A 144179-nucleotide genomic window follows, 5' to 3' on the forward strand; every position below is an offset into this window, starting at 1 on the left:
AATACTCAATTATTTTCTAAAATACCTGGCCCAAATCTCCACAAGTTTTAATCGAATTATATTATAATTTGGATTTTCTGGTCTGCCTATCTTCCAAATAATAAACTCCTTAAAATTAATTTTCTATTGCTGCCATAACAAATTACCACAACTTTGTGGCTTACATCAAAGACTTATGATTCTATAGTTCTGTAGGGCAAACCTCTGACCATGGTCTTACTGGGCTTAAGTCAAGGTGTTGTCAGGGCTGTATTGCTTTCTGGAGGCTCTAGAGAGAATCCATTTCCTTGCCTTTTCCAACTTTTAGATGCAGTACCCATTCCTTAGATCATGGGACCATCCCTCCATCTTCAAAGCCAGTGATGTGGGACAGCTGTGACCACTGTTCTGTAGTCATGTCACCTTCTGACCGCAGTTAGGAAAGAGTCTCTGATTTTATAGACACATGTAATTAGATTGGCCCCCAAGACAATCAAGGATAATCCCCCTAAATCAAGGGTTAATCACATCTCCAAAGTCCCTTTTGCCCCAAGTAAAGTAACATGGTCACAGATTCCAGGGACTCGAACATCTTTATGGAGTCGTTATTTTGACTATCACAAAGGCAAAGTCTTGGACTTACTCAAATCGGATTTTCTTTGCTTGATTTCAGAGCGTAGAACACACTAGACTCTAAATAAATGTGAATGAGTGATACACATTTAAATTTACAGATTGCTGCCACACTGCAGTTCTGTCCTCCCACTGGTGGTGGAATCCTATGTACTTTTTCACTATCTCCATTTTGCATTCAGACTGAACATGGCTATGTTATTCCCTTCACCTGGGTGATCTGAAACCATCTCTCTATTTCTGTTTGTAGGGATCTAGTCTATCAGGTCCTTCTCAAATGCTGCTTCATATAGCTTTTTCTAATCCCCAATTTTCTTAGTCAATTTATGCTCTTACAACAAAATAACACAGCCTATGCAATTTATGAAAACCAGACATTTATCCCTCACAGTTCTGGAGACTAGGAAGTCCAAGATCAAGGCGCTGGCAGGTCCGATGTCTGGTAAGGGCTGTTCTCTCCTTTCAGGATGGTGTCTTGGTGCTGCATCCTCCAAAGTCAAGGAACACTGTGTCCTCACATGGTGGAAGACGGGAGGGCAAGAGGGATGAAGCCGTTTCATGAGGGCTCCTAAACCTGCTCCTGAGGTAGGAGTCCTGATGGCCTCATCACTTCCTGTAGGCCTCACCTCAACACGGTCACGTTGCCAATGCTGAATCTCGGAGGAGGCACCGGGAAACCACAGCACCAATCAAATATGATCTTTCTCTCCTCAGAAACCCCCTCATATGTTTAGACCTCCCATGCACTTTTATACATTTTGTCTCATGGTTTCTTCCTGTACTAATAAGGTGCTATAAATGGATAGCTATAGTTTTGGGTTTCATTTCAACAAAACACCCTTACTAGTTTTTTGAACCCCAAGCGACATATGAGGGCAGGCCTCACCTTCCATTACAAAAGCTGAAAGGGAGTGCATGATCCTTTCTCCAGTTTCTTGGCCAGTCAAGTGTGGGCATATATATAGGCCCAGTCAACTAAGGTGTCTTTATTAGAACTTGGAACCTGATGAAATGATGCAAAAGACCTGAAAGAATCAGAGATGATTCTGAGCAACTGAGCAGAGACCCAGGTCCAGGAATGTGGCAGCAGGTGCCTAGGTTCAGCAGAGCCCAGCTACATGGTGACGAGTGTCAAATGGCAACATCCTAGTGGTGACGTCCCAAGATCTGCTGCTGTAGGATGAACTTGGCTGTGCGGAGTTTCCCTCAGTTCTTACCTTGCTTCTCCAGCATTGTCAATGATTGTGTGAACAATTCAATATCCTTTCATTGAATTCCTATTTACTTAAGTTGTCTGGAATTTATTTATTATTTTCAGTGAAAAATGTAAACCAATTATCCCCTCACATTAAAACACATTCCACTTAGGCATTCTCTGTGATCTCACTGGAGAAAAGTGTGGACGTTATTTTTAATTTGACTCAGAATGATAGGATTAGTTGGCACTAGTAACAATGGAGATAGGTAACTAACTTTTTGTGAAACTTCTTCTTGGGGTGAAACAAAATCTTCTGTGGAAACTGTTTCCAATCATCTCTGGAAATTTATTAAGTAACCTAGTATATAATGATAATTTACCATGATATTTGATAAATAGTTTTGTGTATTCAGAATAATTTCTTTTTTCTTTACCTTTGAAAATAATGCATTGATAGTTAATTCTCTCCTAAGTTGTCTGTTTTTAGTCCCATAAAAGGTATTTATTGAATGTCTCTTTGCTTTTAATATAACTAGGCATTGTGTGATCAAAGTAAAATAAGTATGTTCTTGTTTTCGGAATTACTACAGCTTTGAAAATGGACTTAACTACCTCAAACCAATGGGACATATTCCCCTGTTAGGGTTCCCAGGGTAAGTGGTAATTCCTTTTCTATCTTTTCAGAAGTGTAGCTATCTTTTTATATATGTAGCTTCTGCTGTGGGCCACTAGGCAGAGTACTTCAGAGCAGGGTTTGTGTGAGTACAAAGCTAACTTCTGCTGCTTTTGCTTGATGCTTCTGTAGCTTCCTTGACTACTATAGATGATAAGTAACCATTTTCTCTTGCTTCTTTCTTTTTTCCCCTCACTCTTTGGAGTGAACTTGAAACATTTGGGAATTTTGTTGATCAATATATATCTTGTTTATGAAAATTCTGCTAAGATAATATGGTAGGACGCCTTTGCTTATAAATAATAGAATTCAAACTCACACTGGTCTAAGCCAAAAAAAAAATTAATTTGTGGACTCATATAATGGAAAAATCCAGGGTGTAGCTTCAGAATGGCTGAGCGTAGGGACTCAGGACTTGGCTCCTCTCAGCTTCCTTGCTTTTTTCTTCCCCATTGACTTTATTCTCAGACAAGTTTTCCCTTTTTGCTGCAATGTGGCCATCATCACTCCTCAGTTTACATTTCCTTAGTTCCACAGCCCCAGAATAAAGCAAAAACAGAAACATTTCTAATAGTTTCAGTAAGAGACTAGAGATTGACTTTGGGTGTGAGGCTTGGAGTTCATGTCCATCTGTAGTCTGATCTGTGCCAGGATTTGAAGTATATTCATTGGCTGGGCCTGTGTCATGAGCTCATCCAGGGTTTCCACTGTCCACATAGTGCCTTTGCAAGTATTAGAAAATGGCTCCCCTTTCTCCAGTTAGATGCAGCCCTGTATCGGGGCATGTGGTTTGGAGAAGAGCACACAGGCTACATTTCAGCCCCCCTTCCTCCCTTAGCTGGGTTTCTTCCTTGAGTGAACAACACACTTGTTAGTAGCTGTCCTGTGCTTATTCCTGAAACTGGGGGTGAAATCAGCCCCCCACCCCAAAACTGAAGGACAGAAGGTGGCTTTGTCTGGGGTATCAGATAATGGCTAATAACAAAGGGAGGGGACAGTGGGTGCTGTGTGGGCAAAGGGAACAAAAAATAATCCTAACCTGTCTAGACTTCATCTCAGAAACCATATGCAACCTTCTTCAATTGAAATATTTAACACTTCAGGAGTGCCAAGAAGGCTATAAGGAGCATATCTCTTAAGGACCTAAGTTAGGATATTCTGGAATGTATGCTTTATGGATTTACCTTATAAATATATAACATTGACTAATACACATAGAAAATGTATTGCAGAGTAACATAGATGACAGAAATTGAAATACATGACATTCTACCACAGTCTATCATTATTTTCTAACTTATCAAAAGACTCAGAGGATTTTTTTTTCCTATTGATAACTCTAACCAGAGCCCTATTTACTCGTGTCTTGAAAAACAGAGTATTTGCAAATATGTCTGAGGAGGGAAGACAGAGAAAATGATACCAAAAAAAGCTGATAACATTAAGACAGCTTTTTATAGAAGATGTTAATTCGTAACCACAAATGAAAAATTTATAGGAGATACACAAAATGTGAAGAAAAATAAATGAAACCAAACCACAAAAGGAGACAGCAAGAGAGGGGAAAAAAAAAAAAGGAACTGCAAAACATCTGGAAAACAATTAACAAAATGCAACAGTCACTCCTTACCTATCAACAATGACTTTACATGTGAAGGGAATAAACTATCTAAAAGACACAGAGTGGCACAATGCATAAAAGATACTCATCAGTACGTTTTTATAAGGGAGTCACTTTGGATATAAAGATACATAGAGGCTTAAAGTGAAGGGATGGGAAAAGATGCTCTGTGCACATGGTAACCACAAAGATCAAGGGTGTCTATACTTAGATCGGAAAGAATAGACTTGAAATCAAAAACTGTCACTGGAGACTAAGAAGGTCATTATATAATGATAAAAGTTCAACAGGAAGATTGTAAATATATATCCAACCAACATTAGAACACCTAAATATAAAAAGTTAATATCAACAAAGCTAAGGGGAGAAATCAGTAACAATAAAATAATAGCAGCCAACTTCAGTACTCCAAATTCAATAATGGATAGAACATCTAGGCAGGAATAAAAAGAGGAAACAGCTGACTTGAACAACAAGGTAGATTAAACACTGACATATACAGAACTTTCCATCCAACAGCAGCAGAATATACATTCTTCTCAAGTGCACACAGAACATTCTCTGAGATAGATGAAATCTTAGGTCATAAGGCATCCTACAAATTTAAGAAGTTTGATATAATGCCAAGTATCCTCTCAGACCACAATGGAATAAATTTAGAAATTAATAACAAAGAAAACAGAAACATTTACAAAAATGCAGAAACTAAACAATGCACCCTTGAACAACCATTGAGTAAAAGAAGAAATCAAAAGGGAATTTTAAAAATATCTCGAGACAAACAAAAATGAAAATAGAAGTCAACAAAACTTACGGGATACAGCAAAAGAAGTGCTAAGAGGGAAATGTTGTAGTGATAATTATCACTTTGAAAAATAAGAAAGATCTCAATCAAACAACCTAACTTTATAATTAGAATAATGAAGATAAGCAATTAGAAAAAGAAGAACTAACTAAACCCAAAGTTAGCATAATGAAGTAAATAATAAAGATTAGAATATAAATAAAATAACTATAAAATAAAAAACAGTAGAAAAATCAACAAAGCTAGAGTTGAATTTTTAGAAATACAAACAAAAATAACAAACCTTTAGCTACACTAAGAACAAAAGAGAGACTCAAGTAAATATATTCAGAAATGAAAATGGAGACATTATAACAAATGTACAGGAATACAAATGATTATAAAAGACAATTAAGCAATTATATGCCAACAAATTGGATAACCTAGAAGAAATGGATAAATTCTTAGAAAGATACAATCTACCAAGATGGAACAAAAAAGAAATAGAACAGACCAAAAGCAAGAAAAGAGATTTAATCGTAATCAAAAATTTCCCAACAAAGAAAAGCCCAGGTGCAGATGCTTTCATGGGCAACTTTTGCCAATCATTCAAAGAAGGACTAACACCAAAACTTTTTAAACTCTTTAGAAAAAATAGAAGAGAGAATACTCCCAAACTCATGTCATGAGTCCGATGTTACCAAGACTTAAAAGCTAGACAAAGACAACACAAGAAAAAATAATTACAGACCAGTATCCTTAATGAATATAGATGCAAAAATTCTCAATAAAATACTGACTAGCAAACTGAATTCAAAAGCACATTGAAAAGGTCATCCACTACGACGAATTGGAATTTATCTATGGGATACAAGGATGGTTCAATGTGTAAAAATTGATAATGTGATATAACAGAATGAAAGACAAAAATGACATTCCAATAGATGCAGAAAACACATTTGACAAAATTCAACATACTTTCATGATAAAACTCTCAACAAAATAGGTATAGAAGAAACTTACCTCAACACAATAAAGGCTGTATATGAAAAACCTATATCTAATATTATAATCAATGGGGAAAAACTGAAAGCTTTTTCTTTAATATCTGGAACAAAACAAGAATGCCTACTCTCACCACTCCTATTCAACATAGTACTGGAAATGCTACCCAGAGCAATCAGACAAGAGAAATAAAAGGCAACAAAATTGAAAGGAAAGATGTAGTTATCTCTGTTAACAGAAGACAAGATTATTATACATTGAAAACTCTAAAGACTCCACAGAAAATGGTTAGAGATAATACAGTCAGTCTTTTATACCTGCTGGGGATTTGTTTCAGGGCCTCCTCAGATAACAAAATCTGTGGTGATCAACTTCCTCACATAAAATCATGCACAGTTGGCCTATGTCTCCATGGGTTCACATCTGTGGACTCAAACTACCACAGATGGAAAATATGTACAATTTTGGTTCACAGTTGGTTGAGTTCATGGTTGCAGAACCCATGGATATGAAGGACTGACTACATAAGAAATTTACTAAAGTTGTAGGATACATAATCGACATATAAAAATCATTGCTATTTCTAAACACTAACAATGAATTGTCTGAAAGGGAAATTTAAAATCTATCAAATAAACTACTTCGGAATTAACCAAAGAAATGAAAGACTTATATAGTACAAATTACGAAAGATTGATGATGGACATTTAAACCTAAGTAAATTGAAAGACCACCCATGGATTGAAAGAATTAGCACTGTTTTATTAAAATGTCCATATTACTCAAAGCAGTCTACACATTTAATATAATCCATATTAAAATCCCAATGGTGTCTGTCACAGAAATAGAAAAAATAATCCTAAAATTCATATAGAATCACAAAAAAAACCCTGAATAGCCAAAGCAATTTTGAGCAAGAACAAAGCTGCAGGTATTGCACTTCCTGACTTCAAATTGCATTACAAAGATGTAGAAAGAAAAACACTGTGGCACTGGCATAAAAACAGACACATAAACCAGTGGAACAAAATAGAAAACCTAGATATAACCCACACATTTGCAGCAATTGATCACCCTGGAGGGTGACAAGGAGACGCAATGGAGAAAGGATATGCTCTTGAACAAATGGTGTTAGGAAAGCTGGATGTCCACATGCAAAAGAATGAAACTGGATCCCTAGCTCACACCATACATAAAAATTAACTCAAAATGGATTAAACATTTAAATGTAATACCTGAAACCATAAAACTCCTAGAAGAAGACAGGAAAAAAAATCTTGACGTTGGTCTTAGCAATAATTTGTTTAGATATGATGCCAAAAGGGCAGGCAACAAAGGCAAAATAGATGAATGAATTACATCGAACTAAAAAGCTTCTGCACAGCAAAGAAAACAACTAGTGAAATGATAAGGCAACCTATGAAATGGGGAAAATATTTGTAAACCATATCTCTTATAAGCAGTATACACATCAATACTAAAAATACAAATAACCTAATTTCATTTTAAGGCAAAGAACCTAAATAAATACATCTCAAAAGAAGAAATTCAAATGGCTAACAGGTATATGAAAATGTGCTCAACATCTCTAAACTTCAGAGAAATGTGAGTCAAAACCACAATGAGATATCATTTCACACCTGTTAAAATGGCTATTATCAAAAAGACAAAAGATACGTGTTGGTGAGAATGTGGAGAAAAGGAAACCCTTGTACACTATTGATGGGAATGCAAATTAGTAAAACACGGAAAACAGTATTGAGGTTCCTCCAAAGACAATTGAAAATAGCACTGGCCTGGTGTGGTGGCTCACACCTGTAATCCCAGCATTTGGGGAAGCCAAGGCAGAAGGCCAGGAGCTCCAGACCAGCCTGGGCAACATAGCAAGACCCTATCTCTGAAAAAAATTTAAAATTAGCCAGACATGGTATTGTACACCTATAGTCCCAGTTACTTGGGAGGCTGAGGTAGGAGGATCGCTTGAGCCCAGGAGTTCAAGGCTGCAGTGAGCTATCATCTTGCCATTGGACTTTACCCTGGATGAAGAGTGAGACCTGTTTCAAAAATAAAAAAAAGAACTACCACATAATCCAACAATTTCACTTCTGGATATACATCCAGTGAAACTGACAGAAGAATCTTAGAGAGGTACCTGTACTCCCCTGTTCATTGCAGCATTACACACAATGACCAAAATATGAAAATAACCTAAATATCCTTTGGCAGAGGAACAGATGAATGGGTAAAGAAAATGTGGCATGTATATATGAAATGAAATATTATTCGACCTTAAAAAAAGAAGGAAATCCTGCTATTTGTGAAAACGTGGATGGAGCTGGAGGATATCGCACCAAGCAAAATTACAAGACCCAGAGACAAATACTTTGTGATCTCACCTACATGTGGAACCTACAACAGTCAAATTCATAAAAACAGAGGATAGGACAGTGGTTGCCGGGGGCTCGGGGAGGGGAAATGGGGTGATGTTGATTAAATTGTACAAAGTTCAAGTTATAATAATTTCTGGAGATATAATGTACAACATGGAACAATGTTCTGCTAAAGGACTAGATCATAAATTAGTTAGTGTCAACACACACACGATGGTGAATGTGGAGAGAGAATAAATATGCTGATTTGCTTGAGATATCAAAACTTTAAGTTACCTTAAATTTATACAATTTTTAGATGTCATGTTATCATCGTAAAGCTGTTAAGAAAGGTTTAGTAAATCATGTCTACAACCTGGGAATTTTCTCATAACTGGGAGGGCCAGAGTAGGAAAATGGAATTTTACAGCAAGGACAGGGTGAGGGACATGGGAAATGATGGATGAAGTATTTAAGAAATGACCTGGGTGGAAGCTACATCAAAGAATCTGAGCTTTAGAGCATCAGTCCTCAAACTTCTTGGTTTCAGGACCACTTTACATTTCTAAAAGTTATTAAGGACCCCAAAGAGTTTTTATTTATTTGGATTATATCTATCTATATTTATCATATTAAATATGAAAACTGAGAAGTTAAAAAATAATAAAATAATATACTTATATGTTTACATAAATCACATTTTTATTTAAAATTGTCATTTTTAAGCAGTAAAGTTGGTGAGAATGGTGACATTGTTTTATATTTTTATGTATGCCTTTAATGTCTGGTTGAATAGAAGAAAACTTGGTTCTCCTTTCTGCTTCTCCATTTAATTTCTTGTGACGTCCCATGTCAGGAAGCCTCTGGGGAAACTCCAGTTATACTTGTGAGAGCATGAAAGTGGAAAAGGTAAACAAAACCTGTGTATTTTTATGAAAGAGTTTTGACCTTGCAGAGCCCCTGGAAGGGACCCAGGGACTTCTCAGGGTTCTCTGGTTCATATGTTCACAGAGTAGAGGGTAAGTCCACAAGAGAAAGCAGTGGTTGGCTGTGGGTCTTGCTGAGTGGTGGTAGAGAAGAGATTGGAGGTATATAGAAAGTATGGTCATTGCTGTCATTTATTTTCCCTTTCCTTTGGCCTCTTGTTGCTGGGATTTCCTCTTTAGATTATTGTATCATAAACTAGAAATGGATTAATGAACATTCTTGATACTGCCTAAAGAAAGTTTTTGTTGTCTTTCTGAGTCTTGATACATTTCAAGAAGTCTTCTCATTTATTTTTCCCACCCAAATTTGGAATTTAGGAAGAGTCCATATAGCTATATTTAGTTGAGTTATTTCCCTGAAGACATTTTGGGATCATTTGTAAATCTCTACAAGCAATGCTCTGATGTCCCTTTATTTTGTTTAGAGACTGGGTCTTGCCGTGTTGTCTGGATGGAGTGGCTCAGTCATAGCTCACAATACACAATACAATCAAACTCCTGGGCTCAAAGCGATCCTCCCACTCAGCCTCCACAGTAGCTAGGTCTACAGGTGTGTGCCAGCATGCCTAGCTTTTTATTACTATTATTATTGTTATTATTATTGTAGAGATGTGGGTTTCATTATGCTGCCCAGGCTGGTCTTCCAGCTCTTGGCTTCAAGTGATCCTCCTGCCTTCCGCCTTCTGAAGAGCTGAGATTACAGGTGTAAGCCACCATGCTGGCCCTGATGTTGTTTAAATACAAACATGATACTATATTCCTTGTAGAAAGTGCTACATAAACATATTTTTTTTGAGATAGGGTCTTGCTGTGTCACCCAGGCTGGAATGCAGTGGTATGATCACACTCACTGCAGTCTTCACCTCCTGGGCTTAAGTGATCCTCCCACCTCAGCCTTCCAAGTAGCTGGGACCTGAGGTATAAGCCACCAAGCCCAGCAAATTTTTGGTAAAGATGGGCTTGTCACTGTGTTGCCCATGCTGGTCTTGAGCTCTCGGGCTCAAGTTACCCTCTGCCCAAGTCTCCCAAGGTGCTGGGATTTTAGGCCTGAGCCACTGAACCGGGCCCTAAAAATTCATTCACTTTCTTTGTTTGTACACAAGGTGGTGCTGTTTCCCTTCTAATAACATGACACAGCTAACTTAAGAACACATTTTCTAAAAAATATCACCACAGTTCCTTTTCCATAACCATTAAGTTTTCAAGGTGTTATCAGGTTTATCTTATAGAAAGAATGTGTAAAATTTTTCATGTAGAAACGTAATCTTTTAGCAACGAGTTAGTTAAAAAATTTGGCATTGTCCGAATGATTTCCTTTTCCCTATAATTTTATTTATTATAATTATATTTTTAGTGATATCAATTGCTTTATAAAAACTCATTACATGGCCAGGCGCGGTGGCTCAAGCCTGTAATCCCAGCACTTTGGGAGGCCGAGACGGGCGGATCACGAGGTCAGGAGATAGAGACCATCCTGGCTAACACGGTGAAACCCCGTCTCTACTAAAAGATACAAAAATATAGCCGGGCGAGGTGGTGGGCGCCTGTCGTCCCAGCTACTCAGGAGGCTGAGGCAGGAGAATGGCGTGAACCCGGAGGCGGAGCTTGCAGTGAGCTGAGATCCGGCCACTGCACTCCAGCCCGGGTGACAGAGCGAGACTCCGTCTCAAAAAAAAAAAAAAAAAAAAAAAAAAAAAAAACTCATTACATTATATACCCAATGACTGTGAAAGCGTCTGCTTTGAAGCACAGGGAAATCATCAATCAGCAAACTGGGTCTAACACATTTCCTTCCATTTTAAGAAAGCTATTTACACTCCAATTTGCAAGTTGGACTTTTAAAACATTAAAATATTTATAAAATATACTAACTATGATTGTTTAAAAAAGTAATGGTTTTTTTATGGTGAGGAAATAAATTGAAGCTCTGAGTTGGAAAGTGCAGAAAACAAATCAGCATTCTTTATAGATTTTACTGCTGGTTTACAAATTACCTTATGTGCTTTTTAGATGATGGAAAAATGAAATCAGCTGCAGTTAGCACTGTGCATGCATCGTACTTGCTGTGTCACTTTCAGAAAGATTATGGAATAGTGGCAGGTCAGGATTCTCAAAATGACAAGTTCTAAGAAGAGGCTAAATGAAAAAGAATTTTAAAAGCAAGCCTAGTTGTTTAATATATACATGGACGAGTTAAGAGGAAATCCTGGACTGGGAACTAGCAGTTCTATGTTCTGACTTACTAAGTCATTGGCTGCTACAGCAGGCGAAGCAGACATAACTGCCAAGACTGCCTGGGAGTTGGGTTGATTGGCAATTGGCACAGGGAGAGAGGACAGTTGCCAGAGTAATGACCAAATATTCAGGGTTTCGTGTTCAGTGCATTTGTATCCCAAGGGCAAAACTGATGCTAGAATCTGGGCCTCCTGGCTGAATCTTACTCCACAGTCTGATGAATAGGATGAAGTAGTCTCAGAAATCCAAGCCAGCTAGAACCCATGAGGTGTGCTCTGCAGATATTGGCTGGCGAGCTGCATTTAGATGTTTCATTCCACTGAGCAAACATTCCTTGATTGGTTAGGTTAGCATCCCACAGGAGCAGAGACAAATTCTTCAGAATTTGTCCATGAAGCTATAGTCCCAGAGCTTATATTTCGAGGGAGGAGGCAGGAGACAGCATCTCAGGATGGTAGGCGATTACAGCTAAACCGAATTCTGAAAATAAAAGGACACCTATGTGTTTGTCTGCTCAGGCTGCTGTTACAAACAACTGTAGACTGAGTGGCTTAAACAGCGCATACTTGTTTCTCACAGTTCTGGGAAGTCAAAGATTAAAATCTGTGCCAGCAGAGCCAGTGTCTGGTGAAGGCCCCTCTTGCTGGTTTGCAGGTGTTCTTGTTGTATCTTCACATGGCTGAGAGAAGAGGCCTCTAGTCTCCTTCTCTTTTTACTAGGATGTTAACCCCATCGTGGGAACTCCATCCTCATCGAAACCAAGTTACCTCCCCAAGGTCCTCCTTCTAATGCCATTCAACTGTTAGAGTTTCAATATGTGCATTTGTTGATGCAAATATGCAGCTCACAGCATCTTATCTAATCAAATCAGTTGCCCCTTGAATAAAATTCTAGCTCCAATAACATGACTTAAAACTATGACTTGATTGTTGCCAAAACCGTCTATCTGGATTTGCTAAAAACCAAGCATACTTGAATATTTCCTCTAAAGATTTTATCATTCCTACTCTATTATGTATATTTACAGAGTTTTTAAATAATTACATACACAAGGCTTCTATTAGCTCTGACTAAAGCTTCTGTGAGCTTTGACTATCGTGTGCAGCTTTATAGCACTGTAGGTAAAAGCATGTGCTTTGAAATCACACAATAAAATTTATTAAATGCTAATGCTAAGCACTTTACATTTGTTATTTAATTTTATCATTTTGATCACCTTCATTATTACCTCCATTAAACCCTATTTGTTGGCTACTTACGTTATTCTGATTTTGCACAACTAAATTTGAGAGGCTTTCCCAATGTCACGTAAGTTAGTAAGTGGCATAGCTGGGGTTTGAATTAAAGTCTACCTGATTCCAAGACCTATTTACCATTGTTCTACAATATGTACTTTCTAGGTCCCTGAGAATGATAACAGCCATTCTTTTGAAATCTGCCTTTTTTCTGGATATTAGCTTTATTAATATGTAATTAGGGCACCACATTTCAGGCAACAAATTCCTTGAAACCTTTCATTTCCATAGTGAGATGAGGATCAGTCCTGGCATGGTCAGTCAGAAAACATCACTTAGAGGTCATCTTGTACAAGAAGTAGAGGACACAGCAGGGGGCCTACAGAGGACAGAAAGCTCACAGCTTCTGCCCATACCTCCCTTTCACTTTCTCTTCATGGAGATGGACCTCTGTGGTTGGTCAAAAGCTGAAGGATCTTTTATGGGCCACAGCTAATGGTGAAATTTTCCTAACTCTAGGTGAAGATTTATGGGCAAGATGGAGAGTTAAGGTAGCTTGTGGCTGCTCCTTTTAGAAGAAAGTCTGATCATTGCTTGCTTATTTGTGGAACCCCTCTGTTCCCCCAAATGCTTGGTAAGACACACCTGAAGACCAATCCTGTGTCAGTAGACTTCATATCTACTCTCTTCTACTAATCACACAACTACAGACAAATAAGAAAAATAAAACAAAGCTCAGACACACTCCCCTGGCACGGAGGCCACTCTCTGGCTGGCTGCTTTTCTCTACCCTGGCGCCTGCTGGGCGTTTGGCTCTTTCTTAGATTAAACCAAGACATGGGTTTGGGATTAAAGAGAAGTAGGTGAAAGGGGTCTCTGGCCTGTTTTGGCATTAGACCATATAAATAATAGAGTTCTTCTGGCTTAAGCTCAGCTCCGTAGAGCTTTCTCTGTGTTTGGGGAAAATCTCCAGATAGTAGTGAAGTGGTATTTTACTGTGCTTTGTTTTCTGTATATATATCTCTTTCTTAGGTGTGTTGTGGGGAGGTTCATTCCCTGGACAAATATCATCTTAATCACCTTCATTATTACCAACTTTATTTTCTTTGCAGAATTAAAATTGAAATGGACATTCAGGAAACAAGTCTGGTGAGAAAATTATGTTATGAGGTAAATCTTTCAGCATCTGCCTTAGGGACATTGATTATTTTCCCCCTTGTTTTTTTACCAAGCTCCAGGCTTGCAAAAGAGTCGTGATGTGGTCTGAGCAAACTTACCGATGGGCTAGTGGTAAGTTAAACCATGGCCTGTAGGACCGCTGGGAACCATTGCCTGTCACCGGCCAGAAATCCACTGTTTGCAGGTGTGCACTGGGAAGGCTATTCATGCTTACTGATACATGCTTTGTTCTTGGTACTATGTTAAGTACTGGATACATGCAACGATGTGGAATATCGTTACACTCAGCCCTCACAATAGTCTGATGTATATGTTATTAGTCGCAAATTAGAGAGGAGTAAACAAGACTACAGAGGAAGAGAAGCCAGAACCACGCAGGCAGCACTGGGATTGGAGTCAGTTCCGTCTCACCCTGGACCACCATTTCTATGCTGTGTCTCCACTAGAGGATCCTTTCTTAGTTTCTTCTAAGTCATTAGTCATCAATAATTTATCTCCAAACTGGAGGTTTCACAGGAGGAGATGCCACTGGAAGCTTCATGGCTTAAAATGGAGATGGAATGTGGCACATGGTGGGAAGCATGGGGGAGGGGCTTACTGATAAACTTCAAGTACTTCCTGGGGCTCGGAAAGGCTGGCTTCAAATTTTGTCCTGCTACCGCTTTCATATTAGCTCAGATGTCATATGGGTATATCTTTTGGGTTAAATTAAGGAAAATCTCCATGATAAGTAAAAAAACAAACAAAAAAGCCCCTAAAGAATAGAAAGAGATACTATGAAAAATCAACTCAGATTTCTCAGAGTTTTGCTAACTCAAAGAAGCCTTGGTCCATTTGGAAGAAGACAGAATTAATTTTGACAATCTCTAGCAAACTCTTTAGTGTTCAGTGCCCTTTAGACCATGAGTATAAAGAAGTTCACTCAATAGGTTCACCAAATTAGTTAGTGTGTGTAGTTCAAAGGGAAACAGATACACAGGACAGTGAGGTTTTGACGGGGGCAAAAGGCAAATCTGGGTCCAGTGAGCCCAGGCAGGTCATGAAGGGGCAGGGCAGGAGGAGGACGGTGCTGGGAGGCTATGGAACCGGCGACCTCTGTGCTGGCTGAAGATCACAAAAATCAACGCAGCTTTCTCCAAATGCTGCCCGTGCCTGATGGAATTAAACAGAGCTCTGAGAAAGACAGCACCGGGGCTGAGGATGGGTCCTGAGCTGCCTACACTCATCAATATCTTGGCCAGTGGCTATGCACTCAGGGGCAATTTGCCTAGCTTTCTTGATCCACACCAGAAAACTCGCTTTTGAAGTGGTTTGGGAAGCTCCGAAAGGGACGTGCTTCATGCTATTGGTATTGCTGCCAAAAAGAAAAGATTCTGCTTTTCATCAGCTGTTGATTTTTGCTCTGTGTATTTCTCTAGCATCTATTGCTGGTGGCCCTGGTTATGCTAACAAGTAGATAGTGTAACTGCAGCAGCAGAACAGAAAAGACTCTCCTGGATTCTCAGTTCCAGGCTGGCCTGGGCACAGGCTTAGGGATGTTTGGATGCTTGAATGCAGGCAAGCTGGAGATCTGTGGCAATTCTTTTGACATGAGGCTGGACATTCTTGATAGCTTCCCCAGACACAGGAATTGGCAGGGCTTGAAAAAGAATCATTGGCAGGAAGTTCATTTTCTTTATTGCTACCTCCCCAGCCATAAAACTAAAAGCTTTTTACCTAAATCATGTTAGCCATCTCGTGGGAGTAAGAGATCATTTCCTGCAGAGTCTTTCCCGATTGGAGTCTAGTCTAGGATGGTTTGAATTGTCCGTTTGAATTTGAAGAGCTTTCTAATTGATGCTTCTCATCCCCTCTCCAACCAGGCTTCTTATTTGGTGTCATCTGCCTTTCCCCCTTCCTCCCTACCAAACCTCAGAGTCTTGAAACAAAAATCTTTGTATTGTAAACTTCATCATGCTAATTTCATCACTTCAAACGAACCTTCCCTTGTTTGAGTTTCCTCCAACTGTGTGACTGAGGGCTGTTTAATTCCTTCAAATACACAGGAAAATGGAAACCTCTCCTGGTGTTTAGTGTTCATGTAATAAAACATTTTCAGATGCTAATCACGTGCTTTGTGCTCTGTTAATGAAAATCTAAGGATATTCTTATTTGAAAGGTTTAAAAATATAATAACTGTCATTATATCTAATTCTGTCTACATTTTTGGTGTGAAATGAGAAGTCAGGAGCCCTGCCATCTACACAGTGCATGGTTCTACCAGCCGTTTCTGTGTGACTTCAAGCAAATCACTTCTTTTCTGCCTTTTCTTTCTTTTTATGTAAAATGTGGATAACTGTCTGTCTCACTGAATTCACAGGGTGACTGTATCATGTACAACAAAATTTATTGAAAAGTGTAAAGCTCCATAATTAGGTGGAATGTTATCTGTCATTTATAAGCTTTTTAAATCCTGGGGCAGTGGAGGAAGTATTCCTCTTACTGTAAAAGGACATCCCTCTAATAATCTCCCTTCTTTTCCTGACTTTTCATGGATTCTGTTAATTGCTTTTCCCTTTGTCATCTGCATCTTCAATCTCTCTCCTTCTTGATGCCTTCTGTCAGCATTTTAACATAAATTTTTCATTTAAAAAATCTTCTATCTTGGAGAAACCTTACCTTTGACTCTGTGTGTCTTTCTAGCTATCAAGCCATCTCCTCCTTTCTTGGCAAATATTCCTCAAGGATTTTCCACACTTACTGTCTCCTCTTGCTCATTTTCCTTTCACTCTTTATTCAAGTCAGTTTGGTTTTCACTTTCACCAAGCCTATTAGACTGCTTGTGCTAAGGTCACCGTATAAGACTGCTAGGGGCTTCCCTCACAAGCTGCCACAGGTTGAGTGGTTTATCTTCTCACAGCTCTGAAGACTGGAAATCCAGGATGGAATGTCAGCAGGTTTGCCTTCTTCTGAGAACTGCTGCCTTGCAGATGGCTCCCTTCCTGCTGTGTCCTCAGGCTGTGTTGCCTTTGTCTCAATCTCTTTTTAGATGGACACCTGCCATATTGGTTTAGCCACCCATATGGCTTTATTTGACCTCACTTACCTTTTTGAAGACCTTCTCTAAATCAGTCCCCTCTGAGGCAGTGGGGATCAGTTCTTCAACACAGGAATCTGAGGGGACACAATTTAGTGCCCCCAGAATTGGTGATTCATAAACTTCACGAATACTCTCCCTCCCTCTCTCTCTCTCTTTTTCTTCCTTCCTTCCTTCTTTCTCCTTCCTTCTTTCCTTCCTTCCTTCCTTCCCTTCCTTTCCTTTCTTTCTTCCTTCCCTCTTTCTCCCTTCCTTCCCTCTCTTTCTCTCTTCCTTCCTTCTATTTATTTACTTTTGTTTATATAAAACTTATGGGATACAGGTGCAATTTTGTTCCATGCAGAGTGGTCAGTTCAAAGCTATTAGGGTATCCATCACCCAAGTAACATATATTGTACATATTATGTAATATATAAGTCCAGTGGGGTCTCAGGAACATTCAGTAGAGTAGACCTCTGACCTCTTCCTCTAGCTTGAACTATTTGCTTATCAGCTCCAAACTCTTTGCCCAAACTTTAAATGTTGAAGTTCCTAAATCCTGGGTCCTCTTCTGTTCTTATTTCATACTAAGCTTGTCCAACCCGTGGCCTGTGGGCCACATGTGGCCCAGGACAGCTTTGAATGCAGCCCAACACAAATTTGTAAACATTCTTCAAACACTATAAGATTTTTAAATGATTTTTTAAAGCGCATCAGCTATTGTTAATGTTAGTATATTTTATGTGTGGCCCAAGACAATTCTTCTTCTTCCAATGCAACCCAGGGAAGCCAAAAGATTGGACACCTCTGCCTACACAGACTCTAGACAAGGTTTTATTAATTCCTATGGCTTTAGATACCATTTATATGCATATGACTCCTACAGACTCTCCTCCCAAGCTCCAAAACATTATGTGCACCTGCCGTCTTGAAATCTCCACCGGAATTTTCACAGGCATTCCTAAAATCAGAACTCGCAACTCTTGAGTTCTGCCCCCAAATGTATGTTGCTTCCTCAATCATTTCCCTTTTGTTAGTTTATTTCTTCTTCAGCCTTACCATTCTTCATAAAAATTATCTCCATTTACCCATTTGCTTCTTCCAGAAAGCATCATCATCCTTGATGCTGTCTTCTTCCTGCCACCCCCTACCATCACAACTTGCAACCAAGTCCTGTTATTTCCCCTTCAAAGCATGTGCTAAAATAATCCACTTCTGTCATCCCCATCTTTCACCTGGTCTGCAAACATATACTCCTCTTTCCAACGTTTTGCCTCTCCAATACCTTCTCTATGGCACATTCAGAGAGGTTCTTCAAAAATTTCAATTAGATCATGTCTCTCCTTCGTTTAAAAATCTCTAATGATTTTCTACCCATGAGGTAATTCTGCTAGACCGCAAGCTCTAAAGATGCAAGGACTAGGTTTGCCTTATTTCTGTTTATGCAGAGCCTGGCCTTGCATTTAGTAGGAATTTAACACATTGACCTAGATCTTGTCCACCTTCTCAGCCTCACCTTTCATGGCAGCACTCATACACCTCAGTCCAGTTACTCTTTTCTCAGATCCCTGAGCTGGCCTGGTCCAGGGCTGCCTGGGCCGTGATGCATTCACTCCTGCTTTGTTGACTCGTATCTGCTTATATTCTTGCTATTGTAACTGGTGCCCCAGGCAGTCACATAAGCATCCCTGGGAGCTTGCTAGAACTCAGGCACCACCCTAGATCCCATGAATCAGAATCTGCATGTTGACAAGGTCCCCAGGTGATTCATTTGCACATTCAAGTTTACAGTGCTTTGTTCTAGATCCCAGCCTGAGTGTTAGTTCTTTAAAGAGACCTTTTCCAACCAGCCAAATTGTATTAGATCACTTGATGGATTCACACACACGGTCTGTGATACAGACGGGAAAAGGAGTTGTGGCCTATTGATCAGACGCTGTCCACTTTAGAGTTTTACCTAAGGGTGATTCTATCAAAAGTTCTGGATTTTGTAGAGAAGCATACAAAGTATGTGAATAGTTCAATTTGAGCAAATTGAAAATTGCCAGTTTTGTTTGCTTTAACCAATATGTTTTCATTCCCTCTGAAAATTCCTTGTTACACGTGCTTAGTTTCAGTTTGCCACATTGATGACGCCATGGGAATAATGCACAGCAGTGATCCTCAGTTGGTTTAGGTTTTCAGTACATCATTGATCCATGGTTGTGGCACGCATTGTAGAGTGTCCAGCTAGAACACTAGAACACCTATTCTTTCAATTATTTTCATTACTTTCAATGGCAAAACCACAATTACTTTTGCACTAACCTAATAGCTTTGCTACGAGTCAATTGTTCAGTGTGTTTTTTTTTTTTTTTTGCAAACACTTTAGATGCTGCATACTGGATGGATTGGTTTGTGGTTCCTGGGATCTTCTGTGTATTCTGTCAAAGCTCAATAATCACATTACTGCAGACCTTCAAAATTTTACAAAGGACTGCATAGTGAGTATTCAGCCGATAAAGTAAACCACAGCTTATTACCGTGAGATGAAAGAAAGCACACCAATTAAAAGTAAACAGTGTTTAAACTTATCTCAATGCATTTCTAAAGTGTCATACATTTTTAAACTAAAATTTTCATCATTGCCATGTGGCCTGGCCATATGAAGTTCGGACAAGGTGAAGGGTCCCTAAAATCCTGCCACCTAGTCAGGAACTCAGTTGTCAATAATTTCTTTGTGATACAAGCAGGGGTGGGAAAGAGAAATGGACAGACGTGGAAGCTTCTCCGAGGCCCTAGAGAAGACCTCTGGGCTCCAAACACCAGATGCCAGGAGCAAGGAGGGTAGTCAATGACTCCCCACTCCTTCTCCAGCCCCTGCTCCTCTGTTTCTCCCCTTCACCCACTGCAGCTTCCCCAGGTCCTGGGTCCCGGGCCATCATCTCTTCCAATCACCTCCCTTCTATCCCCATTAATAAAGGAGCATCAGTTGAGTGAACATGCTGATTTGCATTCACTTACATTGATTCAGAAATTGTGTTTAGTTCCACACAAGAAAAGCAATGTGGATCTTTTTCACTGAGAAAAAGGTCGCTATGTATCATCTTAATCATGTTTTCCTGGGATATAACCTATACATGACACCTATTTAAGCCTTCGTTGCATCTGTGCACATGGTTTGCTTTCCTCTCGTGTGAAATAGAGTGTTGGACCACACGGGTTTGGGCCACAGCCCATAAAGACACAATCCTGAGCATGATAATCCCAAATGTTGAAGTCCCAAAAGATCTAAATCTCTACAGTCTAAAATCCTGAAAATTACAATTCTCAAGAAACAAAATTCTGAAAATACAATTCTGCAAAAAAGTTATTAACACATTCTTTAAAAAACATTTATTAGGCAGGCAGATCACCTGAGGTTAGGAGTTCAAGACCAGCCTGGCCAACATGGCAAAACCCCATCTCTACTAAAAATACAAAAATTAGCTGAGCATGGTGGTGGGTGCCTGTCATCCCAGCTACTCAGGAGGCTGTGGCAGGAGAGTTGCTTGAACCCAGGAGGTGGAGGTTACAGTGAGATGAGATCACACCAGCCTGGGTGACAGAGTGAGACTCCGTCTAAACAAACAGACAAACAAACAAAAAAGCATTTATTTATATTTTTCAGATGGGATTTATTTGAGAAACGTATACAAACACAACAGAACACTTCCTAGGCCACTTTACACAATCAATAGGCAATAGTAACGTACATATATTTGCAAGCATAAACACTCAGGTATACTAATGAGAGTCTTAAAGGTACAATGGTAATGAGCAGATGAGTTGTACTCATCCAGAGATGGGTCAAAAAGCAAAATGTATAAAAGCATGGTTGGTAACTGAGTGCACTCAGCTTTATAACTGAGGTCATCTGAAATGCTGTAACAGACAACCTACGTCTTTTGACCACATTCATCGAAAGCTGGGAAGGGTCACCATCCAATATGCAGTCAAAGAGCTGAGATCCTGAGAAATGTTCTCTTTCCCAGACACCAATGTGCAAAAAGGATATCTCCTCATTTATTGAGGAAGCCCTAATACTTTTATGTACATGTACAATGCTTACACACAAAGTCCGTGTTGTGGTAATGCACTCCTGTGGAGTCAAATGTGGAAAAAAAAAAAAAAAAAAAAAAAGAAAAAAAAAAAAGAAAAAAAACCCCATAAAACAAATTAGAACTCTCTAAAAGTCTTTGCAAAATTTATACCTCCAGTATTGGAAATGATACGAAGATGAAATACATAGCATAGCAAGTTGTAAAAAATAATGCCAACAATTTAAAATAGTGGAAAAAATGGAAAAAGAAACAACTAAAAAGAAAATTGACATATAAAGAGTATATTACAAGGATAGATTATGGGAAATTGCAGAGTTCATAATTGCTGGCTGACTTTCATGATCATTAACTATATTTTGAAGTCTTGCATCACAATGAATAGTTGCCTTTTTTGTTTTTAGGATTTGACTCTCCTCATAAAATAAGTTCACATTCATTTTCTATGTGGCACTGCTCTTTTTGAAATTCTCTATAATTTGATACACACTGACATGAGCATTTCTTATTACATTTTCCAATCTTCTATGCCATTCTTCTCTATTGTTTTGAGTATGTGGAAATCCATTTTGCAGGCCCTTGTATACAGGCCACACATTTGGCAGAAACAATACTCTTGATTGAACAGCAACACCGTTGCCTAGATGATTTCTTATCCTTCCTTGCACATCATTATTTCCAAATCAGTCCATAATTTTTCTGGTTTCTTCAGGCGATTGTGGTTTTAATTTATCAAAAGCTCCTGGAATTTTATCAGGTGGAAGGAATGCCAATACAGACAAATGATACATTTTTAAACTAAAATTTTCATCATTGCCATATGGCCTGGCCAATCCACTCACCTGAATTTTCTGGCAAATGAACTGGGTTGAATGGAAGATACAAACTTTACTGGTAACAACTTGCAGTTCACTTTTAGAAGCCTTGATCACACCTAATTAAAAACTTGTCATTAGAATTTGGGGATCCAATTGAAATCTATTTTCTTCTGCAAAGCCCATCAAATCTTCAAGTAAGTTTTTATAAAGTACGTCACTTATCCAGTTATTAAACCATAAACACGCAGATTAAATTATAGAATTTTGTAATCCAAGGGGGGCATAAACTATAGAAGGTTGATTAAAAAAAATCCACTGGGGGCAGTTTTGAAAGTGCCATTCTTTAGCCAAAGTGAAACATGCACCGTTTTGTTATGTTAGACTTAGTAGTGAATAAATACGTTCATCTTTTTGACGTCAAATCCCTAATCAAGACTAGTTCATGATTTAATATGTCTTGTAGCTCTGGAGAAAGCTCTGTGCCAGGAGGTGTCTGGCTCAGAAGGCCACTGAACTTGTTGAACTCTTTATATTATCTGATGAAAGGCATTTTGTGAAGGCAAGCAAGGTGCTACATGTAGAGGTGCTTTGTGCATGATCACATACTTCAGCAGACAAGATTTTGTGCATTTTTTACTTTCATGTTCACTTCTTCTGTGATATTCAAGACATTCAAAACATTGACAGCAGATCTTCCCCACCTAGTCCGCTCAGACCCACACACTGATCTCTTCTGAGAAAACCCTCACAAACGTACTCAAAATAATGCTTTCCCAGCTTTCCAGGGATTCCTTAATACAGTCAAGTTGACACCTGAAATTAAGTCCACAAGTCCACCCCTTGTAGATTTGGCACCCATATGGACCCCTCAAACCATACATAATTTCCAAATAAAGAGAAGACAAAGCAACAGTTATATCTAACACGATGCAACTAATGTGGTACAACTATCCTGTGACTGTGATTTTCTGGATTTTACATGTTAAGAATTTAGACTTTAGGACTGGGCACAGTGGCTCATGCCTGTAATCCCAGCACTTTGGGAGGCCAAGGCTGGAGGATCACTTGAGCCCAGGAGTTTGAAACCAGCTGGGGCAATAAAGCGAGACCCAGTGATATGGTCTGGCTGTGTCCCCAACCAGATCTCATCTTGAATTGTAGTTTCCATAATCCTCACATACCATGATGGGGATCCAGTGGGAGGTAATCAATCTGGGAGGTAATTAATCATGGAGGCAGTTACCCCCATGCTGTTCTCATGATAGTGAGTTCTCAAAAGATCTGATGGTTTTAGAAGTAGCTTTTCCCCCTTTGCTTGCACTTCTCCTTCCTGCTGCCTTGTGAAGGTGACTTGCTTCCCCTTCGCATTCTGCCATGATTGTAAGTTTCCTGAGACCTCGCCAGCCATGATGAATTGTGAGTTAATTAAACCTCTTTCCTTTATAAATTACCCAAGCTTGGGTATGTCTTTATTAGCTGCATGAGAATGGACTGATACAGTAAATTGGTACTGAGGTAGTGGGGTGTTGCTATAAGGATACCCAAAAATGTGGAAGTGACTTTGGAACTGGGTAACAGGCAGAGGTTGAACAGCTTGGGGGTTCAGAAGAAGACAAAAGAAATGTGGGAAAGTTTGGAACTTCCTAGAAACTTGCTGAATGGTTTTGATGAAAATGCTGATAGTGACATAGACAATGAAGTCCAAGCTGAGGTGGTCTCAGATGGAGATTAGGAACTTGTTGGGAACTAGAGTAAAGGTGACTCTTGCTATGCAAAAAGACTGATGGCATTTTGCCCCTGCCCTAGAAATCTGTGGAACTTCGAACTTGAGAGTGGTGGTTTAGGGTATCTGGTGGAAGAAATTCCTAAGTAGCAAAGCATTCAAGAGGAAGCAAAGCATAAAAGTTTTAAAAATTTTGCAGCTTGACGATGAGATAGAAAAGAAAAACCCATTTTCTGGAGAGAAATTCAAGCTGGCTGCAGAAATTTGCATAAGTAACAAGGAGCTGAATGTTAATCACCAAGACAATGGGAAAATGTCTTCAGGGCATGTCAGAGACCTTCACAGCAGCCCAAACCATCACAGGCCAGGACGCCTAGGAAGAAAAAATGGTTTCATGGGCCTGGTGCAGGACCTTGCTGCTCTATGCAGTCTCAGGACTTGGTGCCCTGTGTCCCAATCATGGCTAAAAGGGCCAACGTACAGCTCAGGACATGGCTTCAGAGGGTACAAGCCCCAAGCCTTGGCAGCTTACATGAGGTGTTGGGCCTCTGGGTGCACAGAAGTCAAGAATTGAGGTTTGGGAATCTATGCCTAGATTTCAGAGGATGCATGGAAATGCCTGGGTGTTCAGGCAGAAATTTGTGACAGGGACAGAGCCCTCATGGGGAACCTCTGCTAGGGCAGTGAGTACAGAAGGGAAATGTGGGGTCAGAGCCCCCACAGAGTCCCCACTGGGGCACTCCTAGTGGAGCTGAGAGAAGAGGGCCACCATCCTCCAGACTTGAGAATGGTAGATCCACTGACAGCTTGCACCATATGCCTGGAAAAGCCACAGACAGCACCAGCCTGTGAAAGCAGTCAAGAGGGGCCTGTACCCTGCAAAGCAACAGAGGTGGAGCTGCCCAAGGCCTTGAGAACCCACCTCTTGCTTCAGCATGACCTGGATGTGAGACATGAAGTCAAAGGAGATCATTTCAGAGCCTCAAGATTTGACTGACCCATTGAATTTTGGACTGACATGGGGCCTGCCATCCCTTCATTTTGACCAGTTTCTCCCATTTGGAACAGGTGTATTTACCCAACGCCTGTGTCCTCATTGTATCTATGAAGTAACTAACTTGCTTTTGAGTTTACAAGTTCATAGGCAGAAGGGCCTTGCCTTGTCTAAGATAAGACTTTGGACTTGGACATTTGGGTTAATGCTGGAATGTGCTAAGACTTTGGGGGACTGATCATGTTTTAAAATGTAAGGACATGAGATTTGGGAGGGGCCGGGGGCAGAATGATATGGTTTGGCTGTGTCCCCACCCAAATCTCACCTTGAATTGTAGTTTCCATAATCCCTACATGTGGTGGGAGGAACCCAGTGGGAGGTAATTAAATCATGGGGGCAATGACCCCCATGCTGTTCTCATGACAGTGAGCGAGATCTGATGGTTTTATAAGAGACTTTTCCCCCTTTGCTCAGCACCTCCTGCTGCCTTGTGAAGAAGGTGCCTTGCTTCTTTTTCTCATTCACCATGATTGTAAGTTTTCTGAAGCCTTCCCAGCCATGATGAACTGTGAGTCAATTAAACCTCTTTCTTTTATAAATTACCCAGCCTCGTGTATGTCTTTATTAGGAGCATGAGAATGGACTAATTCTCCCTGTCTCTATTTAGAAAAGAATTTAGACTTTAGGAATTTTGATCTTTCAGGATTTCAAGATTCAGGGTTATGGTGTTTGGGATTGGGTCTCCTGGGATTATGATCCTCACCTGGATTAAACAGCCTCGTAGCTCTCTTCAAACTATGATCCTATTCTCCCACTGCCTCCTGAGTTCAGCCTCTTTCTTCAACTTGGCTAAGCCTGCTTCTCCTTTCCTATCCATCCACTTTCTTCCCTCTGATTAATCCAAAGTAAAATTTGACTTTTTTTCATTCTAACAACTCCAGCTTCTATCACATATCTCCTTTCATGGAGGTGGCCCCTGATAATGTTTTTGTTGACAACAGTATAATACAGAGAACATTGCATACAGTTAAAATATGTATTTTATTTATTTGGTGGCAGCATTCTGATAAGGAATTAAAACCATTTCTTTTAAAATCATAATTTAATCACCAGGCAGAGCAGATAAAGAGAAATAAGTTCCAGAATCTCACATCTGTCAAAAGTAAATGCTGATTTTTATTGAAGACTTCCTTATTTCTGCCACTAGTTGACTCTCAAACTGCTTGTCCCCAGTAGAATCTAGTGTGGAATTGGCAAATGAGGTGTCATACATGCAGTGCTCTACTGGAGCCGATAATTAGTACCCAGGAATTTTGTGAAGTGTTTGTCAAACCATCAGTAGAAATATTTACACAATGGAAATCAGCAAATTCTACAAATCTGGGCTTCCCCCCCACCCAACCAATAGGTTTACTAGCATACCACTTTTATTCGTCTTGTAAACATTCAAAATTTCTATAAATATTCATGGACTCTCCCATACTCTGTGTCTCAGAATAACCCAAAGTCCTTACAATAGCCAGTGAGGCTGAGTGTGAGTTGACCCACCCAGTCCCTCTCTCCAACCTGTCTCCTGTTAGCTTTGTGATTCCCAGTGTTCTCTACCTCATGCACCTGGGCTAGGCATGCACTCTGCTGTTTGCTAGCCTTTTCTTCCTGGACTGCTCTTCCCCACATATCTGCATAGCTGGTGCCCTCGCCTCCTTGGAATCTTTGTTCAAATGTCATCTTCTCAGTGAGAACTTCTGTATAAGTTTCCTGTGACTGCTGTAATAAATTAGCACACATCTAGTAGCCTAAAAGAACACACACTCTCTCTAGGGGAGAGAGACCACTTTCTTACCTTCTCCAGCTTTGAGAGGATGCCTGCATCCCTTGGCTCCTGGCCCCCTTCCAGCCAGCAACTGCATCATTCTGACTCTAGCTGTCATGCCTCTTGCCTCTGACTCTCCTGCCTCCCTCTTTTGCTTTTAAGTACTCTTGTGATGACATTGGGCCAACGTGAGTAATCCAGAATAATCTCCTCATCTCACGATCTGTAACTTAATCACATCAACAAGTCCCTTTTGCCATATAGGGATATGGACATGTAGAAAGGCCATTCTTCTGCCTCCTACCCCCTCCTTGAGCATTTTAACTATCTTCACATCTACCCACTCCCAGCATTGCTTGGCTCCCTTCCATGCTTAATTTTTCTCTGTGCCGCTTATTACCTTCTGGCATATTATACATTTTACATATTCATTTTACTAATGATCTGTCTTTTCTCACCGGAATGTTATTTGCATGAGGATAAATATTTTTGTTTTATATCATTGCCGTATTTTCATTATGTAGAACAGTGCCTTGCTGTTAGTAAGGATTCATAAAATATATACGTTTTGGCTGAATAAATTAGGTTGAGAATTTTGGGGGAAAATCCTGGCATGATACAGAAGACGGTTCCCAGTGACGGGAAAGGGCCATGTGGTGGGACCTCTACAGGAAGCCGGGATGCTCCAGAGGTCCCCCAAGGCAGAGCTGCTTTGCTCACATTGAACTCTTTGCCCAAGCTCTGATTTCTAATGTTTTCTTTCATATTTGTTTTTGCTCTGCCTCTTTTTAATTTTTTTTATAGAGATGAGGTTTTACTATATTTCTCAGGCTGATATCAAACTCATGAGCTCAAGCAACCTTCCCACCTCGGCCTCCCAAAATGTTATTATAACAGGTACAAGCCAACACACCCGGCCTGCTTTTGCTTTTTCTTTGAAACATACTCAAAATATTTATATTGGTTTCTAACTATAGATAGTAAACTTCTGAAGCGAAGTAACCACTTTGTTCTTCATTATTTCTTTCACTCTTCTACTCTGCACATTGCCAGATATTGGACACATAGGTGCCAAATATTTGCTTTTCTGATTTCTTACATTTTATTTCTTAAAAATCAGCCTAACCACGTTGTAGAGAGGGCTGATTTCCTTCCTTTGTTTTGAAAATTTGTGCATGCCCAAGGCTTCCATTGTGCAGTTCAATGCCGCTACAGTTTTTTTTTTTTTTCTATTTTTGCCAGACTTTCAAAACTCTTAAAACTTGCTTGCGGTCAGCACAGCAAGGAACACACTTTAGCTTTAAAAAAAACCTTAACATGGAAGAACGCACTGGCATTGTTTTCAATGTAACATAGGCTAGACTTTACCTGTGTTTCCACATGCTGAGAACTGTCCCACCAGGCTGACGTGTTCACCTCTTCAGCTTGGATCCTGTTGTGGATTTATTTACAAACATCAGTCGCTTTCAAACCATTCTTTTTTTTTTTTTTTTTTTTTTTTTTTGAGACGGAGTCTGGCTCTGCCGCCCAGGCTGGAGTGAGTGGCCGGATCTCAGCTCACTGCAAGCTCCGCCCCCGGGTTCCCGCCATTCTCCTGCCTCAGCCTCCCGAGTAGCTGGGACCACAGGCGCCGCCACCACGCCCGGGTAATTGTTTGTATTTTTAGTAGAGACGGGGTTTCACCGTGTTAGCCAGGATGGTCTCGATCAATCTCCTGACCTCGTGATCCGCTGCCTCGGCCTCCCAAAGTGCTGGGATTACAGGCGTGAGCCACCGCGCCCGGCCTTTTTCTTTTTTTTTTTTGAGGCGGAGTCTCGCTCTGTGGCCCAGGCTGGAGTGAGCGGCGCCATCTTGGCTCCCTGCAAGCTCCGCCCCCCGGGTTCCCGCCATTCTCCTGCCTCAGCTTCCCGAGTAGCTGGGACCACAGGCGCCGCCACCACGCCCGGGTAATTGTTTGTATTTTTAGTAGAGACGGGGTTTCATTGTGTTAACCAGGATGGTCTGGATCTCCTGACCTCCTGATCCGCCCCCCTCGGCCTCCCAAAGTGCTGGGGTTCTAGGCAGGAGCCGCCGCACCGAGCCGTCCTGTCTGCTGTGTGTTTTCTGTGTTTTGCTGCCGACTATAGGAGATAATGTGGAGAAAAAAGAGATGAGAGGAGGAAGGTAATGAGAGACCTTGTCGAGGTTGTGACCTTGGTTTTTTTGAAGAATTTGCTGCCTTTCTACTATGAAGCGAAGCAGCATTTTGTTCCTGACCCGAAAACCACGTAATCTCAGGTGAAGGCGCCACTCGCCGCGCTGTGGGAATGCCGTCTGTGTTTTGTTGCACTGTTTCTTGGTTGTGTGCTTGGCTGGCTTTTTGGAGGGGAAATGTGGAAAGGGGAACTACACAGAAGGGCCGACCCGCCCACATTCTCTTATTATCTTCCAGACAAGAAGGAACAAGCAGAGCTAAGAGTGGAGTGAAGAAAGGAGTGTGATAAGCACCAGCAAAGAGCTGAGGGCTGTTGCTCTCTAAAATTATTATTTGATTATTTTAAAAGTATGGAAGTTTTCTAGTCACTGAAGAAAGGAGCGGAAAGTGCACTTATTTTTATATAGAGTTATTTAACTACCTCCTAAACACATATGTGAATTTTTTTTTTTGCTGGTGCAAAGTATTTTAATCAGTAAGAATTCATATATTGAGATTATGATTAGAGAACTCTATACATTTGCTATCTTGCTCAAGCCTGACATGGCCACAAAACCCAAGTTTACTCCAAAATATATAGCTTCAAAATAACAAATACTGTAAAGTTTGGTGTGGAAACTATTTTGTACTTTCGCACAAAAAACCTGAAGAACAAATTACCTAAAGAACAATTTGCTAAACATGAGAAATCACTCACTTTGAATATGTACAGGTAAGATAGGAACAGTGACCAGACCAGTAAATTATAGTTTATATTGAAGATAATATTCAATTGACTCAGAACAAATTACCAGCATTCGTGATAACATCTTAGCATTTCCAGAGTGCCAAGTGTACCGATTTTTAAAAATATATTTTAGGAGGAACTTAGATCTGGTGTTTTTAATGAAAGCCAGCATCTCTGATGTTGCAACATGTATGTGAAGTGGATGTTATGTCTATCCTGCCCTTTAACCCCACCATTAACAAAGTGGCTGAAAATAACAGTAAAAAAAAATCAGTGTAAGGGAGAAAAGGACTAATGCTCTCAATTCTCTCTCTGTGTGTGTGTGTGTTAAGGGGGATGACAGGAGGCAGTCTTAACTCTTGAAAGAAACCTTGTGCGCAACGTGCAGGTTTGTTACATATGTATACATGTGCCATGTTGGTGTGCTGCGCCCGTTAACTCGGCATTTACATTAGGTATATCTCCCTAGAACTTGAAGTATAATAAAAAATATATATAAAATAAAAAGAAATTGTCTTTGTATGGGAAGCTTATTTTGGTTTAGGTTCAATGATAAGAAAGTTTAATTTTATAATCCATAAGACCAGATACCTTCAGAAATGATTTTTCCCTGTGGGATTTCCATGACTGGTATTCCACCCAGTGTGAAATGACAGGTCTGGATGTCTGTGTCTACACCCATCAAAGCATCAGAGCTTCATGCACTGCTATAACTTTTCTGTTAACTCTGGGTAAATCAGGAGGCTGGTACAAGGAATAATTTTAACTTCAGATTTTACAGTTTGTTTCTGTTAAGGGCAGAAGGATCTACTTTTCAATGATCTGTATTTTTAGATGTTGACTTTTCCTGATGCTATTTTTTTGATTATGGAGAAAATGGAATTCTTATTAGAAATCTCAACTCTGAATTGAGAATAGATGTTTTGATACTTGTACTGCTGTGGCCGGAAACTTGGAATCATGAATTAAAAGAGACCCTGGTGTTTATCTACAGATTAGGACACACAAATAAACATCAGTGTAATATCCTCACTAGCATTCTGAGAGTTACATTTACTTATTCCAGAGCAAAATTAATATATGATAAGAAGTGGAATATTTTCTGTTGATATCTAGGGTATTATGACAAGAACCTTCCTTAGAAAAGTAATAGTGTATTAGGAGGACACTGGATGCTACCACATTATTTGCCTTCAAGGCCTTCAGGGCATTGCAAACAACTGCAATCAATCCAATAACCTTATCAAGCACAAGCCAACAGTGAAATGAAAGTCATTTATCTGAAACAGCAGGTGAGAGCTTCATTGGTACCCTTGGAAAGTGGCTCACTAACCCTGCTGAAGCTTTGCTCCATCTGATCAGGGCATAATGTTTCATTGGCCCAATAATCAAGGCCTTTAGAGTTTCACAGCGTTTTCCCTCCAATAGCTAATACGGGGAGCACTGCTGACGTTCTGCCCACGGTTGCCAAGGCTGAAATCAAACTTGCTTTGAATAATACTGTAAAAGCCTTGAAATGAATCTTTGCCATAGGAACCAATGTTCAATTGTGGGCTCTCTACAAAGCTGCTCAAGGTGGGAGGGAGCAAACTTTTTGAGTTGGTTTTAGGTAACAGAAACAGACGTCTTTATTGGATTTATCTGGAAAAAAGTAAGGAAAATCCCAACATTATCTGTTCTGGTCAACAAGTGTAAGGCTTAGTCCCGTTTTACTTCTCTCCTTCCCCTTTAGATCCTTTTTCCTTATTCTTGACTCCATGTATGGAGAAAAAATTCAAGTGCATTTACAGCAGTAATGCTGGGAACTTGTCACTTATTCCCATGATGCTGCCACTGCTTATAAAGCACTTTGAGGATTCTTCTATTCAGAGTTAGTGATAAGCCTCAAGAGGAAATCAGCCTTGCTGGTGTACAGCTGTGTTTTGGGCTCATGTGTAGAAGAAGAGCTAACATGGATTTCAGAGTCTCCCAGGTGTTTGGAATCCAGGCTCTGCTCTCAGGACCTACGAGGTCTTAGATAAGTTGCTCAATCTCTTTGAGCCTCAGTTTTCTGAGTACAATGGCACATACCTTACAGGACTCTGGTGTGAGTGAATTGCATGATGTGTATGGATCCAGCTAGGGTCTTCTTTCCTTCCTTCTCTCCTCCCTACCTCTGAATTTCCAGCACGCTCTTCTTTCTGAGGTCTGACTCCTGAAAGGCTAGACACAGCGAAGCTGGATGCTTGCTAGAAAACTGAGGGGCTAGACTTGAGTGTTAGGGAACCAGGGAATGACATCTGTCATCCATCCGGTTAGGCCTAGGAGGAAAGTGAGGCAGGGCAGCAGAGTGGGAAGTGGTGCCCATGAAGGCCACTTTTGGGCAGTCACCGGAGCCTCTGCTCAAGGCACTTTAGTTCTGAGTTATTTGGAGCCCAAGGTAGGGGCAGATATAAGAGAAGGACGGCAGTTATCGCCTGGTCAGGAGTTTAACAATTTCTACCTCCTTTCAAACCTCATTTCATCCCTTCCGTCCCAGTCAAATTCTCAGGCATCTGTGAGCAGGCCTATGCATCATCATTTCTCCTCTGCGAGGGTGTCTTCTTCGGGCATGTGAGAAGGTCTTAGTGCACCTATGGTATTTAGGGACTTGATTCTCTTTCCTCTTTATTGTCGAAGTTGTGACTTGCCGAGGTCGGGACAGAGTCTGGTTATGACATGTTAGCAATCGTCACCTCTCATTTTTGAATAAATACGCCTTTATGCAGTTTGATCTCCCATTCATGTCATTTATTAATTTGTTCAGTCATTAACACATTCATTTGTGGAACATTTGGCCTGGTAAATAGAAGAAACCCTTCTTTGGCATTAGGGGAGAGAGAACAAAATGCACAGAGATACACGCTCAGCTTTGTATAACTTTTGACAGTTTCTAACATCAAATAAGATCGAACTTGGAAAACCAAAGACTTACCACTGAGATATTTTCATAATCTAAAAAGTCAGTTTCAAAAGAACTTCCGAAATGTTTTTTTAAAATGACTGTCCTTTAGAATAATTATGTAGTATTCCAAGGTTTTAGTGTTCAACCAGCATTTATTACCACCTGCTGGGTGCCTGAGGTAGGAAATTGTAATGAGAGCCACAAACATGAATTGAAAAACTGCTGCCTGTAGGTCCTCAGTTCCTGTCAAAGCATAGAGCCCCCTGTAGATAGAGCCCCCTGTAAAAGGTGCCCTGCGTTCTGGGCGAGAGGATACACTCAGTCAGCAGGTATATCTGGTGGGCAGAACAGGAAAGGTGTCACCGAGGAGGTGCTATGTGAGCTGGTTGTGAAAAATGAATATGGGTTTACAAAGCAGATCTGAGAGGCACTTTGCCAAAGTTACAACTCCTACCCAGGCATTTGTTTGAATTTTCTGTTTCATCTGCTCGTTGGAGATCATTTGTTGGTACACTTATATCTTCTATGCCAGGCTGAAAAGAGAGGAGTGATATTGTGTGTGTGTGTGTGTAGTATTTTTCACAGAGTTTCTTTGTGTTTCCAAGCTTACTTTAGAGCTGAAGCTTGTCAGAGTTCTCATAACAAATGCGTGATTGAACTAAATTACAACCCGCCGCCTCTGGTGTTGCAGCCTTACGGCACCTCAGTGTTTTCATGGGGTGTGCTGTACCTTCATGATTTATTTAAAGACCAAATCATAATGAATAACAATTCTTGGGCTTAAACCTATAGCAGGGGTAGGAAATAGTTCAAACTTTCAGACTTACATGAACAAATGCAATCTTCAAAAACTACTGTTTTCTAATCTGCATGAATGTACTGAACTCATTGCCGCCTTCCTTTAAATGTGATGTATCAAAAGTGCCTTGCAAACTGTTAAATTCCAATGTTGATATTGTTATAGATATACTTTATTAAATACTGGATAATGATTTTATAAAGTACAGGGTTTTTAACTGTGAAATTATTCTAAAATATGTAGAAAAATTTGGAATAATCTTCCCATGTTGAACACAATTATTGTTTTTAAAATTCTCTTGATTTATATGTTTATATGTTATGGATTCTCAATTGAGTGAATTAGTGTCTTTGCAGTATAGCAAGATTTTGGTATAGTTTTTAATCTATCAGGAAAAAGGCTAGATAATTAAGTAGGATCTCATTTGTCTCATAGCCCATTGTTTGAAGGATGATTTAAGACCATAGGAAATACTGAGCCACCTTTTCTAAAAAGACAACTGATTTTCTTATGCTTTTAAGTTCAAATTTATCTTATCTCCTTTTGACTAATTGAAACAACAGGTTATCAAAAACCGTAACAGAAAATATTCTTCTTATTTATTGAATCAGAAGAGAAACAGGAAATACTGTGCATTCTTGGGCCTGTTTCCTACACCCCAGCATCACACAAATTGTTGCTTCTATAATGTTCAGCTTCAAATTATTTTGCTTGATCAGTCAAAATGAATTACCTGAATTTTCTCCTCGTGTTCAAAATGGAACCGCATTCATCCACCTACCCCCAGCCCTAGGACTGTTTCTTTTATTCCAATAGTATCTGATATCCTTGACTTCACAGTAGAAAGCTGTGAGTCTCCCAAACCCCTTCACTCAGGTCCCATGGAGCCTGCCTTCTAAAGTCTCTTCAGCCTTCTTTCTTTGCATGTTCATGGCCACTTTGTCGTTTAGACCCTTATCCCTGACTGTAAGGGATCCCTTGGGTCTTCCTGCCTGTGGCCATGCCTAATTTATACCCTTCCTAAAATGCAATGTGATCATGTCGCTGCCTTGCTTAGAAGCCCTGCACTGACTTCCAACACGTGCAGAATCAGGTGCTTACTGTTTAACATGGTCTACCCAGTCCTCCAGATTCTGGCTTCCAGTTATTTTCTCAGCCTCAAAAAAGCACCTCACTCTCCCTCCATTCCCTCCCCTCTACCTGGATGCCCCTCCCGCTGTCAGCTCCCACAGATTGACTGGCGCTTGAGTGTTTTATTGCACTTTGGACCTCCCGCCTCTCACTCCTGGCTTCTGTCTGTCTACCTGTCCTGACCTGCCACTTGTGTAGCCTCTGGCTTATCTGCCTAATTCTGGTTGACAGTGTTATTTGTTAGCTTCATATCTACTTGTTCTCTCAATTATTTCTCAGCCTCCCCACACCAGGTTCCTTGCCCCGTATTTATAAGCTGCTATTGGCTTGAGGGTGACTGTGCCTTTCTAATAAAACTATTTTATAGACTGATAGTTACAATGGTACAGTAGAAAAGAAATGAATCTATCTTTGAGTGTATTGCAATACATCTAGTGATCCATAAATATTTTCTTCTTATTATTATCATTATTGTTATTTTTGAATAGACGATCAGGGAAGGCAGAGTCTAGGCCACCAGTCTGAACTTAGCTTTCATCTTTATTAAGATATTTGGGATGTCTGCAAGTATTCTGAATTTTAAATGGCATTTGGTGATTTGATAAAATTTTGTTTTACTCTGAACTGAGCAGAGTTTCAGCAGCTGGCTACTGTGTCATCATTTCTGTAAATTCAAAATGTAGAAGGAACATTTACCTTTTAACAAGGGAGTATCCTGGGTCTCAGTTCTCAACCGTTTTTCTAGGTGTGCTCATGCCTCTGTGACCTCAGAAAGCCCGATGGCATTAAATTCCATGTACGTGTGCACGGTCGATGAATGCATATTTCCAGCTCCTACCTCTCCTCTAAAATTTAGGCTCGTATCTAATTAACTGCTAATGATCACCACTTGGAAGATGAACAGACAACTCAACTATCACACATCCATAAGGAAGTTCTTGATCCTCCACCTTCAACCCCTGGGCCCAACACTCCTCAGCCTTCTCTGTCTCAGTAAATAGCACCTCCAGCGTACCAGCTGTTAGGCCGGGAAACTTGCCCTGACCCCTCTTTGTCTCTGACGCCTCATATCAGCATACACTGTTGAACTGAGTTCAGAATCTGAGCTCCCCTTGCCCCAACCATTGTGTGCACCTTGCTTCACTTTACATCATTGCTTTCAAGGATTATCAAAATAGCCTCCTGACTCCTCTCCCACTTACTCTTTCTTGCTCCCTGCACTTTGTTCTTCACTGAACAACCAGAGTAAGTCTTTATTTATTTATTTATTTTGAGACAGAGTCTCCTCTATCACCCAGGCTGGAGTGCAGTGGCGCGATCTGGGCTCACTGCAACCTCTACCTCCTGGGTTCACGCAATTCTCCTGCCTCAGCCTCCTGAGTAGCTGGGACTACAGGCATGCACCATCAAGCCCTGCTAATTTTTGTATTTTTAATAGAGATGGGGTTTCGCCATGTTGGCCAGGCTGGTCGCGAACTCCTGACCTCAGGTGATCCAGAGTAAGTCTTTTAAAGCGTAAGGCAAATAATGTTTTCCATCTGCTTAAAACCTTCCATGGCTAGGAAGGTCTTAAACCATCTTGTCCCCTGACACTTCTCTGATCTCTATTCCCATCAGGCTCCCCTCTGTTATTGCAATCTTCAGAGAAACCAGGCAGATGTGCTTCTGCCCCAGGGCCTCTGCATGTGTGGTCCCCTTTGCCTGGAATGCTTTCTCTTCAGGTAGCAGCATGGCTTACCTCTCTTATCCAGGCCTTTGCTTCATTATTACCCTGTCATGAGAAGGCTCTTTTCTGACCATTTAACTTCAAATGGCACCTTCTCACTCTCTACTTTCTTATTCCACTTTATTCTTCCTTAAAGCACTTCTTACCATCTGACCTATCATGTATACACACTTCCAGATTTCTTCACTGGTTGCTCCCACTCCCACTCTGTCCTGTGCAAGCTCCATGAGAGCAGAGACTGTTTTGTTCATTGCTGCATCTCTATCTCTTAAGATAGTTCTTGGCATAAGTAGGCATGCAGGTTAGTATTGCATGCATGAGTGAGGACAATAACGGTCCCAAATTCTTCTGGAAAGTTTTTCCTCAATCTTGAGGCTAGTTTACTGTCATCAAATTTCTTGATTTCTTGACCATTAATGACTCACTGTATCTCTGTCCTATTTACAGTCACAGTTTGGAAATATTGCAGGTTCAGTTCCAGACTACCAAAATAAAGCAAACATTGCAATGAAGTGAGTCACACAAATGTTTTGGTTTTGCAATGCATGAAAGTCATGTTAGCACTATATTGTGGTCTATTAAGAGTACAATTTCAATATGTCTAAAAATGCCAATGTACATGCCTTAATTTAAAATAATTTATTGATAAAAATGCTAATGATCATCTGAGCCTTCAGCAAGTTGTAATCTTTTTGATGATGGGGGTCCTGCCTCTCTGTTGATTGATGCCAACAGATCAGGGTGGTGGGTACTGAAGGTTGGGGTGCCTGTGGCAATTTCTTTTTCTTTCTTTTCTGAGATGGAGTCTTAGTCTGTTGCCCAGGCTGGAGTGCAGTGGCAGGATCTTGGCTCACTGCAACCTCTGCCTCTGGGGTTCAAGTGATTTCTCTTGCCTCAGCCTCCCAAGTAGCTGGGATTATAGGCCCCAATACCATGCCTGGCTAATTTTTATATTTTTTGTAGAGATGGGGTTTCACCATGTCGGCCAGGTTGGTCTCAAACTCCTGACCTCAGGTGATCCACCGGCCTCACCCTCCCAAATTTCTGGTATTATAGGCATAAACCACCGTGCCTGCAATTTCTTAAAATAAGACAGCAGTTTCTTAAAATAAGACAGCAGTGAAGTTTGCCACATCAATTGACCCTTCCTTACATGAAAAATTTCTCTGTGGCATGTGACGCTGTTTGATAGCATTTTACCCACAGTAAAACTTCTTTCAAAATAGAGTCAATCCTCTCAAAGCCTCCTGCTTCTTTATGAACTAAGTTTATTGAATATTCCAAATCCTTTATTGTCATTTCAACAATGTTCATAGTATCTTCACTAGGAGGAGATTTCTTCCCCCCAAAACACAACAAAACAACAACAACAACAAAAAACCCCACTTTTTTTTCTCATCCATAAAAAGCAAGTCCTTATTTCATCAAGTTTGATCATGAGATGCAGCAATTCAGTCACATCTTCAGGCTCCACTTCTAATTCTAGTTCTTGTGCTCTTTCTACCACATCTGCAGTTACTTCTTCCACTGAAGTCTTGAACTCCTTAAAGTTATCCACGATGATTTTAATCAACCTCTTCCAAACTCCTGTTAATGTTGAATTTTGACCCCTCCCATGAATCATGAATGTTCTCAATGGCATCTAGAATGGTGAGTCCTCTCCATAAGGTTTTTAGTTTACTTTGCCCAATCCATCAGAGGAATCATGATGACAGTGAAAACCCTATGAAATGTATTTCTTAAATAATAAGACTTGGAAGTTGAAATGACTCCTTCACCCCTGAGCTTCAGAATGACCTTGTGTTAGTAAGCATGGAAACAAAGTTGATTTCCTTGTATGTCTCCATCAGAGCTCTTAGGTGTCAAGGAGTACTAACATTTTGAAAGAAATGTTTTTCTCTGAGCAGTAGGTATCAACAGTGAGCTTAAAATATTGAGTAAACCGTAGTGTAAATAGACGTGCTGTCATTCAGGCCTTGTTGTCCCATTTGTAGGGCACAGGCAGAGTAGGTTTAGCATAAGTTTTAAGGGCCCTGGAAGTTTTGGAATCGTAAGGGCAAATCGGCTTTAACTTAAAGTCGCCAGATGCATTAACCCGTCATGAGACTCAGCCTGTCCTCTGAAGCTTTGAAGCCAAGCATTGACTTCTCTCTAACTGTGAAAGTCCTAGATGACATGCACTTCCAGCAGAAGGCTGATTCATCTACACTGAAAATCAATTGTGTAGTGTGGCTACCTTCATCGATGATCTGAGCTAGATCTTCTGCTGCAGCAGAAGTAACTTGCTGCAGCTTCTCCGTCACACTTCCCGCTTCACCTTGCACTCTTATGCTATGAAGAGGGCTTCTTTCCTTAAACCTCATGAACCAACCTCTGCTAGCTTCAGACGTTTCTTCTGCAGCTTCCACACTTCTCTCAGCCTTTATAGAACAGAAGAGAATCAAGGCCTTCCTCTGAATTAGGATTTGGCGTAAAGGATTATTCTGGCTGGTTGGGCCTTCTATTCGGACCATTAAACTCTCCATACCAACAACAATGCTGTTTCACTGTCTTACCACAGCGTGCTCACTGGATTAACGTCCTTCAAGAACTTGGCCTTTGCGTTCACAATTTGGCTCTCGGTTTTGTCCGAGAGGCCTAGCTTTCAGCCCGTCTCATCTTTTGACATGCCTTCCTCACTAAGCTTCATTTCTAGCGTTAGATTTTAAGTGAGAAATGCATGAGACTCTTCCTTTTACAGGAACAGGTACAGGCCACTGTAGGATTATTAATTGGCCTAATTTTCTTATTGTTGAGTCTCAGAAAATAGGGAGGCCCAAGGAGAGGAAGAGAGATGGGGAAACAGCCGGTTAGGGAGGCAGTCAGAGTCCATACAACATGTGTCAGTTAAACATGCCATCGTACATGGATGCGGCTCATGGTGCCCAGAACACAGCAGTAACGTCAAAGGTCACTGACCATGGAGCACCATAACAAATACAGTGATAAATTTTGAAATATTGCTAGAATTACCTAAATGTGACACAGACACAAAGTGAGCCCATGCCATTTGAAAAAAAGCACTGAAACTTCCAGTTAGCTGAACACGTGGAGGTGAAATGTGGCTGAATTTTGTGAGTTGAATTAGACAAGTCCCTGATCTTTCCTATTTGTTAAAGTCAGAATTTAGGATACTTTCTTTTATGAATTAGCATTAACTTAAACAAAAGAGCTTAATGAGATTCACCTGGCATGACTGGTAAGGTAATTATGTTTCAGAATTTACTGAAAAAGAAAGGTTCTTTTGTTTGTTATGCTTTCAAGGAGTAGAAAACCCGCAGTTGAAAATCAATACCGAAAGGGTCAAAGTGGGCTGGGGCGTGGTCGAGCTCCTTTGAAACAGACTGGTGGGGAAGAACTTTGTGTCCAAGTTCGACCTGTGTCAGCAGCTGAGCCTCCAAGTGAGACACACACTACAGAAAGAACACACGGGCTGTGGCCATTCAGCAACTGAGCACCTATCCCAGGCACTGCCACTGCAAGGATGAGGAAGACACACACAGTCCCTACTGTGCAGACGTGTTACGCTGGGGTTAGCAGAAAGTGGAAATGCAGGATTTTCTCATTTCAATACAGGATGATCAAAGCTCGTACGCAGGATGTTCGGGGTGCTGTCAGAGCACATTGGGGGAGCACCTAAACTCGTTAGAACTAACTGATGATGAGTACAGCTTATGTTTGGAACTGTTAGCAGGAATGATATAAAAACGTTGGGTAAATGAAAATAGTGTACTATTTAGGTTAGTTAGCACAGAGTAGTAATGTAGATGAATTACTTAGCATCAAAATTAATTTTTAAGGCCAAAGAAGAGTTATGAGAAGATTTTAGTCTCACTGTTGAAAAGACACATTGCACACTACATAATTCTCATAAAAAACATAAGAACATATGTAAATGCAACGCGTAGGAAGCTGTAGAAAGAATAATATTGCACATTATTCACTTATTGCTCTTTTTTGTTTTTTTTTTTTAAATGAGAGTCTCCCTCTGTCGCCCAGGCTGGAGTGCAATGGCGTGATCTTGGCTCATTGAAACCTCCACCTCCTGGGTTCAAGTGATTCTCCTACCTCAGCCTCCCGAGTAGCTGGGACTACAGGCGCCCGGCACCATGCCCAGCTAATTTTGGTAATTTTAGTAGAGACCGGGTTTTGCCATGTTGGCCAGGCTGGTCTCAAACTCCTGACCTCAAGTGATCCACCTGTCTTGGCCTCCCAGAGTGCTGGGATTACAGGTATGAGCCACTGCACCCGGCCTCACTTGTTACTCTTGATAGCACAATTATAGGTACTTAGTAGACATTTAGTTACTTAGTTATTAGAATTCAAGGAGATTCTGAGGGGTATAATTAGTTGAAATTGCAATTAAGCAATTACTATATCAGAAAACCACTTTCATTTAACTTACTTCTAATGACCGAGACAGAGGAGCTGTACCAGGGCTGTATCCCACGTGAGGTCCCCATCAGAGAATCTGGGGCGGGACCATCCAGCCGCTTCCCTTACAGGGAAATAGGTTTCTCTTTCTGGTGAACTTCCCGACAGGCCCTTTAGGTTAGTGCTTTTGGTAAATCCAAGGAATGGAGTCTATTTTGGAATCCTGAAATACTCAAAGAGGGCTTTGTCTCCCAGGAAGGGCATCAGCTGAGATAACTCAAGTGGCATTTGAGAAGAAGCAGAAGCAGGCAGGTCACTCTCTGCCTCCCAGGAGCAGATCATAAGACTTCCTTTCAGAGGAACAGTCCTTATACCCAGAAGAAAGAAACATCCTTATCTCTGAAGACACAAGGACACAGAGAAGAATCTGAACACACAGGTCTTGCTAAGTTCCCCCAGTTCATCTCCATGACAGCATACCCACTGTGTCCAATTGTACCCCCCCCATGGCGTCCACTGCTCATCAAACCTAACTAAGCACAAGATACACAAGGTTTCCTGTTTCTTTGGGTCATTTTCTTATGAAGACTCCTGTGCCACATAAAAGTTTTTAAATAAACGTGTATGCTTTTCTCTCCTTGATCAGTACTTTGTTACAGGGGCATCGGCCGCAGGCCTAGTGATGGGTGAGGAAAAGAAACCTTTCTTGCCCTACAAAGGAATGAAAAAGAATATTTGGGTATATATATTCTCAACCCAACGAGAGACTCCGTTCCATGGGCCTTATTTCCTCCCTATGTTTTATTATTCATGGACAGACCCTCTACTCTTGATCCATTTGATCAAAAAGTCTGTGAAGACTGCGTCCTGGACTGTGGCCGTGGAGTGGAGTGTCTTGCAGCTGCGTGTGAAACTGGATACTTGTGGACTAGAGCTGCCGAGGGAGGAGAAGGATTAATGACCCCCCGCAGAAGCCATCCAGTGAGCTCTTAGGATGAGCTGATAAAGAATTTGGGAGGACTCTAGCTGTAGACTTTCTGGGACGATTTCCTTCTTCACAGCAGAGTTCAGGTCTCTTGCCCTTTGCCGTGGGAAAGCCGTACTCTCCTGTTTCTCCTGCGAGGCTGTCTTCCTCATGGCTCAGTGGCAGTTCTTTGGCACAGTCAAAAATCAGGGCACCCAGCACTTTGGGAGGCCGAGACGGGCGGATCACTAGGTCAGGAGATCGAGACCATCCTGGCTAACACGGTGAAACCCCATCTCTACTAAAAAATACAAAAAACTAGCCAGGCGAGGTGGCGGGCGCCTGTAGTCCCAGCTACTCAGGAGGCTGAGACAGGAGAATGGCCCGAACCCGGGAGGCGGAGCTTGCAGTGAGCTGAGATCCGGCCACTGCACTCCAGCCTGGGCGACAGAGCGAGACTCCGTCTCAAAAAAAAAAAAAAAAAAAAAAAAAAAAAAAAAAAAAAAAAAAAAAAAAAAAATCAGGGCAATTCCCAGCATTTTATATGTTGTGCTGAGAATGAAGCTGTACACTCTGGGCAAGTAGGAATTAACTCTTAGGCACACGGGGCCTTTGAATTGCTAAAAGGCTCTCTTCTGGGCAACACTCATTATGGATTGTGATCAAATTACAGAATGTTCATGTTGCTTTGCTTTCTTAATCAGCCTTGTTTGTGACTTCCGATATCTTTGATCAAGATTGCAAATTGACTTTAATTTTTGTGCTTATATGTTAAGGAATGGTCTCTTTATTATTTCAAGTGAGCCATTTGTAGAATGAATTTAATCACTCATTCAGATCTACAGACTACAAAAATGAACATTATATAGATATAGACACTGCGTTCATATAAAAAATTTCCAAATAGATACATCTGGGCTGCAATTGTCATGAAAGGAAGGCTCACTTTTAGTGAGCTCACTTTTAGAGGAAGCAAGATAATATATATTATAGGTTAAGAAAGATAAAATAACGGAAAAAAAGAGAATGGAAATAAACTGCAATTCTTACTTTCTTGTTTCTTTGTCACTGGGTTTTGCAGAATCCAGCCCCATGAGAACGTTTTCCCCATTATTAGTCCCTAGTAGGCTTTGTAATTGGGAAAAAACCTCAAAACTTCCCCCGCCCTTTGCTATGTTTTGGTTGTATAATCTTATTCTTGGATTTAGTCAAGATAAATTTAATAAATTCAAATCAAAGTTGTAAAATAAAATATTTCTTCTGTTAAATTTGCCTCATAGTCTCCATCCCTCTTCAGATGCCAAAAATAATTCAGATGGTGGATATAGGATTTGTTCTTTAAATAAGAAAACAAGCCTTGTTTTCTTACAAATGAGTAGAAGCTGCTGAAAGATAGGGCCCCTGCCTCACACTTCCATCTTGTGTTCCTGGGAGCACTGTGGTGCTGAGATATTATCCATCCTTCTCCCTGATTTTTCTAAAGGTCCCTTGGCCTCCATGTGCTAGAGAGTGAGAGAGGATTTAAAGTCTTTCTGAGAGTGACTCCTCACGTTACTATGGTTTTCTGTTACTTACTTTTCCAGCATCTGTGACAGTTTTCTCTTCCTGTCTTTCTTTTCTCTAAGGTAATGAACACAAGGTAACTCCTCTTAAGAACAGGCAGTGCAGCATCAGGCGAGTATCAGATGGCAAGGGTTCCGATTATTCATCCTCTGATTTCCCCTTGACTTTTCTAAGAAAAGTGCAGCTTTATGTTTACTAGGACTAGAGAAATTCAGCTTTGCAGAAAGAACATAACATCTCAGTTGCTGTAGTCTTTGTTGTTAGTTATCATTTGTAACCAGGAGCTCGAATTTTCTTTCCTGGACCTGTCTGTTGTAGAGTGCAGCAGCAGGGTCTTCTCTGGTGCTGCAGGAGAAGGGATGCAGCCGTTCTCTCTGGGTTCTTTTGACCCAAGAAGCCTTCCAAAATGTGAAATGTAGGCTCCACGAGCAAAGGTGTTTTTGCCTCTTTTGTTGGCTATTCTGTACTGATGATGTGGGGAATAGTGCTTGGCACACAGTAGACCCTCAGGAAATATTTATGGAATGAATGAATAAATCCCCCATGATATAGGTTTATCGGACGCTTGACCTCCAATGACCTTCACCTAGGGAGACAATGTTGCTAGTGAGTGTCGTGGTTGCCTTTCTATTCCAGCTCTTTGTCCTGGGCAGAGCTTGCTGCACCTTCCAGTTGCAGTAATCAAGGAAGCGGAGTCCCTGCAATTCTTCAAGGAACCTTGAGAACTCAGGAGGTCCTGGGGTGGCTGCATCAATCCTGCAGACCAATGCCAATCAGCAGAGGGGCCTTTCCCAGGGCCACATGGCTGGCTGAGTTGGGCCTTGGCCAGGTAAGACGCACAGCATGCATGCCTATGTGATTTAATTCTGAATGCCATAGACCTGGCAAGTCATAAAATAGCAACCAATAATTGTAAGTTAGAGGGCTCATTTCCTCCCAGAAATCTCAGTGTATGTGAAGATAGGTTGGAATGTGTAAAGAAAAGCTAAGAAAGCAGATTTCTGATAAGAGCAGCGTGTGACTCGTATAGCAGTTCTGAATTACAGCCCAAAGGATGGAATGCTGACAGTTCCTTCCTTCTTACCTGTGATTGCTAGAATTTTATTTAGCGGATCGTTTTTGAGCCTATCTCAAAATGAGAAAATTCTTTGAGGAATTATGTGTAGTGTGAAGTATATTCTCTCCCTTGTTGCCCGTGGAGATGCCACTGGTGACAGGGCAGATTTCCCACTGCAGGGTCGATGGAGATGCTGCTGCTGTCTTTGGACATAATAGTTTATGACAAAGAGACCAAAATAATTCCTTTTTAGCCATGTGGTTGTCTGTAAATTTGCCTAGTTGGTCATCCAAAGCGATGACATTTAAGATATAGTTGATACACTGTTTATCTTAAAGAAACGTTTTAAAATTAATTCTTCAGACCTATGTAATATTTTATCTTTTCTGTTTAATAATATCCAAATGTGCTTTTGTGACGCACAGGACACGTGTGTTTCTTCATAAATCAGTCATATAGCTTTGAAAGTATAACATACTACAAGCATGTAGCAAAGACCCTCAAAACACAATTATTGAAGCAGTATAAAAAGGTGAATTTGCTTCAGTTTTGGATTTTTAATAGACTTCACTGTTATGTAGTGAAGACAGAAATATGCCATGGAAGTCTCTGGTTAAGAGCCAAGACTTTTTCTCGTGTATCATTTCAGATCCTGTCATCTCTATCTGATCTTTAGGGTAGACTATGTACATTCAGAGTGTTGAGTAAAATTATTAGAAAATATAATACCTGTAACATTATTCTTTATACCCTTTAAGTAAATATGCTGGCACATGAATTCACAATTTAAAACTCTGACTTTGTAAGACATTTGCATGTATCTCCAATGAAGATATTGTTGGACTTGCATTCTTTGTGCATGATTTGTGACAAAATTATGAGACCTTTACATTTGTGGAAATAAAACACATAAAGGTATTTCAAAATTCACATCAAGTCCATCACTGTGTTCTGTCAATCTTATCTCTAAATATTTCTCAGGTTTCTTCATTTACTTTCATTTCTACTCCCACAACCAGAGTCCAGATCACCATCATTCCTCACTCTCCAGACTCCTGGAATATAGTCCCATTCTCCATGCCTCCAAGTAATTAATGACACAGAAAAAGCACATTACAAAGTAGGAGTCCAGATTCAACATGCACGTGGATTGTAATGAAAACACACTAAAATGTTAACAGTGAAAGAATCAGCAGTTATATTTATTTTGCTCTTTTATACTTTTTAATGTTTTCTAAATGTTCTATAATAAGCATGAATTATTTAAGAAATTTTATTAAGGTGCGTTCTCATTTTAAAAAATTCAAGGCTGTACATGGTGGCTCACGCCTGTAATCCCAGCACTTTAGGAGGCCAAGGCAGGCGGATCACGGGGTCAGCAGCTGGCCAACATGATGAAACCCTGTCTCTACTAAAAAATACAAAAATTAGCCAGGCATGGTGGCACACGCCTGTAATCCCAGCTACTCAGGAGACTGAGGCAGGAGAATGGCGTGAACCCCAGAAGTGGAGCTTGCAATGAGCTGAGATCGCGCCACTGCACTACAGCCTGGGTGACAGAGCGAGACTCTGTCTCAAAAAAAAAAAAAAAAAAAAAAAACCGAAGTGAAAGTGAAAACAGATGCCATCTAAAATCTACTACTTAGAAATTCTCCTTATGAAATTAGGTGAACGTCATGTCAAACATCTTATTGTTTCTCTCCGTATATCTTCTCACAGGCACGTGCATACGCTTACACACACAGAAAGGGTGAAGAACGGCTACTTAGCGAGTTCGAGACAGGCAAAAAGTAAAATTTTATATATACAAGATCAAACTATGCATCATCTTAAAAAGATTAAAATGTATTATGTTAACAATTTGTACCTAAAAAATTAAGCCTTATGCAAGGTGTCAGCTATTGAAATGAAAGCATCAGGTGACCTCAGCTTTTTATGTTGTGGACTTAGCCACACGCTGTGCCCAGCTCTGTTCCAGTTCTTTCCTCTTGCCTTTGGCTCCTACCACTCCGTCGTAGGCTTGACTTCTAGAAGAAACACAGCTAACCTGCCAGGGCTTTAGACTTGATCTGCCTTTCTTAGGGAGAGAGAGATGGAAAGAAAGAGATGGCTGCTTCTTTGCAGAAACACATCAGCTGCCTTCTCAATTTCCCTGGACAATATTTATGTTCATTCTTCACCAGTGAGCAGGTAGGTGCCTGCATGGGTAGCCCATTCTCACGGGTAGCCCATTCTTACTAAAATGTTGAACTCCTTACGTAAAACATTTTGAATAAAAACAATTGATCAAAAGGAATAAAAAACATTTTTGAGTGAAAACAGTTGATCAAAAAGAACAAACTGTGCAGCTTTTCAAATTCTGCAGACCAGGTGAATTTAGTAGAGAATGAACAAAGTAGTTTACAATATAAAGATTTCTGAATTCAGTGGTGTGTGTGTTCACTGCCCCGAAGAAATGAAAACAGAAAACATTGAGAACCAGTTAATGGGACAATCAGCAGAGAGTCACTCTGTTTCCTTTTCACCTGCTACTTGGTCTTCATAAGATTGTCTCAGTTCCACCATCCTGGTCTGAAAGCCACTTTGTTGCACATGGCAGTGTGTTGACATCAGCAAGAGCCAGTCTTTGCAGATCTTTGCTCTGCAAATTACTGCCAAGTGTGACTGGGTATAGCCCTTAAGCACTGCACCCCAATTCCCCAGTCTGCAATATGGAAATAATAAAATCTAACTCTGAGACATAATTTAAATTATGAAAAGATACATTACAGTAGGTTATAAACAAAGGTTCGTTCTCTTTCCTGCCTTTTATCATCTAATCTAGTTTCTTTGGAGGAGAGAGGGAGCTTGTGTGTTTCAAATATGTAACTTATAAATAATATGCTACTGAATTAAAGACTGGGTCTAAAATTTTGTTTCTAAATTGATGATTTTGATCCACACATTTTGTATGATTTCTTTCAGAGTTGGATTTATTGTCATCATCTAGTTTTGTGCTTTACGTTTTCCTCCTGTTACTATATTGTCCTTTTCTTTCCTTTTTCTTTCCCTTTCCCTCCTTCTTTCTCTCCTCCCTCTCTCCTTCCTCCCCTCTTTCTCCCTCTTTCTCTCCTTCCTTCCTTCCTTCTTTCCCCTTCTTCCTTCCCTCCCTCCCTCCCCCCTCTTTCTTCCTGCCTGCCTGCCTGCCTGCCTGCCTGCCTGCCTGCCTGCCTGCTTTCTTTCTTTCTTTCTTTCTTTCTTTCTTTCTTTCTTTCTTTCTTTCTTTCTTTCTTTCTTTTCTTTCTTTCTTTCTTTTTCTTTCTTTCTTTCTTTCTTTTCTTTCTTTCTTTCCTTTCTTTCTTCTTTTCTTTCTTTCTTTCTTTCTTTCTTTCTTTCTTTCTTTCTTCTTTCTTTCTCTTTCTTTCTCTTTCTTTCTCTTTCTTTCTTTCTTTCTTTCTTTTTTCTTTCTTTCTTTCTTTCTTCCTTTCCTTTCTTTCTTTCTTTCTTTCTTTCTTTCTTCCTTCCTTTCTTTCTTTCTTTCTTCTTTCTTTCTCTTTTTTGACTAAATTTTGATTTTAAAATTATTTTTACCCTTTCTACTCATTTGGAAGCCATAAATCCTTTTTCTAATCATTATATGGTTGCTCTTAATCTTAATAAAATCCAAAATGAATCTGTTCTCCTCCCTAGCAATGTTGTATCTTAATTCCCATCAATTGCCTCCTGCTTCACATTGTATTTTTGTGCATTATTTAGATTCTGCCTCCACATATTTACACTGTTTTTATTATTTCATTTATACCAGTTTCATTGTTTATTGTTCCTTTTTTTCATCCCAGATCCTTTTTATGGAATCATTTTACTTGTATCTGAAGTATTTCCTTTAGTAATTCCTTTAACAAGAGTCTGATTATATTAAACACAGATTCTGCTTGCCTAAAATGCATTTATTGTGTCCTAATTATGACGCAATAGTTTGCTGAGCAGACATCTTGAGAGGGATGCTGTCTTCTGTCAGAATTTTAGGCTAGGGCTTTGTTCCGGATCCACTGATACTGTTGGGAAAAATTGTTTTTCATATAACTGCTATTTCATGGAAGGTAAAGTTTTTACTCTGGCTGTTTTTAAGATCTTTATTTATTTTTTTTAAATTTTGGTGGCCTGGAGTTGAAGTTTGTGCCTAGATGTGGGTTTCTTTTCATCTAATCTGCTTAGGAATGTTTGGTTTCTCTTATTTCTCCATCTTCACCTCCTTTTTTTAGATTTTTAATTTTTAATTTTATAGAGATTGGGTTTTACTATGTTGCCTGGGCTGGTCTTAAACTCCTGGGCTCAAGCAATCCACCTACCTTGGCCTCCCAAAGTGCTGGAATTACAGGTGTTAGCCACCACGCCCAGCCAATCCTCGCCTTCTGGCCACTCTTCAGAACCTGTCGTGTCTTTGAGGGCTGCTCTTCATGTATCTTAACCTTCTTTCATATTTTGCATTTCATTATCTCCATTATGTCTCTGAGCTTCGTTCTAGTAATTTCTCTATCAGTCATTATTTTCTTAGCTACATTAATCTTTTGTTTATCTTACCTATGGAATTTTTAATTTGAGTGATTACATTTTCTGTTTGAGAGATTCTTTTTGATTCGTTTTTCAAATAGCCTGATTTTTTGGTATAGCATTTTGTTTCTAGTTCATAATTTCAATTTCTTTTTTGAATAATTTTTAATATACTTATTTTATCGTTTGTATCCAATATTTTTATACATGAAAGTCCTTGGTGGTTTATTTCTGCTGTTGGTTGTTTCTGCTAACTCTTGTATTTTGCTTTTTTAAAAATATATTTTGGATTAAGCTCACATTTAAATGTCTGGGCTTTATGTGCAATAATCTGTCAAGGTTTAGGTTGAGGGTGCACCTTCTGCATAGAATTTGCATTTTCGTTTATTGAGCATTCCAAAGCATAACCGAGTCAAGGTTCTGTAAAATAGTTTCTTGGTTTGAACTTTCCTGGAATTACCAGGTAGTATGATTTTAAACCCAACTCCAGAGTGTGTCAACTGTGTAGTTATTGTCATGAAAATCATCTATTTTTGTCACTCTGAGTCCAAACTAAGAATGGCATTTTTGGGTCATCTTTTGTCATTTTTTTAAACAGTGGATCTTTTGTCATCTTTTTAAACATCTGGAATTACAGGTATGAGCCACCACGCCCAGTCATTATATATCTTTCTATATAATCTATATAAAATATATAAACATTTACATCAATTTTATGGGCGCTGGCTTTATTCGTAGACCTTACTTGTAACTTCCTCTTTGGGCTGAGATCATGCCTCTCCTCCGGTCCCCTGTACCACGCGAAATGCAAGCCTTCAGGCCCAGAGGCTGCTGCCTGATCACTCCACAGCCACAGTGATAGCTCACCATTCGGAATTTAAGTCTTCTTTTTATTTTTTGGCCTGTAAATATTTTTATTCCCTTTAAAGTTAATTATATTATTATTATTTCTTGCCTAGCTAAATGTTTTAAAGATTTAGAAATATTTATTTCTATAATATTTATTTCTATATATTGTATATGGCGAAAATTTTTCAGAAAACTTTTACCAAGATGGAATCCAAAATACAAAACAGTCTCTCAATCTATCTACCCTCTTCTTTAGCCTCTTTCCAATCCATTTTCTGGCAAGCAGCCAAAGTGATGTTAAGTGAAAATAGGATTATATTGTTACTGGAAGGAGGGCCTCGAGTTTTGTCAGTTGTCCAGGTTCTTTGGTGTTTTGAACAAGGAATTGGACAAAACCCACAAAGCAACAAAGGAATGAGACACAAGAACAAAGCAGTGACAGCTGAATTCACTGAAGCAAGACAGCCCTCCACAGGGTGGGGCAGGAGCCCATTTTCTGGGTTTGAAGTACCCCTGTTGAGGCTCCTGTCAGTTGCCTCTTGTCTGGATGAAGGGTTTGGGGACCCTGGCTAATTAAGGGCTGAGGTGAACTGGTGGCCTCTGCACATGGAGGGGTGGCCCGTGCTTGGCCAGTCAGGGCCCTCTCCCTTTCCATCTGAGGTGTGCTGGAAGCGGGAGGGCTGCAGGGAGATTTGATCCTTTGTTGCTCGGTGTGGAACGTGTGGAGAGATGGGATTTCTCGTTTTGGTTTATCTTTAGGAAGTTCATGTTCACTGGCCTTAGGTTCCCTGCCCTCAGACCCAGGTGTCCTCCTTTTGATCCAGCTTTGAGAAGTCAGCACCAATTGGCCTCAGATCCCTTGACCCCACACCCTGGTGCTTTTCCTTGATTCAGCACAAATCAGCCTTAAGTTCCCTCCTCCAGACCCTGTTTTCCTGCCTCAATTTCACTCCCTTGGTAAAAATCCTTCAATAGCTTTCTATTGGTGATGAAATTGCATCCCTCAAAAAGACTTGTTTAAATCCTAACCCTGGGTACCTTGACTATGACGTTGTTTGGAAATAGGATTTTTGCAGATATCATCAAGATAACATGAGCTCATACTGGCTTAGGATGAGCCCTAGCCCACAGTGGTATCCAAAAGATGGAAATGTGTACACAGAGACGGAGACACTCCAGGAGAAGCCACATGACCAGAAGGCAGAGATTGGACTGACAGTGCTACAAGCCTGGGGACGCCAGGGACTGATGGCAACTGTCAGAAGCTGGGAGGAAGGCAGGAGACAATTCCTCTCTCTGAGTCTCCAAGTAAGAGTCAACCATACTGTCATCTTGCTTCCAGACTTCTGCTCTCCAGAACTGAGACAGAATAAATTCCTGTTGTTTGAAGCCACCCAGTTTGTGAGTTTTGTTATGGTTGCCCACTGGTAAATGAATGAACTAGTGAAGAAAAGTAGTACAGCAGACCAGAGAAAACGGAAACACAAGTGCTTTCACAGGGAGGCCTGGAAGTGAGCTGATTGACATTGCAGAACAAATGCACTTCCCCTTATAATTAGTATCAAGGAAAAGATCATTAGCATTGCTTGCGATGTCTGTTTCATCTTTCCGCTCTTTACTTTCGAGCTTCAGGTTGCTGTCATTGCTTTCACTGGCCTTTTTTCAATTTCTTGAACAAGCTAAGCTCTTGCCTGACCCAGGAATGTTGTATATGCTGATCCCTCTGCCTAAGAGACTCACCTGAGGTTTGCTTGAGTCACTACTACTTATCAGATCTGACTTCCTTGAAGAGCTTTTGCATAACAGCTTCCCTCGTCCGTCTCTAAATTACGCCCCTTATTTTTATTTCTGCACATTCTTTGCCTTCACAGCATTTATCACAGATTATGACTAGAATATGCATGTTGTTTATAAGATGATTTTGAAATGTCTGTCTTCTCTGCCAGACTATACCCCCATTAGGTAGTGATGTGCCTGTTTTGCTCTCCTCTGTTTCCCGGCAAACAGCACAGAGGTGGGTATGGAATAAATATTTTTGAAGAAAGGAACACACATTTTTTAGGTTTGTAATCAGAAGGATGGATACAAAAAGAGAAATACCTATTTTCAAGTTGTTTTTATATTAAGGCCAGAGTGTTAGACATGTTGTTCTAATCATTCTTATTTAAGCCGCTGTTCTGACAGGTTAATAATAAATGCCACACTATTGAAAAAGCAACCACCTTTCATTCAAGCAGAGTCACACCTTGAAATACACTTGAAATGTCGTATGTTAGTGCAATCAGTATTATTTCACCAGTTACTTACAGCAGGTACTGCTTAAATACTTACTGACTAGGTTGGTTCAGTGTTCAAACTCAATACTCTGCTTGTCCCAAGAGAGCAGAAACATTCACTAAATGTATTCTAAAGCATGTGCTTTCTTTAAAGTATTAGCATAAACTTGTCATTTTGTGCTTAATTACAGGCAATATTTAGGGTCATTTGGCATCTTCTAGGTAACAATGTACAAACTATCTTCTAGCATGTGGTTCTTCAGGCCTCATCACGGAATTCTCTACTTGCCTTGGTTTGGCAGAGGGCTAGCTTACTGACCCTCAGAGCAGACTGCAAATTCATCTTTTAGACCATGTTTATTTCCTGACTGCTTTCTCTGTATTTGTGCCCTGAGACAGGTAAATTATGAAGAGTGCAATTCTATGAATCCAAACATGTCACAAATAATTGTGACTCCAGAGCCCAAAGAGTTATGAGAGAATACAATGGAAGAAATAGTTACTACGTTTGCCACTCCATTAAAAAAAGAACCCATTCTCGCTAGCCTCATTTAGTAGGCCAACTTTGCAACAGTGTTGAAGAAAGTAAGAAAACACATAGGCGACCACACGTGGAAATGCCACTTTTCTAAAATGACATTTTGATCTATCCCATATGGAATACTGTGGATGGTCCTTAAATCTGTTAGAGACTTATGGTCTAATAATGTTATATGCTCTCAAAATTCTGGAAATGTTTTTACAGTTGTAACTTGCATTCAGCAAAATTGATAATTGTGATTTGGAGTGACACCAGCAAGACGGCAGAATAAGAGGACCCAGGCTTCGCTCCCATCTCCTGCCCCCTGCCACATGCAGAAAGTTCAGCTAGCAACCACCTGCAGACAAGAATACCTTGGTGAAAACCCTAACATATGGGAATAAGCCAGAGTCAGCTATATGGTCCAGAATGGAATAAACACTACATTAAAGGGTAAGAAAAACAATCCCATGTTGACCATGTCACTCCTCCTCCTCCCCTAAGTCAGCACAGCACCTCACGGATAGAATTCCCCAGAAACTACTGTTCCTACAGAGCAAAAGGAGAATCAGAGGCAGACACGAAGCTTCCTTAGCATTCTGAGATGCTCCCCAGGAAGCTCACTCTGATCTCACCTCAAGGGGAATAGAGGGGAAGTGGCGTAGCTAGACCACCTTGGGTCCGATTCTCACCTCAGGAGGAATAGAGGGAAATGGCGTGGCTGGACCACCTTGGGTCCGATTCTCACCTCAGGGGGGATAGAGGGAAATGGCGTGGCTGGACCACCTTGGGTCCGATTCTCACCTCAGGAGGAATAGAGGGAAATGGCATGGCTGGACCACCTTGGGTCCGATTCTCACCTCAGGGGGAATAGAGGGAAATGGCGTGGCTGGACCACCTTGGGGCTGATTCTCACCTCGGGGAATAGAGGGAAATGGCATGGCTGGACCACCTTGGGTCCGATTCTCACCTCAGGAGGAATAGAGGGAAATGGCGTGACTGGACCACCTTGGGTCTGATTCTCACCTCAGGGGGAATAGAGGGAAGTGGCGTAGCTAGACTACCTTGGGTCCGATTCTCACCTCAAGAGGAATAGAGGGAAATGGTGTGGCTGGACCACCTTGGGTCCGATTCTCACCTCGGGGAATAGAGGGAAATGGCGTGGCTGGACCACCTTGGGTCTGATTCTCACCTCAGGGGGAATAGAGGGAAATGGCATGGCTGGACCACCCTGGGTCTGATTCTCACCTCGGGGAATAGAGGGAAATGGCGTGGCTGGACCACCTTGGGTCTGATTCTCACCTCAGGGGGAATAGAGGGAAATGGCGTGGCTGGACCACCCTGGGTCTGATTCTCACCTCAGGGGGATGAGAGGGAAATGGCGTGGCTGGACCACCCTGGGTCTGATTCTCATCTTGGGGAATAGAGGGAAATGGCGTGGCTGGACCACCTTGGGTCAGATAGAAGCAAAGAGAGGAGGCAGAGTCCACAGTGACAAGCAGACAGATCCTGGTTGTAGCTCTGTGCACCTGCCAGCAGTAGCACCCAATCAATAGTACCAGCTAACCCCATACCCACCTGCAAATCTGAGCTGGTCACCCTCAGAAGTGGTGGGAAGTTCTGCCTGGCTTGAATCCTCAGATGACCAACCTCAGACCCTGCCCTGAGAACATGTCCAGGGAGCGAGATAACCACTGCAGCAAATTTTGGCAAAGACCCAGGGCTAGTGTTTCGTACTCAGGAGTTTATCACTGTTATCACTATCATTTGGGATAGGGTCTCACTATGTCACCTCAGCTAGAGTACAGTGGCCTGATCACAGCTCCCTGTAGCTTCGACTTCCTGGGCTCAAGTGATCCTCCTGCCTCGGCCTCCCAAGCAACTGGGACTACAGGTGCACACCACCACACCTAGCTAATTTTTAAACATTTTGTAGCCATGGGGTCCCACTATGTTGTCCAGGCTGGTCTTGAACTCCTGGGCTCAAGCAATCTTGCTGTCTCAGCTTCCCAAAGTACTGGGATTATAGGGGTGAGCCACCATACCTGGCCCCACCGAGGAGCGTTTAAATAGTACTTTGCATGGCCTCAAAGCCCACACCCATACACCACCCAACAAAGGGGACAACCACCACAGGAAATTTCAGCAAAGAGCTGGTGCTTGACCTCGCACACCCAGGAGTTTAATGCCCAGCCTAGTCTCAAAGCCCACCCCAAGACCTCACCTAAGCAGGTAGGCAAACCTCAACTGCATTTCTACCGAGCACAGAAGCTGGTCCCATCATCCTAGTCAGAGACTCCACCTAACCGCAGAGTACTTCCTGCAATCCTGTTTAACTGCTGACTTTAAATTGAGGGACCATCTGGTCAGAGAATACTACACTTCATGGTTCAGTCTAGTCAGAGGCAAGTTGCAGTGCCCATCCAGCAGTCCATCCTGATTGCAGAGTTCAGCTTAGTGGTCTTGCTTGGGAAGCAGATCCCAGCCAGTTGCCCCACTCAAACTCACAGAAAAGGCAGCATGCCATCAATGAAATAACCCCCAAAGAAGCTCCGCATATTCAGGGTTGTTATGAGCGGACCCACTCAGAACCACAGGCTACACTAAACTGTGAAGACTATTCCTGTCAAAGAACACCTGCCAAAGCTGGGAAAGGTGGCTGTCACCTCAAATATGCAGACACAAATGTAAGGATAGAAAGATAACATCCTTACAAGGATAACAAAGACTCAGGAAATCATGATACCTCCAGAAAGAAAAATCAACTAAAATAGATTCAACAATGAACCCCAAGGAAAGGACAATTTATAAAATGACAAAGAGTTTAGAAAAATCCTCTCAAAGAAGATCATGAACTACAATAATATAGGGATAGAAAATTAAATGAAATTTGGAAAACAATACATGAACAAAATGGGAACTTCAATGAAACAGAAATAATTCTTAAAAACCAATAGAAATTCAAGACTTGAAGAACACAATGACTAAACTGAAAAGATGCAATTGAAAGCTCCCACAGCAGGCTTGATCAAGCTAGAAGAAGAATCAGTGAACTGGAAGACAGAACATTTGATATTACCCAATCAGAGTGGCAAAAATTAAAAAAAAATAAGAATGAAGAAAGTCTGCAGAAATATGCGCCACCCTCAACAGACTGAATATATACATAATATAAATTCCAGAAAGAGAAGAAAGATAAAAAAGGGTAAGAAAGCATATTTAAACAAAGAACGGCTGAGAATTTTCGTAATATGAGGTATATATATATAATATGAGGGTATATCCCAATACCCAAGCACAGAGGTCTCCAGTCAAATTCAACCCAAAGAGGAGTTTACCAAGACATATAATGATTAAACTATCACAAATAAAAGACAAGAAAAAATTCTGAGAGCAGCAAGAGAGAAAAAGCAACACAGCACATAGAGTAGTTTCAATAGACTCTCACCAGATTTCTCAATGGAAACCCTGAAGGCCAGGAAAGAATGGGATGATAGATTCAAAATGTTGAAGGAAAAATAAAAATAGCCAACCAAGAATATTTTACTCAGAAAATCTGTCTTTCTGAAATGAGGGAGAAATAAAAATTTTCCCAGACAAACCAAAGCCAAAGGAGATCATCATCACTGGGCCTGCCTTACAGGAATTGCTAAAGAGAGTTTCTTAAGCTGAAATAAAAGGCCAATAATTATTAACAGAAAATGTACAAATGCACAAAACTCAATGGCATAATAAAGAGTCATACGTAGAATACCCTAGGACTATAATGTTGATATGTAAAGCAATTTTATTCCTAGTATGGGGTTAAAAGACAAAATTATTAGTAATAACTTAGCTAAAATACATTTTCAAGAGATACATATTATAAAATAATGTAAATTCTTATATCAAATACATAAAATATCTAGGAGATAAAAGTGGAGGGTTGTGTGACTTTGACTATGTACAACTGTTACAGCCTAACAGTTATATGAACTGTCTAAATAGACTGCTATACGTGTAAGTTGTAAGATGTTCTACGTAAGCTTCATACTAATCACAGAGCAAAAATGAACAGTAGGCCCACAAGATAAAAATAGAAAGAATTCGAAGTATACCACTAAAGAAAATCATCAAACCACAAAAGAAAACAGAAAGAAAGGAAGATGGAAACAAAGTATCTACAAAACAATCAGAAACCAATTCACAAAATGGAAGTAGTAAGTCCTTAACATTCGTAATTACCTTGACATTCATGTAACGTTCATAATTATGAATGGTAAGGACTTACCACTTCCATTTTAATGTGAATGTATCACATTTAATGTAAATGTATCAAATGCTCCAATAAAAAGACAGAGTGACTGAATAGATTAAAACAAGACCCAGTTATATGCTACCTACAAGATACTCACCTCACTTTTAAAAACACATATCAACTAAAAGTGAAGAGATGTAAAAAGATATTCCATGCTTGTGAACTAGAGGAATTAATATTGCTAAAATGTACATACTACCCAAAGCATTATGCAGATTCAATACAATCCCTGTCAAAATTTCAATGCCATTTTCACAGAAATAAAAAAAAAACTACAATTCACATGGAATTGCAAAAAACGTTGAATAGCCAAGGCAATCATGAGCAAAAAGAACAAAGCTGTAGGCATCACACTATCTCATTTCAAACTATACTACTACAGCAGCTTAATACTGCCATAAAAATAAACACATCAAAAAACAAAAAAAGAAAACTAGACACATCAATGAATGGATCAGATAGAGAGCCAAGAAAGAAGCTAACCCAACACATGTATGATCAGTTGATTTTCAATAAGGTAGCCATAGATAATTATTAAATAAATGAGTCTGGCTGCATTGATAGACCAAATAAAACAGATGATTATCAGAATTTGGCCAGTGGCTTGAGTTTGCTGACCCCTGATCTAGGCATTGAGCATTAAAGACTGCCAACATGAAACAGTTAGGGAGAGTCAACCAGATAATACGTGATTCTTGATGGGAGAACACACTACAAGGTATATTCTGGTCAAATAAACCTCTGGATTCAGTAAACAATTGGCAACAGAATCAGAATTCGGAAGGCAATCAGCCAAGTCTAAAACCACAAGCCCTCTCCAGGTTCTGCAAAGGATCAATTATAAAACTAAATAAATGCAAAGGATTTTAAAGGATTTAAAAAAAAAACCTATAAGTGTGCCAAGAATACACAATATAAAATGAATAATATCTTTAATAAATTTTTTTTTGGAAAATTTGATATCTATATATAGAAGAATTAAATTGAACCCTTTTCTCATATGTGAAAAAATTAACTCAAAATGGGTCAGAGACTTAGGCATAAGATCTGAAACTGTAAAACTACTAGAAGAAAACAGGGAGAAAACTACCTGACATTCGTTTGTAGTTTAGCTATAGAAGTTTATTATTCTGTATGTCAAAACCACCAGAAAAATCTTAGACATCACCTGGCACTTTAATGATCAGACTTCCCTACGAAGGGAGTCAGGACCCTTTAGGACATGTATAAACCCACAACAATAGACCTCATGTGCCTGGAGGCTTAACTGGCCCAGGTTGTTGCAAATGACCAAGCCTCTTTCTCTGATACGGCTGAATGGTATTTCACTGTGTGTGTATAGACCATGTTTTATTTATCCAATCATCATAATTAAAAACAAGTATGTTTTTAATTTTACTCTATAACCACAGACAACAAAAGCAAAAAGATGAATGGGATTTCATGAAATACAAAAGCTTCTGTATAACAAAAGAAACAACAGAAACAACCTACAAATTAGGAGAAAATATTTGCAAACCATACATCTGATAAGAAGCTAATATCCAAAATGCATAAGGAATTCAAACAACTCTAGAAAGAAAACAAATAAGACTAATTAAAAAAATGGGCATAGGACCTGAATAAACATTTTTCAGGAGAAGATATGCAAATGCCTACAAATATATGTAAAAAGAAAAAACTCTATCACTAATTGTTAGGGAAATGCAAATTAAAACCACAATGAGACGGCACCTCACACCGCTCAACATGACTATTAAAAAAAAGAGAAGAGATTTAAAAATTTTGGTGAGAATGTGGAGAAAAGAGAACTCTTGTACTCCATTGGTGGGAATGTAAATTAGTACAACTTTTATGGACAACTGCACGAAGGTTCCTCAAAAAACTAAAAATAGAATTACCATATGACCTGGCAGTCCCACTTCTGTGTATTGACACAAAAACCATATCTACACCAAAGAGACGTCTGCACTCCCGTGTTTATTGCAGCTCTATTCACAATAGCCAAGTTATGGTATCAACTTAAGCGACCATCAGCAGATGATTGGATAAATAAAACATGGTCTATACACACACAGTGAAATACCATTCAGCTATATCAGAGAAAGAAACTTGGTCATTTGCAACAACCTGGGCCAGTTAAGCCTCCAGGCATATGAGGTCTATTGTTGTGGGTTTATACGTGTCTTAAAGGGTCCTGAATGCCTTCGTAGGGAAGTCTGATCTTTAAAGGTCTAGGTGATGTCTAAGATTTTCTGGGGGTTTTGACATATAGAATCATAAGCTTCTATAGCTAAAGGAATCTTCTCTTATATTTCATTTATTGTTTTTCCCCTAGTTTACAGATTAGATCTAAAGAGGTTCCTTGACTTGCCTGAAGCAATGCCTCTGGTTAATGATGAACCAGTATTGGAACCCAAGTCTCCAAATTACCAGTCAGGTCAGTGCTTTTGCACTGAGCTCTGCCACATCTGAAAGATGCCTTGTTCCTGGTGTTCAGTAAAGAATGGTCTGTAGATTAGACAAAAACGGACACGTTTATAGACAAAAATAAAAACACCAATAAACAAAAACATTTTGCTGCCTAGAGACAGGCAGGCCCTGTAAGTGCTGTTTGGTTTAGGATACTTTGGGCTTGTCCTAGACATGAAGCAACTCACCCCTCGACAGGAGCAAGACCTTGTGAAACACCGTCTGTAAAGGGTAAGGCTGCCAGAATCATCACTTCCGTTGTCAGTTGAGTTCCTCTGGTCTAGACAGTCATCTTATAAATTCCTTCACCAGATTTTAAAAGGCAATAAAAGGACCAGTAGATAGAATGAATGAACCTAGATGTAGAACGAGAACTATATATGCATACATTTTTTTCCATACAGGAAACTTAAATATTAATAATCAACAAACTAAATGTACATTATGGTTATGGTAAAATGTTAATATTCAACGAACTAAATATATTTTGCATCATGGCTGTGGTATTCACTCCGAATCTTCCTTACTTCGTAATTCATGAAAATCAAAGCCAAAACGGGGGGAAAAGAGAGGTCTCTGAGGTATGTCATTTCTTCGTCATCTAGATTGCATGTTGCAGGAAGACCTTTCTGTTTGTCCTGCACTGAGCTGTGTAGGATTAGTTGCCCACGTGTATCCTAGTGTTCAGTACTAATTGTGCAGAATTTTTAGAACTTTCTGAAGGGTTTCACATTCTAAAGTTAAGACAGCTTCTTTTTAATCAACTTAAGGGGTATATAATTTATATACAATAAAAGGCCTACATTTTAAAGATCAAGTTCAGCGTGGTTTGACAAATGTGTGTGCTGGTGTGCCCAGGATGTGGAACATTTGTGTGACTCTGGAAGTTCCCTCTTGCCCCTTGTCAGTCAGTCTTCCCCAGTAATTTTTCAGCCCCAGGAAATCACCAATTGCTTTGTGTCGCTATAGATTGGTTTTGCTGGTTTTCAAGCTTCATATAAATGGAATCATACAATATGTATTCATTTGTGTCTGAATTCTTTTCTCAGCATAAAAGATGGCATATTTTATCAAACATTTCTAAGGAAGGTGATTTCATTCAGTGCATCCTGAAAATACAGGTTGGCCATTGTATCTTGTCAATAACCAACCGCTTCTGCTGGGTCTCTTCTCCACGCAGCCTCTGCCGTAGTGCCTGCTGCAGCTATGGGGGTTGTTGATCGGGACTAGACCTTCAGAGGTGAAGGTCAATTATGAAGAAAAAATAGATTCCCCACCAGAAACTATTCTAGCCCTTCCCATAAGTGCTGATTAAACACCCCACGGCTGAAACTGTCCCGACGTTTAATGCGCCACCATTTTGCTGCGACTGGTGAGCACTCAGACCCTTTTTACCTTAGACATGTTGGGCCTGCGAGGACGGCCTTCCTCAAGGGGAGGCCCTGGTAAAAACTGCAAAGCAGAAGAAACCTGTCCTTGGTGCCTTTCCCATCACTCTGCTAGTTTACTGCTTTTTCCTTGTCACTCCCATCAGTCCCTCAGAGGTCAGCAATCTCCTGTTGTCATTCCCATTAAGGCCTGTCTTCCATCCCTTTCTCTGCCAACAAAACCTTCCTTTTCAGGGTCTTATTTCACCACTGCTCCCAGCGACTTCCCACTCTAGACAAGATCATTGATCGAGTCACCCTAAGTTACAGGCTGCAGCGTGTGTCCAGCACCGTGTTAGGCACAAAGGGCGAGGAAAACAAGGCCCTTGTTCTCGGCGAGTCCCCAGGGTGCTGGGGGAGACGCACACAACAACTCTCATCGACAATGGTCTTTTCTCTTCCCCTTAAGGGCCCCTCTCACGGATTTGAAGAGAGACTTGTGGGCCACCCGCATTGAGTTTCTCATTTGGCCACCACTTCTCCAAGTCCTGTGCTTTCCCTGCGTGACTGTGGACCCCCATTCACTTTGCCAGTGGTTGTGGTCTGGAACTAAGGATATAAACATCTCGTAGCCATGGTGATGGCACTGCATGCAACTGGGGTGGGGGGAATGTGTGACTGTAGGGCAGGTGTCATTTCTCCTAATGAACCCCAGGGTCCTGTCTCAGGGTCACCATCATTGACAGTTATGTACAGAAACCATCGGAATTGCAGTGCGCTTGGGTAAACTTAAAAATCGTCTCCCAATTATTATTTATCTTATTGTCGGAGACGAAGTGCCCAAGAATTAAATGGGAGGTGGGGTGGTGTGTCACCTTATAGCCCAAGAATCATGAGTCAGGGGAGGTTATTTATACAAATAGCTTGCTAAGAGGATTTTTAAAGACCATAGAACACTACATTTCTTCACTAGTTTTACTAAAAGTGTAAAAATCAGACTTTTAAATAATTTGATTCCAGAGGAAGGTTTTTTAAAAAATGTAGTTTTTGAGAATTATAAGAGGTATGCTAAAAATGTTTAAGTTTGTCTGTTTTTTTTGAACCTGAAAATTAATATAATACTAGTCTTGTCAACCGAAATAAGGGAAAGCTGAGGGACACAGCATGGAAAATAGGAAAATAGAGAGCCAAGGGACACAGCACGGAGAATAGGAGAGAGCTGAGGGACACGGCACGGAGAATAAAGTAGGAGAGAGCTGAGGGACACGGCACAGAGAATAGAATAGGAAAGAGCTGAGGGACACGGCACGGAAAATAGAATAGGAGAGAGCTGAGGGACACGGCACGGAACCATAGTTCCAGTGATCCGAAATTACCTGACACAGTTTTAAGCTCATGGAATAGGAAGAGATTTGGAACTTGAGAATGTATAAGGATATATTAACCTTTTCTCAGGGGTTATGTAGCAGATGAGACCAGTTGTACAAAAATTACTGGCTTTAGTGCAGCGTATTCAAATACAAACTCCAAAAATGGGACCTGAATGAATAGATTGGCCAGGAAATTGTGGTTGAAATGAATGCTGCTGGAAATGATGAGTTTGGAAAATGAATGTGTTTTTATTAAGATGTGAAGGGAAGAAAAAGGGAAAAAGTCATATGACTCATAAAGATTTTGTGATCTGGTACTAAGCAGTGTGAACTGGTTCCAGCAATTCGGCCTCTGTGTAGACACTGTCCCATCGTCTGGGGATTCGGCCTCTGTGTAGACACCGTCCCGTCGTCCGGCGATTCGGCCTCTGTAGACACCGTCCTGTCATCCGGAGGTTCGGCCTCTGTGTAGACACCGTCCCGTCGTCCGGAGGTTCGGCCTCTGTGTAGACACCATCCTGTCGTCCGGCGATTCGGCCTCTGTGTAGACACTGTCCCATCGTCTGGAGATTCGGCCTCTGTGTAGACACCGTCCTGTCCTCCAGAGGTTCAGCCTCTGTGTAGACACCGTCCCGTCGTCCGGCGATTCGGCCTCTGTAGACACCATCCTGTCATCCGGAGGTTCGGCCTCTGTGTAGACACCGTCCCGTCGTCCGGAGGTTCGGCCTCTGTAGACACCGTCCTGTCGTCCGGAGGTTCGGCCTCTGTGTAGACACCGTCCCGTCATCTGGCGATTCGGCCTCTGTAGACACCGTCCTGTCATCCGGAGGTTCGGCCTCTGTGTAGACACCGTCCCGTCGTCCGGAGATTCGGCCTCTGTGTAGATACCATCCCGTCATCCGGAGGTTCGGCCTCTGTGTAGACACCGTCCCGTCGTCCGGAGGTTCGGCCTCTGTGTAGACACCGTCCCGTCGTCCGGAGGTTCGGCCTCTGTGTAGACACCGTCCCGTCGTCCGGAGGTTCGGCCTCTGTGTAGACACCGTCCCGTCGTCCGGAGGTTCGGCCTCTGTAGACACCGTCCTGTCGTCCGGAGGTTTGGCCTCTGTGTAGACACCGTCCCGTCGTCCGGCGATTCGGCCTCTGTAGACACCGTCCTGTCGTCCGGAGGTTCGGCCTCTGTGTAGACACCGTCCCGTCATCTGGCGATTCGGCCTCTGTAGACACCGTCCTGTCGTCCGGAGGTTCGGCCTCTGTGTAGACACCGTCCTGTCGTCCGGCGGTTCGGCCTCTGTGTAGACACCGTCCTGTCGTCCGGAGGTTCGGCCTCTGTGTAGACACCGTCCTGTCGTCCGGCGGTTCGGCCTCTGTGTAGACACCGTCCTGTTGTCCGGAGGTTCGGCCTCTGTGTAGACACCATCCTCTCATCTGGTGATTCGGCCTTTGGGTAGATACTGTCCTATGATCATTTACAACCAAGGATCTGGGACTGAATACAGGACACTATTTGTATTGATCACATAGTCTTATTTCATCAGAATTTAGATCTTTAAAATAAATGGAAGGCATTTGATCACATTTGTATAGAAAATTGCTGAGATTTGATTGCAAGTGATAAAATAGAAAGAGGTTGAAAATGAACTGGTAAAAAAGATTAAAAAACTATAATTGCCAGTGAAAGTAAAACTGGTTTATGTAGCTCTGGACTCAGGCTCTATTTTCTTGTGGTTTGACAGGCAATCGAAACACAAACAGTAAAGGATATGCCTTTAAAAATAAATGAATCTAAAGAGCCATCTTTTTTTTAATCTGAGAAGGAATCCAAACTTACTACAAATCTACTTTGTTGTCCCAACATTCCTTTCATGTCGTAAAAGTTTTTGTTTGCAGGAGGTTATGGATTTCTTATAAGATTTCATCACTGAAGAGCAGCTTTAGTGAAATATGCAAAGTGATTTTTGTTCCTGATCTTCCATCAAAAATCTAATTATGGCCATTTGCAGAACCTACTTTGAGATTTTTTGGGGGTAGGGGGTATTACAGTTAATTAAATTATTTAATTAATTTATTTTGAGATGAGTCTGTCGCCCGGGCTGGAGTGCAGTGGTGCGATCTTGGCTCACTGCAACCTCCGCTTCCCAGGTTCAAGTGATTCTCCTGCCTCAGCCTCCTGAGTAGCTGGGATTACAGGCGCCTGCCACCATCCAATCCCGGCTCACTGCAACCTCTGCCTCCCCAGTTCAAGCAATTCTCCCACCTGAGCCTCCCGAGTAGCAGGCACGTCACCATGTCTGGCTGATTTTTGTGTTTTTAGTAGAGACAGGGTTTTGCCATGTTGGCCAGCTGGTCTTAAACTCCTGACCTCAGGTAATTCACCAACCTTGGCCTCCCAAACTGCTGGGATCACAGGCGTGAGCCACCGCAGTGGGCAATTTTATTTGTATTTTTGGGAAGTGCTGCCTATGTTTTCCTGCCAGTCCCCGCTCTCACAAAGGCAAACAAAAGATGGGTTTCCAGGATTTTTTTTTTTTCCTCAGTGATCGCCCAGAAGAGTCCCTGGATGTTAGGGCAATGATGTGTTTTTGTGCTAAACCTGGGAGGCAGGATTGGTGTTGCGAGTGTGGGGCCGTGCTCTCACAAGTGCTCTGTGCTCAGCAGGGCCCTGTACCTGATTTAATGGTGTGTGGCTATGGTCTTGAAATGCTTGATGATGTTTGAACAAGGGGCCTTGCATTTTCGTTTTGTCCTGGGCCTCACAAAGTGGGTCATTCGTCTTGCTGATAGTAACATAGTAAGTGACATTGATTGTGTTCTTAGCAGAAACTGTTTTCAACTCCTTACCTGTATCAGTTCCTCTAATATTTGTAACAATCCTCTGAGTCAGGTGTATGGCTCTCAGCTGCAGATGAGAGACTGAGCACAGAGAGGGGAAACTGCAGAACTCTTAAGCTGTGGAGCAGATTCCAACCCAAATCACCTGCTTCTGGAGCTGGTGCTAACCGCTGACTGTGCTGCCTCTGCCCCGTTTGCTTTCTGAACTCATGGCTTGTGTGTGCTGGAACAGGTACCACCTACAGCAAACTGCACAAGGTTTGTTTGCTGAGAATGCATTCAACAAACGCAAATATACGACCTGAAGAAGTCAAGCAGAATTCCTCAATCTCATTTAAAATTAACTAGCTGTTACCTTGGGCAGGTTTCAGAAGCAGTGGAGGGAAGAAGGGAAATGAGCGAGGGAAGGAGGTTTAAAAGATGTGAAGATCAGCATGAGCAGCAGAGTGAGATCCTGTCTCAAAAAACAATAGTAAAGGTGGGGGCATAGCTGCATCTGGCAGGGCCCCCGGCGGTCAGCTTGGGAGGAGTGAGTTAGGGTAGGAGGGGGTCAGGCTGGAGGACAAAGGAAAACAGGACTGAGTACAGCCCATGCTGCCAATTAGCCGTTTGGTTACCGCGGATGCTGGAGACAAGTCATGCAGTTTTAAATTGTCTCAGGGACCGAGTGAGAAGAACATTTTTCTGATTTGCAGGTGACTGCACATGTGAGTGCTGGTGGGTGAGTGGCTGGAGGTGGCTGATGGAGCCCAAATGTTGAAAAATGCAGTGAGACACCTTCCGGCAGGGGCGGCGGGGCCTGGGGTTTACAAGCCATTGCCAGGCTGCCAGGGAGACCTTGTTTCCACCCTTTAGAACACACCACCCAGTAGGCGACACAGAGTAGGCACCTCATAGCATGTGAGCAGTGAGCACATGAATCTCACAGTTGCCCACCCTGCTAGTATTTAAGGTGTGTTCCGTGTTCAACAATTCTTGTTCTGACTGACTGATTAGATCTATCAAGAAAATTTGGGCCATGTGCGGTGGCTCCTGTCTATAATCTCAGCACTTTGGGAGGCTGAGGTGGGCGGATCAGTTGAGGCCAGGAGTTTGAGACCAGCCTGGCCGACATGGTGAAACCCTGACTCTACTAAAAATACAAAAATCAGCCGGGCGTGGTGACGTGCCTGCTACTCGGGAGGCTCAGATGGGAGGATCGCTTGAACTGGGGAGGCAGAGGTCGCAGTGAGCCGAGACTGCACCACTGCACTCCAGCCTGGGAAAAAGAACGAGACTCCATCTCAAAAAAAAAAAAAAAAAAAAAAAAAAGAAGTTACAATTTGTTGTACTTCTTATCACCATTGTTGATCCACAGAGTAGAACAGGGTCCTTGAGCACGTGAGTTTTGTTTGATGTTACCATCGCAGTGCCCAGCATACTGACTCTGTGCTTGGGTGTTGTTAGGATGGGATAAAAAGAAAGCCAATCTTTAGGTCCCGAGTTTCGTGTTTCCCACTGTAGGCTAAACGTGACGCCTGAATCTCAATATCGCGACGTGGTGTGTTCATTCCTACTAGACTCAGAGGAAGGCTTCTTGCTTCGAGCTGCTGTCGTGCTAAACAGCGGTGTGATACTGCAACATCCTGAGGAATATATATTTGACCTTCGTCCCAGGTTCTTTGCACAGAGTTCCCACAGCCCTTGTGATTTCCTAAGAGATGGGGTGAGAGGACCATCTTTTCTATTCATAATAAGCCACTTACAACCGTGTCTGGGTTTATGGCAGTGACCCCTGATGGGTCCGTAGATAGCTTCGGAATGGGGCTGGTTGCCAGGAGAGCCAACTCTGTGATTAGAGGGTTGGGTGGACACATTAGCTTTGAAGGAGAGTTGATTTTTGAGGAGGATATAAAGTACCTATTTTGTAGTCAGTGACCTCCTTGGAAGAGGGTTTTTTCTTTTTCTCTTTAATATCGCCCAACGTGGAACTTAAAGAAGCAGTAGCCATGTGATTATAGTTAGGTATATTAGATGTCTGTGCCGTCCCTGCAATAAAGTACATCCCAGCATTCCCACGGCTGTGTTTTAACAAGGCAGCCCCAGATGCTCCAGGCGTTTGCCTTCTTTCTGGAGATTTTACCTTTTGTTTTCCTTTTTTCTTTTCACATAAGACCTGTATTTCTGATCAGAGAGGTTAAGGACTGTTGCTTATCACTGTTTTAAAGTGTGACCTTGCTAGGCCACCTCTGCTTATTTTCAGAGCCAAATTCAGGGATATTCGGTCCCACTTAAGATGGGTCACTGCCCACCTCTGGTCAGAAGTGTTCTTTTAAATTTCTGCATTGATCTAAAAGGCATGATACACTAAATATAAGGAAGTATAAGCAAATACTAGGCATTTAAAAATCTCAATTGCACCGTACCAAAAAATACCTGTGTGTGGTTTAACGTGTTTACACACCTTGAAAATCTAAAATTCAGACATTTTATACGTGGAGTTCCTGCTCCTCGTGAGCAAGGATCTTGATCGTGATATTTAATGCCCTGTACCACTGCCTAGCGGTGGACCTGGCAGATCCTTCCCATCTTAGCATTCTCGACCTTAAATTTTGAAGATAATCAAAATTATTGATAATTTTTAAGGGACACATGTGTTATTATCCACCTCCTAACCTGTGCACTTGAAGGGGTGATAGATCAGTCCCTAGACATTCTGAGCAGTGCTGCTGGATACGTTGACAGAGGGTGAGAGGACAGAATTCATAGGACAAGAATTGCTATCACCCGTAGTTCTCCCTGTTTCCCTATTGAATATGGGGCTAGCGAGAGGACTAGGAAGGGAGTGCTTTGGAGGGGAATGTGGAGGATGGAAGGACGGGTACCACTGAGGTGCAGGTGTAATATGTCTACCATCTAGTCATCTCCTCTGCAGAAACACCAGGGGAAAGGATAGTTTCTGAAAGAACATCTTAGGAATGCCATGAAAACCAAGGGTGTGCATCTGTCCCTGTGTGGGTGTTCTCTGCTAATGAGTTTGGAAATGAGAATACCTTTGGAATAAACAGACCACTGCAACCACCCAAGAGGTTCTTTTTGCCCGCTGCCAAGATAGAGCCCATTTATCAAGACCAGGGGATTGCAACTGAGAAAGCATTTAATACACGCAGAGCCAGCTAAAAGGGAGACTGGAGCTTTCTTATGACTCAAATCAACTTCCCTGAAAATTCAGAGGCTAGGAATTTTGAAAGCTGATTTGGTGGGGTGGGGCTAGGGAATGGGGCGTGCTGATTGGTTAGGCTGGAGATGAAATGACAGGGAGTCGAAGCTGCCCTCTTGTGCTGGGCTTGTGCCTGGGTGGGGGCCAAAAACCAGATGAGCCAGTTTACCCTTCCATGTGGTGCCAGCTGGTCCATCAAAATTCGGAGTTTGAAAACTACCTTGAACACCAATCTTAGTTTTACAATAGTAATGTTATCCATAGGAACAATTGGAGAGGTGAGCGATTTTGTGGCCCCTGGCTGCATGATTCCTGAGCCATAATTTCTAATCTTGTGGCTAATTTGTTAATTTTCCAAAGGTCATCTGGTCTCCAGGCAAGAAGGGGGTTGTTTCAGGGAAGGGCTGTTGTCATCTTTGTTTCAAAGTTAAACTATTACCTAAATTCCTCCCACAGTTAGCGTGGCTTCCACTCAGGGATGAGCAAGGGCAGCTTGGAGGCTAGAGGCAAAGATGGACTCGATTAGGTCAGATTTGTTTTGCTGTCATAATGTTTCTATGTCACAGTTTTCTCGTGGTCAAAATTTTTGCAAAAGCGTTTTCACTACGAAGTCCTAGGAAAACATTTTCTCTTTCTGTAAGAAACCTCAGGAGGTTATGTACTTATCTATTTGCTCTTCCGCGGTATAATTCTAGGTGTCTGCTAAAAGGTTAAAAGTGATCAGGTGGAAAATATTCATGTGGGCTTAGGGCACAGAGGCAAAGCGCCCGCCACCTCCAGCAGTTTTCACAGTGCTGGCATCTGCTGGCACTGTAGGCAGCAAAGAATATTACGAGTAATTCTTCACTCCCTCAAGTATGTTAGAAGGTAAAAATCTTCAAGAGAAACTCCAGATTTTGGGTGGGTTTGAAACTGCATTATAAGTTGGTTCTGCAAAATCCATGTTGCCCGTAAGCTGCAGCCTTTGAAAGGAAACACATCTCACAAATTGGGCTTTGCCAGCGTTTCTTTCAGGGAAGCAGCTGTCCTGTTTCCTCTAAGAAGGTAATACGCCTGAAAATGCAGTGGAAGCCTCCAGGGTCAGTGATTAGACGGGTTTTGCCCACACAGGCTGAACGGACCCTCCGAGCCACTGGACGGCCCCTCGGTCAGTTGCAGCAGCTCCTTCGCCTCCGCGGAGAGGGGGTTCCACTGATTCTGTCTCCTTCGCCTCCGTGGAAAGGGGGTTTGGCCTCCGTGGAGAGGGCGCTTGGCTGAGTCTGTCTCCTCCTCCGTGGAGAGGGCGCTTGGCTGAGTCTGCTGTTCTGTTACGCGGTGGGTTGGGTGTGGGGAGCGTTGACTTCTAAGAGCAGGGCGAGGCTGCGAGGAACCGCTTTCAAATGTGTAGGCCTGTTACACTGAAGCACTGGTTCTGACCCCGCAGAGCACGCCCTGGAGTGGAATTATTGAAGGACTGTTCGACTTACAGACTGGACAGACTCGCTGCTTCTGCGCGTTGGAGCTGGGAAGGAATTCCATCCAGAGAGATTCTAAAGAGAGTCAGCACGACGCCAGAGGAGGAGAGAAATGACTGTGAATGGAGCCTGACTTTCCCTGGAGTCCTGACTTTTTTCAGGATAAATGCTTCTCTAGAGCCGGATATTCTGCAAGTTTCGAGGGGCTGCTGGCCTTTCTCCCCTGAGCCCCGGCTGACTGAGCTCCTAGATAAAGTAGGGAGGAACATTTTGTGTGACGATTACTGCCAGGGAGCTTTATCTGTTGCGAACGGACATGGTGAAACAATTTGCACAATATGATAAGAATAATAGCTTTCGATTCACGAGGGCTCCCCTGAAGCCAGGTCAGTTCCAGTGCTTTAGAAAGAGGACGGCGCTGCTAGTGCTTTCGCTTACCACATGAGATGGGTATCGTCGCTTTCATTTTAAGTATGAAAAAGTGGAGGCTTAGGGAGGTTAAATGCCTGGTCTAGGATCAAACAGCTAGGAAGAGGCAGAGCCATGGTTCAACAGGCCAGTCTCACTCCAAAGCTTGTGCCTATAACCACTGCCCTCCAAGATGAAAATAAAAACGGGACGGAACTGCATAATATTTGTACAGTGTAGTGGTTTCAATCTCAGGTAAACGCTCAATATTCTAATTCTCCCCTCCCTCTTTCTTGCCATGACCCATTGGGAATTACTGGTATTACACATATAAACCTATAAAGGGCCTTCATGTACATTTTCTTATTTACAAATTGTGATTTTTCCAGCTGCTCTATCCCTGACAGCTGTTTTATTTTCTTTAATGATGGAGCAAGTTCTAAAATACCATGTAAATCATCAGTGAGTAAAATTAGAGTAAGTTACCAGGTAAAACCCAAAACATCAATTAAGCTGAATTTCAGGTAAACAACACATACTTTTAAAAGTTGTAAGTATTTACTAAATAGCGCATGGGACATACACTAAAATATTTTAAATCATTTTTTGAAATTAAAATTAAATGAGGTAGTCTATATTTTTATTTGCTGTGTCGGGTAACCCTGCATTAAATTAGAGAGGTGTATGTCCAAAGAATGAAACTTGGATTTGGCGTTTCATGATAATCCACAGAAGTTAAGGGAAAACTCCTGGGAAATGGGTAGAAGAGAAACATTGGGAAAGTAAATAGTTGAAACGACTTGCCTTGTATAATTAGTCTTTTCATAAAATCTTGCTGATGTCAAACGGTGTTTTCAGTCATTGATATTTTGTGTAGAATGGTAACGATTAGAACCATCTCAAGGATGATTTTGTCTTTATAAATAGTTCAGCTGAAGCTCCCCCAAGGTAGGACTCAATGCAAACCTTGTTTTAATATTTCCTTGTTTACTTTTTATCTGAGTGTACTGCAGGTCCTTTGAGGGATTCTGGAAAAAAGTCCTTCCATCAGCAGGAACTTGAAATTTTCCATTGCGATGAGCGTTTCTGCTCTGGAAAGCAGGCATAAGGACTCCTAAGGCTGTCCCTTTAATTCTCGGTTCTGAGCAGCTGACTAGACACAGTAAGTTCTCTACTTACTTCCCTAATAGCTCTGACTCGGTTTCACAAAAGCTACCTCTTTCCTTGTGTAACGAAACCATGAAGTCTTGAAGAATGCCTGATTTCCTGGGCAAAGGAGCTTCTTGTGTAATAATATTTAGAGGGAATTGAGGTGGTGGGAGTGCTGGCGGCAGTGGTGATGTGGTGGTGGTGTGTGTACTAGGGGCAGCGGTGGTGTGGTGGTAGTGGTGTTTTTGTTACTGGAAGTTGCAATGTGCTTGTTGTGGTGGTGTGTGTACTAGTGGCAGTGGTGATGTTGTAATGTTGGTATGTGTAGTAGCGGCAATGGTGATGTGGTTGTGGTAGTGGTGGTGTGTGTAGTAGCAGCAGTGGTAATGTGCTGGTGGTGGTGGTGTGTGTACTAGTTTCAGTGGTGATGTGGTGGTCGTGGTGGTGGTGGTGTGTGCAGTAGCAGCAGTGGTGATGTGCTGGTGGTGGTGGTGTGTGTGCTAGTGTCAGAGGTGATGTGGTGGTGGTGGTTTTTGTTACTGGAAGTTGTGATGTGCTGGTGGTTGTGTGTGTGCCAGTGTCAGTGGTAATGAGTGGTGATGTGTGTACTAGCTGCAGTGGTGATGTGGTGTTGATGGTGGTGTGTGTGCTCTTGGCAGTGGTGATGTGGTGGTGGTGTGTGTATTAGCAGCAGTGGTGATGTTGTGATGGTGGTATGTGTACTAGCGGCAGTGGTGATGTGGTGGTGGTGGTGGTGTGTGTGCTCTTGGCAGTGGTGATGTGGTGGTGGTGTGTGTATTAGCAGCAGTGGTGATGTTGTGATGGTGGTATGTGTACTAGCGGCAGTGGTGATGTGGTGGTGGTGGTACTGGTGTGTTTCCTAGCGGCAGTGGTGATGTGATGGTCATGGTGATGTGCATACTATCGGCCGTGGTGATGTGGTGTTGATGGTGGTGTGTGTGCTAGTGTCAGTGGTAATGGAGTGATGACATGTATACTAGCGGCAGTGGTGATATGGTGGTGTGTTTCCTAGCGGCAGTGGTGATGTGGTGTTGATGGTGTATGTGCTCGTGGCAGTGGTGATGTGGTGGTGGTGTGTGTATTAGCAGTGGTGATGTTGTGTTGGTATGTGTACTAGCGGCAGTGGTGATGTGGTGGTGGTGGTACTGGTGTGTTTCCTAGCGGCAGTGGTGATGTGATGGTCATGGTGATGTGCGTACTATCGGCCGTGGTGATGTGGTGTTGATGGTGTGTGTGCTCGCAGCAGTGGTGATGTGGTGGCTGTGATGTGATAGTGTGTGTGCATCTGCATGGAGGATGGAGGGAATAAGGTGTTTATTTCCTTCGTAGAGTAATTTTGGCCAAAAAACTACTTTGCTCTGGAAATTTACTACAAGAGTATTTTAGAAATATATCTGTTTGTTGAGTACTGCATATTTTAAGCAACAAATCAGCCTGTAAACTGCATTGCAGCAGAATTTATTAAGAAAGAGTTGCACATGGTGTGTAGAGAAACATTAGTGGGACTTTGTGAAATGAAAGAAATGAAAAAATCTTCGTTTTCGGAAAGTATTTATAGGTTTTTAAGGCCCCGGTTGCCGTTGCTTTGAGTTGCCTTCGCTCTGATTGATGATGTGTCCTGGATTTGGTTACTTTTCCCCACATGCAATTTCAGATGTTTTTCACGGGGTGAATACGGATTGATAATATACAGGAGAGTAAAAACACACAGGAGAATTTTAATACACAATGAAAAGAATTCAGTTGTAAGCGATCTGAGAGCCCAGTCCTCTCACCCACTCTTTCATTTAACAACTCCCAGTCTATTAAGACTTTGCTTTACTCAACGATTTCATGTTAATCATCTTTTGTTTTATAGCCCTTTATTTTCCTGCTGGAATCGATATCCCATCAACTTCACCAACCGCCTACTCTGTGATCTATGAGATGGGGCTAGTACAGGACTGAATTTACGCCAGAGCAATTTGCTTTAAATGTTACCAGCTCTTTATCCGAAACATTTCTTCCAGCTTATTCTCATAACTTTACTACTTCTCGAAAAGCTGCTTCTCTGCTTCTAGAGAGTGGAGAGTGACAAGCGAAATGTAAAATGCCTGTATAGAGGATACAGAGGTTGGCTTGGAAGCACAAAAGTTAAATCCGTGAAATGATGTCAGTCAACAGGAGAAGTGTTGGCTGTTTTCACACTGTGTGGCTGCTTGTGACACAAACTTGATGAATTCATTTCCACCTTGCTAGCAAAACCAAATTGTTTCAGTGAGACCATATTTTAGAACAGTTTGGATCCTGCTGGTATATTCAGATTGCCTGAAAATCAAGCAAAATTAATCAGTTTTGGTGCCCTGTATCGTATGGTGATCTTGGACCCCTTTGCTTCCCTAGGGTTACCCTCATTCGGCTGGGTGGACGTCGTCCTTCAGATCATTTTTATCAATCCAGCTTGCACATCACAGGGGGCTCTGAGTTCTTTGCAAATATTAATTTAGAACTTAAAAGTGCATTATCCCCCTTCAAAAATACATTATCCAAATTGTGATACCAGCGTTTTAAATGCAATAAATGATTAGGTTACTTCACTTAATCTTGTCACTGAATATAATTGCAGTCACTGAGAGGTGGACATTGAATTCTTTCTTGATGCCTGTTAAGACATTTTATCTCATTAAAGGATGTTACTGGTAATTAGGACACCTTGTGCTTTTCAATAGTTACATTTATTTTAAAAGACACTGTTTTCTTCTTAACTGGAATAATTTCCTCTCAGCGTGGGAGGAGGTCTGATTCCCAGTGTCCACATGAGGCAAATATGCAGGCAGCCCTGTGTCCACAGGCTCCCCGTCTGCAGGTGGCTGAAGCCAGGTGGAAAATAGTACAATTGACCCTCCGCATCTGTGAGTTTCCATCCGAGGATGAGAAACCCATGCATAGCGAGGGCTGACTCTCTTTTAATTTGTTTCAAGATGTCTTTTTCCATTCTGTTTTGAGTATATAATAAAACAGTAAAAAAGCAAATTTAGTATCTGTGCAAACTCATTTTCTTGCTGAAATTGCTTAGACTTGGTCCTTTAAGGGAATGTTCAGAGAGCTAATTTTAGAGGTTAGAATCTAAGAAGACTTTTGGTTTTAGCTTTCTTCATTGTAAAACAGGAATAATAATTCCTGTCCTCATGTCTTCTCAGGGCTGCATGAAAAAATATGAAAACACTTTAAAGATGAAATTAATACAAAAATTCAAACTTATTTTAAAGAGTGTGAAGCATGTGAGGATTACATAAGACAAGGGACATGACAAGATATAGAGTCCAGTTCCAATATTGCAACTTATTATAGGACTGTGTTAATTACACTTCTACTGACACCTTCTAACTTCAACCATGTCTTTTTTTTTCCCATGTAACTCTTCCTAGCATTTGGTCTATCTATAAGAATATTCCTTTTGTAATTGTTTCTCTACCTATCACCCTGTTAACTCTAGAACTTTTAAATAATATATTACAGCTTGTCATATGTGGTGGTCAGAAGCAGATGGTGCTTAAACAGGTAGTTGACTTCCAATTACTCTCTGAGCATCCGAGCACTCTGGGTGTCCGGCATGGCCACCCTGGGGGATAGTCCCCCTTTCTGGAAGAGAAGGTTGCTTTGTAAGAGGGTTTCATCTTTCCCTAGAGCATTGTGCGGAGTAGATTAGGCCACCTGCAGACTCTCTGCCAAAGCTCATTCATTTCTGACCTTGAACCCAGTGAAGTCCTCATAGACATCCTGAGGATGACTGCCAACTAGAAACGAGTCTATTTGGTGAAGGTTTTCTCTCTCACTAATAAAACATGGAGGAAGCCAGCGCTATTTATTAGGTAGCAATTACTCAAAGGCAGTGTCACACATTTATAGGAAAACTCTCATAAATCTAAGGAAAAGTGATTTGCCCACAGTGGGAATAGATTAAGCAGAGATTAGAAACATTATTTCCTCCTTTTCTGCCTTACCTTTTGTATTTTATAAGAGGTTAACAACGGCTCTAAAGTATTACTCGTGAGTGTTTTATTTTTACTGGCAAAAAGAAGTTTTAACCACATGTGAAATTCCACCACTTACTAATGACGTCTGCCTTTGAAGCATAACTCTTTCGTTGAAGGCATGAATTATATTATGGATGTGATGTTGTGCTACATAAATGTGAATTTTTGACATGCTAATTTATAATGACTGGCAAATGAGAAGACCATAGGGGAAAGATAAGACTGGCATCCAGACAGCTAAAATGCAGAAGGATGATTGATTTAAAGATCGGCTTTAAGGGAAGAATTATTTTTAAAATGTGTATGTAAATGTGAGTAGGTAGACCTTGATTCCTTTTTAGATTGCCAGAACGATGAGGTTGAGGATCGGGTGACTTGGGAGACTTCGGACTTACCCTAATTTGACTGTGAACTTAGCAAAAATAGCAAAAACAAAACCAAAAACGGAATGTCTGAGGGAATGGGTATCAGCAAGGCCACTGGGCTTGGGCAGGGCTGCCGGACGTCAGCTGTGCAGTGTTAGGCAGGAATCTAGACCCAACATGGCGGTATCACCTGGCATGGCAGGCCCTTTGTTCGGACTTCCTGCCCTTCACTTCCTGCTAAGACTCTCAGCCTGTGAAAAAAGCCCGCGCCCGCCAAAACACCCCCACTCTGCGCAAGCTCCTGGACACGTCATTCCTCAGAAACTGAAACCTACAAACCCCGCCTACCTCGCCCTATAAAAGGCCCCCGATACCTGCCCTGAGTGCAACTTCCTCAGCCCTCCTCCTAGAGGACCGGTGAACCTCGCCCGCAAGCCCAATAAAGGCTACCTCTGTTCTCGTCTGCCTGGTGTCTTCTTGCTCGGCTCCCCATTACATTACACGCAGTGTGGTGGCTGGTCTCCTGAGACGGTCCACAACATTCCACCTCTCTCTCTGCATGTGCTTCCCGCCCTTTCTGTCAAAAGCCAGAGCAGATTTCCCATCACTAGAATCCCAGCAGGCCTTGTGACTGCTTTAGGATAGAACGTGACAGAGATGTCATTTGGAACTCCTAAGCCCAAGCCTTAAGTGATAGCTGCTTCATTTCTCTTAGAATGCTTGCCCTTGAGATCCCTAGTCTTGGGAGCCTGCCTCCATACTGTAGGAAGTCCAAGACGCAGGGAGAGGCCATGTAGAAGGGGGTGGAAATGCTCCCTTAGATGCCCTGGATAAGCTCACAGCTGATGGCCAGCACCAATAACAATCACATGAGTGAACCGTTTTGCGTATTTCAGCCCAGTTGAACCCCAGACAACCACAGTCCCAGATGCTATCGCATGGAGCAGAACCCACAGAACTGGAGAAGGTGCCGCAGGATTGCTTCTGCGGAAGAGAAGCTTTTCTCATTCCCTGAAGGCCCTTGTAGACTGGGCGTGGCTCTTGGAGTTCACGTGAATCAGGTCACAAGTTACGCCACCAGATAAGGATTCTGTGTATCTCAAGTTTACCAGCCCACAGTGAGCTTGCACCTTCCTGTTTTTCTTTACAAGTGATTTTTGCGTTTTCAGTGGGTGATTGGGGGTGTGCTGTGCTGCTGACAGCTCAGGGAGACAGGGCCCCAGGGAGGTTCAAACGGGGAAGGTTGGAAGGTAGAAGTTGTTGCTCAGGTCGAGGCATCCTCAGTTCCGCAGGAAACGATGTTGCTTGTGGAAGAGACAGTGGGTGAGATTTCCTCACATAGATCTGAAGGAACCTTGATCTTCGTTTAAGCAGGAACTACCATGGGTTCACGTTCTATTCCACATGGCAAGGAAATGCAGGCTTTGTCTAAAAGTTACTTACAAACTTGTGCTTTGTGTTACTTTTACTTTTTACGTGTTTATGTTATGTTTTAGCTTTTTGACATACTTTATTTTAGCTTTTTTCTTTTAAGCCAGTTTATTGTCAGCTGTCTTACAGGCAATAACCACATGATAGCTCTTAAGAAACTGGGAGTGGGCTTTACCTGGTGCAATTTCAGGTTGCAAGAAATATCTCCCCAAAATAATCACCACCTACCTTTTGGACCTGGAAATTCTGTTGAAAGAATTTCATTGCATTTCTTTAAAGTTTTTATCCCTGCTAGAACACAAGATTTAGAATAGTAAGATATTTTCTTTATTTAAACATGAAATTCACCACATCTTCAACTTCTCTTTTGAAAATACATAAAGATACCAGGCATCTGAAGAGAGAAAATAAAAGGTTCACCAAAATTCTGAAAAAAAGTTTTAAGTTTCTGAAACAAAACTTTAAAACTTCATAGAATCGAAAAGAGGAGTTTATTATAACTTGCCTATTAATCCACAGAAAACAATAATTCCCACTGACTAAAAAAAATCGTGTATTGTGTTTACACTAACAACTTGATTCCCTGTGGAAATACATTTTGTTCTATTTTGACAGTCTAGAAATATCTGTGAATTGAAAACACATGATTTTGAAAAAATATGATGTGAAAATATGTTTTATAATCTCACTCTGTGCATAATTTTAGCTAAAGAAAATGTTCCTTTTTATTTTTAAACTGACAAAAATTTTGCATTTTTCATAGTTTTAATTAGCTTTTTTCCTGATCAAATCAGTGATCATGCTTTTATATGTAAATCTGTAGTTTATTTTTCAAATGTTTAATTTGCTGCTTACCTTTATTTTTTTTCTTGTTAAAGATTATTTGAAAGCATCATAAAATTTATTTTATTTATTCATAGACCAGTCTAATATTTTCAGAAATTGCAGGTTGTAATAAAACCACCAAATTATACAATACATGAAAGGGAAAGAGAAATTAAAAACAACAACAACTTTGATTTGGAAATAGTGTCACATTTACAGAAAAATTACTAAAATAAGAATAGTACATAGGACACCTGATTACCCAGATTAATCTACTTTTAGCATTAATTTCCTTTTTCTCTCTTATTTGCTTTTTTTCTCTCTCTCTTTTTACTTTTGCCCTCTCTAATTGTATGTACGTTTTATGCGTGTTTTAATCTTTTTCTTGGTATTTTTGTCCTGTACCATTTCAGAGTAAATTGCATTCGTCATGGCCCTAAAACTTCAGTGTGTATTTTTGAAGAATAAGGATATCCTCTTTAGAACAGTTGATGTTGCTACAGTCATTCTATCCAACTGCCATCGGCGTTCCGTTTTTGTCAGCTGACCCCGTAATGTCCTTCCCAGGCTTTTCTCTTCCTCCAGTACATGGTCCAGTCTAGGAAGAGATTGTCGTGCATTTGTCTAGCCTCCTGGAACATTTCAGAGCCTATTTTTGCCTTTTATGACGTGGACATTCTCAAGAATACAGTCCGTTTTAGAAAAAGAGACGGTTTGTCATTTTGAGTTTGTCTGACGGCTCTGCGTGGTTAGGTTCAGGTTCCTTTTTCCGGGTCAGAAGTGATGTGTGTTTTTCTCTAGGGGCATGCGATGTCCATCTGTCCCTCAGTCTTCATGGTAACTTGAATCACTGTAATCTCTGAGAGACGATGCAAATCATATGAGAATTTACCCCTAGATGTGGCATCTGTTGGTGCCTGAACTGATGTTTACCACGGTGGCTGCAAAATGATGGTTGTTTCTCCACATTTCCCAATCAACACGTAGCACTATAAGCAAGATCCCTCTCTTCCCTGCACTGATTTGTTACCTATTGATTATTGGCTTGGACTCATTAACAAGATCTTATAAAAGGTCTATAATTGGTTACTGTCCTTAATTATTTTGGTGTTCAAATTATCCCGTATTAGGCCTACAGGAGCACCTTCCAGCTGCCTCCTGAGTCTGTGTGACGTGCCCCTGCTTTGGAGTCTACCTCAAGCCGAAAAGCGAGGGGCTAGAGGGGTGGGAATGAGTTTTCTAAGTTTCCTTCACTTTCTTAGCATATCTGTGATCAGCCTGGATCACAGAGTTGTATTGTGAGCCATGGGATGGAGGGAGCCACAGTCCGACCTTAGGGAAGTCCTTTCCCTGCTGCAGAGGAGGTGGAGAGCCCTTCCCTCATGGGCAGGCATCGCAGCCCGGTGAGGGGAAGACAGGCAGGTAGACGCGGCCAGGCATCACAGCAGGTAAGGGAGAGAGAGGCAGGTAGACGCTGCCAGGTATTGCAGCAGGTAAGGGAGACAGAGGCAGGTAGATGTGGCCAGAGCATCACAGCAGGTAAGGGAGAGAGAGGCAGGTAGACGCATCGCAGCAGGTAAGGGAGACAGAGGCAGGTAGATGCTGCCAGGTATTGCAGCAGGTAAGGGAGACAGAGGCAGGTAGACGCTGCCAGGCATCACAGCAGGTGAGGGAGAGAGGCAGGTAGACGAGCGAATGAGCATCGTGGCTTCCGTTCCCAGCTGAAATCTCACAGAGGAGTCGAGGCTGAGGGGACAGCCCATGGCAGGAGGCCTGTTCTCCTGTTCACTGTTTTGAACTTTGGTGGGAAGGAGCTGCGATCACAGAGGGAACGTGCTATGGCAGGGCAGAGGGAGCCTGGTTAGCCTGCTGGGGCCCCGAGGGCACAGGGGAGGTCCACAGTCACCAGCTCTGCTGGGAGCTGAGGCCCTTCTTGCAGGGGCCACCATGGTCAATGGGTGTGACCCTGCTGCAAAGGTCATAGACAAACAGCCCTCCAGGAGACAGACATGGCCATGGAAGAGATTTGGGGTGGGGTGGCGGGGAAAGGGCCCACATCCTCACAAGGCACTGTCCTTGAAAATAATGACAGCCTCACCAGGCACACCTTAGCAGGATCTACCAGGCACCAGGAAACATGGCCAGCTGGTGGCTCTATAGCAGAAATTAGCGAAGACTGAAAGGACCCAAGCAGACCCAAAGCCTCTTCCTTGCATCGCATATGCCTGTTGCCTGGGCCACTGCTGTGGGTACCTGAAAGTCGGAATATTTACCCCAAGAGACACAGCCGGTTGCTACAAGACTGTTTGAACAGTAGGAGAATAAGACGCCATTAAATGCAAAGCTGAAAGGGTTTCACTCCAAGTCCCCCGGGAGTCAGCCCCATGAGGCTGGCTGGGAGAGTCAATCCATCATAGAAAACGAGATGCCACTTTTTCTTTGCCTGAGTAAAAGTGTATATGACTTTTGATTCCATTAAATACTCTTTGGCCGAGAGACCCTTCCAGAATTCTGGCAGGCAGTCTCTCACCGGACAGTCTCCCACTGTGGAACTCTGATGGCTGCTCCGGCTGGTTTTGCAAACCTGCAAGTCAGACAGTCATGCTCCTTTCCTTGCCCACGCTGTGTGACGAGGCTCTGTGGAGAGTCCCACGTATGCATTTTTCAGTTTTCCTAGGTGAGCTGTCTGGAGTATTCAGTTTTGTGTGAAATAGACTCGGTCCTAAACTATTTGAGCCTGGGAGAATTAACTGGAATTGGTTCACGGAGATAAAACATATCTCCCAAGGAGTTGATGATTTTGAAAGGGTATTTTTTATCCTGGGCCAGATAGACATGAATCATCAAATAGGTATACAGCGTAGTGTCCTTATTTCTGACCATCGAATCCAGATGGAGGCTCTGACTAGTGGTTCCGGGTATCTGGTCAGTCTCACAGGGTTAATAATAATTACTAACATTTGGACGGATTGTTAAGGTTTCACAGCACCTTCTTGTGCATTTATCACATTAGATGGTGGTGCTGGGTGTGAACGACGTGTGCCTTCACCTGCTGACGCAAACACCGTGCCAGCAGGGTTTTGTCTCTTTCTAAGAATGTCTTCAGGAGGCTGAGTCAGCTACTCAAAGCTACTTTAGAATAAGACAGAAAATGAATAAATCTTTCTTGTCTAGAAGATTCAATTCCCTGTTTATGGTCATAGGAGATAAACTGTGGCTGGTATTGGGAAGTGTTGTTCCTCTAACCTGACTGTCTAAGCCTATTCTTTGCTTTGCTATGAAAATGAAGGGAAATATTATTGTCGCAATTAAAGATACAAATATACACAAGCACTAAAGAGGCTAAATGACATATCTGAAGTCTCACTTTGAAGAATGAGCAATTAAAACTCTGGGTCCAGCTCACTTTTCCAGAGTAAAAAATTTTTTGAAAGCCTTATAATTCACAGACACATCTGAAAAAGCTGAATCTTCCGTGCTGGTCTGTATTCCAGTAGGTGGCTAAAACGGGTCAGAATTGGAAGGAGTCCCACTAATCAAATCTATTCTTAGAAGTGCATTAGCATGTGGCTTTGCAAACTCACATTCATTCTTATGAAAAGTAGTGAGTGCTGCCATAAAAATACTGTCACGATTTGCTGCCTCCTCTTGAGACCCAGGGCTAAGCCAAAGGGTTGCCATGTACCCTAAACCTCCTCGTAGCTGCTGCCTCTGAAACTCGACTCTGTAATTTGGTAAGTGTTTTAAAAAATACAACTAAATGGCTACCACATGGTGGAAAATTAGCAATCTGGGACTGGAACTTCTATATGGTATTAAATCCACATATGGAAAAAATTAAATATTATCCTCAATGCCCTCCATGTGTTCAGTCATATTAAATGAAATGCTTATAAAGCGTGACATTATTTAACTTTTACAAGGTTTGTCACATCTAGTAAAACTTATGACTGTTCTTTTGAAAAACTTCATGCAGGTGCCTTCTGAGCGCACATCAGTCTGGATGTCCCTTAACATACATGTGATTTGTTACTGGATGTAGCACCAGGCAATCAGCAGTAGAATTCCAACCAGGATAACTTAATATATCACAGAATGCAGTCACCGGTAGTAGGCAGTGCTGTGGCAGGTCGGTCCACAATAATCTCCGTTCCTATAGAAAGGATTTTATAAAACATGCAGGGTGTGAGATGTACCATAAATTGTTTTGACAAAACCAACTCTAATATAAATGGCTCCAAGTCTCTTGTATTTCTGAAATTTAAATGACACAGCCACGTGACCTTTGCAATCTGCCTCTGGGAATGCAACAGGGCTGCTGAAAAAATACCGTATTCCTATTGATGCTGCTGACAATAACAAGCACTTGGGGGGAAGTTTGCCACCTTAACTTGGTTTACTCTGACCCAGGGAGATGTTTCCTGAGCCTGAAGTCTAGTTTCTCAGTTTGCGAGGGACGGACTCTGGTGCTAGATGCTTTAGAACTGAGATGGTCCTTCAGACTTCAAAGTCATCCCCTCTCTGTGGTTCAACAGTGTGGTTTACACCCCACTGGTGTCCAAACTGCCTGGAAGGTTCTTTAACACAGGAGATCTGGTCTCCATCCTAGACCTACTGCATCTGTATGTACACGAAACTCTGCAGGCGATTTGTGTTCAGTCTTAGGTGGAGACTCTCGGACAGTCTGAAGTCCATTGGCTGGAGAGAAAAAAAAACAAGGCTGAGAAGGTGATCACGTGTCCCGACTATATACGGCTAGACTGTGCAGAACATAAGGCTGCGTTATTACCCAGTGACCACAGGGGTTTTTAGTTGTACATGTTACCCACATAGAATTCAGTCCCTTGTTCCTGGGATAAAATGAGTTGCTAAGGTGGATTGAATAACCTACCATAATGGGAGGTCCATGCTAGAAAGTGTCACCTCGACATGTTCATTCCTTGTTTTTTGAGACAGAGTTTCACTCTTGTTGCCCAGGCTGGAGTGCAAAGGCGCAATCTTGGTTCACTGCGACCTCCACCTCCCTGGTCCAAGCAGTTCTCCTGACTCAGCCTCCCGAGTAGCTGGGATTACAGGCATGCCCCACCACACTCAGCGAATTTTTTTATTTTTAGTCGAGATGGGGTTTCACCATATTGACCAGGCTGGTCTTGAACTGCTGACCTCAGGTGATCCACCCGCCTCGGCCTCCCAAAGTGCTGGGATTACAAGTGTGAACCACCACACCCGGCCACCATGTTCATTCTTGAATCTCCGCCTGGGAGACAGTGAGAAGGAGACCTGACTTTGCCGAGACTTGATACCCAGAGGTCTCAAACTCACCATAGAATTTACGCAGTGTCCTTTTACATTCCAGTCTTGGAGAGTTTTGTTTAACCATGGGTCAAAAGAGTTTGTCCTGTTATATTTGTAATAGATCAAACTCTTAGGCAGTTTAAAAGGTGTACTTGGTTTCATACAGAACACACCAAATTTGCCAAGCCCAGTTCTTCCACGTAAATAACAGGACTGAAGTCCGCTTTATCGTCACATACTGTGAGGCAGTGTGTGATGGAAAAATGTTTCAGGTTCTGTTGAAACAATCTTACTTCACAAGAAATACCTGGGATAAAGTCTCACCTTGAGACAAGCTAGAAAGAGTCAGTGACTACGTCTAAAGAAAAACAAGGCGTTTCCGAGGAGAATCTTGAGTTTCTCAGGCAGACCGACTCCTCCCACAATATGTTCCTGCGTTCTCAGTGATAATGTCATTCTGGCTCATGTTACAGTATCTTTGGTTCTCTGGGTCTAGAGTTTTCCATACAGCAGCAAACTGCTTCAGGCAACTCATAGATGATCAAAGGCTCAACAAGCTGCTAAATGGAATGTAACTACCTGTAAATGTTAATGTTTTTTCAAATAAGTGTTTTTTCCCCTTAGTTCCGAATTCTGCGCTGTACACAAATGTCACTTGGGAGCTGGCCTAATAGTGTCTGATGAGAGAATCCCTGCAGCTACTTAATTCTGTATTTTCACAACAATTCTCCACAAAGCAGTGGCAAAAGTCCTTGGACAGTGTAGTGTCACCCCACAAGAGCATCTCTTTTTGCTGTTGCCCATAGTATTTCTTCCTTTTGGGACCTCTCATGATGAGTGACTATTAACTGTTCATGTTTTACTATCTTAGACGTTCCTACAGGATCACTAGATCTGGGATCCTACAGATCACTAGAACGGGGAGACAATCTTTTTTTTCCCCTAACATCTCAGGCTGAGTTTTTTACTATAAAAATATTGTCATTTTTTGCCACTACTGAGAAAATGAGTCCTTACCCACCATCAGCCAAGAGTCAGTAGTTTTTAAAAAGATTAATAAAATCCATGATCCCTTTGATTATTTATATTTCTGGTTGAGAGTACAGCTGGGTAGCTCTTGGAGTTTGGAATCAACTATATTTTCTATTAAAATATGCTGCTCCAGCTGACAGGACTGTCGACTGTCCAGTTTTGAATGTTACAGTTGGCCCTTGACTTGCTTTAGTCAGTGAAGGAGAGATTACGGATGCTTGGTCCAGTTGGATTAGGCTGTGGCTTCTTTCTCTGCATCATGAATGTTGGCAGGATTGGACTTTGGCATGACTTCCTGGGGCAGTATGAGTGTTGGGCACAGGGGAGCTGTTGTATTAAACAAAGCTGTGCCCCGTAGCAGGGCCGCCTTCTGCCTGGCTCAGAGCCTCACCAACAGTCTCCCTGCCATCTGGCTCCAGTGAGGGCTGAAAACCTCAGTTCCCAGCCCAAGTGAAATCTGCGTGGGCCGATGACAGTTAGAGACACTTGAATGAAAGGAAAGTCAGAAACCAGACTTGCTTCTTCACTAGTAATTGGAGAATACTAATTAGGAAAATAATAAAATAGTGCAAAAGTTATCTTGATTGACAAGATTCGGATTATTTGTTGATTAATCAACAGTCACATGATATGTAAAATGTAGGTGCTAGTGTGTGTATGTATATATGTAAATACAGGCATATATATTTATGCATATAAATACCTATTATACACATTTATTATTTGAACTTTAAAAGTGTACACAGATATTGCTTTGCTTTTTAATTAATATATAAAGTTTGTACGCATTTATGGGGCACCTGGGACATTTTGCTACATGCATGGAATGTGCGATGGTCAAGCCTGGGTGTTTAGAGCATCCACCACCTTGAATGTTTATCATTTCTATGTGTTTGGAACATCTCAAGTCCTCTCTTCTAGCTCTTTAGAAACATACAATAGAGTTGCTAACTTTTCACGGGGATCCAAGGCCTTTTCTGTCATGGTGGGTTGGCTGATTGTAATCCTAATTGTCTTCCTTCCAGAAAGCACCGCTCTCATGCATTATCCATTTCTTTCAAATGGAGTGAGAATTTAAAGATACTTGCAGAGCATCCAGAAGGCAGAAACCGTATGGAGTTTTATGTAATTTTATAATTATTTTTAATAGGAACTCACTTTGCTGAGCTATTTCAAAATAATCACTTCAGTTTTTTAATGAATAGGAAACAATAAATTTCTTTGTGCACTCTCACTCCTGTTTCAGTAATAGTTCTTTACTTTGGATGATTACAATGGCAACTGGCATAAATGGGCTTGGTAAACTGATGCAGGTACATGGTACAGTGGACTGACTCGTGGTACCCAAACAGCACCTGAGAGGGGAGAAGGGAGCAGGTGTCCTAGGGTGCTTGGGATCCAGAAGCAGCATTATTCAGCATGCTTTGCAGAGGAAGTGGGAGCTTGGCTAAATGGGGGAGATGGCTTCAGAGAAAGTCAGCTAAAAAGTTTCTACTGTACTCAGCAGGAGGAAGCTGATGGCCACCAACTGTTTCTGTGGTAGGGGCCCACACTTAGAAAAGCAGCGGGCTGGGAAGGGTCAGTGTGGATGTCTGTGCTGGGAGCTGTGGCTCCTCGGGCTGGGGAGGGTCCGTGTGGATCTCTGTGCTGGGAGTTGTGGTTCCTTGGGCTGGGGAGGGTCCGTGTGGATGTCTGTGCTGGGAGCTGTGGCTCCTCGGGCTGGGGAGGGTCCGTGTGGATCTCTGTGCTGGGAGCTGTGGCTCCTCGGGCTGGGGAGGGTCCGTGTGGATCTCTGTGCTGGGAGTTGTGGCTCCTCGGGCTGGGGAGGGTCCGTGTGGATCTCTGTGCTGGGAGTTGTGGCTCCTCGGGCTGGGGAGGGTCCGTGTGGATCTCTGTGCTGGGAGTTGTGGCTCCTCGGGCTGGGGAGGGTCCGTGTGGATCTCTGTGCTGGGAGTTGTGGCTCCTCGGGCTGGGGAGGGTCCGTGTGGATCTCTGTGCTGGGAGTTGTGGTTCCTTGGGCTGGGGAGGGTCCGTGTGGATCTCTGTGCTGGGAGTTGTGGCTCCTCGGGCTGGGGAGGGTCCGTGTGGATCTCTGTGCTGGGAGTTGTGGTTCCTTGGGCTGGGGAGGGTCCGTGTGGATCTCTGTGCTGGGAGTTCCGTGACTCATACCCTTTAAGGGCCTCTCTTAGGGATACCTAAAAACGATTCTAGTTATAATTAACTTGCTCCAAACAGTAGGCTCTTAATGTGCACAAGCTGCTGCAACTTCTGTGACAGACGTGAGCCTGGCTGGGTGGGAGAGGCCAGGATGTGGAATGGGTCAGGGCCAGCATTCTGGGAACTTACTCATCCCTCCCAGTCTTACTGGGAGAGTAGGCTCCAGTTTGCCTTTGCTTTTCTATATATATTGCTACACACACACACACACACACACACACACACACACAGAGACTTGACAGCCACATTAAAAAAAAGATACTAGTTGAAGAACAGAGCTGGAGTCCAACATCTGGTTTTGGTAAAGTCTGGCCTTTGTGCCCAGTTTTACAGCTGAGCTGACTGAAGTACCACGAGCTCATGAGCTGTGTAGGGTCAGCGCGTCAGGCAATAGCTCAGCGGCTATATGATCCCCCAACCCTCGTAACTTTCAACCCTACATTTTAACTATTAAGCCACATGGCCTGCTATAGAATATGCCACAAAACACCCCAGATGTGTGTTGAGAGAGATCCTTCCGTGACCCAGCTAACATCACAAGCCCTCAGGACTCTCTGACGATTGGCTGTTCCTGGTGACCTCTCCTGCAGTGTAAGCACATTAACCCAAATGTTATGAGGATTTCCCCACATGACAGTCTTATAAGATTTTCTTATGAGGTCACTTCCCAGGAAGGCAGGGATTTAAAAGCTGCCACAACAGACCATGAAGTAAGCAACATGTGGCTTTGCTTTCAGTCTGTCATTTTAAGCAATGAAGAATTCATATGGATGAGGTTTCTGATGTAGCTGATAGAGCATTTTTTGTTTGTTTATAGGCTTTGGATTCACCTTGAAAACATCCTCTCTGAACATCAGAAGTCTACTTGGTCCCCGAACGGTATATTAACTTCTAACATTTCTGACTTCCAGGCATGGAGATTTCAAAACCAATTGCATACAGCAGCGAAGCTTTTCACTTTTAATGGAACATTTAGGAGAAGGGCAGCTTTTCCTATTTTCTGTGTTATCTTCAGCCCGTTAACTGTTATCAGCCTTGGAGAGCAACCATCCGTTCTCCTTAAAAACATGAACCACATACTAAGTTGTATCTTGCCTCTTAAAGATTCAGGTCACTCAGGTACATCATACTGAGACAGGACACTCAGGTACATCATTCTGAGACAGGACACTCAGGTATATCATACTGAGACAAGTCACTCAGTACATCATTCTGAGACAGGTCACTCAGGTACATCATACTGAGACAGGACACTCAGGTACATCATTCTGAGACAGGTCACTCAGGTACATCATTCTGAGACAGGACACTCAGGTACATCATTCTGAGACAGGTCACTCAGGTACATCATTCTGAGACAGGACACTCAGGTACATCATTCTGAGACAGGTCACTCAGGTACATCATACTGAGACAGGACACTGAGGTACATCATTCTGAGACAGGTCACTCAGGTACATCATTCTGAGACAGGACACTCAGGTACATCATTCTGAGACAGGTCACTCAGGTACATCATTCTGAGACAGGACACTCAGGTACATCATTCTGAGACAGGACACTCAGGTACATCATTCTGAGACAGGACGCTCAGGTACATCATACTGAGACAGGTCACTCAGGTACATCATACTGAGACAGGTCACTCAGGTACATCATTCTGAGACAGGTCACTCAGGTACATCATTCTGAGACAGGACACTCAGGTACATCATTCTGAGACAGGACACTCAGGTACATCATTCTGAGACAGGACGCTCAGGTACATCATTCTGAGACAGGACGCTCAGGTACATCATACTGAGACAGGACATGTTGATTGTTGGTGTGTATTTCTCCCAAGCCACCACTCAAACCAGTGTTTGATTTCCATCAAACATCAGGTTGGCTGATGGCTTTTAGCTTGAGCCCCAACAGTGTGACTACATACAAGGCAATTTTTTCAGAAATATCATGGAACTTTAGGGACATTATATTATTAAATTTAAAAAACCTAATATGTTATTTTTTTCAATAAAGTTTATGAGTTTACTGAGTCTTTCTTTTCCAAAATAGTTAATGAGCTTTTGAGTCACGTTTTTTATGAAAGGATTGACTTTCCCATGGCGTCCAACTCTGTGGATAATCATCCAAAACAGATTTGACTGTATTTGTTTAACAAAAGGCTGCCTAAACCAAACTCTGCTCTGAATTTTTTGTTTTCCACACTTATGTGCTAAATCGGTGTAATTTGGTAGTTTTTCTCTCCAGAACCACTGCTGGTCTTGTGTAACAATCAGCAGAGGCAGCAGTCTGACAGGTCCACAGAGACAAATGAGGCAGCGGGAGGAGTGCAGTGGCCAGGCAGACGAGGGACCTCAGGACCAGCAGCTCAGCCGCATCCTTGCCTTTTCCCAAGGACGCACTGAGCAAGTCAGGATGGCGAAGAAAGTCTCTGTCTCCAAACTGAACACAGGATTTGTTGAGGCTCCTCCTGGAGCTGAAGTGTGTTTGGGGTGATATCTACAAACTTCCATCACTGCTTCACTGGTGGCCTTTGGAAAATCACCATTTTTTTTTCTGTCTTGTTCTGTAGGTTATATTCTGCAAAAATAGGACAAATGCTAAAATAGTGATGTCAAATTTAAGTTTTTCATAGAAATAGCATAGTAGGGAACTATACTCATTTTTATAAGGAACACATTGTATCATTACTCTTTCCCTTCCTTTGTTCTTTCCTTAAGAAATATTGAGTGTTGATTATGTACCAAAGAATAGAATATGATGGGAAACAATACAAGTATCTTATTACATGTCATATAGTATAAATCTTTAAATTGTGAATATAAATTAAACAGAGCCCCTCGGTGTCATGGCTCATGCCTGTAATTCCAGCACTTTGGGACACCAAGGCAGGTGGATCACTTGAGCCCAGGAAATCAGGACTAGCCTGGGCACCATGGCAAATCCCTATCTCTACAAAATGTACCAAAATTAGCCAGGTGTGGTGGCTCATGGCTGCAGTCCCAGCTACTTGGGAGGCTGAGGAAGGAGGATCACTTGAACCCTGGAGATTGAGGCTGCAGTGAGCCGTGATTGTGCCGCTGCACTCCAGCCTGGGCAACAGAGTGAGACCCTGTCTCAAAAAATAAATAAATAAATAAATAACTAAAAGAGAGCAACTCAGCAATAACTATATGTTTAATTATTATAAGTATTATGTTTAATAATATAATTATATTTAAATATTACATTATGTAGCACATCAAAGTGTATCATATGAAGTTTTTCATCTCCATCAGTTTCTCTTATTTTGATAGTAATGATAAAGCACTGGCCCAACTTAATCCTCAGAATGTGTTTATTGAATTAAACGGTAGCCATGGAATTCAGAAGAACTTACTCGAAGAGCTTTAAAAGGGCAATAACACTTATGATTTTCCCTATTAGAAAAGTATTTGTTCATCATAGAAAATTGGAAAATTCTGGAAAGCACGAGGAATAAAAGAACAATCATGCCTAATTCTATCATTCAGAGATAGCAATTGCTACTAATATTTTGGCATATTTTCTCTAGCCTGTGTGTGTGTGTGTGTATCTGTGTGTATGTGTGTGTGTACACAAAGAAAAAGTAGAGGAAATGTCATTTTTTATACAAATATAATATAAAACAAAAATGAGATCACATAGTATACATTGCTTTTAGACATATTCTTAAAATTTATTATATCATGAGCATTTACTTTTGTTAATAAAGTTTTATAAAACATGATTTTTAATGGCTGTAGATTATTTCATTATATAAATGTGCATAACTTAACTAATCCCTTATTTTTGGTCATTGAGGTTATTTTAAAATTTTAGGCCAGGTGCAGTTGCTCATGCCTGTAATCCCAGCACTTCAGGAGGCCGAGGCGGGTGGATCACCTGAGGTCAGGAGTTTGAGACCAGCCTGGCCAACATGGTGAAACCCCAGTTCTACTAAAAATACAAATATTAGCTGGGTGTGGTGGTGGGCGCCTGTAATCCCAGCTACTTGGGAGGCTGAGGTGGGAGAATCGCCTGAACCCGGGAGGTGGAAGCAGAGGTTGCAGTGAATCAAGATGGTGCCATTGCTCTCCAGTCTGGGCAACAAGAGTGAAACTCCATCTCAAAACAAAACAAAACAAAACGTTTTAACCAGCATAAATAACTCCCAATTGAGTATCGTTACATATAAACTTTGTGTATGTTTTTGACCATTTCTAGAATAAGTTCCTAGACGAATTACCAGAGGTACCAAGCCAAAAAGGGATGAGCATTTTTCAAGCCTCCTAATTTCCCTCCAATATTAAGTGCACGTGGGAATAATTGCTATGTCTTTTTCAACTTTGGATATCAAACTTTAAAATTATTGTTTTTGGGGAAGATTTAGGCAGATACTGTCTTCAGATTATAGAAATGTCAACAGAAGTAGCCTAAGGAAAGTTATACAGTACAAAATTTGACATCTGAATCTTGGAAACATTTTCAGTTAAATGTATATGTGTTATTTACTTCATTAGTTGTAGTGTCTAGTTACATAAACTGATCAAACAAGCAATGTCACTGAGTCACAGAGACTGACTCGAAACCCTCAAAGGTGGCCCAATCTCCTACCAAAAGATTAAGCCCCTCCTGTAACATTTCTTACTAAGGGTTATTTCTGTTTAAACACTCCCAAGACCTAGGCCTTCCTCACTTCACCAGGTGCCCCTTAAAGCTGGTTTTCACTTATGTAGAATAGGCCTGTGTGGGCTTACCCACCTCTGAGTCCTTGAATGGGATCCAGACTGACTTCACAACAAATGTACCATATTGTGGGTTTATATTTCCCATAAGTTGTGAATGGTACATATTATCTTCATTCCATATTCTCAAATTTGCAATCAACTAGGGATAATCCTAAAAGAACCTAGGAAATATTGGCACTGGACATAGGTCAGTTTCAAGCAAGCTAACTATGGTGTTAACACACGACTATGTTAGCGTCTAACTGTGCCTTTACCTCTGACCATGATGAATTTGCTACTGAAGAGAATATCTTCTTGGATATTGCCGTATGATCCTGCAGCATGGATAGGGAAATCGGGCCACGTTCCCAGGCATCTAGAATTATTGGAAGGTACAGTGCTTTTGTAGGGTCACCAAATGTGATGGCTTCTTGTTTGTGAGTTAGTGCTGCCAGAATAATAGTACTTTGTGGTCATAAATTATTGCACAAGCATTATCTTCTTTGAATTTCTAAATAATCCTGTGAAATAGATATAGTCATTATACTTTTCTTGGTATTATTAGTTATAAATACATATTCTCAGTTTTAAGGATGAAGAGGTCAAATTTCTGAAAAAGTCACACATCTAATTAATTTTAACTGATGGGTAGTGCTTGAAAATCAAGAACAGAACTTCAAATTCCACATTCTGTGCTGTTTTTACCACTTAATATAATACCTTACCTGGCCCATTGTTTCTGACTTAATGCATACTGATTTTACATGATACTGTGAAGTAAACTCTTTTTTTTAAAATTTATTTATTATTATTATTATTATACTTTAAGTTCTAGGGTACATGTGCATAACGTGCAGGTTTGTTACATATGTATACTTGTGCCATGTTGGTGTGCTGCACCCATCAACTCATCAGCACCCCTCAACTCGTCATTTACATCAGGTATAACTCCCAATGCAATCCCTCCCCCCTCCCCCCTCCCCATGATAGGCCCCGGTGTGTGATGTTCCCCTTCCCGAGTCCAAGTGATCTCATTGTTCAGTTCCCACCTATGAGTGAGAACATGAGGTGTTTGGTTTTCTGTTCTTGTGATAGTTTGCTAAGAATGATGGTTTCCAGCTGTAACCATGTCCCTACAGAGGACACAAACTCATCCTTTTTTATGGCTGCATAGTATTCCATGGTGTATATGTGCCACATTTTCTTAATCCAGTCTGTCACTGGTGGACATTTGGGTTGATTCCAAGTCTTTGCTATTGTGAATAGTGCCGCAATAAACATACGTGTGCATGTGTCTTTAGAGCAGCATGATTTAAGTAAACTCTTAAGAGTCCTATATGAGTTTTAGGATTTCTCTAATCCAGGACTAGGTTAAAACAATCCTGTGGATTTTGACCAGATACAGCCCTTCAGAAAAAAAGTCTGCGTTTGTGTACTGTGTCCACACAGCCAAAAGATTTATTTTAATATTTGTGCAAATTTCATCAGCAGGAGAAAATAAGGGCCAAAACCTTTCTTGTTGGATTCAATTGCTTGTCCCCCCTTGTCAAAGAGGACACTTGAAACCCAAGAAGCCAGTAACTGGCAAATGGGAAGTGTATGCTGAAACGGGGCACCTTTGCTGTTGATGAAAAAAGAATTGGCCAAGTTGGAGAGGCCAAAGATGACCCCATTTGTATCTAATTTGTATTTTTTTGATATCCATCTGCTGCACAATTACAAATGTTGGCATCTAGACTGTGGAAGAAAGAGACAATATAGGATGTCTGAGCCCAGCATGACCTTTTAGCTCTTTGAGTGAGAGCTCCAGAGTGAAGATAAAGGTCATGTTGCAAGTGAAGTATTGAGACTTTCATTAGTCCATGAATCAGAATTTTATTTCAGCCTCACTCTTCATGCTGACACCCTAGGGTGTAATAAAACAGAGTTCTAATCAAAACAGCATAATGAAATATAATCTACAAAGGAAAAGGTTTATAGGTTAGCTTTCAAAACAGGTGTCTTGGCATTTTAAGAATAAAATTCTCTAACTGACAAGTTTCTTTTGTAGTTGAATAGGATCTGTAAGATGTGTTTTTTTTTCACAGCACTTCAGCAGCCCACAGTAAGACCCTTCAAGGTCACATAAACAGAATGAAAATGGGGCCCAGAACATCATCCATGCTAGAAGCCGTGGAGGGCAGAGGGGATAGTAACACTGTTTTCTGTGTGGCTGAACTAATTCTACTCGATCAATTGGTTTGTTCAAATAGTCAGTGTGAATAAACAAATATTTATTTAGCAGTTATTTAGTCGGCCCTCAGAAAATATTTATTGAGGGCCGACTCTATGTCAAGAACATTGTTAGATCTTGTAACCCTACCTAGTCTTCCACTGGCACACATGGAAGAGAACAATGAGGAAGTGAAAGAGAAGTTGTAAACTGAAGAATGAAGCCATCTGATATGACATCACGCTATTTGCACAGCGGCATGTTTTCTCCGGCTCATTGCCTTGAGAAAACTCGTCAGCTACCCTTTCCTTATGGAGATTTAAGACTCTAATTCAAGACATTAAGGAATTAGGGATTCCAATCCCGTATTTCTCCATCCTTGTTCATGTTATCATTAGCTTTTGAAAATGAAGAATGATTTGCCATTTTAGTCATTGTGTCAGTGAAAACTCCATGGAATTTGTGTTTTTTAAAACATTCTATGACACGCTCATTTTTAAGATATACAGCTTTTATGCATTAAAAATGCATGAAATGTAGACAAATTTTAATGCTGACCAGAGCATATGTTTACTTACACCAATTTATGTTATGTTCCGAAGTTTGAGTCTAAACCTTTGTCATGTTCTAAGTCTAAGGTTTTTCCTGAACCATTTTCCAGTATCTGCCGTGATGGCAATATTGCAGTGACGTCTGCATCTTACAACCCATGTTCCTGCTCAGGCCTCCTCAGCACCAGGACAGTGACTGGCTGCTATGCCTTGGATGCACGTTGGAAAAGCCTGTGTCTACTCTTGTTTTACGTCTTCCTTGTTTGACTAATGGCTGTCTAAGAGGTCAATTGCTTGATGCTGTTGATAGATAGTATTTTTGAGCCTGTGTTATGGTTCTTCATGGGTTCACCTCCCCTTGCTCTAAAAATTTTGTCATCTATTCCAACATATTTAGCTATGCTCATACATGTACAGGCAATCACATTTCTTTGAACATAGATTTAAAAATTACTCTTTATTTCAGAATTGTTAAAATACGAAGACATATAATCTTGGAATCAAGGAAAAGAGGGCAACTGAAAACCAAGTATTCATGTTGCTTCCCAGGAGGATGACGGGCTGGACAAAGGAGCTGAGAAGCAGGTTTGTACTTGCACGGTGTAGGGTCATCACTTAGCTCCATGTGCCTCCTCTGAGGGCACGGGTGTATGTGTGGTTGACTGCTTTGATATATTCCATTTCGGTTTGAAAACACCCTGAGGCAACAGTGACCAAACTACTTTTATCCATTCACAAACATATGAAAACCAAATGTGGATCTAGGAAAAGAGATTGTCAAATAAATTAATTTTTGCTGCTACTACTAGTATTTTTTTTAAAAAAATAGCACTGAAACCAAACCAAAACACAATTATTTTTCTTAGCATAAAAATTCAATACTCATACTCAGAAGTTTAAAAAAATACAATATTTATGAAGTAAATGAATATTTAACTTTTTACAATTAAAAACATGCACCAAATATGCCAAGAGGAAAAGAAAGAAAATCGAAAGGTCTTCTTTCTAATACTTAGTAAAAATAGTTTACACAGAGAATCAGTGTAGTTGGTTCTCCAGAAAAGGCTGATTATCAGTTACTAGAAATAATTTATACATTAACACGATGTGTATAGTTTTTATTCTAAAAGTTATAAGCACAAGGCAAAGAATGATTTTTCCTCATCCTTTTGAGAACAAATTACTGATCGAATACCCCATTGCCTCTGACTATTCTCTGCTGTATTTCCTATAAACAAGAATATTCCTACATGTGCTCAATATAATCATCAAAATCAGATAATTAATATTGATATGTTTCTACTATTTAATTTGCAGAGACAATTCAAGTTTGCTAATTGTCCTAACAATATTATTCTTCATAGCAAACGTGTCAAGTTCAGAATCCCCTGTTGCCCTGAGATGTTGGTGTGGTCTGGCTCTGTGTCCCCACCCGAATCTCATCTCAAATCCCCACATAATCCCCACAAGTCAAGGGAGTGCTGCGGCCTTCTTGTTTTCTTCACTCTGGAAAGTTCCTCATTTTCTCCTTGACCTTCATTATCTTGACACCTTTGAAGACGACAGGCCAATGCCTGTGGAAGGCCCAATAATTTGGATTTGTTTGATGTTTCCTCCTTATTATATACAAGATATGCATCGCTGGTAGAAATACCACAAAACATGGCAGAAATACCATGAAAAACAAACACTTTGCTTTCTTCTCTCACTGCATCATAAAAGGAGGTGCCCAACGTTGATTTGTCCCATTACTGATAATGTGTAGTTGGATCACTCGATTAATATCTACCAGTCTACTTCACTGGTAGATGGAGTATTTAGTGCCGCCATAATAATAGTACTTTGTGTTCATAACTATTGCACAAACATTATCTAGTATATAATACACTAAAGTTAAAGTTATTCATTAAAGTTATTTATTTTCCTTTGCAATTAGCACATATTGGTGGGAAGTATGTTGAGACTATAAAAACATGAGGTTTCTCATCAAACTCCAATTGATTCATGTATTTATTTACATCTTGAGGATTTGTGTTTTCTATTTTATTCAATAAATTATATCCTGTTACCATCATGTATTTGATGGTGATTTTGTTTTCTAGCTTTTGCTAGCGAGAGCCTCTTTCAGGTGGCTTGGTGTCTTTTGTCACAGTTCTGTGTGGGGGCCCTTCCTACCCTGCTTGGGCTCTGACATCGGCATCTTCCCGGCCTGGCCCTGCTTGGCTGCCCTCCTTTCCCGCCCAGGCTCTGCAGTGTGCTGGGGGCCACCTCACTCTGTCCCCATCTGCTCTGACACCGGCATCTTCCCGGCCTGGCCCCGCTTGGCTGCCCTCCTTTCCCACCCAGGCTCTGCACTGCGCTGGGGCCACCTCACTCTGTCCCCGTCTGCTCATTGTGGCATAGTTGTCTTTCCTGCCCAAACCCACTCAGTGGCCTTTGGAATGAATTGTTCAGGAAGGGAAGAGGAAGAAGAATTTTTGTTTCCAAGGTTTTCTTTCAGTGGCTTTATCTGGACCTTCATTCATTTAGTCACAAATGTTTTGAGCATGGATATTTTGCTGAGGTCTATCTTAGTCTAGCAGATATAAAGGTAAGACACAGATGCCCATTTGGGAGCAGAAAAGAGCAGGGAAGAGGAAACATGAGCACAGCCATCTAAACGTAGGGGCTGCTAATGTTCTACCGGAGGGAAGAGGAAGGGATGTGAGAGGGCCGCTCTCCACAGGCGGGAGGATGGCCTCAGAGGTCAGTTTCAAACAGGGCACATTCTAGGACAAGGAAACAGCATCGGCCAAGCTGTTCTCGCCCGTAGCCCACAGGCCACACGAGGCCCAGGATGGCTCTGAATGTGGCCCAACACAAATTCATAAACTTTCTTAAAATCTTATGAGATTTTTCTGTGTGTGATTTCTTTTTCTTTTAGCTTATCTGCTATCATTAGTGTTAGCACATTTTATGTGTGGCCCAAGACAATCCTCCTTCTTCCAATGTAGCCTAAGAAGGCCAAAAGGCTGGGCACCCCATGGATAGGCAAAGGCACGGAGGCCTGAAAGCGCAGGTAATCTTTGGGGAATAGCAAGTGGTCACTGGGATCTAGAAGAGAATGCATAAACATGTGTTAAGATACAAGCAGGGAAAAGAAAGGTTAGGGCCAGATTAGAAGGACTGTGAATGTCATGTTAAAGTTTAAACTTTGCATATTGGAGTTTGTGCTTTATAGAGAAAACGTTGGCAACAGTGTGGAGAAGAAATTGGAATTACATAGGAGACCGTTTTAGGAGAATATTATCCACCTTTTTTTTCCAACTAAGCAAAAGGCCCAGGATTCTGGTCTGCACCAAGGCCTCCAGAGAGAGTGAGGATGGGGAACTCTATGCCTCTAGGTCTGAGGCAGAGGGGTAGCTGAGTAAAAAAGTTCTAATGTACATCTGTTGCATTTCTGAGGTGTAAATACTCCCTCCGTGACCAGTTTTAAGCTATCAACATCTCATTACTGAGCAGAGTTTGGAAGGCATTAGCATAGTCAACATAGCCAGTGCAGGCCAGCTCTAGCTTACTCCTAACAGGTGAGGATGTGTCCTGTAAGGGGAAGGGAAATGAGTGTAGGATTACAGAGAATGACTTTATGCAAAGATGTGGACTTTATGGGACAGGTCAAAGACCTGCACAAGAAACAGCTGAGGCTGTCTAAGGCTGAGTCAAGCACCTGGTGGCCTGATCCAAGGAAAAGCAGGACCGAGCCCTGGTTCTGGTTGCCTGGGGAAGAGACAGTGTGAATAACAAGCTGTGCCACTGAGGGAAGACCCCTGAGGGCAGGTTGAGGAAACCCAGGGCCTATGAAGTATTTAGCAAGAGTTCCCTTCCCGGTCAAGGACAGGGCTGTGGCAGGAGGCGGCTTCCAGGGTTTAGAGCCACTGGCAAGCTGTGTTCTCAGAGCCTTCCACTGGTGTGCACGATCCCCTTACCTTTACTAAACACTTCCACTTTCTCCTCTGTCATACACTTCCCCCAAGACAAGAAAGAGCTATGAGTTTGAATCAGGGCTGAGAATAATAATAATAGCAAATCATAATGAGTAGCACTGAGCTCTGTGATGTTACAGACACTTTTCTAAATGCTTTATATGTCTTAAGTCTTTAACCCTCACTGATATGATTTTTATTTTATAGATGAGGAAATTGAAGCAGGAAGAGATGAAGTAATGTTCAGGTGAAGTAGCTGGAGAGGGTACAGTATTAGAACATGCCGTAGAGGGCTGACTCCACACCCATGCTCCACTCTGCTACACTGGGGAGAAGAAAACATTCAGGGAGGACAAAGTATTGGCATCTCGAGATACCATGCACTGCATAATGAGGTAGGTGAGCCCATGACCTGGCGTCTAACAGACATGCGAGTAATGTGTTTTGAATTAATAAATAGGCAACCTCTCGTGCATCAGTTAATCTTTATACAGTGAGAGTTTTATAGGCCTCACTGTCTTGCGTTTTGATTTTGGACATCAAAGATGATCTTTGAGCAGTGTGTTATAGTTTCCCAAACAATAATTTGAGAAACACTGGAAGAATATGCCCAGCTTCAGTTTTGAAATATTGCATCAATTCTTCTGCTCCTAGATCATGGAGCTCCTTCTCATCAATAGATTTAATTAATTTAGATATTTATTTACAACAGCCTCTTTTCTCTTGACCTATTCTGCACGAGGCAGGCCTGGATAGTGTGCTGAGGGTCTCACTCCGCGATAGCTGGTGCTCTAGTTGAGTCTGTGCACAGCGGCTACATCCCTGTCTCAAATCAGTGCTCTGGCATCTGTCTTTACCCTCCTCTGAGCTTACTGTATAAAAAAAGCCTGCTTTTGAGAGACATCAAGAATGCACGGTTCCATCTTTATGATGAGAGACAGATCTCCCATTAAAAGAAGAATTCTGCATTTTGAAAAACCGAGCAGGTTGGCACTTAAAAGGGAATTCCAGCTGGTTAATTTAGGGTGCTGAAAAAAAGATCCAGCACAAGAATGTTTTCTGGCTGTGAGCCCACTGCATTTTCAACTGATTGCAAACTGGAGACATTTTCATCACACGAGGGACTTTGCTTTTCAGTATCACGTTGTTCTGAGACAGGAAAACAACAGTTTGGCCCTGGTATCATAGCTATATTCACGAACATGATCAATGCCAGTTGCATCAGAACCAAAGGTAGCCTTACGTTTGCTGATGTATTAAAAGTAAAAAAAAAAAAAAAACTGAATGAAAATTTAAAAAAATTTTCCCTCTTGAAGTTTTTTTTATTCTTGCTTCCTAATTTTGTTTTCTGTTGTGTCTATGAAAATATTCTGAAGATATGAAAAGAGCTTTAGGTAAAAGAACAGTTTTGAAAATTGTTAATTTCATGTGGTATTTTTTGCCCCCAGTGGCTAAACGTGAAAAAAATGTATAGAATCCTCTGTGGGTCCAGGCAGCTCCCCAGGGCCGCTGTCCTCCGTGCAATGATCCAGCAATTCATACAGCTTTCGCCTGCTGCTCTACCAGCTCCACACCAGACCCGGTTCTTTGACAAAGAGAATGAGAAGCTTAGGTGCTGTTAGAGGCTTTTCGTGGTTTGGCCTGAGAGTGACACACACTGCTTCGGCTCCCGTTTCCTGGGCCGGAAGTTGTTATGTGGCTCTGCCTAACTGCAAGCGTCTGGGAAGCAAAGTCTCCCATCTGCCCAGAAAGAAGAAGAGAGCTGGATACTGCTGAACACTGGTAATGGCGTGTTGTCCCATCATCCTTCCCAGACGCCGGCATAGTCCAGATGGTCCGTGGTCCAAGTGAACAGAAAAAAACCCTAAGCTTGCTGCCACCTTTACAAACTAACAAAGCAAAACACCTCCCATTGTGATTTCTTGTTTCTATGGAGTGTTGAAGTTTCCCTAAATAAATTGTCCCCTTCATAGACTTTTCTTTTCCATGTTTCTCTTATTCCGTTCATTTCAGCCAAAGGAACGTTGCTCCCGTCTCTAGGTAGAGTCTGGACACCTTTTGCAGCAGCCGTAGACCCAAGAATTGATGCCCTCAGAAGCATGTCCACATTTGAATTACTTCAACTCTGAGTGTTCTCTGTGCTATTTATTGTCAAGGCATTTAAAACCGTAGGATGCAGGTGGCCTCAGTACTGTTAGTGCACTGCCTTGGTTCCCCAGCTTGCTGGTAGGACTGATCCTCTCCCCTCAGTATCACTCGGGGGCTGGCTACCAAGTGACCAAACTTGGGGATGGTTGGGACGCGTATTGACGTCCTAGGGATCCAATATTCATTTATTCTATTTCTAACACTGTTCATTGCTTTGTATAAATCTAAGTTGCTGTCTGGTATCATATTTCTTCCTCCCAGAGAACTCCATTTAACATTTCTTATATGTAGGTCTGTTGGCAATGATTTCTCTCCGTTTTTATTTGTCTGAGAAAGTCTTTATTTCTCCTTCATTTTCTCTCAGGGAATAAAATACCGAGTTGAGTTTTTTTTCTTTCAGCACTTTCAAGATATCACCCTGTTGCCTTCCGTATGGTGTGATTTCTGACGTGAGATCTACTGTAATTTTTCTGTGCTCCTTGTTATACAATTTGTAAGAACTATAAAGGGTCTGAGCTTTTATCCTACTTTTAAGCTAAAAATTTACCTGCCGTAGTTTCATAGAAGCTGGTAGAAGACAAGAGACAACAAACAAATGACAACGAGCCATCAGTGACACACTTCATAAGATGTTCAGAAACAGGAGAAAGCTGTGGAAAGCTGGCTCCCAACAGAAATGTGTTTCATTGGCTGACTTCAGGATTTCCTATCTGTGTTTTGTTTTCAGTTTGAATACAAAATATATGTGTTCAAGCATGTACATGTGCTCGTGTGTGTGTGTATATGTCTCTGTGTGTATGTGTGTGTGTATATGTGTGTGTCTGTGTGTATACGTGTGTATGTGTGTTGTGTGTGTCTCTGTGTGTGTGTCTGTGTATGTTTGTGTGTGTGTGTGCATGTGTCTGTGTGTGTCTGTGTCTTTGTGTATGTGTGTGTCTGTGTGTGTGTCTGTGTGTGTATGTGTGTGTCTGTGTGTGTCTTTGTGTGCATCTGTGTGTATGTGTCTGTGTGTATGTGTACGTGTGTGTATGTGTGTATGTGTATGTGTGTGTCTGTGTCTTTGCGTGCATCTGTGTGTATGTGTCTGTGTGTATGTGTACGTGTGTGTATGTGTGTATGTGTATGTGTGTGTCTGTGTGTGTCTTTGTGTGTGTGCGTGCATCTGTGTGTATGTGTGTGTGTCTGTGATGTGTGTGTGTGTCTTTGTACGTGTGTATGTGTGTCTGTGTGTGTTTGTGTGTGTATGTGTGTGTCTGTGTGTGTCTTTGTGTATGTGTGTGTATGTGTGTGTGTCTGTGTGTATGTGTCTGTGTGTGTGTGTGTCGGTACTTACTCCTGCGTGGTATTCTCTGAGGTATTTGGCTCAGAGATTTGTTGTCTGTCATTGTTTGTGACACTCTTGGCTATTATTTCTTTTGGCCTGTCCTCCTCCTCTCTTTTTCCTTTAGAGACTCCACGTAAACGTGTGTTAGATCATTTGATATTCTCTCACAGTGCTTGGGCGCATTATTCTGTTTCTGCTGCTGTGTCTTAGCCTAGGTACTTTCTATGGACCTGTCTTTAAGTTCACTGATTCTTTTCTGGGTTATGTTAAGTCTTCCAGCGGGGCTGTAGAAGATGCTTTTCATCTCTATTACTGTCTGTTATTTCTGGGATTTGAACTACATTATTTGTTACGGTTCCATCTCTATGCTGAAATAATCTGTCTAATCTTAAACATCATACACCTCTTTATTGAAGGCTTTAACTTATTAATCATAATTATTTTATGCTCTTTATCAGATAGCTCCAACATCTGTGTCGCACCTGAGTCTAGTTATGCAGATTCCATCTTTTTTTTTTTTTTTTTTTTTTGAGGTAAAGTCTCACTCTGTCTCCCAGACTGGAGTGCGGTGGTGCCACCTCGGCTCCCTGCAAGCTCCGCCTCCCGTGTTCAAGTAATTCTTCTGCCTCAGCCTCCCGAGTAGCTGGGACTACAGGTGTGCACCACCACGCCCGGATAATTTTTGTGTTTTTAGTAGAGATGGGGTTTCACCATATTGGTCAGGCTGGTCCTAAACTCCTGACCTCAGGTGATCCACCCGCCTCAGCCTCCCAAAGTGCTGGGATTACAGGTGTGAGCCACCACCCCCGGCTGCAGATTTCTTTGTCTCTTGGCAGCGCATTGTTTGTTTCTGTCTTTTCACGTACCTTGTAATTTTTTGTTGGAAAGTCACACATCTTTTTCAGGACAGTAGAGACTGAGCTAGAGGTTTTTATGTGTGGAAGTGGGTGTTCTGTGGGGCCTTTAGTGTGGGCATTTGTGTTCATCTGGTGAGGAGTTGGGAGGGGTCTGAGATTTATGGTTGCTGTAATTATCCTCCACGCTCCACAGTCTTCAGATTCCTCTAGCGATCCTCTGTATTTGATGTGGGGACAGTTTCCCCCAACGTGTTTCTCAAAGTCTGCTCCACTCTCAGCATTAGGCCCTCCCTCCACGCTGTGCAGTGGAGAGCACCGGTCTCTTCTAGCTCTCCCCACAGTGTTGCACCTGGCTCCCCGCAGTGTTGCACCTGGCTCCCCGCAGTGTTGTACGGCACCTGGCTCCCCGCAGTGTGGCACCTGGCTCCCCGCAGTGTGGCACCTGGCTCCCCGCAGTGTGGCACCTGGCTCCCCACAGTGCTGCACCTGGCTCCCCGCAGTGCCCTGTGGCACCTTACTACTCGTGCTCCAAGCTTGTTGGTGCAGGGAACGGTGCCGGACACATCCTCTGCTGTTCTGACCCAGCCTCGGTCTCCACCTGTGTCCTTGGCTCACAGAGGTGTGACCTTCGTGAGTGTTTCTCCTCCTTAGCTCTAGTTTTGATCCCGGAGCAATGCTCTTTCTAGATCTCAACATCACAGATCGGAAATCAGAACTGTTAGTTTATTTTTATCTCTTAATTTATGGTCTTCGATTTGCCCATGTAATGTCAGGAAAATAGTGCAATTATTCGAACTGTCCCAGATGTAAAAGCCAATCATTTAGGCATCTAGGGAGAACCACCAAGATACTTTGTGGGAAACAGAAGTCACGTTGGACATTATTCCTACTTCCCAAGAGCTTGTGGTCTAAATGGCAAATAGTTTCTGGTAAATCCATAGTTAAAATCTGAAATGTGTGATCTGCCAAGAACAGTTGAATGACATCCAGGAAGGAAGTGAGTGACGACTGAGGTCAGCTGCCAGGAGGAGGTGGGGCTTGGAGATGCATCGCGGAATGCAAAGGGCAGGGGCTTTGCTGTCAGACTCGGCAGGCACAGACTCCCAGCTTTGCCTCTTGCCTGGCGTAGCATCTCAGTTAAATGGCTACACCTCTCTTTGTCTTAGTGGATACAGTTGTGCTGATGATATTCGACCTTCGGGCTTACCAACGGAACCAAAGGAAATAATATGTGAAGACCTTCATATAGTTCTCAGCTTATAGAAGGGCTATGAGCCATTAGAATTTAATTTGTTTTTGTTTTTTCTTCCCAAACCCCAATTTTTAAAAATGGTAGCTTTTGGATAGGCAGAGAGAAGCCAGAAAGGAACTCTAGAGGAGGGAAAAACAGAAGTGAAGTGCCTGGATTTAGCAGTGATTGTGATAGGTTTGTGGCACACTGAGACCAGCCTAGCTAGAGCAGCTACTGAAAGTGACAGGAATTAGTGTAACTCGAGGGCAAAACACAGGCAACAAGTGCACACTTCTGACGGGTTTGGTGCTGAAACCCGCACCTGGTCTTTTAGGCCAGTATCAGACCTGCCTCATCAGGGCCCATACATAGACTTGCTGCTGCCCTTCCTTACAGCGGTGCACTAGTGCCTTTATTTCAGATAAGACAGAAGGAACAATTTCTTGGGATGGGACAGGGTACACCTAGTTCACCATGGCAGGATGTGGCTCAGACTTTCGGAGGCTGTATTAACCAGGTCTTCCTTTCTGATGCTTTGATGTCTGCAGTCTTGCCTGCCGCTCCCAGAGTTAGCCGATTCCTAGAGATAGTAAAGGGTTCACCTTCTAGTGTGTCTTTCAAATGCAAACCAACCAATCCAGAGCCGTACCCTCAACCCACTTATTTAGGAGCCCTGACTCAGGGCCATGGTTCTGCTGCCTTGATCACTCAGGGCCAGGTCCTGGACAACTAAGGACAGCCCCAGGGGCCGTTAAGATAATTCAAACTAGCCAATCCTAAACCTGCTTATCCTGCCTCATGTACCTTCCTGTGGGAACTGTAATGAAGACTCTTGCCTGTGTCTTCCCCTCACTCCCTCTGCCTCCTGAGTGACCCCAGTGTTTTCCACGTGGGCCTCTGGCGTGCGGAGCCCACTTGTCCTGGGAACTGTGAGTATCAAATCATCTTTTCAATCGTATTGTCTTCTTACCTGCTGGCCTCACCACATCTGAGCAATCATAAAGCATACCTCTTAAAACAGACACAAATCCCCTTACAAGGATGGGGCAGATACTGGTTACATGTTCACATCGAGAGTCTGGGCTGACAGGAAGAACCCAGTGACTGGAAGACAAGGAGCAAGAACAGTGAGTTAGGTGGGAGGTGGCTAAGTGGAAGGTGTTTTGCCAGAGTAATGGGGGTGACATGGAGGAGGAATGAAGCCCAGCGAGGGCTCTGTTGAGAAATACATCCAGGTAGGGGCTTGCAGCGTTTCTCAGGGTTTTGGCACCCGCGGTGGTCAGGGGTTGGTACCCACGGTCTGAGAGACAGGGCCTCAGGCTAGAGGAGAGAGACATGTTTCCAAATGAGAGACTTGGAATCTGGGTAGCACAACTGACATGAAAGCTCAATAATAAATCTTGGGAATGAAGCACAAGCCCAGCTGTGAAAACTATGGCACCATATCCATGCTGGACAATACAGGGCAGTGCTGCCCAACCCAAGGATAATGGCCGAAGCCTTCTTCAATACTTTCTATCTAAGGTCAGCATTAAGTCTAGGAAAGACCAGACTGGGCCTGAGCCTGCCAGGGAGGTCAGGTTGCCACAACTATGCGGGGAAACCAGATCAGCTCTGGCAGAAGCTGTTGTCAGGAGTTTCATTCCAGCGTCATCCACTCAGGGTTCTAGTCCAAGTTCCTTTCTCACAAGTCTTGCTGTTCCTGTTACAATCAGCCCACTCCCCAGTCCACACAGTTTCTTGACCCCAGGGGCCCATTTTGCTCTCATTACCCTATGGAAGGTGCCTCTTGAAATTTATAGCCCCTAAAATCCTGCAAATGTGTTGATAACAGATGTCTACTTGGCTACATCTGAGAGGGCTTCTCTGTCAGGAGCACCAGCCTGCAGAGTGCTGTTCCCAGCTGCTGCTTCAAGGAGGGGTGCTGACTGATGGACTTTCTGCAGGAATCCCTTCATTCTTCCACGTTTTTCTTCCTGAGGGAAAAACTTTGCTTTATTATTAAGTCTTCTGGGACTGACTCTGCTCAGGTGAGTCTGACACTCCTAAATCTTACTTACTTTCACAGCTTCTCATGAGGTGGTCAGAGCATTACAGACTTTGACTCTCCATTGCAAGGGAACAGGGGCCAAACCCCCTCCGAAATGGCTGTGGAATAGGGGCTATCTCTGCGTTAGGCACCCTTGAATCTCAGTTCCTCAGCTCTGACTTTCCCTGTCCTCAAATCTGGAGAGTAGCCCACAGTGAACTATCCGCCCTAGATCCAAGGTGATTCTTTTGCATCACTGCTCCTAGGAGAAGAATATTCACAAAATCTTTAAGGTATACACACATGTACATGTATACACATATGTCGTAAATACATATACATATCTGTGTACACTCGAAAGATGGAACTTGGCCTCACAATCACGCAATCATTTTAAGCAATTTCTTTCATGGTACCAGAGACACCACAACACCATTTGTAAGTTGCTTTGGGACCTGTTCAAGTTGAATTGTGCTCTCCAATAATTCACATCTTGAAATCCTAACCCCCAGTAGCTCAGAATGTGACTGCATTTGGAGACAGAGAAATAAGGAGAAATGCAGATGCAGGCAGGTACAGAGCAAAGGTGATGTAAACACACAGGGAGAAGACAGACACCTGTGAGCTGAGGAGAGAGGCCTGAAACAGGTCTTTTCTTTCCATCACTTGGAAGGAACCAACCCTGTTGACATGTCGATTTTGGTCTTCTGGCCTCAGACCTGTGAAACGGTATATTAATGTTGTGTAAGCTGCCCAGTTGTGGTACTTTCACAGTAGCCCCAGCAAATCAATACAGGGCCTACAGGCATGGATTTCTGTTTCAGTTACTTTGCTTTGCAATAAATGTGCCTAAAACTTCAAGGTGTAGAGCAATCATTTTGTTATCTTCATCGATTCTGTAACTCTAGCATTCAGAAGGGACACAGCGATGATGGCTTATCTCTAATCTGTGATATCTGGGTCATTAGCTGGAGAGACCTGATAGTTGGATATAATGGTCGCACTCACTTCCAGGTCTGGGCTGGAATGATGCAGAGACTAGGCCTGCTGCCAGGAGGGCCTACACGTGCCCTTTCCGTGTGGCTTGGTTTCCTCACAGCTTGGTGCCTTTGGAGCAATTGTCTTTCCTGTATGGTGGCTTATGACACCAAGCACGAATGTTCCAGGGTACAAGCAAAAGTCAGATCCTCTTCTATGACCCAGCCCGGGAGTCACTCAGGTCACATCTGCCATATCCGTGGGTCTAAGCATCACAGTCCTCTCCAGAGTCAAGTCTGCAGGATGGTTGTGGCAATGGAACAGACCCCACCTCTCGATGGAAAAAGTGCCAATGCGTGTTAGGGCGACGTGGGCAGTGTTGCAAAACCTTCATGCTTAATCCAAAGCGTGTTACCCCTTCATACAGGTCTTTGCAAGCTTTGGCCACATGGAGATAGAGACATAGGGAAAGAACGGATTAAATAATGTCTCGAAGCCAAGTGCAGAGAGTTGGGCGTGATCATATAAGAAAATAAGACTTGGTTTACGTTTTTAGAGATAATATGTGAAGTGCAATGAATGGACTTTTTAAGAAGCCGAAGATCAAATACACCAGAGTCAATGTGATCCTCTAGGAGCGCTAATGTGGAAGAGCTTTCTGACCAACATGCTAATGAAAGCCTCGTGCCCTAATCTAGGCAAGAGCTTGCTTGAGCCAGAAGCCACTTGACAGAATTAGAAATACTGAAGCTCCAATGTCGAAAACGATGATTGCAACCTGCGGTTTAATATGAGTCGGTGCCGGACAGATGCTGTCTCTTCTCCCTGATGAGAACAAATACCTCCCTGATGAGAACAAAGCCTTTTCAGCAGGAGAAAGGGCTCCTAATGCAGCTGTCAGTCAGCTCCGCTCATGGAGGAGGCCATGCTAGGTGTTTCGGGAGGTCTTGAGCTGCATTAGGCTGAGGATTCTGCTTTCAAGGAGATTATAATTTAGTTAGGAAAATTTTCATAACAAGCTGATTTTTCCATTAATACCTAAGAAATCCCAAAGTACAGAAAGGTTCAGTATCATGGCCAATAAAGATGAGAGTTAAGAGTCAGACTGTTCTGTTTATTCTAAGTAAGAACTCTTTCTATTCTCATCGATGTCTCTTTAATGAGAAAGCAAATCTTACCTTCTATTTTTCTTTAAAAAACAAGAACATTGGATGAATGGCTTTCAATTCTAAAGCCAGGAAGTAGGTAGGAGGAGCAAGGTTCTTTGGGTACTTCTTCTCTCTAAAACCGGAGCATATACCAAGCCAGACTTTGAGTCAGTACAGCGTGAGGATTTCTGACCTTCTGCAAAAGGATTCCAGATGTTTCAGAGACATTTAGTGTTCTTTGAATACCCGTGTGCTCACCCACATGGCGCAGCTTGTGTCTAGTCAGACAGGAGCCGTTTGTGGGGGCTGAGGTGGAGCGTGGGATTTGTGCAAGCTGCGGGGTACAGCACACAGCGGCAGCTGGGAGTTCTGCAGTCTTTTATTTATTTATTTATTTATTTATTTATTTATTTATTTATTTTGAGACGGAGTCTGGCTCTGCCGCCCAGGCTGGAGTGAGTGGCGGGATCTCGGCTCACTGCAAGCTCCGCCCCCGGGTTCCTGCCATTCTCCTGCCTCGGCCTCCCGAGGAGCTGGGACCACAGGCGTCACCACCGCGCCCGGCTAGTTTTGTGTATTTTTAGTAGAGACGGGGTTTCACCGTGTTCGCCAGGATAGTCCCGATCTCCTGACCTCGCGATTCGCCCGCCTCGGCCTCCGGAAGTGCTGGGGTCACAGGCGGGAGCCTCCGCGCCCGGAAGTTCTGCACTTGGCTGTTCTCCGCCAGGGCACTGGGGCCGCTCCCTGAGAGGTGAGTGTCCGCCGCTTGGGGTCCTCAATAACCAGGTGGAGCCAGCCCCACTGACCCGACTGATTAGTGAGAAATACGTCTTTATGGTCTTAAGCCAGGAAAAGCCATGTTTTCTTGTGAGAGGAAATTAACTCCCCAAATGTCACGTGTCCCCATGATATTTGGGAGTTACCATGTATCAGGGGGACACATGATATTTGAGGAGTTAATTTGCTCTCACAAGAAAACGTGGTTTTCATGAGTAATACACCAAGGAATTTCATGAGGGGCCTGAGAAGTAAAACTGGGGTTGAGAATAAGTGGTGATTGATAATTATAAATCACTATTTACAACTTGAATAATCCCTCTCCAATTATAATTTATTATAAGAATATGTAAAATTATATTATTTATTAGTCAACATGGCGTATACTGCTATTTCAGACAAAGAACCTAGAGTTTGCAAGGAAATACCTGGCTCGTGCTTTACCTCATCCTCAGGTTCTCTCTCTCCCCCAGGAGGTAGAGCGTGGGGCCCTCCCTGTGTGACCCAAGGCATCGCTCCCCATCCTTGCTGCCTCTGGGTTGCCGGCCCTGCGGAGGAGTGTAGCCAGTGCTAAAGAGCATGCCTTGCTCATCCATCCTGGTTTTGTTTTGTTTTTGTTTTTGTTTTGTTTTGTTTTGAGACAGAGTCTTGCTTTGTCACCCAGGCTAGAGTGCAGTGGTGTGATCTCGGCTCACTCTGCCTCCCACGTTCAAGTGATTCTCCTGCCTCAGCCTGCCTAGTAGCTGGGGCTACAGGCATGCACCGCCATGCTCAGCTAATTTTTGTATTTTTAGTAGTAGAGATGGGGTTTTGCCATATTGGCCAGGCTGGTCTCGAACTCCTGACCTCAGGTGATCTGCCTGCCTTGGCCTCCCAAAGTGCTGGGATTATAGATGTGAGCCACTGTGCCTGGCCCATCCAATCTATTTTTAAGAGTGAGAACGTTCATACTCTTCAGGTAAGTATGTTAAAATGATTCATTAGTTCTGCTTCTTAGAATTTATTTTCCAGACTATTTCCATATTTCTACTACACATTCAAGTTTAATAGGTTTAAAAATAAGTGAAGGAAAAAAGCTAGCTTTCCTCTTACTGGAGGCTAGTCAAAAGTCCATTTCCCAGCCTTTCCATCTTACCAAGAGAAGATACAGCTGTAGATGTATTCCAATTTAGCAAGTTTGCTATGCTGTGAAATGTGATGCTTGAGAGGCCTTCCCTGGGAGCCCATCCAAAGGGCTGAGTGACTACTTTATTAAAGGGGCCTCCTCTCTAAGGTGGTCTTTTGAATAGATTTTGAGACTAACAGGGCATCGTGAGTCTCTTTGTATAAAAGTCTCAGGTTGGCACATCTGTATTTTTCTGCTTCTAAGGATTAATGGAGACTTGAAAATGAATCTTTGTCTAATGCAGATAAATACACAAATGCATATGCCATTAAGCTATAAGTCATGCAGGAAGGTTGCCTGTGTGTTTATGAACTTCTTCCATAGAAATGACTTCTGGTTTTACAATTTAAGAGAAGATATACCTAATATATATGTTAAATCAGGTAGATAAACGGAAAGCTGAGATTTGTATTTATATATGATTCTCTATGGTAGAGTATTTCTTCTTAACATTTGGTTAGTATTTAAAATTCTGGATTTGTGCAGTGCTATATTGACAAGTCAATACTCCAAAAAGAGTGATGCATTATATTAATATTTGTTCAGACAGCACATGAACACAAGTGCTACAAAAATATTGTCAGAGATTTTTAAAAAGGCTATTTATCTTCATTGATAATTATATGTATGTGCATGCATGACACCAAAGACGAAATGGTAATAACTTCTGCTTTTGAATGCAAATGCCTGGTGCTGCTGTGGAGGCACTGGCAAGTGAATAAATCAGTGCCAGCACTTCCAAAATCATTCTTCAGGCAGGGATTCTGCTAAACTAATCACCCAAGGAAACAAACACACCACAAAGAAGTAATTAGGAAACCTGTGAAATTAGACCTGGTAGGTGGGGGTCCCTGCTGGGGAGCAGCCACAGAAGTGACACGGGATAGGTCACCTGTTGTTAAACCTGGGAGACAGATCCAAGCTCCAGCCCAGTCTAATTACATCAGAGAAGGTGCTGTTTGTATTCATTTCTGAAAGACAAACTAAGTTGAGAGTGAAGTATCTTTGTAATATATTCCAGGAGATGGGATGCTGAGGATGCTGGATGTGGGCAAGGACTAAGCTGTGGTCACACCACACTGGAGGTCGCAGGCAGGGCTGTTTAATACTATAATGAATTCAGAAAGGAATGAAATGAGGCAGAAGGCCTACGCTATGACCGGATGAGCACTGCCTCAAATGTCCCTCAAAGGTGGGGGGTGCAGAGCCCAGGAAGCCAAGGGGTGGGCACATTTGTGGTTAAACATCTCATTCCCAGCTCTTCCAAGGTATTTCCCTTTCCTTCAGACCTTCTGATTTTATTTAGTTAGTTAGTTTTACATTAATGTGCTCAAATGCAGCTTTTGTTAATCTATTCACATTCCCAACACAAGATAAATCCTGCGTATTTAAAAAAATGTGTTTAAGACTATAGGCTTATTTCTACCCAGATTAAAGAAAAAGTCCCTGTCACGATGCTGGTTTGCAGGAACTCTCTAATCAGGCGTGCTGCCTGCTTTCCATCCTGCCTTTTGGGATTTGAGGTGAGGCTCACCCTGCCTACCCCACATAGCTCAGAGGGTGCAGCCGTGTGTGCTCTAGAAGTTTCTGGTGAGGGGTGGGTTAAAGCAGCATTATTACATCTTTTGGACCCCACTGGGCTACATTCTAGTCTTGGTTTCTTCTTGGGTGAGTCCATTAGGTCAAAATTTATTTGTAAAGTAGGAGAACAGAACTGGGTACCTTTTAAGCTACTTCTGGCTTCTGTAATCATGTGAGGATCATAGAAATGGCCTTTTCTTACTTTCCACTATTTCCTAAGCACTTAGAAAAAGTTGGCCTAGCAATAGTTTTAAAAGTACGGGACTGGAAGGACCCTGAGAATCATCTAGTTTCTTTCCCCAGATGGATTTAAATTCTCCAGTTACATAAAGAACTCACCACGTTTGAAGGGAACCGGGGAGAGAGAAATGAATGGGCATTTGTTGAGCATTGGCCATGGGGCAGGCTACTGGGATTCGCAGAACAACACTGGAGGAGGCCTGTTGCTCTTGTGGGTGACGGCAGGGAACTTGGGCTTGGAGTGTCACAGGTGGTGGACCTGGCAAGTGGCAGTGCCTGGATCTTACCCAGCCTTGTGGACTTCTAGAGTCAGAGCTCTTCACTCTGTTCTACACAACCGCTTTATTGTTACTATTATTATTTTTGGAGATGGAGTCTCTCTCTGTCACCCAGGCTGGAGTGCAGAGGCGCCATCTCAGCTCACTGCAGCCTCCGCCTCTGGGTTTAAGTCATTCTCCCGCCTCAGCCCCCTGAGTAGCTGGGATTACAGGTCTGAGCCACCACACCTGGCTAATTTTTGCATTTTTAGTAGAGATGGGGTTTCACCCTGTTGGCTAGGCTGGTCTCGAACTCCTGACCTCAGGTGATTCCCCGCTTCAGCCTCCCAAAGTGCTGGGGTTACAGGTGTGAGCCACTGTACCTGGCCCACACAACCACTTTAGAAAAGACTAATTTAAATACTTCTCAGTACCAAGAACCCACTGGTAAAAACAAGTCGTCTCAATGACCATGAAGTGAGGCGAGTGTGAGACTGGGTGTCCCCTTGTACAGATGTAGCTGCTGAGGCATGGAAACGTTAGGATTTGTCCCAGATGGTGGATATGTCAGTGCAGCCTCAGGGCTAAGGCTCTGGGTGTTCTCTCCTTGACTTACCTTTTTCCACCTAGCTCAGAAGGGTCTTGTCGGGGATGTGCAGGTGAGATTATGTCTCCAAGCCTGAGACAAGGTGGGCCGTGTGTGACTGCTAGTAGCCTCTTCTGCACGTGCGTACTGAGCGTGAGCTCACCTGTAACATATAGGTAATCCTGGGCACCCCACGGTGTAGTTGGGAGGCTGCACGGGCTGGTGCATGGGCAGAGAGGGGAGGGGCTCAGTAAATGTTGTTTCCTTCCCTTCCAAATGAGCTGGATTTGGAGGGAAGCAGACTTCCCGAGAGTCAGCGGCTTGTTTTTAAGGGAAAGTTATTACGACTGGAAACGGGACACACTAATTTTTTGGTTTGTTTTTGAACTTAGACTGCCTTCACATGGTTTCATTCTGTGTGTCTAGGCTGCTGTCACTGTCTAGGCCTGATGCCAAATACAAAGTGATTTTCAAACTAAGTCAACCCCATGGCAGTGTGCACTTCAAGACAACATTTAAAGAAGGTGTTGTTTTCAAAAACAAAACAAATCTACAAATGACAGACATGTGTCCTCAATGAACTGTAACATCACTGACCTGTGAGACAGGACAGCTTTTCCTGTTCGTGCTGGTGTCCCCATCTCTTTTCACATACCTCAGTGGTAATTGTTTACTGTTATGAATACATGTCAATAGACATTTTTCACATTGACAAAAGCTTTTTCTTAAATATATAGCAACTACTTAAAAAGAACAATTAAAATATTTCAACATCATTCCTTGCTTTGATTCATCCTTTGGTGACAGGTAGTTTATCTAAGCAGTCACAAGAGTCATGCAGGGTCCATGGCCCAGATTAGGCCTTGTGCACTCAAGATCTCTTGTACTGAGGAAAGTGTTGCCAGCTGCAGGCTGAACTCCTCACAGGGCCAGGAGTCAGTGCAGGAATCGCCCTTCGCCTGTGTGTCCAGCAGAGGGCAGGGACGTCCCAGTTTTCTTTTCTGACCTGTTTGCTTTTGCATGCTGCGGTTGCACAGCGTTCTGAAGCTTTTGGGTGGCTGACACATAATTGCAGACATTAAGCATTTCTTAGGAGAGGCATAAAATGTATTGTGAGGGCAGTGAAATTCTTTGTCAAAACTTCTCTGAAAATCTGACCCCGTGCCGTCACAGTGCAAGGCTGGAACGTAAGCCTGTCACTCACTGGCTTGCAGTCTCTTGCGTCTTGTGAACCTCATTGGCCAAATGCTTTTGTGTTGCTTTGTTTTGTTCAAGCAACAACAGCACTCTCTGTGATTGTGTTAGGATACAATTTTACCCGGCTGTCAATAAATGAATTATGTCATTTTTGTATCAAGTACGTCTGAGATTCCAAATTCTCTTGAGCAGCAGAGTATTGGGACTTGATAAGAAGGAAGGAGGTTTATGTCCTCTCTCCCCGCCTCTCCAATCATCCTCCTCTCTCTAGATTTTTCCTGGGAGCTGTCTGGCCATTTGATTTAAGTGGAAACCGCTGATAATTTTCTTTCTTTTAAGAGAAATGAGTTCTCAAAAGACAGAAGAACAGAGAATCCTGGTGAAAGCCTTTGGTGAATTCTCTTTGTGTTCTAGGTCAGTGCTGGGTCTGGGTGGATGGAAATGCTCCGTGTTACTCATCAAAGAGGTTGCTGCCTTATACGGGCCACAAAAACTCTTTATATGGGCAAACTGTAATAAAATGCTGTGGGCATAAGTAGTTCAGAACCACTAATGCTTGTATCTCTTTGGGAAAAGTCATGAAAAATACAGGGTGATCAAAGCGGGGTGTGGTGGGCCCCATTTAGTTTGTGCTCTGTGTGCCCTGCTGCTTGTGGTCCGTGCTGGAGCTGACCTGTGGGCAGTCACGTTGCAGAGCACACCAAAGTTTTTTTAAATAAATGGAGAAAAAATACAAAGGACAAAATATATATTCATAGTTTGGAAACGCTTAGAATAACCTGCTGTGCATGGTGGCCCCAACTTAGTGATGCAGTGGCTCTGGGACATCAGGAAGCCCTCGGAGGTCAAGGTTCTGTTTCTCTTGGAGAGTTCTCAGAACAGAAGCTCTTAAGAGTTGGCCATTTTGTTCTCCTCGTAGAGAAAATACCAGCACTTACATCATAGTGAGTCTTCAGTATACAATTGTTGAGAGCATGAACGAATGAATGAATGAATGAAGCACATAGTCATTTTTTAAAAATTAGGACCATATCAATTGAAGGTTATTTTTATTAGACACATATAATCCATATTTTCCCATTAAAAACTGAAATTTTTTATTAAAAATTTATTTTATTCTATCTGGGTATGGCGGCTCACGCCTGTAATCCCAACATTTTGGGAGGCTGAGGTGGAAGAATTGCTTGAGGCAAGATATTCGAGACCAGCCTGGGAAACATGGTGAGAAACCATCTCTAGACAAAACTTTACAAATTTTCCAGGCATGGTGGCACTTGCCTGGAGTCCCAGCTACATGGGAAGCTGAGGCAGGAGGATGGCTTGAGCACAGGAGGAGGAGGCCACAGCGAGCCGTGATTGCAGGACTGCTCTGTATCCTGGGCAACAGAGCGAGACCCTGTCTCCAGAAAAAGACGACAGAGAGAAAACTGAACTCAAATCTTTATAAAATGCATGTATTATACTGCAAGTTTAGATAAAATACACATGCCTAGTCATTTCCCAGCGTGCTAGGTATAGCGAGGTAAACAAAGAAACTGGAGGCAGAGTCCTTGCCCTGGAAGTGTGCAGTGTAACGGAGAGATGATGCCAGCCCACGTGGAAGTCCTAAGCAGGTGTAAGATGGTGTATCACGCAGGCTAGAGTTCTGTCCTTGGACACTGAAGTGGAGCTTGCCTATGCCTGTTGGAACACCTGTCATACTCTGGAAATTATTTACCTGGATATCCTGTCTTGCCTGTTAGAGGTATAAGCTATTGAGAAGCAGGGAGCCTGTCTTATGTATGTGAACATCCTTCACCAGGCCTGGCCAATAGTAGCAGGTAATAAATACTGGTTGAGTAAAGGAGCAGAGGCCAAGAGCTGGAAACCAGCCTGGCACTTGCCTGTAGGTGTCGGGTGGAGAGAAGATGTGGCTTGCTAAGAAATCCTGCTGACTGGAGCAGGGAGTTCATGTGGAGAGTAGCAGAAGTGAGTCTGAGGCAGCTGATGGGTGTTACTATCAAGGTAATCAAGGAGGAGTGTGGATGAGACGTGACAGCAACAGGGAGCCGCGTGAGGAGGAGATTGGCACAAAGGGAGCGCTCCAGGCCACGGCCTTGGCTGTGACGCACAGTGTGAGTTGCAGGGGGTGACGGAAACTATGACCAGAACTGGAAAGCAATAAAATTTGACAATACAAATGCTTCTAAATCAGCTAATTTTTAACCTAAAATGATGGCTATACATGAATAATTTATTGGTCCACGTAGTTTCATAGAGATGGTTCTTTTTCAATAGAAGAGAAAAAAATGTTTCCTAAAAGAGCACAATAAAATCAGCAAAGACCCTTAGAAACAATGCAGTGCTTATTCCGTCAGCATGTTCCAAGCAGATTTTTATTACTTAATGAATCATAATTTCAGTAATAAACAAGGGGATAATAAATGACAACCATTAACAAGTAATGAACAGACCTATGTGGAATATGGGGGAACCTCAGTTTGAAGCAAGAGATGGTCACTCTAACAGGATGATGTTCAATGTTCAGGGGAAGCATCCCTTCGATGTACAAATGGTCTCACTAGGTTTGGAGAAGGCACCTTCACCCGGGGGGGTTGTGCACAGGAAGCCTCAGACGGTGTGACGTCACCGAGTCAGCTGGCTTGTGACCATCCACATGGTGTCACCCGAAAGGAGCGAAGCAGCAGTGACCGTGGGGTTAAGTCCCGGAACGAGCTCCCAGTGGGGCTGTGCTTGAAGCCAGCAGTCGGGGACTCTACGGAAAGGCATGTCTTGGTTGGCAGGGGTTTTTGGTTTAGTCTTTTCTCCTCATTTGTAAATATGAAAAAAAAGTGTCATCCAGGTTATATGTGAGGCCCATTCATTCTTTAAGTTCAATTCAAATAATCCATCCCAGCTCAGTTTTCTCTCTGTTCCCTTGACTCCACTTTTCTGTAGTGTTGAGGATTTTGTATCATATTTATAGTGACACTATTTTATTTTTAGCAATCACAATTTAGTGGCTACTTATATGTCGCTCCCTTTCCACTAGACTCTGATTTTCTTGAAGGAGAGGTACACATTTCATCATCATTATCTTCGCATCTTCAGGACAATTGCTCTGGGGACAGATGAGTTAACTCTTGACTGAAGACAGCACGGTGTGGTGGCTGGAACCTCGGCTTTAGGCTTAATTCTTGGTCTAGACAAGCTGTGAGAGTTGAAGCACATTACTTAAGCTTTCTGAGCCTTTTCTCCTAATAACGAGGATAATGATACATACCACCAGGGTGAAAAAGAATCGGAAGAGACAGTGTGGGCCATTGTGAAGACTGGAGCCACTATTATGATCTCCGACCGTACCTGAGCCCTCTGTGCTGCACAGAAATCTTGTTTCCTCTATTGCATCTCTTTCCATTCACAACAGCAGCCTTATATGCTCACTTATCCATTGGTTATTGACAATTAATTGACACCTGTGTATTTAAAACTCATCTGTCTAAAGTTGAACTCATCCTCAGCCTGTACCACTTCTTGTGTGCCCTAAAAGTTAGTAAATGGAATCACCATCCACCCAGAAGGCCAATCCACACACATGGAGTTTGTCCTTGACTTCCTTCTCCGCTGTGCCCTCCACACCACTTTAGCCATGAAATTCCATCAAGGCAGCGCCGTCTCCTCACCTCTTCTGCCCAGGCCACCAACATTTCTCGCCTTGTTTCTTATGATCATCTGTTCATGGTCATCCAGCCTCCATGACCTCATTACCCTCTGATCCACTCATCGTTGTAGCACACAAATGTGGCGAGGTCCCTGACCACCCTCCCTGGCCGGGAGTATCTGTGTAACTTGTGCATTTCTATCATGGCACCTGCCATGCTGCATCAGGAGGTGTTGGAATCCTTCCTACTCTGTAAACTCCCGGGCGGGGAGCGCCCTGTTGGCCTCAACCCCACTGTTAAGAAGCTGAGTGGAAGGCAGGCATGCCATAAATATTTGGGAAAGAAGAAGAAACAAAGCAGCTAGCACAGCTACTGGGACGTAGCGTCTTCTTTCCTGCTCCTCCTTATTCCTCCTTTTCTCCCTTCTCTTTTCTGTCCCCTTTTCTCTTTCCTAGTTATTCCAGTTTTGGGCTGTCATCGCCATCATTGTATCATCCTCATCATCACCGATGGTCACCTATGATGACCTCTATTGCGGAAAGAAAATAAAATCTCAGAACCCTAGACTCACTATGCCGAAGAGAAAAGTTGAACTTGGAAAACTGAGTCATGCAAAAAAAAACCCTACTTCTCCTTTTGTTCCTAAACAGCCAAAGAAGGCCGCGTGTCTCCCCAGGTGGCCTCCCTCACCTTGGTGAAGTAAACTAACAATTTATCTTCATGGTACAGGACAGGAGGAGATGAGGCACAGTCCCTCGCCCACTTGAGACAACTGCATATTTAGCTTCTTCCTCTACTCCGTGTTTATTTTACCTCAGGTAAAGTGCAGATTTACTCACGCGAAGTGAGTACGTCACTGATTGTTACTCTGCCTCCTCCTTTTCATGTGTGACATGTGGGTTCACTGACTGCTAATCAAAGCCTCAAAAAATGTGACTACACCTTCCCTCTCTTCTTTTTCCTTTCTTTGCCGCCTGCCTACTCTTCCCCTTTAAATACTGAAGACCTCAAAATCCTCCTTGAAAACAGAGTGCTGGTCACAGACCCAACTGTGACTTGTGTCTCTTTTCCCCAGGCATATCCTCAGTCTTGGCAAAGTAAGCCTCTAAATTGACTCGCCCCCGTCTCAGACACTGTTTTTTCTGATTTCACTATCATAGCAGGGGATTGCTAGCAACAGTCAGGACCTGGAGGGAAGGCCAGAAAAAGAGGCCGCTGGGCACTGGTGACAGCAATTCAGAAGACTTGGGGGGAAGGAAGACACCCAGGATCTCGTCAGCCTCCCGCCTCCCCCTTTTTTGGGAGGCTTCCTTTGGAGGAGAGCAGCGGGTATTTGCAGAATGATCTGCCCGGGCAGATCCAACATTCCATTACTGTTCCTAATGGAAACGGAAACGTTACCTCTTACCCTAGTGGGGGAGCTCCTTGGACTCCACCTCAAGTGCTCACGAGGCCAGGATTTTGGATGAGCAAGATGAACTTTAATCTTCACTTCTTGTACTTTGGTTCTCGTTTTCTGCCTCAGTATCTTCTTCTCTTTGTTCACGGACTCCCAGAACTTGCATGCCTGGAAACCGACCACCTGACTACATAGAGATCAGGTGATGAAATTGTCAGCAACTTGCTGAAAGTCACAGGCCACTGTCTCCACAGAACAGGCACCGACGCCGCTGTCTCCACAGGGCGGGCGCCGCGGCCGCTGTCTCCACAGGGCGGGCGCCGAGGCCGCTGTCTCCACCGGACGGGCGCCGCGGCCCCTGTCCCCACAGAGCGGGCGCCGAGGCCGCTGTCCCCCACAGGGCGGGCGCCGAGGCCGCTGTCCCCACAGGACGGGCGCCGCGGCCGCTGTCCCCACAGAGCGGGCGCCGAGGCCGCTGTCCCCACAGAGCGGGCGCCGAGGCCGCTGTCTCCACAGAGCGGGCGCCGCGGCCGCTGTCCCCCACAGGGCGGGCGCCGCGGCCGCTGTCTCCACAGGGCGGGCGCCGAGGCCGCTGTCTCCACCGGATGGGCGCCGCGGCCCCTGTCCCCACAGAGCGGGCGCCGAGGCCGCTGTCCCCCACAGGGCGGGCGCCGAGGCCGCTGTCTCCACAGGACGGGCGCCGAGGCCGCTGTCTCCACCGGACGGGCGCCGAGGCCGCTGTCCCCCACAGAGCGGGCGCCGCGGCCGCTGTCCCCCACAGAGCGGGCGCCGAGGCCGCTGTCTCCACCGGACGGGCGCCGAGGCCGCTGTCTCCACAGAGCGGGCGCCTCGGCCGCTGTCCCCCACAGGGCGGGCGCCGAGGCCGCTGTCCCCCACAGGGCGGGCGCCGAGGCCGCTGTCCCCCACAGGGCGGGCGCCGAGGCCGCTGTCCCCCACAGGGCGGGCGCCGAGGCCGCTGTCCCCCACAGGACGGGCGCCGCGGCCGCTGTCTCCACAGAGCAGGCGCCGAGGCCGCTGTCTCCACAGAGCAGGCGCCGAGGCCGCTGTCTCCACAGGACGTGCGCCGAGGCCGCTGTCTCCACAGAACAGGCGCCGAGGCCGCTGTCCCCCACAGAACAGGCACCGAGGCCGCTGTCTCCACCGGACGGGCGCCGCGGCCGCTGTCTCCACAGAACAGGCACCGAGCTGTGGGTTCTCTGGTTGACAGAATAGGCTTTTCCACATTAACTTAACGGTGAGGACCCACTGGCTGGAAAGCATAAGTTTGGAAACAGGCAAAGTGAGACTGTGCGTGTGTGTGCGCGCATGCATGAGCAGGTGTGTGTTTGCGAGTATGTGTGTGTGATTGTGCGTGTGTGTAAGCAAGTGTGCACGTGAATGTGTATGCGTGAGTGTGTGTATGTGGGAGTGTGTGGGAATGTGTGTGTGTGCCAGTGGAGTAGTGCATGTAGTAGTATGTGTGAGGGGGAGTGTGTGGGAGTATGTGTGTTTGTGTGAGGGTATGTGTATGGGAGTGTGTGTGGGAGTGTGTGTGGGGAGTGTGTGTGGAGTATGTGGGACTGTGTGTGGGAGTTTGTGTGTGTGTGGAAGTGTGTGGGGGAGTGTGGGAGTGTGTGTGGGGGGGTTTAGGGGGGTGTGTGGGACTGTGTGTGTGTGGGAGTGCGTGTATGTGAGAGAGTGTGTGGGAGTGTGTGAGTGTGTGTGGGAGTGTGTGGGACTGTGGGAGTGTTTGTGGGACTGTGGGAGTGTGTTGGGGAGTGTGTGTGGAAGTGTGTGTGTGTATGAGTGTGTGGCGGGAGTGTGTGGGAGTGTGTGTGTGAGAGAGTGTGTGGGAGTATTTGTGGGGAGTGTATGTGTGGGAGAGTGTGTGGAGTGAGAGTGTATGAATGTGTGTGGGGGGGAGTCTGTGTGTGTGTGTGAGTGAGTGTGTGTGTGAGAGGGTGTGTGTAGGGAGTGTGTGTGGAGTGTGTGAGTGTATGTGTGAATGTGTGGGGGAGTGTGTGAGAGTGAGTGTGTGAGTGTGTGTGTTTTGGGGATCGGTGGTGAGCAAGGGTCTTTTTTTGTCCATCCCTTTCTGCCTGCCTCCTGCCACCATCCTTACTCTCTGCTTCCATTCCCTCTTCTCACCATTGAGTTGTTCCGTTCTCTCTCCGTATTATGCTCTCCCCAAAATTGCCGTCTTCACTCTTCCCCAAATCTCCCCTTAATTTGTCCTTTCTTAGTTCTCCTTGCCCAGATTTATTCTGAAGGTTCAATGGACCCCTAAACATATGAAATACTGCATTTTAAGGGACATTAAAGGTATGTAATTTTGATTAATTTATACTGTAGCCAGTTATATAAGAACTATTTGATGTCCAATGAGCCTTTGAAAAGTCTTAAAGTTTTTCTCTGAAATTTTAACATTACATTTTTTGAGGAAAACTGAAACACTTTAAGATCAAATTCTTATGGGAACTTTATTTCTTTGCTCTCTCAAGGGTCTGCACGCCTATCTTCGCACTTACGGAAGCTGCAAGAATTGAACACTGAAAACTGAGAGGTGAGAGAAATTCTGTCGTGTGTACCCACATCCTGTCCTTGAGGGGCGGTGACAGGTTTGGGAGGGCAACAGTTTGAACACAGACTGAGCGAAACACACTGGTGTCAGGGTGGGGTCTGGCAAAGGCAGGATCTAGTTGGGATCCCGGATAGGCGGGATTTCTGGACGGAGGTCTGCAGGACTGGAGTTTTTGCTGAGCGGTGGGTAGGGATCGAGCCTGGTGTAGCTTGGAGTCAAGCTCTGGGTGCCGAGGTCCGAGGCTCCGTTGCGGGAACAGGAGCTCCTGCTGCTGTTACTGTGGGCAGCTCACGTCTTCCTCCACCCTCTGTTTCTGAGTCGGGACTTCTGAAAGGGCCAGGCATAGAAAAAGGCACAACTCAAGTTCCTGTGGGAGGGGCCAAGTCTTTATTTATGGTGCATTAATCCTTGTCCGTGGGGAGGCCCACACCTCTTGCGAGCATGCGGATCCTCGATCTCTCTTTTAGCATCCCACCTTCTGCGGTCTAATGCTTTCTGGGAACAAGGAGAGAGGGCAGTGGCAGCAAGCCCTGAATCCTCTTTCCATCTAGGTCCCCCCAGGCAGGAGATTAAGATATGGGCTTAGTGAGATATCAGATCATTGAAATTAGATGGCACAGGGCCATTGATAAAAGCCCTAGGCCTGTTTCCTACATCTCTCAGGCTAGAGAGTCTGGACTATAAATTTTTATATGGTTTTCATTTATATAGTTTAGAGAGAAAGATCAGAAATTATGGAGCCAGATTTCTCCAACTACTTGTGATCTGTGACCTTGGGCACACTATTTTACCTTTCTGTTTCTCAGCTTCTGAAACTTTAAACTGCGCACACAATAGCGTGAAAGCACACACACAGTGGTTTCAGCCATTGTAGGTATTCAGCTATTGTATTTATTGCACCTTCAGCTGTGGGTGTAGCTCTGTGTCTCAGCTGACAGAGGCGAGGAAGTCTTCCTGAAATAGAACTACAGGTACAGGCTGCTGGGAAAGCCGAGCTTTGAGGCCTGGGTGGTAAATCAGGTGCATTAGATTAATTACCTCATCTGGGGTAGACGAAGGCTGGGCACCTGTTTCCTCCTTCGGTTGCATCTTCCTGGACTGTAGCGGCTGCAGAGCCCAAAACTACGTTTCCCAGATACTCTTCTGCCTGAGCTTCCAGATGTACATTGGCCTCACCAATTAGATTCTCTTATGTAGGGACTGGAAGTCAGAGCAGAGAAGGAGGTGTCCCCCTGCTGGCAGGCTCAGCCAGCCAGCAGTGTCTGGCCACCAGCTTGGGTGGGGAGAGAAGGCAGTCGTCTCCAGATTCCTGCCTTCCGGACTAGGCCATCCCTCTGGATAGCTCTGCAGGGTTGCTGGGGGTCCTTCCTGGAGACTCAGCCCAAAGCTCACTTCTCCTTTCAGTGTCATTAGCACCCAGTCTTCTGTATCACACTCCTTTCTGTGGGGTAGGCAGTAATTTCTGCTTTTTACAACATAACCTTGACATTACAGTTTCACAGATGATTATTTTAAGTCTGTGGAAGGCTAAAGGAAGAGGCAATCTTTTCTGATTTTCTGAGGCGGGTAAAGCACACTTTTTAGTTGTACAGTCTCATTGGATTCCACACTTGCTAGTACTTTCCTAGGCTTCCTCATTTATCAGCTTGTGCTATGAGGACTCTTAGTCCTTGTAAGTTGTGTCTAGGGATTTTCCTGCATCTCACTTAATATATTTTTCTCAGGTTGACTACAGGAGGGAGATGTGACTATCAGTCATGGTATTGGTGAGCCCGGTAACTATGTGATGGGACCTGGATGTGATGCAGTCAGTCAGTCTAACAAAGGGGAGATTAAGATCCAATTGTTCTGCAGATACCACACCTGACATCCTGTCTAATGTAGACTGTGTTAGATGCACCAGTGAACTCAACGTGGCAAATGAGGAATTATTTCAGTTGTGCCCATAGTTTTGTCTGCATATTTTAATAAGATATTTGATTCAATATCAACTTAGATCTTCAGAGGTAGAAAAGAGATTGAGCCAGAAGGTCAAATGAACTGATATCTATGATTCCAAACCCAGTTGAGGATGAAAATACTGGATGAAATGTGAAAGGTAACTCCTGTTGTGGGGATCTTGTATAACAGAACAAAGTGGGCACAGCTGTGTGGGTTCCTTGCCAGCTTGGATAAGCTGATGCTCAATGCTGAGAGGATAGTTCTTTCTCCACAGTGCATGTCAGTGGAAAGTTCAGTAGTTCAATTGTACAAGCTAAGCAATTAGCACATATATTTTTAGAAGTTATTTTTATTTATTTTCATTTTTAAACGTCTGCTTCTGAATATGCAAAATCTAAGCTCAGTGGAAGTAACTTGCATAAAATAGACACTCCCGTAAGCATTAAAAAACCAGCCACGGGTTCTGGAGGAGGGAAGGCTGAAGGTGGAGAACTGTGATATGAAATTCAGGGAGAAGCTCCACAAAGTTCCAGGTGCTGTGTGCTCCTTGTTGGAGAACAGATAAGTGTGTTCAGGTGACAGGGAGGATTTAGTGCCCAAGAATTGTAATCGGACACAGTGGGGTGGGGTGGGGAGTTGCCAGGACCAGGCTTAGCTGAGGGCAGGAGAGATTGCTGGAGACCGTGGCTGTTGGGGTCCGTGCCGGGGGTGGTGGAGAATGAAAGAACACACAAAAGACAAAGACACACAGGGAACATGGCGGCCGCACTCAGAGCCTCCGCCTCACTTTATTTATACTCCATAAACCCCATGTCAGCAGAAAGAATGCAATGCAAAACAAACTTTCTTTTCCCACATGTAACCTTCTACTCAGTTCCTTGTTTCTATGCTCTTCCTTATCTGCCCGCCTTCTTGGCGCCTACAGGAGTTCATTAAAAGTTCAATTGGAGATACTGTCCTTGAGCCCTATCTATTCTCAGCATACTGTTTTCAAAGGCCCCTGCATTTCCCCCTTTTTGTTTTTGTTTTGCCTCAATCCTAAAAAGGTAGCCCATATTTGTTCCTGTGTTTTCTTTTGTTTTTGGAGGCGACGGAGGGAGCATCAAATCACCAAAAGAAGTAGACTCAATCCAAGTGCCCAAAGCAATATACTTCCAGAGATTGTAGAAATCCATGTTTTCATCTGGGTCCATGGGTTAAAGGCAGCAAGGCGCTGACCCAGCTCTGCGGGGTTACGGTTCCAGACAACACGTGTAATTGTTGTCGAAATGCTTCGGAAATGTTCTGAATGAGCTCTTGGATGTCCAAACTAATATTTTTATGGCCTACTAATAATTTTCGGATTACAGTCCAATTTTGAGAGATGTTAAAAGGTACAGGCGTTACACAAAATTGAGTGGAGTTCCAATCACACTGTAATGTCATCCGAGTACTGAGTACAGTGAGCTGATCTCCAAGCCATGTCAATGCTTGCTCCATGTTGTCCAATCTTTCAGCAAGTTGAGAGTCAATGTTTCGTTGTTGAAGCCATAACCGGTGAGATTGTTCATGCCATTGCTGCATAAATTCAGCATTTTGTATGCTTTGATGAAGAGCGAGTCCTGCTACGGTCGCAGTGGAGGCAATGGCAACAAGACTCATCACCAAGGCAATTATAAGTCCAAGGGCACGGCGGGTTCGCTGAAGAGAAGTCCAAATATAAGTTTCAAGAGGTGATGCCCCCCACGGTCGCATAAGGTTAACAGGTAGCCAAATTTCCTTACAAGCCCTGAGGATTTGTGCCACCAGGAATGATTGAGGCAAGACAAAAATGTACACGTATCTGTACAATTAACAATCCCCGTATCATTATCCCATGTCAAATTTCCTGCTAATAATAGGTAAGGCTTACGGACACAAGCAATAATATATCAGGAGGTATTTCGATATAACTGAATATGAAAGGAGTTAGTTGGGTTAGAAAGATTAAGGGACATATTCCTCACAAAAGTGCTAATGGCATCACCTGCAGCTAACAACTTCCAAAGATGACTCTGTACTTCAGGCCTCCTTCACGCCATACCAAGGTTTCATTACTGTTAGCGGCAATACTTTTATTTACCCAGTGTCATTTCAAAGGTATGTGACTAAATTTTATTTGAAAATCACCGTGCACACTCCAATCAGTTATTTACATTCCACTGTATTCTAATAAAATCCAGGGTTTAGTTCCCCGACATTGTTGCCACTCCAGCACCTCAATATTAGGAGAAACCTCTGGAATAGGACAAAAAGATAAAGAACTAGGAATAGTTTCATTACTATATACAGTATGATTATACTGAAGGCTTCTAGTTACAATAATAACAGTATTAGCAGCCACATGACTATGATTATAGCGAACAGCCCAGGCTTCATGCGATTTTCGGAGACAATGAGAACTATTTCCCATACATATTGGAAGTCCTTCCACTCCAAATTGATATGTATTGTTTATAATTCCCGTTTCCCGTTCTATATTGTCCTTGTCTATATAGGGGGACGGCATCCAAGTAGTGTCATTGGTGAAAACCTTAATTTCCGCCTCCCCTCAGGCGACTCCCTGATACAAGGGCAGAAAGGGAATATAAGTCCAATATTCATACAAAGCCTCACTAAGAGAAATAAGTCCCCCGCCGAGGCACATCTAACAAAGGAAGAAATGCATGCTGAATCCAGTTTTCTTTTCAACAGGGTTTCAATCGTCTTGTAGGAAACCACTCAGGTCCGCTCCCTGTAAGGACAAGAGCATAGCCCCATCCCTGTTTTAGAATTTGCCCTTGAACATACTTTAATTGTCCAAAAGAAGGGACATCTCATGGATTAACCCCAGGATGGAAGGATGGAATGCTCAAAGGAGCACAGGAAGGACAAGCTCGAATAAGAGAACGAGCTTGTTTATAAGTTAAATGAAACCGTCGTTGAAGGCCAGAACTATTAGTGTGATGTAGAGTATATTTTTGTTCTGCAGCATGTAGGTGGCCTATTAAAAGCGAATCAATCTGAGTATTACCATGAACTAATGGTCCAGGAAGTTGAGAATGAGAACGAAGATGAGTGATGAATAAAGGAGCTCGACGTTGGCTCAAAGTAGAAGATAACAAGGAAAAGAGTTTTTGAAGAGAAGAAGTAGCACAAAGAGGTAAAGTGGCCTGAGAAATATAAGAAGTAACATAAACAGCGTATTGAGAATCACTAACAATGTTACAACCAGTAGTAGGGAAATCAAGTAAGATCATCAGAACAGCCAATAATTCTCCCTGTTGCACCGAGGGATAAGGATAAACTGTAACTCGAGATTGATGAACACTCCAATATCCAGCCTTATCATTGCTACTAGCATCAGTAAAAAAGGTAGGACCTTGAACAGGAAATACAGAAATTGGTGAGAAAGGCAACACAGAATGTTGCCTAAAAAATGAAAAGATCGGAGACTTAGGATATTGGGTAGAAAATTGTCCAACAAAAGAAGCGCAAGCAACTTGCCAAGAATCAGAAGTTGCAAGAAGATAAGTGATCTGACTATGAGTGAATTGAGAGATAATTAAGGAAGGATCTCCTCCCCAAAGTTGTTGACAGTGATGCCATCCTTTGATGATCAGTTCAGCTAAACGATTGATATAAGTAGCCAAGCGTTTAGATATTTTATTGGACAAAAAGATCCATTTTAGTGGTCGATTAGTTTGATGAATCATTCCTGTGGGAGAAGGTAAAGTATGAAATAAACAAAAGGAAGGGCCTTTTGAAGTTGCTCTTCAACAAGCTGGAGTTCCTGTAAAGCCAAAGGAGTTAAATGGCATGAGTTGTACAAGTGACTGTCTCCTTCTAGAATAGAAAAAAGATGTTATAACTGATATGTTGTTATTCTTAAAACAGGACGCATCCAATTAATGTCTCCTAGAAGCTTTTGAAAATCATGTAATGTTTTTAAATGATCATGTCGAATTTGAATTTTTGGGGGTCGAATATTTTGTGCCCCCAAGGTATAACCTAAATATTGAATAGGAAAATCCAGTTAAATTTTTTCTGTGGCAATATTAAGTGAGTAGAAAGAAAGCTGAGTTTGTAATGATACAAAAGCATCTTGCTGCTTTTCTCTGGTGGGTGCAGCAAGAAGAATGTCATCCATATAATGATATAAAAGAACAGAAGGATGACGCTTTCGAACAGGATCCAAGGCCCTATGGACAAATTCTTGACACAAGATAGGGCTATTTAACAAACCTTGAGGTAAAACTTTCCATTGATATCGAGAAAGTGGCTGAAAATTATTAAAAACAGGGACAGAGAAGATCCATACAATAATAAATTAACACAGTTGGAAACTGATTATTTACAGGATTTAAAGTCCTATGTACAAATTTTTGACATATAGTAGGGCTATTAAGTATACCCTGGGGAAGAAGCTTTTGCTGATATTTTTGAATAGGTTGTCCATTATTATATTTAGGAATAATAAAGGCAAACTTTTTACAATCTTGAGGTTGTGATGGAATAGAGAAAAAACAATTTTTGAGATCTATGACCATTAATTTTTAACTTTGTGGGATAAGGGCAGGATTAGGAAGACCAGGCTGTAAACTTTCCCTAGGTTGAATGTAAACGTTTATAGTTTTAAGACAAGACAAAGACGGGAATTCAATGCAGAAGTACGTGGCTTTAGATTCCTCTCGGCCATTTGTTTTTTGACTTACTCTTTTAAAGTCCTAAGTATTTCTTTAGATAATGGCCACTGTTTCACCTAAAGAGGAGTGGTCATTTTACACTTTAATTATAAAACTTGAGGCTGGTGAACAGTGGCTATGAGTTTAAAGGATTGTAGCCCATTTTGAACATCATATTTTTGGCAGCTGAGGAAATATGAAGAATGTTTAAAAAAGCACCAAATTGTTATGAAAGATTTTGTCCCCAAAGATTAATATTGATAGGAATAATATATAAAAAAAAACTTGACCTTGTTGACCTTTAGGACTGACACAGGTTAAAGGTTCTACGTCTTGATAAACCACAGAAGCAGCACCCAAGCCAGTGAGTATGACTGAAACTTGTCTTTTTTCCCATTGTATAGGCCACTAATTTAAACAAATAATGGACATATTCACCCCCATATCAATTAACCCTTTAAAAACTATTCCATTAATATGCAATGAACATAAGGACTTTTGATTAGAAACTAAAGTTTCCCAAAAAACAGTTTTTTCTGTGCTACCAAACCCTCCCTATTGAGAATACGTTCCCCTGCCTCTAGGCGTATACATTGTGAAACTTGTACCATAATAAGAATTTTATTAGTAACATCAAGATCAATGATTTCTGGAATCATCATTAACTTCCATGTAGCACTGTTGTTTTGACCTAACAAAAGTCCTACATGTCCTTTTGGCAAAGGGTCACACACTCTAATAGCTAATTTATATACTCCTCTATTAGGAGACAAGGTATAAGGTTGAGTAATAACTAAGTCAGCAGCGGCGCTCTACTTAGTTGCCGCATAAAGCTGAGAAACTGGGGTAAGGTGTGGGATCTTTAAGGAGGACTTGAATTTATTCGTTGATGTTGTAGGTCATTGCTCACTGGGTATTGTAGTAGACTTGTATTGTAATTGTTGGGGCCCCAAGCCTGTGGGCCCCAGCTCCCGTTTCCCAGGAGAGGAGACAGTAAATTTCCACTTTTATCAGTTTTGGAACGACATTTATTTGTCCAATGTCGACCTTTACCACAACATTTGTACACCTCTGAAGGCAGCTTTCTGCCTTGAGGGATAAAAGTGTTCCAATTTTTATGACATTCTTTTTTTTTTGAAATGTCTAGGTTTACCACACTGCAAACAAACACCTTGTTTGTTATTTCCTTTTAAGGCTTTAGACAAAGCTCCAGCAAATAATTGAGCATTATAAATAGCCCCTCCAACACTAACACAAGTTTTAATATATTTATCTAAATTGGCCCCATTGGCCTTTAACGATTTTAACAATTTTTAATAGTCAGCATAAGCATTTTTAAAAGACAATGTTTGTAACAAAATTTTTGAAGCAAGGCCTGCACCCACAATTTTGAAGACAGCATCCTGAAGACGGGCTATGAAATCTGGATATGGTTCATTTGTGCCCTGTAAAATCTTCACAGAGGAAAGGGAAGATTTTCCTGTTATCTCTACCTTATTTCAGGCCCTTAAAAACAAAGTCTTGATTTGAGTAAAGGCAACATCATCTAGACCAGCCTGAGCATTAAGAGTAGCATACTGGCCTGTGCCTGTGAGTTATTCCTCAGTGGGTCCAGGGGGATCACACATAACATTTTTCCTAGCCTGTACATGTGCCTTGTTCATTTACCAGCTGTGCAATTGTAACCACTGAGAACGATCAAGCAAAGCCTTCCCTCAAAGTCTTCCAGTCTATAGGAATTATCAAATTTTCTGATGAGAAAACATCAAGAAGACTAAGGATAAAAGGAGATTGAGATCCATAGTTAGAAATGGCAGCTTTCATTTCTTTTAAAAATTTAATTTGTAAGGCATTAAATTGGACATTATTGCCACCATTTTAAAACTGAGCATTAGGAGCAAAAGAAGCACAAATAATTGGAAACAGATCCAGCTCCTTAAATTTTTTTTTAATTAAAAGTATATATAATACATAATAATACTCATATCCCCAAATATAAAGAATCCCAACATATTAATAGGAAAAGGTAAATAACCCAACCAAAAGTAGCAGAACAAAGAAATGACAATAAACCTATATGTCTAACATCATTACTCACTAGGAAATATGTATATTAATACCAAATTGAGAATCATTACATACACAATACAATGGTTAAAATTTAAAAACACAGAAAATATCAAGAGGTAGTTAATGTGTTAAGCAACTTGAATACTCAACTTCTGTTTGGAGTGTAAATTGGTGGAACCTATGCACCCCTATAACATAACAATTTCCTAGCTGGGGTTATTAATACTATATTAATATTAATAGTTAATATTAATGTGCTTATTTATTGATTATTGAAATACTCATAATATTTTAACAAACAATAAGATATACATATACACTGGTTTTGATATATTAAACAGGTGTTTAGTATAAATTTAAAGTATGTCTGATGTGAACAGGGCTTCAACTTTGCCAAACAAAGGTAAAGATAAGGAAGCTGGGGGGTTGGAGGCTCTGGAAAATCCTCTTTTAACAGGGCAGAAGGAAAAGAAACAGGGAAAGCTCGCAAAAGTGAATTAGAAGAATATATCTGTAATATTTGTTGAAGCATTTCCATAATACTCTGCATGTCAGAATTTCCCTTAGAAGAAGGAAGAGCTGGCTTTTTCTCTTCTCCCCCTTTTGCTACCCCCCCATCCTCTGTTATCCTGGCACAAATGGGCTCCATTTCAGATTTATTTTTTTTCCAAATCCTCAGATACCTATCCTCCTGTGGCTACATTACCACACTCTGAATCAGTCTCAAGTAACTCTAATGTCTGAGTGATAGAGTTACACAAGGTCCACAATCTTAGAGGCATAATATCCCCTAACTGGAGAGCTGTAAGCAGAGCTTTTACTACCTGTAACCATTCTCTCCAATTCAGCTGCACTTTAGTCTGATACTGAAACCAGTAACAATGTTGTTCAACATGGGCAAACAATTGCTTCAAAGTCTTTTTCTTTTACTTCCACTCCTATAGACAGCAACAGTCCTTGAAACAGCCGTAAATATTCTGAGGCCAGAGAGATGGAATTCCCCATAATGAAAGCTTAAGAAGGTTCCCCTTAACAATATCCGGGCCTTACCCGCCCCTAGGGGGTTCCCCTTCTTGTTCTCCCCTACTCACCCGTGCTGACCCTGCTCGCTGCGCCACTTGTTAGGGTCCGTGCTGGGGGTGGTGGAGAATGAAAGAACACACAAAAGACAAAGACACACAGAGAACATGGCAGCCGCACTCAGAGCCTCCGCCTCACTTTATTTATACTCCATAAACCCCATGTCAGCAGAAAGAATGCAATGCAAAACAAACTTTCTTTTCCCACATGTAACCTTCTACTCAGTTCCTTGTTTCTATGCTCTTCCTTATCTGCCCGCCTTCTTGGCGCCTACGGGAGTTCATTAAAAGTTCAATTGGAGATACTGTCCTTGAGCCCTATCTATTCTCAGCATACTGTTTTCAAAGGCCCCTGCACGAGGCAATGAGCACATTCAGTTGAACAGCAGGTTTTGGTGCATGTGGCCAGCAGGAGAGAGGGCTAGGGAGCAGTGAGGCGGGCTCTGGAAGCTAGGCTGAGGTGGCTCCACATTTCTGCTCTCTATGCCTGACCATTTTTCTTTGAGCCAGTTTAATAATTTCTCAAGTAAGTCTCCCTCCCTATCTTCCTTCTTCTCTCCCTTCCTACTCTTCCTTACTCTTTTTCTTGTTACCTCCATTTAGTTTTAATTCTTCTTTTTTTTAAGTTGCATTGTATAGTGTGAAGAATTAAATAATTCCATAGGGTCTATTGTGCAAAATAATCATCCGCCATCCCCTCCTCCTATTACCTCTTTTCCAGAGAAAATATAATAGCTTTAAACTTTACTGTCTTTTTTTTTTTTTGGTTTTTGCCTCTATATTTTAAAATAGCATGCTTTTATTGCTACTATTCAAATTTTTAATTTCAGGCATGATTTATGGAAGCTGGGGCTTTCCTTTCTTTTCTCCTTCTTCCACCACAAGCGTCCTCCCCATTGGTTACACTTTCGGCTAGATCAGTATTCATCATTTTCATTTATCCTGACTTCTGTAACTGCCACTCAGTGCTGAGCCTGTGGCAAATTACGGTTGTTTTTCTTTTCCTGTATGATTTTTGTCTTTTCTGGATTAATAGCTGTTTTTTCATTTGTTTATGTCTGTATGTTTTGATTACTAATTTAACTGTAAACTCCCTGCTAGTTGTCCAAATCTCCTTTCTCAAAGTTCCCAGACATTAGGTGTTCTGAGACTTCTATCTTCTTGAGGAAACCTTTTCCAGAACCTTTGGGCCTGATTCGGTGCAGGGTCCTTGCTTTCGTGCCCTACACTCAGCGGTATGTTCCCGGGCTCTTCCTCTACCATCGTTGTGGGGATTCCCTTTTCACTGTGTTTCTCCTCCGTTTCCTTGCTTGAGCCTTCCTCTGATTTTGAATACCTCCCTGTTTTGGGGACACACCTCCTCCAGGAGCTTGCTGGTACAGAATGCATGGGACTCTATCCATCTGGATTCAGAGAGCAAGTTCTAGTCAGGAACTTCAAGAAGCATTTAATAAAGGGATGGTTTACAAAGATGTGGGAGGCTGAAGAACCTTGGGGCTAGTACAAGCAAAAGTCTTTTTCCATACCTAGGTTTGGGGTCATGGGAAGGAAGCAGCTACTGGTATCTGCAGACAAAAATATATTTGAAGGTAGCAATCAACCCACATTGGTCTTGCAGGAATTTTCTCATTTTGCTGTTTTTGGAACTCCTACCAGACAATGATCATCCTGCACTGATGGCCTTTTCTTCTTTATTTTATATAATTTAGACAGTTTGCCCTACGTCCTGTGAAGTTTATTCAGTTTTATTTTCTAACTTTCTGTAGTTTCTTGGGACTAGGCAACATTTTGCTATCATATTTTAAATTTCCAAGAGCTTGCTTTAGTCCTCTGAATGTTCACTTTTAATAACATCTTGTTCTTGTTTCATGATTGCACATTTTCTCTTACTTTTTGAGCATAGTAATAATTTTTTGAGGGGAACATTGTACTCTCTTTGAATAGTTTTTCTATAGTATCCTCCAAAATGTGTTTAGCATGCTTTTGTGTTTATTTTTTCTTTCCTTCAGGTCAGTGATTTTTTTTTTTTTCAGATGGTTAGATTTCCTTGTATCTCTGGTCATATTTAACAGTAGAAGATGAAGAAGCTGATTGGACGCCCTGAGCACATTTGTGGGTTACTGTTTTGGCTCTGATGTAGGATGATCTGGTTGAGCCATTGTACTAGGGAATTCTTGATGGTTATGCTGGTTATACTGGGGAATCCTTGATGCTAGTGACTTTTGTCTCTTCTCTTGGGTGGAACAGAGTCCTCAGAGAAAACCTTACAATCTTCTGCAGAGGGTGAAGGTCTAGCAATGATCTGGGAACTAAGGGGAAGAAGATTACTGGGGTTGATGGAGGGGCCTTAGCCTCCAGGATCCAAAGTTTCACTTCATCTTCCCTTTTCAACATAACCATCTCTGATGAAATGTAAATGAAAATTAACATTTATCTTCTCAAAAGACTAGCCTTCCATTTTCTTGCTAGAGTGTGGATCTGGAAGTCTATCTGTTTTTAAAGTGGCTACCAAACAGTCCTTCACCTTCACCCTACTTCCAGAGCCTCGGGGTTCCCTGCTGAACCTCTGGGAATCTCATGGCTCTAATCCAATTGGCCATTGACTTTCCTTACTACTGGTTGAGTGAGGAGTCATCTTTCTTTGATCCACCAAGTCAGTTACCAGCTGCCTTTCTGCTTTCTAGCTATGATTTCTTTTATCTTTCTCCCTATCCTTACAGGTCTAGGACCTAAAGAAACTACTTTTATGATGTGTTAGCAGAGTTTTGTGAGGGTGTGTGAAGTTAAATGTGGAAATGTTAGTCTCTTTCCTAAGGCAATTCCCCATTCCTAGAAGAAGACAGCTACATCCGCCCTCAGAAAGGCTGCTTTTCCTGGATGAATTGGGCTTCAGCTGGAGATTTGCTGGTCTGTGGGCTGGTGAAAAATCAGGCTTTTATTCATGGCTGTGTTGTTCCTCTGAAGCTCATTCTGCCTTCTGGAGACCCGATAACAGGGCCACGTTCTGAGCAATGACACTCTCTTTTCCTTTTTGCAGTAAACCATCCTCCATTTCTGTGACCACACGCAACTCCAGCCAGTCCCTATCTCAGATAACCTGAATGGAAGCCACACCTCCCTGAGATCCCTGGGGCTCATTTTCTGAAGGGCATCACTGGGACTGGAACTCCCAAGTCATCTTCTACATCCCATCCTATGCCCCAGTCTTTCAGTGACTCTTCAGATGATATATTTGAGAGATTTAATCATGGCTTACTGCATTATACCATGAAACCTTTTTGCTTCTATGCAGTAACTTTCTGATGCCTGTAGCTCTAAGAGTAATAAAGGCAGAATATTCAGTCAGTATTTTTGTCTGTGAGGTTTCCCTCAGGTATCTTTGTTTAGCTGACCCAGGGACAACATCTTGCGGCTTTGTTTTCCTTTGGGAGTGAAACTGGCTCACTTTATCGGGTGAAGCAAGATAAACCTTAGGAGTAAAGAGTTTTGTGTCAAAAGTTGCTGCCTTGAAAAATTTGTTTCCACAGGGTGTCAACGTGCTGATATTCCAATCTTGCAGAAATCTACTAGATTTGATGGAATTGAAGTCAATTGGAAGACAATTTGTGGGAATAATTTCATAATTCAAAGCATTCAGAGAAAATGTGTTTCCTCAGCTGCAGTGACCGAAAACTTGAAGGCAGTGAGAGTCATGTGTTGTGCTTGGTTATGTCCTGCTTCGATGCCAGTTTGGAGTAAAGGCTGAACTTTGTTGTTGAAAGCCAGCGTGGAGAGTGGAAACATTGACTGTGCATTGCTGAGGGGAGGAATGTTATTTACTTATCCAGAAATAGACGCATCCTTGCTCAGTGGGCTGGGAGATAGTATCAATCCTTTCTATTGCAACAGAGCCCACTGCCTTCTTTTTTCAAAAGAGTAAATACTTAAATAGGTAACACAGAAAAGTTACTGCCGTTTTCCTTAGTCAGCCATGGCTGGGAGTCAAAAGAGAGAGTGAGGCAGAACTCACACATGGGGAAATAATATTGTAGACATTACATGTAATCCTTTTAAGGTGATGGCATTAGGCTTTGTGATTTGCAGTTGGCCAAATTGAGAAAACTTTTCTCAAAAAGCCATTTTAAGATAAAAAATTATGAATTTTCTTAAGCCCTGTGATTAGAGTGTAACACGTATTTATGGTCCCCCCAGGCACCACCCAATAAAAATTGTTAAAACCTTTAGTACTTTTAGTAGTTCACAGTTCTATGACCGAAGTTATTTTGTAGATTTTATGCTTAAAGCAAGGTCAATGTATTGCACTGTATAAATTATTCTAAGTAATTGCTCAGTTATTTTATAGCTTAGTCACAGGATTTTTTCATTATTAAATGTAACCTTTCCTTTAAAGTTAGGATGAGAAGGGCACGATAAATCACAGGACGGCTTGCCATTGGGGTTTCAGCTTTACCTGTGATAAGGGTTTAATAACAGTCTGGCCCAGACACCAGCTCCCTCTCAATTACCTTTCCACATGGGCATTAGTTCACACTGTTTATTAAAAACTCCCCTTGTAGTTCTTATATGGAGTGTTTCAGATTAATGGCCCCCACGGAGTTTGACTTCACTGCACTTCATTAAAACTGGATTGTACAAAAGGTTACTTCAATTAAATACAGAATGCGACCTTACATCTGTATGGATTTTTTTCAGAAAATGCGATAAAATTGCTCTGCCAATCCTTCAAGATTAACAAGACAAAATCTCTTTCAGTAACCAAAGTACAAAAATGTGTGTGCCTGTTCTGAGTTTTCCTCTGGCTGTACGACTGGATTTTATAGAATTAGAGGACAACTTGTGGAAAGAGCCTGAAGTTATAAATGGATCAAGTTACAGGACAGCCAAGCCCCAGTGTGGGGCTGGAGAGTTTGGGAGACCTTTTGTTCCCCTTGAGCGGATGCTGTACATTTGGTGCTTTAGAAAAAAAAATATTTTGGTTCCCATATAATAGAAATATTTTTCTAAATAGATTGGTTTGTGTTTTTTCAAAAAAAAAAAAAGTGATATAACATCTTCTGAGGTTTTCTTAGCTACTCCAGTCTGTGAGGCGCAGTTTGTGGCAGTTCTTAAGCATTGTATCCTCGGGAAACGCAGGACAACTGGAGGCATCAGTTCCCCATCCTGCACCCCGAGAATCCGGCCTTATTGTCTAGAGGCACTGTGGAAAGTGATGCTCATTAACACCGTAACTCAGTAGCTCCATGTCATCTTTCTATGAGTTCCAAGCGACTCAGTGAAGTCAGCCCAGATCCGTTTTCTGCTCTTTTTGGATGGTCAAGATGCTAAAATTGTATGTTCTCACAACCAATACCCAGAATCTGCTTATAATTTTAAGAGCTCTTATATGGTAAATAATTTTTTAAATGCTTTAATTTTATTTTTTGAGATGGGGGCTCGCTGTGTTGTCCAGGCTGGTCTTGAACTCCTGAGCTCAAGGGATCTGCCCACCTCAGCCTCCCAAAGTACTGTGATTGCAGGTGTGAGCCACTGTGCCCAGCCAAAAAATGCTATCAATTTTCGATTGTTAAAAACAGTTGGCCGGGCATGGTGGCTTATGCCTGTAATCCTAACACTCTGGGAGGTCAAGACAGGTGGATTGCCTGAGCTCAGGAGTTCGAGACCAGCCTGGGCAAGATGGTGAAACCCCGTCTCTACTAAAATACAAAAAATCAGCTGGGCGTGGTGGTGAGTGCCTGTAATCCCAGCTGCTCAGGAGGCTGAGGCACGAGAATTGCTTGAACTCCGGAGGTGGAGGTTGCAGTGAGCCAAGATCGCACCACTGCACCCCAGCATGGACAACAAAGCAAAACTATGTCTCAAGAAAAAAAAAAAGTTAAGCCTGTATTGAGGTTTTAAGGAACTGAGGCTATCATTGTTACTCAGATGTCAGTACATCTGAGTTTTTAGCATTGTTGCTGTTTGGTTTTTCTGCCAGTATCTTTTTTTTTTTTTGTCTAGGTTCTGTCTACTTTTCATGATCAAAAGTGGCATTTACTAAGGAATCCAAAATAATCTAAGCATTTATTCAAATGTCTTATGTGTATTATACATGACGATATTCATTGCACACCCATGCATACAGTCAGGACTCGGCGAAGAGAGAAGAGGTGATGTCATCTGAGGAAAGTAACATGAAAGTCCTCTCACTGGGTATGTTTACATATAAGTAATTTATCTGGGTGAAGACTGAAGATTTGCTTAAATACTGTATGAAGAATGGACAAGCCATTAAATGCTTATCACCAATTAACAGCAAAGTTCATTAAACTAGCATGTTACTTATTTGGATCCTCAGGGGACCATCAGAAAATGGATCTATTTTGACTTACAGAAATTAGCACACTGAGAACAAGTGGCACTATGGACAGGTCAGCCCCGCACTGGTGTCACGGTGGGGAAAGGGTTCTGTGCAACTGGAAGGGAGAACGAAGACCCAGGCACTAGGCGTTTTAAGAGCAAAAGAAATGAATAGAAATAAATGAGAAAGTTGTATCTACTTTAGAGTTTGGGATTGTGTTGTCTACACATATTGTAGGTTAACTAGTCTCCAAATGTGATCTAATTCTGCAGATCACATTTGGAGACTGGCTACTACTAAAAATACAAAAATTAGCCAGGCGTGGTGGCACGTGCCTGTAGTCCCAGCTACTCGGGAGGCTGAGGCAGGAGAATCGCCTGAACCCGGGAGGCGGAGGTTGCCGTGAGCCGAGATTGGGCCATTGCACTCCAGCCTGGGCAATAAGAGCAAAACTCCGTCTGAAAAAAAAAAAGATTTTAAATAAAAATATTATTTAATTTTTTTATTATTAGGTTTATTATTAATAGTTAATAAACCTATTAATAATAGGTTTATTACTATTTTAAAATAAATCACTAAGTATTTTTAAATTGTTAGTTTGTAGTTTTTTTATGATAAATATTAATAAGTATAAATATAAATCAAATCAAAAAAACTTTCTGAAGTCCAGGATACTTTCTGAGCCTAGTGGGGTCCTGAGATCCAAGTATTTGGGGGCCACTAATCTAGGTGGTGAATAGATTCCTTCCTCATTATAACTTGTCACACACTCAGGAATTGCCTGGGAAGAATGCTGGCATTGAGAATACTGAAGTCCTGGGAATACCTCTATGCACGTACTTCTCCAAATGTAGTTGGAGAGAAAAGTTTTCTAAAACAACTTTCTCACATTTATTTATTTATTTATTATTCTTTTTAGAGACAGAGTCTTGCTCTGTCGCCCAGGTCGGAATGCAGTGGTGTGTTTGTAGCTCACTGCAGTCTCAAACTCCTGGGCTCGAGCAATCTCCTGGCCTCTGCCTCCCCAGTAGCTGAAACAGCTTTCTATTATTACATAAAGTAAATATTAAGGCAGATGGCTGTGACTGCAGGTGCGGCAGGGAATAAGTAAGAAATATGAAAATTAAAAGGAAGGAATTTGAAGGCATTAATAACAAGCTTATTCTAATTCATCACTTTCCTTTGGTATAGTAATTAGACTATTTTGCCACTGATGAAATTTTAGAATAAAATATTAATTTGTATCAGACTTAATTAAAATTGAAAAACAGGCCAGGCATGGTGGCTCACGCTTGTAATTCCAGCACTTTGGGAGGCTGAGGCAGGTAGATCACAAGCTCAGGAGTTTGAGACCAACCTGGCCAACACGGTGAAACCCTGTCTCTACCAAAAATACAAAAATTAGCTGGGCATGGTGGTGGGAGGCTGTAGTCCCAGCTACTCAGGAGGCTGAGGCAGGAGAATCACTTGAACCCAGGAGGCGGAGGTTGCAGTGAGCCGAGATCGTGCCGTTGAACTCCAGCCTGGGTGATAGGGCAAGACTCCATCTGAAAAAAAAAAATAAATTGAAAAGAATGTTTTGAACTAAAATGTCTCAAATGAGCGTGGATAAACAGTTGCAAGTTGTGACCTGCTGGTTAAGAATTGGAAATAATTGGGAGTCCTTGGATTGGGATGAGGAGCAGAGAAGGAAATTGTAGGATGATGTGCAGAACAAAGCAGCTAGAGGAGCAACAACAGCTCCTGAAGTGGGCGACTTGCATTTTGCAATAGTATTGGAAAAAGTTTTCCATACAATTAAGCTGCACCATTCAAGTACGACTAGAAGGTGACTGGCTTCACTTTTAGATAGGAATCAATGGAAAAATCTCACTGGAGGACTTTGGTGGCATTGGTGGAGATCATAAGTCTAATCTTTGACCAATGAGCAGAAGCCAGTTATGGGGTTGGAGATGCAGTTGGAGAGTGAGAAGAAGCAGTGTCGACATAAAGAAATGCATTCTTCCCGTAGGAAAAATGGGACACTGGTCAGAAATAACAAACACACGCAGTCAAATCCTAAGTAAGTTTGCAGCTGGATTTTTTCCAGTAATATCTTCACTGGCCTTTTGCCCTTGAGTTATTCTCATCTCCTGCACATCAATGCCGGATTAGTAATCTCTCCAGATGCATTACATTATGACATTCTTTGCTTAAAACTTTCAGTTACTTTTGTTACCCACTGAATTAACTTCAGGCACCTTCTCTTGCTGTTTAGGGTCCTCCAGAACTTGATCTCACCCTGACTTTCTAGTTCCAGCATTTTGACTCCTTTACAAAAGCCAAACCTTGTCTGTTCTTTGAAGCTTGTACACATTGAGCTGATTCTTGTCTCCATTTGCTTACCAATGACATCACTTTGCCCTTATCATGTTCTCCTTTTATCCAAATATTATCTACTCTAAATAAAGTCAAGCTCAGCTACTGTCCAAGCTACTCAGGAGGCTGAGATGGGCTGATCACTTGAGCCTGGGAGATCAAGGCTGCAGTGAACTGTGATCGCCCCACCCCACTGCTCTCCAGCCTGGATAACAGAGTGAGACCCTATCTCAAAAAAAAAAAAAAAAAAAAAAAAAAAAAAAAAAAAAAAAAAAAAAAAAAGTCAAGTTTAGGTGCAGTATGCAAAAGAAAAGAGTTGCCACATAAGGAATTAGTTGACCCTGAAATGTTAGAGTGTTGGCTTCCTTTCGTAAGTCTTCCTCTCAATCTCGTAGGCTCAGAAATCTGATTTTGTTAAAAAATCATTCTCAGTCTTGGGCTCAAAGAAGCTGAGCTTACAAAACTAATTTTAAATTACAGATTTTCCAATGTGAACCACAATGCTCACATTGGCCATCACCCTGTAGACAGAACTGCTTTAAAAGTCTAAAAATTTCTAGGTGATTGCTTTGCAAAGATAAGGCTAAAAACCACTAAGTTTTCATCTCTAATGCAGATGGCTTTATACTAAGATAACCATTCTTTTGAAGCCATTCAGCTGAAGTTCTCTAGAATTCTTCCCAATGTTTGCATTTCTGACTTTTTTATTTTTACTTTTTGACAATCCATTTTACTTTTGGCGCATCCAATTATTAGGTCTTTTAATGTGATTAATGAGATTATTTTTCATTTTTGCTGATCTGTGTGTAATTCATTCTGTTTTCTGAAGGAGACATTACCTAGCTTGGTTCTGATTCTTTATGTCTTGATTTCACAATCTAGTTATTCAAGAGTAATCTTAAGTTTCTTCCTTCCAAGTGCCTGGAAGAACATTTTATGATTTTACTGACAACGATCATTATTTGATCTTTACAGCAACCCTTAGACAGACAGGGAAGATGAGTAGAACCCCAATTTATAGATGAGGAAGCTGAGCCTTAAAGCATTAAGAGGGTTATCTGAATTCACACATATTAACTGGATAAATTAGATCTCAAATTAAGATCTTTGTTCTACTATAGGACTGCCTGATGCAAGGACCACTTCTTCCGGCCAATTAGAGCACCTAGCAACGTGCTGGGGTCACTGTAGGTGCGTAATACGTATTTATTTTTAAAAAGAATGAAGATACTACTATGACAAAAAAGTGCAGCAAATTACCAGTTTCACAAAGTTAATTGTGAGCTCCTAGGATGCATTCTTCATTGTGAACTGTCAATCCACTAAACTGATTTTGGTTTTATGATTTGAAAAATTAGCATGATAATTCTTCCTGGTGTGAATTACTCAGGGTATTAGTGGACCACGAAGGTTTAAGACGGGTAATTGCAGTGGTCATGAGTCACAGTCGTGTGGGTGAGGGTTTAAAAAGATACGTGACAGGAGGTGGAGGAGCACAAGGCTTTCGAGACCATGAGTTATAAGGAAGGTCAGGACCCTGGATAGGTCCCCGGTGCATAACAACTGTATCTGAGAAAGCTTTCTTCCAGATTATTATCTTTTATTTAGATTTAAGCTTCCCTGGGTGACATCTCCCCGATGGAATTCTTTGGCTTGATTATGGAAGATTTCTGAGTTTGGGGGAAGATTATATCAGCGAGGCACTCAGTTGCAAACAAAAGAAATAAAGTCTGATTAATTTAAGTAGGAAATTCAGAAGAAGCAATATTTATTAGAAGTATATTTGGAAGAATCACGCATCTGGAGATCCATACTCAAAAACGTGTGGAGACTAAGTGAAATTAGGCAGCTGAGAATGCATGGTTAGCACTGCTGCTAGTAGACAATCACTGCCCTGATCCTGCTGTGCTTTATCTCCACTGCTGCATGGACTTGACACAGTCGCTGCTTTCCTCAGAGCTTGGCATCGCTCTCTCAAGATCCTAGAGCTGGCCAGAGCTCTGACTGGCCAAGATCCTAGAGCTGGCTAGAGCTCTGACTGGCCAAGATCCTAGAGCTGGCCAGAGCTCTGACTGGCCAAGATCCTAGAGCTGGCTAGAGCTCTGATTGGCCAAGCCTCTGCCCTAGCTTCCTGGGGGCAAAGCTGAGATGTCTCCTTTCATTTGGCCTCTGTAATGTCCTAAATAGCAAATGTAGGTACTCCCCCCCGCCCCGAGGGCTGGGCCTGGTGGCTTATGCCTGTAATGCCAGCTATTCAGGGGGCTAAGATCGAAGAATTGCTTGAGGCCAGGAGTTTGAGGACCCTCGTCTAAACACAAAAATAGGCAGGCGTGGTGGGCGCCTGTAGTCCCAGCTACTCAGGAGGCTGAGGCAGGAGGATCGCTTGATCCCAGGAGTTTGAGGCTGCAATGAGATGTGATCGCACCACTGCACTCCAGCCTGGGCAACAGGGTGACCCTGACTCTAAACTTCTTTTAAAAAAGAAAGAAAGCGATGATTAATCTTTGCTTCAACCTCAGGCTTCCCACTTTTTGAAGAGCTTGGTGGGATAATGGGTTGGCCAGAGCTTTTGTCTTTGTTTCTCCCCACCCACCCATCAGACCACAAAAGTTGTTGCTGAAATTCCTTAGGTTCGCACATGCCCAATGATGACAAGTAGGTTTTAGTGCTCTGCTTACCTTTCAGGTTTCTGGCTTGACTTAGATTCATAATTCTTAATATTTCTTACTTTCTTGCCAGATCATCAATGCATTTTTGAAAGCTTTAAAAACATGGTATTCCATATCTTCCCTTATTTTCAATCTGCCTGTGTAGGTCATCATACATACAGAAATAGGAGTTAAGACTGGTTCTCTGTAATTAGCTTACCAAAAAAATAAGGTATGCACCTTGAGCTAGCGAACAACATGATGCCTGGGAAAACGGGAAGAAAATACATTAAAAAAACATGCCTGGATGATGCGTCAGCGGGGCCAAAGTACTATGCTCAGCAGACAGAGCCAAATATACACATTATGGCAACATTTATTTGGATTATTTATTGTGAGCCTGGTATTCCTTCAATTTAATAGTAGAATAATATGTTAAGCACACGCAGACTGGTAAAATAAAAGAACCAGATGGTCAAAATCTGAATTTAACAACTGTATCAAACGACTGGGGTTTACTGCCATTTATAATATCAGCTTCTGGCTGAATGCTGAGCATGAATTCTGAGCATGTCTTGGGCTCTGCGGCTCAAGACATCTCACACAGGTGCATCTGTGTGATGAGAGCCATGATGAAGGCAAGAAGGAAGCCCTGAAGTTCACTTTCCTTCATGATGACTTAAAGATCAATGGGTAGAAATGGTTTCTCTTCCTCTAAGTGGTAGGATTAAATGTCATCACTTCTCACGAAGTTAACAAAAAGCTAGTCAGCAGAGTGTGTTGATGAGGAAGCACACAGTTCAGCATGCAGTCAAACCGTTCTGAGCCTGCCCTGTGGTTTTGGCACTGCAGTTTCTTTCATTGGCTGTGTCGGTGTGGTCCTGCTCCCTTATGCAAGCCTGAGCCAGCCATGAACACTCCCCAGCCTCTTTCTCTCATACTGTATTTTGGAACCCTGTTGTAAGACTATTAAAATATTTATAAAACTTTTAGGTATTGCATATAATGCATTGATGCTAATTGATGCAACAAATGGATACTAATACAGGATAGATTTTTCAAAATTCTGCGACTTTTAAAAAATATATGATCAGCTGGAATGGTATGTGAAATACAATATTAAATTGCAGTGTTGAAACTGCCAAAGGTCAAATAAATACCTTTTCCTCTGTAATATGTGCAATAATGTTTCATTTAACCAGCAATATTGGAGACCGAGGTATTTCATAAACATGACTTTTACGAGTAATTGAAGGTTACCTTTAGAGAACTTCAACATTTTAAAATTTTAACTTGCTAGGATGGAAAGCATTAAAAAGTTCACTGCCCACTTCCTGAATTTAGAAACAAGAACACAGAAAAATAGAGACTAATCAAACCCATGTTTCCACCACACAGATTTTCCTTCTTTATAAATGGAGGATATTGAATACAATGCAATATTTTAAAGATAACTGTATGTTATTATTGTAAACATTATTATTACACTATTCTGTGTAATAAAATATACTCAGAGAGGTTTGTGGCATATGGGGATGGTTCAAAATTTTATTTTCCTGGTTGTAGAAAATACGGAAAGCATAGAAAGGAAAATAAAAATGACTATAAACACAGTAGGCAGAGAGTAATCATGGTTAACATTTTGGTGTTATTCGTGATTCTGAATACAGTTAATATGTTACTCTATATGCACTTTTAAATTATTATCTACCCTATTAACACATTGGGAATGTTTTCTCATAGCCTTAAACATCCTTAATGACTTGCTTTCTAATGGTTATGTGATTTTGCGTCATATGGCGGTGGCATTGTTATTTTGTTAACCAGTTTCCCGTTGATGAACGTTTAGATTTATCCAGTTTAGCCATTGTAAGCAATGCTATAGTGACCACTCTGTTAAGTAAATCCTGGTGGACATCTTTTATCTATTTAAGAAGGGGTTAGGAAGCACTTACAATGTGTTGTACTGTCTTCTATGTGCTTGGGATTCCATCTTTGTTCTTGCAGTATTTATATTCTAGTAGGTGAGACTTACAGTAAACATGGAGAAGCCCGTTAGATAGCATGTAAGAACGTGGTAAATGACATGAACAGTGTTCCCTTAAGATCAGTTCCTAGAAGAGTCCTGAAACATTCTTCTAAAGTGCCTTTCAGAACGGTTGTACTGATTCAGTTTGCTGTCAAACATGCTTGCATGTCACTTTTCCTATCCTTGAAAACATGTTGCTAAAGAAAAAAAATTGCCATTTGGTTAAAGACAGTTTATTACTTTTGTAAAAAATGCTTACATTTGCATTTTTTTATTCTAGTGATTTCTGAACACATTTTAATATGTTTATTGATTATTAATATATCTTCCTTTGAAAAATACCTGTTTACATCTTTCAGATAATGCCAATAATTCGAGGGGAATAGCCTTCGGAGAAAGGAAATGCTGTTCATTTTGTGCCCATTTAGTCACCCAGTGGTATCGATCTGTCTCATTCATCACTCCTGGAAGCTCTTCTTCCTTTCCTTCTGTTCCTGCCTTAATTTAGGAGGCCTTACCCTCTTCTCACCTGGGTTTCAGCTAAAAGCTTCAAATGATCTTCTTGGCTGCAGTCTTATTGGCTTCATTCCATCAAAGACACAGCCTCATAATAATCTTCCTAAAATATAAATCGAGCCACATC

The 144179-nt window shown here is 42.2% G+C and overlaps 3 long non-coding RNA genes across 3 annotated transcripts in view; all 3 read left to right on the plus strand.

Annotated features, from left to right (window-relative positions):
* Positions 1 to 43419: 43419 nt before the first annotated feature.
* Positions 43420 to 99222, plus strand: LOC126955467 (uncharacterized). Its single transcript, XR_007725933.1, has 6 exons — positions 43420 to 43648; positions 52277 to 52504; positions 70461 to 70609; positions 93758 to 93876; positions 97461 to 97648; positions 98702 to 99222. It is a non-coding gene; the product is annotated as an uncharacterized LOC126955467 (long non-coding RNA).
* Positions 87140 to 87760, plus strand: LOC126955468 (uncharacterized). The gene is made up of 3 exons (XR_007725934.1): positions 87140 to 87224; positions 87365 to 87411; positions 87580 to 87760. It is a non-coding gene; the product is annotated as an uncharacterized LOC126955468 (long non-coding RNA).
* A 40797-nt stretch (positions 99223 to 140019) lies between the features above and the next one.
* Positions 140020 to 144179, plus strand: part of LOC126955472 (uncharacterized) — a 9427-nt gene continuing 5267 nt past the window's right edge. Inside the window, exon 1 of the long non-coding RNA XR_007725938.1 lies at positions 140020 to 140050. This is a non-coding gene — a long non-coding RNA (uncharacterized LOC126955472). The remainder of the gene's footprint in view (positions 140051 to 144179) is intronic.

This window comes from Macaca thibetana, chromosome 5 (assembly GCF_024542745.1).
Source record: "Macaca thibetana thibetana isolate TM-01 chromosome 5, ASM2454274v1, whole genome shotgun sequence".
Taxonomy (NCBI): domain Eukaryota; kingdom Metazoa; phylum Chordata; class Mammalia; order Primates; family Cercopithecidae; genus Macaca; species Macaca thibetana.